We start from the raw sequence: 144,179 nt of genomic DNA on the forward strand, positions 1-144,179 counted from the left end.
GGAAATAAAGGCCTTTATTGGTTTAAACTTTGGATTTTCAAATAAATGTTAAATATTATAAAACATGTTTAAGGTGGTTTTATTTTGTTATTCAGTGAATACAAGCTATCGGTTACAATGACCGGCTTTGCCGCTTGTAGGTAGTTTCTGCTTCTAGTGTTAATATAACAGTTTTGCACACATACAGCTCTTAAACGAGTCCTCAGTTTTTATGTAGCCTGCTGATTTTTGTTCATGGTATTCAGCTGCAACTAAATGTTTTGTAAAATAAGACACAGAATAAATGTGTTTGATATCAAACGTTTGACTTCTTTTTTTTTTTTTACCACATTGAAACTGGGAATTGATAAGCCGAATCGGAATTGGAATCGATAAAATTCTAATGATACCCAACCCTAGTTACTATCTGGTCTGGGAAACTGAGGAGCCCACAAGAACAGTGATTGGCCACTTCGTCTTTCCTGCAGTGTGTTTCTGCTTCATTTCCGCCTAGAGTGAAACGCTGGGCTTGTTTAGAAAAACAACAATTAAAAAGTTTTCCAATTTTAGTATTGTGCTTCATAGTTTGCTGTATGACTGTACCCGAACCTTATTCTTAAAAAAGCTTGTTGTTTACCTTTGCCACGGCAACCACAGAAGGTACTGCAGCTGCGTCAATGCTTTGACAACACACACAGTGTCACTGACACAGAATCAATGCAATCAGTATGAATAGGGCAGTCCTACAGCCAAAGTATATCATATTGATAGCCTGTTGTTTATGATCCGAGTTTGATGCCCACATATTGAGTTGACAAAATAACTGCAAAATAACGTGGACATTTCTGGGGACGGCTCCAGCCGGGGACAGGCCACCAAAAACGGGGACTGTCCCTAGAAAAATGGGGACGTCTGGTCAACCTAGTGTAAACCGTAACACTTGCATCACAAAGTGTAACCAGGAATAGAATGGGGTCTGTTAAGCGACGCCAAGCAGTCCGCAGAAATCTTTAGATCAGGGGTGTGAAACTCCAGGCCTGCGGGCCAAATACGGACCCACAATGGTTTTAATCCGGCCCATGTAAAGCTGGTGTATCAGTAAATAATTAGGCCTGCGTGTGAAAACTACAATTCCCTTCAGCCATTGTGAATGTCATTGGCACGAGGTAGGTTTTTAACAGCCAATCAAAGGCTGAGTTACTTTCCACATTCCTGTTGTTGTTGTTGTTATTATTATTTTTATTTCTTGGCAGACGCCCTTATCCAGGGCGACTTACAACATAAGTGCAAAACAAAGTGCAAAAATACAGTTAAGTAAAAGGCATCAATCATTACAAATTCACTTTAACTAAAACAGCAATTCAAAATATAATACATTTTACAAATTACAAATTACAATTTACACAGGCAAGTACAGTAAGTGAGGTCCTACATCCTGGACGGTAAAAGCTAAGTGCTGTCAAGATGTAGGGTCATAGTCAAGGGCTACGGGAAAGGGAGCAAAGAGGAAAACAAATCGAAAACACAAGAAGCATAATAAAATTGTGAAGTGCTATCTAGCAGGGATAAAAGGACTAATATTACAAGTACTGTCGGAAAAGATGCGTCATGAGTAAGCGCTGGAATCAGGTCAAGGACTCTGCTGTTTTGACTTTGGTGGGCAGGTCGTTCCACCTTTTAGGGGCCAGGGATGAGAACGAGCAGGCTCTGGAGGAAGGAGAGTGGAGAGGAGGTAGAGTTAGTCTTCTGGCACTGGAGGAGTGCAGTGGTCTGGAGGGAATGTATGGAGAGACGAGTGTCTGAAGGTAACTTGGTGCAGTGTGGTCCAGACAGCGATAGGTGAGGGTCAATGTCTTGAACTGAATGCGTGCCAGTATCGGGAGCCAGTGGAGGGAGCGGAGCAGTGGAGTAGCGTGTGCGAATCGTGGCAGAGAGAATACCAAACGAGCCGCAGAGTTCTGGATGAGCTGGAGTGGGCCGGTAGTAGTTGCAGGCAAGCTGGCCAGGAGGGAGTTGCAGTAGTCCAGGTGGGAGAGGACCAGTGACTGGACAAGCAGCTGAGTCGAGTAGTCAGTGAGGAAGGGACGGATCCGGCGTATGTTGCTCAGGAAGAATCTACAGGTGCGTTTCAGTGTGGTGATGTGCTGGGTGTAGGAGAGCATCTCAGTGGAGTGAGCTGTGCGGAAGCCGGATTGCAGAGGATCAAGGAGTGAGTGTTGGGACAGAAAGTCAGAGAGCTGACGGTGGACCGCCCGCTCGAGAGTCTTTGAGAGGAAGGGGAGTAGGGAGACAGGGCGGTAGTTCTGAGGAGAGGTGGCGTCAAGGGTTGGTTTCTTGAGCAGTGGGATGACAGCAGCTTGTTCTTTCAGTAATAATGTGCAATAAATTCAACTCAAAATGTCCAAGAAAAGAAAATTCAACAAGGAAGGTAGAGTGTTTCAGGAAAGCTGGGAGTGGGAATATCTGTTTATGGAGCAGAGTTTAATAGCTGTATGCCTCGTTTGTAAGGAGAGTTTAGCCGTGATGAAAGAATTCAATATACAGCGGCACTACGAGACTAAACACAAAGTATGGGTGTTTGGAGAGAGAGCAGAGGCTGCACAAAGTGGCTGAATTTAAAAAGGTCTTCAACTACAGCAAACCATGTTCAAAAGGGCAAAAACAGAGAGTGATGCTGCCGTTAAAGCGAGTTACATTGTATCCCAAGAAATTGCCAAAATGTCAAGGTCTTTCTCTGAGGTGCTTTTTTAAAGAACTGTTTGCTTAAAGCCAGCGATGTAGTGTGTCCAGGCAAAAAGCATTTGTTTGTAAATGTCAGTCTCTCACGAAATACCGTTGCTGAGAGAGTAGATGATTTAGCTGCTAATCTCGAAGACCAGCTTGCCGAAAAAGCAAGTAATTTCATTGCATACTCGCCTGCTATTGAAGAGAGTATTGACATAATGGACACAGCCCAGGAATCTGTTTTTATCCAGGGGGTAAATTCAGATCTAAATGTTACTGAAGAGCTTTTGGATGTTGCAGCAATGCACAGCACCAGCACAGCAAATTACATATTTCAGCAAGTTGAGAGACGTGTGAACCAAATTAAGTTCCCATGGGAGAAATGAGTGGGTCTGAGCACAGAGGAGCGCCTGCGCTGTGTGCTGAAAAAACAGGTCTGCTTGGTAGGATGCAAAAGAAAACTACGGGAGGTTTAAAGGTTTAAATTGGTGCTGATTCCAGGAATTCCTTGAGGAGCTTAATGTTGAATGTGGCGATTTGCCTCGGGGCGTAGTACTCAAAATGTTTTTTGAGCTATAGGCAGAAATCTGACTTTTTCTGCAAAACAAAGGGAGACAAATATCAGAGCTCTTGGATGAAAGCTGGCTGTGCGATCTTGCATTTCTATGTGATGTTACTGAGCATCTTACCTTAACATGAAGCTACAGGGCAGTAAACAGGTCATAGCAGAGATGTATGACAGTGTGAAAGCATTCATCTTAAATTACATTCATGGGAGAAGCAAATGAAGTAAGGAAACCTTTTCCATTTCCCGACTTGCCAAGCCATCTCGAACTCTCTCACAAACGTCACTATTCCAAGCGCTGGATTCACTGCAAAACTGAACTTGTTGTGTAAAGAATTTGAGTGCCGCTTCTCAGATTTTAACAACCAACAATTCAGTTTCCAGCTTTTCTGCATCCCGTTTGGTGTTGATGTGAACACATCCAGATGGGATTGATCGAGTTGCAATGCAATGACACACAAAGTTCAGTTCCATTGGCGCTGCAGAGTTTTAGCCCTTATTACCAGTGCCGTTACCACAGACCTGCCTGCATGCTGCACAAGTCCTCTCAATGTTTGATAGCACATACCTGTGCAAACAGCTGTTTTCACTGATGAAGCTCAACAAATCCCCCCAGACTTCACGACTGAATGACAGGCATCTACACTCCATATTGAAGATCGCTTCAGCACAAGATATTACACTGGACATTGCCAAGCTAGTGTCACGAAAACGCTGTCAGGTCTCCTCAACAAATGAAACCCCCTCAGAGTAGTGATTAGGTCAGATATGTGTTTTGGATAATTGTAAATGCTAAAGATTAAGTATAATTCTAACTAACTAATTAATTTAAATATAGAGTGTTGTGAATTGTGTTGAAACGACAGTGAATTATAAATAGGGATGAGCAAATATTTATGCAGCCCTCGAATGAAACTTGAAACTTGGCCCGTGGTAAAATTGTGTTTGACACCCCTGCTTTAGCTCTCCCAGCTGAGCTATTTCGGCCAAGCTCCCCAAGCCTGGTTTCCCGCTTTTTTTTTTTTTCTTCATATGATCTCAGATCCTGCTGAACAACAGATCAGATTACCGTTCACTACCATAAATCAGCAAATCGTCATCATCGATCACAGGTAAAATTAAAACCCCCAAACCCAAATCAGTCAAAATATGGAAAAGTGACAGGCTGGGGGGCCCGTCACAAAAAGGGCTTGTTTGTAGGCAGGGTCTGGTCTAGAAACACACACTAGGGAGGCAGGCAGAGTGTACAAAAGAGCCTTGCTGTTGTTTATTGTTTCCCTCAATGGCAGGTGCAATGTGAAAACTTACAAAACAAAACTTAGCTCTGTCTGAGCACTAGCTAAATATAAACAGTCCCTAACTAACAAACAAAACACTAATAATAATAATAATAATAACAGTAAATGACTGAGTCGGCAGAGCCTCTACCTCCTACCCTCATTCCTACACCTCCAGAAGTCCACAAAGTTTTGCTGATCCAATCTCAGTGCCAGACCCCTTATCGAAGAATCAGACCTGAAACTCATGCCCTCTGCAAGGTCTGCAGCACTCAAAGCCACATTAAAATCACCCACCACTATCCCATTCACTGAATTAAAATCCCTGTAATCCCTTGAAAAAAACCTGTCTCAGTGTCTCATTGGGTGTATAAATATTCACCAATTCCACCGTCTCATTCAACAAGTGAATAGCAACTTTGAGGAAGCACCCAGTGTCACCATCTCTGTAAAAGCTGCCTTCACCAATATCGCCACCACCCCCCTCCTACAAGTCACAGAATTACTAAAGTAAACATCTCAATTCCATTTACGCTTCATCCTATCAACCAAATTATCATTCCAAAATGTTTCTTGAAGACAGATTATATCAGAATAAGCAACACTAATCAATAGCTTATCAAACTTGACCTCATCCCACAACCCACTTGAATTTAAGGAGGTTATCAAAACCATTACAATTATCAAGAAAAGCAGCATCCCAAATCCCACAAACATGAAACTTCTTCAGTGAGCATATGAAACCCCACTCACACACAGTGGAGACTTCGCCTTGCTCACAACTCTAGTGGAAATATGGCCGTTGCTGGGCAACACTTTTCATCTCATCCATTTGCCAAGTTTGCGTACTGCTGCTGGAATACATTCTCCCCCCACAAGCCCATCTGCTCCACCTTTAAAGCACACTGGTTGCCCCCACAAACTGCCTCCTCCATATCTTCCACCCGTCTCACTCTACTCACGTCTTCAGAGGTGACCGCAACCCCCTCAGCTTCCTCTCCCATATCCACAATGGGCACAGTGCTCAGAGCCTCTTCACCAGAGTCCACTGTCAGGTCCCCCTGCACCACATCCTGTAAAGGGAGCATAGCTGGACATGAACAGTTTCCTGCCCCTGCACTCCTTTCAGTTCATCCACTCCATCATGAGGAGTCGCAATCATCACTGAGGAAACATCCATCTCCCAGTGTCTCCGTCACAGCAGTTCTCACCTCCTCCACTGCCGAATCCAGGCAGGTGTAACTCATCAATGCATGGTTACAGTCCTCGCACCGCACAGCTATACAAATTCGAGCATAATGACCCTGTTCCTTACACTGAAAGCAAGTGAACTGAGGGCAAGTCTTCATTCCTTGGCCATCCAGCATGCACAAATTACAAACTTTAACTTGCTTGTTATGCACAACTCAAATACTTTGGTCCCTCCACAGTGTCAAACCTAGTACTGTGCAGCAAGGATTTTACAATGCTAGGGAGACGAACCCGAACAAACCTTGTCTCGTTTGCAACTGTCGTGTCATAATAAACATGACGCTTGATGGCTGAAACCACCCTCACTCCCCAAGTATCCAGTTTATTCTTGATGGTAAAAATTATTCTTGATGGCAGATGCAAAAAAGAGACCACAAGTTAATCGGTAAAAAGCCTGCAGCAACAAGGAATCCCCTTAACAGCTAAACCAGTCTGGAGGGTACACACTTGTTTAATTGTCTCCAAAGTCAATTCATACTCTTTATCCCCTCTCTGTCAGCATGCAAGGCAAGCACCATCTTCACAAGAATTATGAACTGCATCAATGATAGCCAAAGCAGTCACATTGGCCACACGGGAAACATCAATGATCACTGTGCATTCCTTGTTGCAAAATCTCTTACCAGAGACATTTTCTTTCACAGTTGAGATATCCAAATCCATGATGGAAGAAAAAAAAAACGGCTTCCTCTGCACAGCACAAAGCTGCCGGGAAGCCTTCACAGGAGTACAGGTACCCAAAAATGTCAAAAAACAAGACAAAAAGAAATCCACAAAGAGACACTCGTTTCTGAAAACACTCCCTCCTCTCACAATCAACCAAACAGGTTTGGTCAATCCCGCAGTCAACAACAAGGCGCATTGAGACCAGTGTGGCCGCAAGCCGAAAGGCCTGCCTGCATTGCGTCTCTTAAAGGCAACGTATGTATTGATGAAACATGCACTGAAAATGAAGAGGAGAACACACTCGTCAAGCCTTCAGTGCTCTTGGGCTCTCCATCAAAAAGCTTGCAGCACCTGGTATTTCCAGGAGGTCTCCCATCCAAGTACTGACCAGGCCCTACCCTGCTTAGCTTCCGAGATCTGACAAGATCAGGTGCGTTCAGGCTGGTGTGGATGCAAAGCGAGAGGCCTGCCTGCATCACGCCTCTTAAGGGCAAAGAACCTGTATTGGAAAGTAGAAGAAAGTGTTTTCTAGTAACTATATAATGTTTTATATTAGTACCAGCATTATAAATAATACCATGTGTAAGATATTATTTGTTAGAATGTATTTTTCTATGGGAAATTCTATGCTGTCTGGTTTGATACAGGTCTCCCTCTTTTTACCTAGTTCCTAAGATTCCGAGGGGCCCTGCTGGCAGTTAAACTAGAGTCCAGGATACCTGTCCTCTGATTGGCTCCTAGCCAAATACCCAAGAAGTTAGGTTTCTTATTGCCATATCGATATATTTGTATCATGCACCCAAACCATGGTGTGGTGTTGGCAAAATGTGATTGGTTAAAGAGAAGCCTTATAAAAGAAGCAATGGACAAAGAGAAAAAGGAGAAGAAGAAAGACAAGACGGAGACAAGAAGAAGAATAAGAGCAGGGGGAAGAGAGAGACACACCCACTGCCAGACTTTCCAGACTGACCTAAGCTGCCCTGTAAGGAAAATAGGAGAATAGGGATAATATCCTATCCTTTCTGTAATCCAGCAGAAGCTTAATATTACTTATGTTCAGTAATATAATTGAATGATATTAGTTTTCTATTTTTGTCAAAAATAAATGATTATTGCACATCTGTGATTTAAGAAACATAAAGAAGAAACATTAGAAAATGTACAAACGAGAGGAGGTCATTCAACCCACCGTGCTCATTTGGTGTCCATTAACACCGTGATCCCAGGATACTATCCTGTCTATTTTTAAATGTTCCCAAATTTTCAGCTGGGGAGTTTGTTCCAGATTGCGACAACTCTATGTGTGAAGAAGTGTCTCCTGTTTTCCATCTTGAATGCCTTTAAGCCCAATTTTCATTTGTGTCCCTGGGTCCGTGCATCCCTGCAGATCTGGAAAAGCTCCTCTGGTTTGATGTGGTCGATGCCTTTCATGATTTTGAAGACTTTAATCAAGTCCCCATGTAGTCTCCTCTGTTCCAGGGTGAAAAGCTTCAGTTCCCTTAGTCTCTCTGAGTAGGACATTCCCTTCAGACCTGGAATAAGTCTGGTTGATCTCCTCTGAACTGCCTCTAGAGCAGCGATATCTTCATAAATGCATGTCTTACGAGGCATTCTAAATTAAACTTTGTCTGAATCTCACTATCTTAGTTATATTGAGTGTTTTTTACACAAATATCCCACAATGCATCTGGTTACAGGTATGACCCGGCCACTCTCACAGTGCACTGGTTCAGTGAGTGGACCACTGATGACCAGGAGTATGTGTTCTTTATTTATAAATCCAATATGCTGGTGTGATCGTGGGCTAGTGTGTGAAAGGTGGAAACGATTCTCTGAGAGGTTATACCTCAAAGGTTATACCTCAAACCCTCTGCCAGTTCGGTGAAAGTTTTTAATACAATTTGATGCCCCAACGACGCACCGAAACGCAGCTCACATTACACGGGTTACTGAAGCCCCGCCCACCGCTGTGTGAGGCTGACTGACCAGAGGGGCGGGACTGTATTTGCATATTAGCTATATATTTATTTTGCAAATATTTATATTTATATTGAACATTTATATTTATATTTAACATTTAATTTCCTGTTAATTTCAATGTATTAGACTGTTTTGTTTAATTGATGTTCTTTTGGCAGTTTGCCATTTAACACATGCTTTAATGCATTTTGTTTTGAATTCAATCACTAAGATTTTAAGGTTTTAGAAATTATTTTAGAATTGATTTTTATCATAAGTATTACAATTTTGTATGCTTTTCATTTGTATTGTAAAATACTATCACAATAAAACAGTATTTATGTTTAAATTTTATATTTAACATTTATATTTAGACTAAATAATTATTTAAAAGTTATGTATTTATTTTGTGACTCAAATATTTAGGATTTAGTTAAATATTTAATCAAACGATAAATATTTATTTTTCAAAAACGGAGATTAAGCATTTATTTAAAAAACGAAATATTTATAAATGTAGAAAAAACGGCTTATGTATTTACATTATGTATTTGCTTAAGTTAATTTAAATGTCTGAAAAAAGTGTGCGCTGTTTTACATTTGGTGTTAATTTTAGTTAAGTATTAAAATGAGCCCTAAGGCAAGAAAGTTGCATTTTGTGTGCAAATGTCACATCCATACTGCTGGAATTGCCCTATAATAATATGTATGTATATGTAAGGCATTTGCACAAATACATGGTTATGCTGTATTGTTTCAGAAAATATATATTATAATTTTAAAAAGATAAAAGCATATGAGTATGTATGTAATGATGTTGAGTATTTATTTAATATTATTTAATAATTATGTTTGATATAATACCAAAGGTCGTATAGCATAATATGGTGTGTATGTATGTATGTGTACTTTGCTAGTTTTCTATAATAGAAAGTTCTCATTTTCTTTATGAGTTTTCAGTTTATTCAATTACTTTAAATAAACTTCCAAAAGTTCATGCATGCTCAGCAAGTGGGTTTGCCTTTGATGCTACTGACCTACATAGAGAAAAACTAGAAGTCTCCTTATATGGACATGTGGCTGGGATTTAGTTGAGGGTTGTGCTCTCCAGTTAACCCAAGTAGTCTGTGTTCTGCAGCTGTTGAAGTGATATTAATTGATTGTCCAGTAGAACTGCACTGTTTGAAGGAAATTAGGAAAGACAGCAGATGCTGGCAGCAATTGTAATACCTAGGATGGTGGAGAACTTGAATATTGTCTGTACTTTGGAAGTTATTGTAGCGCCGTCTCCCGGTGTGAATCTGCGCTGGATTATTTATTTTCATAATCCCGTTTTTTCTTCTTCTTAGTGAATACAAATTCCTTGTTTAACTTTACTGAAGAGTCCTCTTTATTTCACCTGTCTATTTCATGTGAATCCCAATTGAGATGGAGGAGACAAATGCATTAGTGATACTGAATCTATAATATGTAATTGTCATTTGTTTCAGAATTTCAGGAAACTCTTTCAAAGACATGCGTGTATATATACATCCATGCGCGTATCTGTATGTGGATATGGCTGTATGTTCGGGTAAAACTAGTATGGGTACATTTAGATTTGCATTTGAGGAAAGTTTTTTTTTTTTTAAATGCCTGTGTCAGTTTTAATGTCAAGTGATCCCAATAACAACATTGACAAGTAACATTTGTTGGCGCAATATCAAGTTATTTAGAAAAATATGGCTTCCGTGAGAGAGTAACTTGATCATTCTGAGGTACTTAGGACCAGTCCATCGCGGGAGAGGGAGACAGTAGGTGGGTGCACGGCAGATGGAAACAGCTGTATTGTCCCTTAAGAGAAAACAACGCTGACAAAGCAGCACTTCAGATGAGCAATCAATCTAAAGAGTTACAACATATGTATCCTTGCAGTTGAGAGAGGAAAAAACAAAAGGAGCGATTCATCGGTTAAAGACACGGTATGTTTTTGTTTGTGTGTGTGATTATATTATTATTATTATTATTATTATTATTATTATTATTATTATTAGTAGTAGTAGTAGTAGTAGTAGTAGTACTAGTAGTAGTAGTAGCGGCGTTTCTGATGCTGACAAATGGATCTCCGAATTTTCTTTTTTTTTAGTAATTAAAGTTAAAGAAATCATCTGATTTATCTAATAGACAATACAAAACAGTATGATCAATACGTATGCTTAGTTTGAATGCTATTGTATTAAAATGCGTCTGCCCTGTGTTTCCCCATGACTTGCAAACAATACAGTGCGATTTAAGTACGGTATGTAACGACCTTGAACTAAAATAAATGAAAAACAACATTAAATAAACCTTAGGCACGGTACTTATGTACTTATCAATTATCTTTCCAGAGTTTGTTGGACAACTATTTAGTTAAAATACCTTAATTCCAATTGAACTTCATTAGGCTATTTAAGAATATTTGGACTCTTTGCTCCTATTTATAAAACTAAATGAATCCCCGAATAACATTGTTTCAGAAAGGTTGTGAATACTTTAAACTTTACATGCGTGAAATATAATAGGAAAGTCGCTCATACTTTTATTTCGGGTTTATGGCAATATAAATCTTATAGTATTGCAATTACCAAACAGCCAAACATTTGCATTTGGCTTTCATTAAGGTCTTGTTTTTCTTTTTTGTTTTCCAACTGCATTTCTCGTTTGAATAGACGCCTGTAGTGCAGTTGCTTTAAAGATACAATATAAAACTAGGACCATTTAGTGTTGTTCTCTGGATTTTCATAACCATCTGTTTTGTATGTAGTTCCCTTTGAGGCATAAAGTAATCTACTTCAAGAGGTCAAGTATTTCGGAAAACTTAAGATGTCCCAAATAAAAACTAGCTTGTGGTTTCAAATGTACTTAAACAGTCAGTAATAATGTTGAGGCTTATATGGCTTATATTAATTAGGCATAAAACAAACAAATATCACCTTTAAAACGAATTAGAAAATGTGTATTAAGATCATTCTTCAGATGACTTACAATATTGATCACAAATATGCACATTATAAATTCAGTACATATAGTGCCTGTTTCTGCATCAGTGTGTTATCCCAAATAATTACATACACATGATAGAATAAGTGGTAAAAATAGGTAGGGGATGGTGTGACAAAAACTTTATAAATTAAATAGCTATCTACCTCTGTGCATCTTTTGTAATAATGTGTATCATTATTGAGTAAAACCAATTGAACTAGCCTGCATTTTATATTTTCCTTCTGCTGAGTTAAGAGAACACAAGTCTAAAATTGCATCAAACCACATTTTTCCATATAATGTAGTGAGGTCACTAAAATAAACTGCATTTACTCCTGAACTAGATAGATTTGTTTATTTGTTTCAACTCCTGAAAACACAATTGAATGCCAATTTTATGTGAAAGTCATTAAACCTACTTTAAATGTTTATTACTCTCATGCAAGTTAGATTAAGCAAATGGAAATGTGTGCTTGTCAGTATTTGAAGTACATGGAATGTCACAAGCTTAAAACTAAATCACTCCATATGGCCACATCTGGCTTTTTATGTACTTTATTTTCTTCATAGCTTTCATACTATTCATGCATGTTTCGAACTTATCATAATTCTGTTGTTGCTAGGAAAGTAATGTACTCAGGGGACACAAATACAAATTATTTCTTAATTCACTCAAGATGTTGCCCTGAAAACAGGCTTTGAAAAAAATATCTGAAATTATTTGCCATCAGCTGAAGTATGACAGACCCAAGTGACTGGGGAGCATTAAACATTCTCAACAAAGATCCTATAGGAATTTAAATAATATTGGGGTAAGGAACACATTTTCTGAACATTTGGTGAAAATGTGGTTTCTATGTAATTGAAAGGAGCCTTTTCATGCCTTTAGCCCAATTCTTCAAGCTTGTGGTATTTGTTATTGTTAGTGTTGAATGATAAGAATGGTTACAAACATGAGGAAGCCATTTGGCCCATCTAGCTAAGTTGCTTTTCTGGTAGCTAATCAATCACTCACGTCATCCAGCTGTTAGTTGATGAATCCCAGAGAAGTCAGTTTCAACTAGGCCTAAATATTTGGGCAGACTATTTTGGATACTCTTTGAATAAAAGGAGTGACATCCTTTAACTTTTGTGTGACATACCAGTCTGATTCAGGAATCAGTCCCTTATTCTATGTTGCAGAAATATTGTTTTTTAATGTGGTGACTAACATTTGACACAGTATTCTTAATTAGATCCTGCTATATGAAAATACAGAAAATGTTATAAACCTTACATTTAAAACAATGTTAAATACTTAATTATTATTCTTAATCAACTATTGTCATTCTAACAAGTACTAGTAAATAGATATCAGTGGTGTTACAGTGTTGGAACCCACTCGAAACTAAATTTGGGAAACTTAAATAGTTTCTGCTACTTGCTATATTACTAATAAGAAATAATTGTGAAATAAGAATATTATTTTAATTAAGTAAAGACTAAAGAAAACTTTACAACCCTAGTCACAGCATCATTCTTAGATGTGTGGCTCTAGATGTGGAATGTTGATAAGCAAGCTCAATTTGTACCATATGACCTTTTCCTGCAGATCACAAAATGTCCTCTATCTTGTAAAATGTATTAATACTGCCTGCTCTTTGACAGTACCAAACACATTGTTTGCACAGATCTACTGGCCTGCCAGTCTGCCTTGTGTTAGGCAGTCATGGTTATCAAGGCTGTGGATTGTGTTCATAGGCATTTGACCTTACATTAAAGTTCTACCCATGCTTCTTATTAGTGAGGCAATTAAGGTACAACAAACTGAAATATGTTAACAAATATATTATCAAATTAAATACATTTTAACATTCATTTTAATTAAGGGGTTTAATTTGATGTTTTAGTCATGGAAAACTAGAAAGTCTGTTTATCAAATACTTAAGTCTGAAAAAGGGATATCATACGAATTACTATTTGTCAATTTACTGTGCAAAGATTCACTGTTCCCTGATATCCTGCTCCTGGAGTATCTGAAAGATGAAGTGTGATGCTGTTGTTTGCTCCCTATATGTCAGGAAGGCAATGTAAAGACAAAGACACACTGATATGATCACTAGTACGAGACCTGGTCAGAAACAGAATTTTGGGAGTATTGTGATTTTTGTAGTGTGCTTATTAATATCAACAATTTTGGATGAAAACAACACACACACTGGTTTAAGTTAGTGGATACATCATACAGCAGATACATAAATACATTATTGCAGCCCAGTATATGAGGCCCTATATTTTGAACAAAGTCCACTTCTTTCATTCAGTTTGTAATTTAAATTACTTAAGATTTTATAAAATATGACTGTTGACTTGAATATGATCTATTTGATTTATTATGTCCAACGTACTAAATGACTTCTTCTGAGAAACTAGCAGTGGCGTATTTAGAGGGGAGGTGGGGACATGGTGCCATGCACGGGGCCATGGCAATTTTGAAAATAAGAAATGATTCTTGTGTAGGCAGTGCAGTCAGAGCTCCCTGCTTGGGAGTTCAAACCACGCACCTTCCCACGTTTAGTCAGTATTAATCTCCTGAAGTTGTAGGCTTAACATTGTACTGATTATTTCTGAGGGTCACTAACGGGATGTAACGTGCTCATATACCATACCAGTCACGACAGCAAAAGGGGAACGATCATTCAGTACAATAAAACTACTCAAAACATATTTGCTCTCCACTGTCAAAGAAGAACTATTTTATGTAGGAGATGTATTTGATTAATTGAGGTGTCACAACAGGAGACTTGCATTCACCTAGAAACTCCTACATCAGCTGCAGAAACAGCTGATTTGCAATGTAGACACATATTACTAGCAGGCTCACAAATTGAAAAATGTGTATCTTCACCCGTTTCAGTTACAGAGCTCCACTGAAACAGATCTCTTTGACCGACAAGCACTAGAAACAGCATCGTGTTTGCCTATATAATGTTGGTTGATGTGTGATTCTTGATATGTGTGTCCCATAGTGATGTTTGGTTGGGAAGCAAAGTTATGTTTGAGTCAATGTCTGCCCCACCCCCCATGAAATCCTCGTTACGACATTTTGTTTTTTCATCTCATCCAGACTGATTTGTTTACCCAAGTGGGGCTAGGCTATTGCTCAAAAAACATATTTCTGTTGATTACAAAATGACAATATGTTTACAAAGACACATGGAGAGGCTTAGCAAATGGCAGAAATCAGCTGGAAACCTGTTTTATGAGTGTTTCATGAAAAAGCACCGCCACTTCACTATAGCAGTGATGCAGTTTAACCTTCTTGTTGTATCTGGAGTGGTGCCACACCTAGCTTTCTTATAGTGTTGTTATATTGGCCCTAACAATTCTAAACCTAAGATATTTTGCTTTCTAAAATCTTTTTATTGTATTGTATTGGAAGGCTGACTTTTGAAACCTTACAGACAATCTTATTATGTGGTTACAAGCAGTTTTTATAACCCTTTGAAGGTGAGTAACACAGAGGGAGAGGGCAGTGTTCTTCCTCTCTATTAGTAGCCGCACCCTCGTATGTACAGTACTATGCAACAGTTTTAGGCAGGTATGAAAAAATGTTGTAAAGTAAGAATGCTTTCAAAAATAGACATGTTAATAGATTATATTTATCAATTTACAAAATGCAAAGTGAGTGAACAGAAAAAAAATCTACATCAAATCAGTATTTGATGTGACCACCCTTTGCCTTCAAAACAACATCAACTATTCTAGGTACACTTGCACACAGTTTTTGAAGGAACTTGGCAGGTAGGTTGGCCCAAACATCTTGGAGAACTAACCACAGTTCTGTGGATTTAGGCAGCCTCAGTTGCTTCTCTTCATGTCATCGCAGACTCGATGATGTTGAGATCAGGGCTCTGTGGGGGCCATATCATCACTTCCAGGACTCCTTGTTCTTCTTTATGCTGAAGATAGTTCTTAATGACTTTCACTGTATGTTTGGGGTCATTGTCATGCTGCAGAATAAATTTGGGGCCAATCAGATGCCTCCCTGATGGTATTGCATGATGGATAAGTATCTGCCTGAATGAGACCATTCATTCTGACCAAATCCCCAACTTCATTTGCAGAAATGCAGCCCCAAACTTGCAAGGAACCTCCACCATGCTTCACTGTTGCCTGCAAACACTCATTTGTGTACCGTTTTCCAGCACAACAAAATGCCTTCTGCTACAGCCAAATATTTCAAATTCTGACTCATCATTTGACAAATTTGCTAAATATCCCAGGTTTCAGATCATTAATATAGATTAGAAAAAGCACAGGCCCTAATACTGATCCTTGTGGAACTCCACTAACAACTTCACTCCAGTTAGAAGCAAATCCTCTAATCGACACCCTCTGTTTCCTATACAGCAACCAGTTCATAATCTATCTACTTACATTACCCTGAATGCCTACAGCTTCCAATTTGAGAATCAGTCTTTCATGCGGAACCTTATCCAAAGCTCTGAAAATCTAAGTGTATCATGTCATATGATATCACATTTTAATAACAGCAATCCTGGAATCACAGATGGAATATACATTCAAGTGTGGGCACTGGTGAACAAAGCCAGAGGAACAAGACAACAGTCGTAGTTTGGGTCACGGCCAGGAGGTCAATTGATGGGTCAAACAGACTAGAAAAGGCAGGTAACAAGAAGCAGGCTTGGGTCAAAACACACGGAGAGGCAGTGTACAAAGAACAGGCTTGGTAGTGCAGCAGTGTGGCAAAACAATACTTTGCAAGGAGGAAGTGGAACAAAGGGCTATAAATACTGTGGTGGATGAACAGAGTCAATCAGGAACAGATGGAGATCATGGTTCAATTAAACAAAAAGATTTAATGATGAGGAGCAGAGACCTGAGCACAGTTTCTGAAGAAAAGAGTGACAAGGGGGACATCAGGTGGCAGAACTAGGCATTGTTCATGCAGTGAATGTCACACAGCTGTATTTGCATGTTAAAAAACTAATAAATTAGTAAGACTTGTCTAAACCCATGTTGACTATCACCAAAAATATGGTTTTCATTAAGATGCCATTCTATTCCACGGTTTCAATTGCTACACATTTCAAGATTAGTTTGGCCAATATATGCTAGCCTGCAGGGACATTTAAGCATATAAATTACATGGGCCTAGTTGAAATTAATACAATTCTGAATGAAATATTGAATGAGTGTGGATGAGTAAAATATGTAGTAGTTCCTGTATATGTATTGGAACAATGGGTGCATCTGCCACAAGGATAGTTCCCTTTCAGTTAATCTTTTAACCAATTCCCACTCAGCATAGGTGGTCTGTACATCAAGGAGACAACTCTATCTTTAATATTACTTCCACGCTTCAAATAAAATCTGATAGTAGAAGTAGTAAAGGATTTTAGCTGAGGGTCACATTCTAGTATTTCCCAGGGTTTCAAAATTGTATTTTTATCTGTATTTGACAAATTATTATGTTTACTTACAAAGGTAATTCTTTGTTCCCTTAAAAATTTTTTAACGCTTCTAAGAGTGTTTCTCTTTTTCAAGGCTTTGCTCTATTAAAAGCTGTCACTTTTGTAATTGTAACCTGTTCTGTAGATCTTTAGCTTTAAGTTCATAATCCGTTTCATTGCTACATATTCTTTTGAGATGTATGAAGTTATGTTTTTGATCATATATTTTGGGTGATCACTTCCTGCATGTAAGATTGTATTTTGGTCAGTGGGTTTACGAAAGATTGACATATTATATGTACCTTCAGTGTTTATGGAGATTTTTCACATCTAGAAAATGTAACTGATTTGTATTAATTAATTTGCTTTCCAATGCCTTAAGAAGAATATCCCTTTCTGTTTTAGTTTTAATATAAGATTAGCTGTTAATAATTTATATAAATCTGTATTATTTTATTGTTGCATTATTTCACAAACATAATCCTCAGAATTCTGAATAATGATAGCTCCTCCTTTGTCTGCAGATTTAATTACTATTTTGTTATTTTCTTTCAAATCCTTAATAGCTTTTCTTTGGGTTTGATTAGCATTGTGATAACTAGGTGTTGGAAACAACATTTTAGCTATGTCACTTTCCACTAGTTTGCTAAATGTATTCAACATTGGGTTTTGTTTCCCTACTGGGAAGAAAATTGACCTTTTCTTAAATGTATCTAAAGGATTTGATTCAGTCACAATGTGTTTTTAGTTTCAAAGTAATGTCTAAAAAATGTATAACAATCAACTTTCAATTGAAATGCATTCAGGCCATTGGTAAAACATGTTCCCATTTCTCCATAAAGACTGGGTCACTGGCACCAAATGTAGGCCTATGGTTCATTCATAGTCCCCGTGTAATATGCTTTGCTCTCCAATATTGTGCAATTGCATGCCATTTCAGTCTCAGTTCCTTGTAGTTCTAGATTTCAAATCATCCGGTATTTAATCAATAATTGGCAGTGATATTCAAGTGACTTCACTCGTTTGCTGTGGTTAAACCCTCCCACCTGGTCAAAAAATCTGAAACAGACCGCCATTCCTATGAAATGTTTCTGGGGAATAGCCTGCGTTCTATAATTTTTTTCTATTTGTTGATTCATTGATAATTGTTTTGTCATTTAATAATGGCACCCTTACTACATGGCACCCTTTAATATTCACTCTACATTATTCATTTGGTTGTCTTACTGTTTTCATATTGACTCAATTTACAAATAAATGAGGGACAGGTTCTTGTTTAAATTTGATTTTGAGTGGTATGTTTTCAGGACAGCATTTGGCATGTTTGGTATCCTTGACAGATTTTTTTTTTTTTTTTTGCTAAAAAACTTCTGCAAGTTCAAACTCCTAATTGGGTAGGCTGGAAGAACTCATTAATGTGTAATGCCTTTTTGTGAAACAAACAACCTTGATAAAGCAATTACTGAATAATTAGTACTTTTCTTTGCACATGCATAGCTTGATTTATTTCAAAACGTACAACTTTTCAAAAGTTGTAAACTTTGAAATTACATCTGCACAGTGCATAATTGAGTTATTATTAGTATTATTATTATTTCTTAGCAGACACCCTTCTCCAGGGTCACCTGTATGAATGAGCCAAGATAAAGAGTGATCACAATTTTTTTTATTTTTTTTTCAGTAGCGGTTTTCATAGCAGAAACACTTGCTCCATTGATTTGCAATCCTGGGTCATCTGTGTGCTGTCTATAAGTAATCCCAAACAGGATTCGATGTGATGGATTTTCAGCAATGTCTTTTTTTGTGCCACTCTTCCATAAACAGCTTTGTGGAGCACCTGGGTAATAGTTGACATATGGACAATGTCAGCCATAGAACTCTGTAGCTCTTGGTGGCATCGCTGACCATTGACCTCCTTGACTGATCGCTCAATTTCGGTGGACAGCCTGCTTTAGGCAGAGTCATGGTTGTGCTGTATTCTTTCAATTTTTTTAATAATGAATTTAACTGTGCTCTGAGGGATGTTCAAAGTTTGGGACATTTTTTTATAGCCCAGCCCTGACTGGTGATTTTCCAGAACTTTCTCTTTGACTTATTTTGAAACCTCCTCATTGATAAAGTGCACAGTGAGACTGCTGGGGTCACACTACACGATTTCTACAATCTGACCCGATTTTGTGAACAGTGGGCAGCTCACACTTGACGACTATTTTGCACCGGATTTATGTCTTTTGCGTTGTGAAGGAGCGCACACTTAAGTACAGGGGAACACGCACTTCACGACTGATCTGAAACCCTTTGTATTGGTGATTTGCGTCACAGCCTCCAAACTCCCCACATCTCGCAGAAACACGCGTGAGCCACACAGCGAAAAGGACAACAAACACGGACGTTGACATTTACAGGTCACGTTCGTGAAGTGTAGATGTCCGCAGTTATTCAAAGATCTGCGCTGCTCCACCAATGGGATCAGTGGATTTCTGCAGATCTGTGCAAAACTGCGGAAATCGGCGCAACAAGAACACGACCACAAACTGCTGTTGCTGTCCGTGTTTGTGTGTCGGACAAACAAACAAAGTGCAGAGAAAAGAGGATGTGTGTGAAGACATGGCCTTGAGAGCTTTACTGTGAGAGCTGCAGCTGAGCAACAGTCACATGGCTCTATCCATCCCACAGTATGAGCATTGCATTTTAGGGGTCGATATTTAGCGCAGACCTGGGTCAATTACAGATACTAATTGGTATTTGAAAATATTATTTTCCCTGTATTAGAGTATTTTTAAATAACCTGCGCCGAAACAACCATTGGTATTTGAAGTATTTTAATAAATACGTATGAAAATGTTATTCTTCTGTCATGTTTATTCTTCTGTTTCTTTTCTCTTCTACAATTAGCTCAGCTCTCATTGGCTGCTAATCACGTCACTCTACACGAGTCGTAAATATTAAACATGTTTAATAAAATCGTAGCGGCTCCGACAAGCTTACAATTGGTCTTAAAATCGTGTAGTGTGACCCCAGCATTAGAAACGGTTCGGACGTCCTGCTTGACCACAAGTCTGTTGTTGTGGCGTAATATTCCACGTGTGTCAATTCCGTCTCAACTTTATTCCTACATTCAATGTACAGCTGTGGGATTGCAATTCGGCTAAAATATGTGCGAGAGGGAATTGTATATCTCCTGTCCAGCGTACGGATGAGGTTTTTAAACCCCTCTTTTTTCACTGCATTAAAAGGCACTATGTCTTTAGCGAGGTAGTGGGTTAATGCATTAGTTATGTCCTGGTGTCTTCGTGAGGTCTTTTCTATGGTGTAACAACCGCATACAACTCTGAAATTGTACTTTGTTGTTGCTTGCGATTGCGATTCGATTTCGATTAATCGTTCAGCCCTACTACAAATTGTCCAAAAGTCCCTGGGTCGGGGGATACTTATGCAATCCACTGTAGTAGTACTTTAATAGTACTATATTTTTCATTTCATTTTCATATTTATGTTGTAAGTCGCCCTGGATAAGGGCGTCTGCCAAGATATAAAATAATAATAATAATATTTGAAATTGCTTCATTTAAAATAATATCATAATTTGTTTTAGAGTATTTAAAGCTTTTTTTATGCTGCTGCCTTCCTGTTATGTAATGAGTCTGACGTGACCCAAACCATTCAGTAAACAAGTGAACCATTAAATACAAAACCTGTTTATCGACAATAAATGCAATCTGAAGAACAGGTATTATGTTAAAAACAATCAATTACATTTATTAATGATCAAATAATACAGATCACAGCATACAAGTACACCGGGTACTGCCAGGCAAAATTGATACCAAGACAATGACAGACAAGTCAGAACCCCTGTCCAACTCCACCTTCCAGAGTGACCACCCCACCCACCACAGTATCTGATGGCAGCTGCCTATTAGCATACAATGTGACAATGGAGCCCTCACCCTGATCCCCCACATTCCAGGGTATCGAGACTGATTCCCCTCACCCATACCTCTCTTAGAGGTGATTACCTCACCCCTCCCAACAGCATGCTAGACACATAGTCTACTTACTCGTCTGTATCAATAGCTTTTGATATGCTATAGATACAAGACTGGTAAGCAAACTGTCTTCTCGCCAACCTTTTATTATCCTATTGATGCCAGAGACCCCCCTCACTCAGCCATCTTTGTTCAACTAATGTGAATTAGGACAAAGACCTTAAATTGTGTATTATTACCAGGGTGGAATTTCCTCAGCTTCAGTTTTATTCCCTAAAGACCTAGGGTCGGATTAAATCAAAACTTTGACCCACCCACTAATAGAAAACTACAGAACTGTACTCAGTTGCAGCTTCATTTTTAGTAAGATGACACTTTCTTCTAATCATAAATGTAACCGCTATGATGTACAGGTTTGTAGTTTGCTATTTGTGGGTGGGTCAAAGTTTTGATTTAATCCAGGCCCTAGTCTAAATGCAAGCAATTTTTTGGCAACAGGTCTTTGTGAATGGAGCAGGTAAATGATTGTCAGTATATGATGCGTCACGTCCTTGTGTTGTCAATACTGACGTAACCAAGCATATTTTCGCATTTCGACCACAACACAACAAGGTTAAGCCACCTTTGACTAAGAACTTGTGACTGTAACGAAAAATGGACCGGGTCGTTAGAAATGGCGGAGGTTGAACATAATGTAGCCGCAGCAATTCTGAGTGTTATTGATGAACTAACAGTTTGGTGATGTATGTAATGTTAACTATTGTCATAAATATGTCAGAAATTATATATACCAATACATCATGAAAAACTTTACATTTCTGTACAGGCAAATGTGTTAGACTGCATTACGGTGTACACTGATGGTAGTTCGGTTCGAGTTATTTAATTAGATTTTAAGGAAAATTATTTTTGATGTCAAACAAAACAATGAAAAATAAAATAAGTTGTTTTGAGCAATCAATCAATAGCAGATCTGCCTACTCACACATTTAACTTTGCTGCAGTGTATGTCAAGACCCCACAAAATGCCTCTCCTTACGTGAGTGACACACAGCAAAAACACACAACCATACAGCCTGATACTGGTCATAGTATGAAAACGCACCTTAGATTGACGTATCGTTTGCTTTTCCCTCTTGACTATTTGTTCATGTGCTCATATGTGCACATATTCATGTGTTTATCCTGTGGTATTCATATATTAATTCATGAGGAATCACGGTATCTTATTGTAAATTGTGACCAGAATTCCTTTAAAATTACAAGGTTTTGATGCTCGATACAAATGAAGAGTTGCAGAGTTTTATTCTTCATTTTCAACATTCCTTTTTGGTCTAGCTTCGAAAAACAATATGCTATATACTTTGAAAGTGGTACAAGCAGTGTCAATAAGTGCAAAAGGTTCATGTGGACATACTGCAGTGTGCATGGCACATTTTAGGACACATACTTCAACATAGAACACATATCCTCGTAGAACAATAATGTTTTACTGGCATGGACACGCACATTAAACTGAGAGTTCACAAATTTAAACTTTTCATATGTGCAGACATATCCCAGTTAGCACTCTTAATTAGTTCCACGAATATAGAGCATTATGCGAAACAGCAATAATTGAAGCATATTTTACCATAAGAAATAATGCTAATTGCATTATAGCTGTGACGGGACGGCTGTAATATGCACTCCCTCACTACAGCGGTACTATATATAGAAATAAAGAGATGGACTTTTATCATATTTAAACATGTACAAAAACAAAAGTGTATAGTTTAATATAATGTGTATAAACACAGCCTATATTTTGTTTGTATAAATATGTATTTATTCACTGGTAACAATAGCGCTGAAATTTGATTTTGTTTTTAGAAACCAATATTAGTTATCTTACACAAATGTGAAAAGCATAAATTGCGTGCACACCTTCATACTACGAAGCACACATAAGTAATGACAAAATGTTATATGATAAAATACATTTGCAATGTATTACATTTAACAATGCTCCACATTTAATATATCACTTAATTAAAGCATGCAGGGTTTATGAATGTTATAACCTTTGTGTTTTGATGCTGCATTAAAAGGTCAAATGATTAGAATATGAGTAGAGAATGATTATGTGCTCATATATTCAGATTAGTATTGTTGACTGTTTTGATGTATTATTTTGAAACACTATACTCACATGTTATTTTTACTGGTGGTTTAGCTGGTAAGGTGTACTCGGCTATAAAAAGAGTCAGTGTTATAGCAGGGGAGGTGAAAGGTCTGTATTTTCTTAAGATCTGATTTGAGGTGAAGTCATGTACTATACGTTTTTTTGTTTGTTTCTTTCCTGTTACAGAGAATTTAAAACTTAAAGGGCTAGATATCCGTAGGGTTTGTTCCAAACTTCGCAATATTTGCCATATTCAAAACCCCGTTTTGCACAGTGCAATCCATTATGCACCACTCAGTCTTTAATTGTACGCAAGGCGCAAAATGGAGGGAGTTGCTGAAATCATGCGCTATTCCTATTATATTCGTAGGTGTGCGCTGCGCCAAAAACAGGTTTGTGATGTGTTGAAAAGGGTGGCATTAACTCCAGGCACAGCACTATTTCAGGGGACAGCAACTGGACAGTGACATTCCAGCGCACAGTCAACAATGGGAAGTGTGGGGTCTCTGTTTTTATATATGGTTGTATGTGTGCTGCACCATAACAAGTTCCTAACAGTCTTTTTTTTACTAGATGGCAATACATACATACATACATACATACATACATATATAGGACATTAAGTTAGTAGCATACAGCATGTCCATTGACATTTAGTAATGCTGCACTGTAAACCCAGCAAACAGCAACCCCAACATAGGTGAACATGTGCTGCTCACACAGATACAATTCGCCCCCCTCATACGTTCTCCACATGAGCATATATAACCATGAATGCATTCACTTATCATAGAGTCATAGAACGTACACATAGGAGTGTGTGTATATATAGACAGGTGACAAATTAAAGGAAAAACCTGAATAAATGAGTGGAGGAACATAACGAATGCAGATGCCTCCAAACAGGTGTACTGCATTATACAATTAAGCATTTAACATCCTATCATGCTCTGTGGCATGTATACAAATGCTGAGCAGGCCCAGCTGACCTCAATTTTGGATCAAGATGACAGTGCATAAACCCCTTATTACAAAGACAAATGCATATTTGAGAGTTCAGTGGTGCAAAAAACATAGGCACTGGTCTACAGAGATGTGGAAAAAAGTGATATAGTCAGATGAGTCATGTGTGGCATACACCAAGAGAACAGTACAGGCCTGACTGCTTGACCCCTACAGTGAGGGGGTCCGGAGGCTCTGTTATGCTGTGGGGGGCATTTTCTTGGCATGGTTTGGGTCCACTTGTCCCCTTAGAAGGAAGGGTCACTGCACATCATTACAAAGTTATTCTGAGTGATCACCTTTATCCTATGGTGAAACATTTCTATCCTGATGGGAGTGGTCTCTTCCACAGGGCATGAGGGCTCACTGAATGGGTTGATGAGTATGACAATTATGTGAATCATATGCTATGGCCTTCACAGTCACCAGATCTCAACCCAGTTGAACACCTATGGGAGATTTTGGATCGACATGTTAGAGCTCTCCACCACCATCATCAAAACACCAAATGAGAGAATATCTTTTGGAAGAATGGTGTTCCATCCCTCCAGAGACTCGTAGAGTCTATGCCAAGGCACATTGAAGCTGTTCTGGCGGCTCATGGTGGCCCAACACCTTACTGAGACACTTTATGTTGGTTTTTCCTTTAATTTGTCACCCATCTGTATATATTCCAGAAGTTAAATGAGAATTAACCATAAGGCTTTTACGAAGCTTCATTAAATTAGAATTGCGTTTCAATAACAGGGTTCAGGGAATGTTAACTCCTAGCAAATATAAGACAAGGGAAAATTAACTAATTGATATCCAGTTAGAGTGGATCATTAATCAAATTCATTCAAACTAAATGAAATAAATAAAAAACAATTATTTAATAATAATAATAGCACAACCAAATATGCACTGAATTTAATAACAATGCTTCAGTAAAATAAATAAACAAACCATCCAAGCTTACTTATGGAAATCAAGTATTCATTTGTCTGAATACTCCAGTTTTTGCATGATATTTGCGTGGCACATTCATCCAATAACTATGCAAAGCTGTGCTCAAATCGTGGGAATAACAGCACACTGTGGAGTCACATTTTTCTTGCACGGCACACATTTTGCATGGAAATTGTGCAAAGTTTGAATATCAGGCCCACAAACCTTACATTCAATTAGTATGAAAACACAACAGAGATTGGCTACTATAGATCAATTACAGCAGATTCTGGATCAAACTATTTTAATGTGTGATATATAATAGTTTTTTTTGTGTGCAGTTTGTGTCTCTCATGCAAACTGCACAAGATTACATATCAAATACAATAAGAGACACCCCTTCACATGACATATTAACATAACACAGTATATGATTTTGAATGAATTACATGAAATATGGTTGAATGCTTGGAGTTTATGTTTTAATTTGAGGGGTAAATTAATTGAAAAATATGGCAGAATGGAGTTTGTATGCTGCTCAGTGTGTATTTTGCAAAACCAGTCTGCTTAAGTGTTACCCCAGTGTCTGTTTTTAGTGAAGCATGTGAGCACCCTTAAAACACATGGGTATTAATTATTGAGGATCACTATAGTGTAACAGTGCAAATTAAAGCATTCTATAGTGGGGAATGTCTGTACAGCAGTTCTACAGTCATCTAATCCCCTGAGAATAGCTTTTAGTGCATAGTCCTATCCAATGGAAGCAGAAAACCACAACCTGTTTTATATATATATATATATATATATATATATATACACTCACCTAAAGGATTATTAGGAACACCTGTTCAATTTCTCATTAATGCAATTTTCTAATCAACCAATCACATGGCAGTTGCTTCAATGCATTTAGGGGTGTGGTCCTGTTCAAGACAATCTCCTGAACTCCAAACTGAATGTCTGAATGGGAAAGAAAGGTGATTTAAGCAATTTTGAGCGTGGCATGGTTGTTGGTGCCAGACGGGCCGGTCTGAGTATTTCACAATCTGCTCAGTTACTGGGATTTTCACGCACAACCATTTCTAGGGTTTACAAAGAATGGTGTGAAAAGGGAAAAACATCCAGTATGCGGCAGTCCTGTGTGCGAAAATGCCTTGTTGATGCTAGAGGTCAGAGGAGAATGGGCCGACTGATTCAAGCTGATAGAAGAGCAACTTTGACTGAAATAACCACTCGTTACAACCGAGGTATGCAGCAAAGCATTTGTGAAGCCACAACACGTACAACCTTGAGGCGGATGGGCTACAACAGCAGAAGACCCCACTGGGTACCACTCATCTCCACTACAAATAGGAAAAAGAGGCTACAATTTGCACAAGCTCACCAAAATTGGACAGTTGAAGACTGGAAAAATGTTGCCTGGTCTGATGAGTCTCGATTTCTGTTGAGACATTCAGATGGTAGAGTCAGAATTTGGCGTAAACAGAATGAAAACATGGATCCATCATGCCTTGTTACCACTGTGCAGGCTGGTGGTGGTGGTGTAATGGTGTGGGGGATGTTTTCTTGGCACACTTTAGGCCCCTTAGTGCCAATTGGGCATCCTTTAAATGCCACGGCCTACCTGAGCATTGTTTCTGACCATGTCCATCCCTTTATGACCACCATGTACCCATCCTCTGATGGCTACTTCCAGCAGGATAATGCACCATGTCACAAAGGTCGAATCATTTCAAATTGGTTTCTTGAACATGACAATGAGTTCACTGTACTAAACTGGCCCCCACAGTCACCAGATCTCAACCCAATAGAGCATCTTTGGGATGTGGTGGAACGGGAGCTTCGTGCCCTGGATGTGCATCCCACAAATCTCCATCAACTGCAAGATGCTATCCTATCAATATGGGCCAACATTTCTAAAGAATGCTTTCAGCACCTTGTTGAATCAATGCCACGTAGAATTAAGGCAGTTCTGAAGGCGAAAGGGGGTCAAACACAGTATTAGTATGGTGTTCCTAATAATCCTTTAGGTGAGTGTATATATATATATATATATATATATATATATATATATATATATATATATATATAAATAATAAATGTAAATAAACTACAAAAAAAAGTTTACTGGCAGAGGTGTCACTGAAGAGGTGCACTGAATTGTGCATGTGTTGTAGGTAGAATGTCATACCCTGCCCCCAAAAACAACACTCTCTCCCTCTTTCTATGTATAGTTTATAAATGTGTTATTGTGTGATCTACTTTTTTAATAAAATGAATTAATACTCTTTAAGATATTGTCAAGAATCTAAGGATCTTGCCACAATAATGTAATTAGTTCGTATTCTGTTTGTTCTGGTTTTGAGCAGCTAAGGGAATAAGAACCCCAGGAAGAGACAGCATTTGGTATTTATTTTTAGTTTCCTGTTTACAGCATGATGATTAAAGCATGTGGAACTCTTGCCAAGAGCTAGAAAGCCTCTTGGAAAGTTGTCAAAGTGCATTTTTTGTGAATCAAGGTCACATTGTACACATAATTAATTCTATGAAATTTCTCATAATCTTAATCTGACATATAGCCTCATTCTGCTGGTACATGTGCACCATACAAACGTACCCTTTCACTGTTTCTCTAAAAAGACTAGATGCAATTCTCTAGGTTGTTTCTCTGTAAATATCCAATTTGTCTTGTCAGTGATGCACATTTCTTGGGCATCTGATGTAAGACCACTGTAGCCATAAAAGCTATAAAACAGCACTGTAAATCTAAAAACATGAAGACTTGCTAATCTTCATCCCAACTGAATTTAAGTGTCAGGTATGTTTCAGTGTCTTGTATATTAATTTAAATGTTATGTTATAAAATAACATTTATTGAATAGTGATAACTGCAACTGTTGGAAATGTTTGCATTTTGAGAAAGAAATACTGAGATTTTTTTTAGCAAAGGATTGCAGAGCTTTGTAAGCGTTTTGCATTTTGTATGTTAACTAAATGTAGAGCATATTATTGAGCTATTTTGTGTTAAAGGTTTGGATAACTGCTGTAATAATATGGGATTTTCTGCCTCCTGGAACACAGGTTCCATTCTGAACTGTGTGGAGTTTGCATGCACAAGTTTCCTCCCAAAGACATGCTGGTTTGATTGGTTGGCAACTCTAAATTGTCCTGTAGTCAAGGGAGTGTGGTGTGTGTGTGTGTGTGCTGACCTAAGATGGACTGGTGTACTTTCCAGGGTGTACCCTGTGTACATCAGCTTGCACTTTGGCTCAGCACAACCCTGTACTGGATGAAGTGGTTATTGAAAGTGGATGGATGGATACAACATTTAATGTTATTCTATGTTTTACATTTCAAAGTTGCACACCAAAACCACATATAAATTACCAAAAACATACATAATTGTGAGCATGTACAGGGAATAGATCTTTATGTACTTGAAAAGTGAACTCAGTTACAAATTACAAACATAGTTCATGATAACAGGTTTTCATTGGGTAGAAGCAAGAAAAAGGGTTTGTAATTTGTAATGGGCAGGTGGGTGAAAGTTTGATATCATTCAGGCTTATTTCTTAGGGAGATGCATTAAACATAGATTGGAGTGGACTGGTTTGTATTGCCTTTTGGTAGTTCATTACATACTTCCTAGTTCATCTACAGACTGATTCACTGCTTCAAAAAACACAGGTTTTTGAAAGACCTGCTATTATAGGGATGTGATGGAGCTGACAAACCCACATCCGTCGAATGCGTATTTTAAAGCATGTGAATTTAAAGTGTGAATGCAGATGTAGTGTATTTAGTTGTAGGTTGAGGGGCATTTTGCATTTGCCAGTATTATTGTAAAATCAGTTTGCTACAGTTCTTATTAATAATATATTTTATAAGTTACTATTGAACATTGTTTCTTAAGTTCTTATTATTCATCTAATACCACTATTACTAGTATATCACTATTGCTCAGTATATATATTTTAGTAGTTGTACATTTAATTTAAAAAACACAAGCCGTTCTGCTTTGTAGACAGTAGCTGCTGCTGCTATGATCATCTTAGGGGGAGTTTACATGCAGTGGTTTTAACTCGTGAAGTGATGGTGCCTGTGCACATTTGGCTTCAGTTTTGCCGCCAAGAAAAACGGACACAGAAAAGGGCAGGGTCAATCCCAAATACTCTAGTAAATTACTTAAAAATGGAAAAGAATGCCCCTTCATAATGTAAACAGCATACTTTTTTCCCTCACTGTATATATGCTTAAATGACCACATGATAGAAGTGCAAGATTCCGAGGTAAAGTAAGTTTCTGATGGACGTTTCATGTTTAGCAACGGTGTTTTATGTTAATAGTAATGCGCAAAGCTGTTTTTTTTTCCTATTATCATTATGTACTCTATGTATAATGTTGTGCACCGTTAGGTACTTTACATTGTAATCCTACCTTTAAAACACTTATATTCAGACCTTGCGAGCTTCATCAGTGACGCTCGGGTAAGATCAGAAAACAAAGTATTAAAGCCGCAAGGCACAGCTGCACACTGTTTTATTTGAACAAGTTGTCACATGACAGCCATGGATACCATAATGGAAGTGTCTTGAGTGTTATTCTCGTGCATGTAAAAACAGCATGAGAGCTGTACTTAAAGCTAATTTACACAGCAAGGTTAAAACACACAAGTGAACTTCACCATAGATGCCACCAGCAACACTAAACATACATTCACTGTGTACACTGTACAGGGTTGTGCACAAACATACTGGTTTATTTTCTGCCACAACAACGGGCTTTCCGTTCGTGGATTTATAGTTTCACCAAAATTTGTAGTCCCCTCCAGTAGTGTACATAGTGGTAGAATAAAAAGGAGCGGGTGCTGCACGCACTGTTTATATGTGAATGATTATGTTAATAAGCGGTTATTCTCATCATATTATTTCAGTCAAATACATCAAGCAAGCAAATGTTTTAAATACATTAATGATTTTTAATATTTAGAATTGAGAAACATGGGATAGAAAGAGTGGCTCTCTGGTGCGCTCCAGCAACATTACACTCCATTACACCAAACAGAAGTATTTACAAGTTGCCACAGACAGACACAGGAGAGTACAGGTGAGAGGCAGCCATCTTGTTGTTTTCCTAGTTTCAGACCAGTCTTAGCTTTCCTCATTTTGTTTTAACTTTGCCTTAATTGAAGTTAGCATTGTCTGTAGTTTGCCTCAATTGAAGTCAATTCAGTTCAGCTGCTGAGTTGTTGAAAGTAAATAGGTTGTAGAAAAGTGATTTAGTCAAGGACTAGCAGGACTTCTGTTGCAGGTGAGGCCAGTTAGGTGTGAATTGGTGGCAGGTAGATAAAAACTACTTAAAGCAGCTTTGAGAAAGAGCTGTGCTGTTTCTCAGTGACAGATTATTTCATTTGTGAACGTTGTCAGCATGTTGTCAGTCCTAGAGATCAAGGTCTGTGATCTTGAGACCCAGCTTGTTGATCTGTAATAGTAATGTAGAATAATTAGTCAGTCAGCCCATTAGAGAGATGGTGTGCACGCCAAAACCTAGGATAGTTGAGACCTTGAGACAGGAAAGTGTAGAGAACTGCTGGGTTACAGTAGGTCGTAACCGCAGAAATGAGCATGCACAACCCTTAGAGACATCCCAAGAGCTAGAAATGCCCAACAGGTTCCAACTGCTGGAAACTGAGTTGGACAGTGATGGCTCCGAGGGTGAGAGGAGGGCAGTTGAGCACCAGAGCACCATGGTGCCCACTCCACCCCAGAACAGGGAGGTAGTTATAGTAGGAAACTCGATTCTTAGAGGCGTAGATCACACAGTGTGTTCTAGTGATAAGGAGAGCCACATGGTGTCTTGCCTGCCTGGTGCTCAGGTTGCAGATCTCCCTACACTAGTAGACGGGCTACTGGCCAAAGCCGGGGGGAATCCACTGATCATGGTCCACATTGGAACCAATGACATAGGAAAAGGCATTTAAAGAGTTAGGAACGAAACTATATCAAGTATATCAAGAGAAAGAAATTGTTGTATAGCGCATACAAAAGGGATAGAGATTAAACAAAATACAAAGAATATGTTGAACTGCAAAGAGATCTTAAGAAAGGGATCAGGAAAGCAAAGAGGGAAATGGAAAGAAACATAGCTCTTGGAGCTAAAACTAATGCAAAGAGCTTTTTTCAATACTACAACAGCAAGATGTCAATAAAGGAAGAAGTGAAACAGCTAAAGGGCAAAAATTGAAGTATCTTGGAAAACGAACAAGATACGGCAAATGTTCTAAATGAGTATTTCACAGAGGTTTTTACAGAAGAAAAAACAGATAACATGCCACAGGTTAACAATCTGTTAAACCCTCAGAGAGATCAGGATAAATGAGAAGGAGGTAATAAAGGGACTAGCAGAATTAAAAACAAACAAATCACCTGGGCCAGATGGGATAATTCCAACACTACTTAAAGAAATGAGGGAACATATTTTTAGGCCACTAACTCAAATATTCCAAAAGACACTTAGAACAGGGGATGTACCAACTGAATGGAAGACAGCAAATGTCATACCAATCCACAAGAAAGGGGACAAAACTGAGCCAGGAAATTATAGACCAATCAGTTTCACCTGCATCACTTGTAAAATGTTGGAAAGAATTATTAGACTTATTCTTGGTTTAGATGAGGCAAATGATGTCTTATTAATGAGTTTTGATCCTATAATTGGAGATAGTCAACATGGGTTTAGACGAGGCAGATCATGTCTTACTAATTTATTGGAGTTTTTTGAACATGTACTGCAGCTGTAGATCACGTGAAAGCATATGATATGATAAACTTAGATTTTCAAAACGTTTTTGATAAGGTTCCACACCAAAGACTGATCCTCAAATTGGAAGCTGTAGGCATTCAGGGTAATGTAAGTAGATGGATTATGAACTGGTTGATGTATAGGAAACAGAGGGTGTCAATTAGAGGAGTTGCTTCTAACTGGAGTGAGGTTGTTAGTGGAGTTCCACAGGGATCAGTACTAGGGCCTGTGCTTTTTCTAATCTATATTAATGATCTGGACTCTGGGATAGTTAGCAAACATGTCAAATTTGCAGATGATCCTGAATTTAGTGACTCAGCAGATACAATCTTGGCAGCAAAGGTTATTCAAAGGGACTTAGATAATACTCAATTGTGGGCCGACACCTGGCAGATGAAATTCAATGTGGACAAGTGCAAGGTATTACATGCAGGTAACAAAAATGTCCACTATAATTACACTATGGGAGGAATAGAACTAGATTAAATAATGCATGAGAAAGACCTAGGAGTCTACGTGGGCTCCTCACTTTCTCCATCCAAACAATGTGGGGAAGCAATAAAAAAGGCAAACAGAATGTTAGGGTATATTGTCAAAAATGTAGAATTTAGAACAAGGAAAGTAATGTTAAGACTGTACAATGTTAGACCTCATCTGGAATACTGTGTACAGTTCTGGGCTCCACACTTCAAGAAAGATATCGCTGCTCTAGAGGCAGTTCAGAGGAGAGCAACCAGACTTATTCCAGGTTTGAAGGGAATGTCCTACTCGGAGAGACTGAGGGAACTGAACTCTTCAAAATCATGAAAGGCATTGACCACATCAAACCAGTGGAGCTTTTCCAGATCAGCAGGGACACAAATGGAAATTGGGCTTCAAGGCATTCGAAAAGGAAAACAGAAGACACTTCTTCACACCGAGAGTCACAATCTGGAAAAACTCCCCAGTGTTGTGGTTGAAGCTGAAAATTTGGGAACATTTAAAAACAGACTGGATAGGATCCTTGGATCACTTAGTTAATTAATGGACACCAAACGAGCATGAAGGGTTGAATGGCCTCTCGTTTGAAAACTTTCTTATGTTGTTATGGTCACCTCTGTAACAATCACATAAAAATATATATAAAATCTATGACCCCGTTCACATATGAGTTAAGTGTGAACGGGGTCATAGATTTTATATATATTATAAAAGTCTAGGCTAACTAATGAGTTATAATGTAAACAGTTCAAACTACTCTATAGATTAAAATAAAAGTGTGTAGCTGATAAACTTGCTATTGTTTGTTCTTGTACTAAGTATGATTGAAGTCTGATTAACAGTATTCATTTTACACGTGGAAATTGCCTTGTGAAATTGTGAACGGGACCATAACTTTATTCATTATCCGAATTTTGCATTAAAACGATATAAATTTAACCAAAGCAATTTAATACGAGACCAGCTATTTACTATGCAATCAGAAATGTGATTATGTTGAGCTGAGCAGTACAATCACAGATGCCAGCGTTAGAGGTGACAACTGGGACGATGCAGAAATGAAAGCGCTGTTTACAATGTGGATGAAGATAAAGTTAAAGCAGAAACCGCAGGATGTGTCCAGCGCTGCTGTCTGTTATCACTATAGATGCATCACAGAGGCTGCTTTCGATGTAGACGACTGCATACTAATGCACATGATTTCTTGTGATTTAATGCTGATGTCCTAATAAAGGTGCTTCGCTTTCGGGTGAATTGTATTAACAGCACTTTTAGACTTGCAGAACCAAAGATAGACATTTGAAAAGGGAAATATATGACTTAGATTCCCCATTGAACCAGCACATTTTTAATAATTTTAGAAAGCTTCGGCTGCAAAGGGTTAAGATTACTTTCAAATAAAATATAGAACCGAACAATAGCCAATCGATGTTAATAAGTTGTGATTATAAATACAGCGCATACACCTGTAAGCAGACGTAATGTCCTGCGTCACTGCTTTGTTTGAGCAGATTTGTTTATTCCCGGCATGCATTTCATTTAGGCCGGCTTTTCGCCCGCATATGTGAACGCACTTAGGCCTCCTAAAACCGCAAGTGTGAAGTCTGAAAAAAGCCGGGCTAAATTTGAGGAAGCGAGGCAGCCCAGGGCCGGCCTAATAAGTGTGAACTGGGTCATAATCCCTTCTCTCTCTAAAATTAAATCTTTACACTTAAATTAATCAGTACTAGGGGTGGGCAATATAGCAAGTTCTTGCGATATAGTCGATATATTATTTTGTGCGAAATGCAAAATATTTGTATTGCGAGTATCAAGGTTTTGTTAATTGTATGCAAGTATGTATAGACTTGGAGACCATGGAATGTGGGAGGAGTAACTGATACAATCACTTTGCAGGAAATGCTTGTCAATATTTTTTTATGCAGCCAAGGTTGGAGAAGAAACAGAGAGGAGGGAGCAAATGTGTCTCGGTGGTATGTTACTATCGAAGAGTTGGCGAGTAGTTTTTAGGTCATTAATCAGGAGATACAACTGCATATATTTTTACAATCAGATGGGTTTTACAACTTGTATGGTATTCTTACAATCAGACAGGATTTTTTTTTCTTGTTTTAATATAATCTGTTAACCGGTTTAGCCATTGTGTGATGCTAAACATTTTGTGCTGGGTAATATGCATTCTGTGAATTCCTTTGTATTGTATCAGTTGTGTGAAGGTGTTATTACTCATTGTAAATATATTCTTGGAGATTTGTGTCCAGAAGCTGGTAGCATTGTGGATTGCTAAATCTTTTTCCCAGTCGCCAATTGGAAGGGATATTGATGAGTCATTTTTAGATAAGAGATTATATAATTTTGATAATGGTTTCTTGGAGAGGGTTCATTTGTCGATTGATTCCATAAAAGTGGGGATTGTTATTGATTATATAAATTTTTGATTTGATAGCATTTTTTAATTGGAGATATTGTTATTTACCGATACCAAATGTCTGTTCCAAATCATTGAATGCGAGGAGGTTATTATTTTCAAATATATGATGTAAATGTGTGATACCTTTCCTTTTCCAAATGCTGAAGACTATTGGCGTTTTATTAATCAGGAAGTCAGGATTAGACCATATTGGGGTGAATTGGCAGGGTGTCATGGTAGAATGAGTGATTTTGTTAATTTTCCACCAAGCTGTCAGGGTTGTGGAGATTACAGTGTTCTTAAAGCAGTTATGACGTTTAACAGTTGGGCTTATGAAAGGTAAGTTGTTAATTGAAATTTCTTTGCATACAAACTGTTCAATTTCTAGCCACGGATAGATCTGTTTATTCGAGCATAGCCATTTTGTAATATATTGTAGTTGGTTAGTCAGGTAGTAATTTGGTGCATCCAGGCCTCCTTATGTAGTGTGGTTGACTTAATCAGAGGTTTTTTATTCTTCCAGTAAAATGCAGTAATTATTGAATCAAAATTTTGTATCCAATTGGTTGTAGGTTGTGCTGGGACCATAGTGAAGAGAGAGTTAATTTTGGGTAGAATAGACATTTTAACTGTTGTAATTCTGCCAATAATAGCGGGTGGTATATTCATACATCGGTTCAGATCATCTTCTATGATTTTTGTGAAATTGAAATGGAATAAGTCTGACAAATTGTTGGAGATATTGATGCCAAGGTATTTGATATTGCCAGTGGTGAATGGAAGAGCAGGCGTTTGGGCTGCAGCATTCCAGGAATCTCCACATGAAGGAAGGATTGTAGATTTTGTTAAGTTTATAGAGTAGTCAGATACAGTAATGTGCAACAGTTTTAGGCAGGTGTGAAAAAATCTTGTGTAGTAAGACTGCATATATAGATTATATTTATCAATTAACAATGCAAAGTGAGTGAACAGAAGAAAAATCTAAATCAAATCCATATTTGGTGTGACCACCCTTTGCCTTCAAAACAGCATCAATTCTTCTAGGTACACTTGCACAAAGTCAGGGATTTGTAGGTGTATGATTAAACAATTATACCAAACAGGTGCTAATGATCATCAATTCAATATGTAGGCTGAAACACAATCATTAACTGAAACAGAAACAGCTGTGTAGGAGAAATAAAACTGGGTGAGGAACAGCCAAACTCAGTTAACAAGGTGAGGTTGCTGAAGACAGTTTACTGTCAAAAGTCATACACCATGGCAAGACTGAGCACAACAACAAGACACAAGATAGTTATACTGCATCAGCAAGGCAGACATTTCAAGGCAGACAGGGGTTTCCAGATGTGCTGTCCAAGCTCTTTTGAAGAAGCACAAAGAAACGGGCAACGTTGAGGTCCGTAGTCACAGTGGTTGGCCAAGGAAACTTACTGCAGCAGATGAAAGACACATCATGCTTACTTCCCTTCGCAATCGGAAGATGTCCAGCAGTGCCATCAGCTCAGAATTGGCAGAAAACAGTGGGACCCTGGTACACCCATCTTCTGTCCGAAGAAGTCTGGTCAGACGTGGCCTTCATGGAAGACTTGCGGCCAAAAAGCCATACCTCCAACGTGACAACAAGGCCAAGCAACTCAATTATGCCCGAAAACACAGGAACTGGGGTGCAGAAAAATGGCAGCAGCTGCTGTGGACTGATGAGTCAAAATTTGAAATATTTGGCTGTAGCAGAAGGCATTTTGTTTGCTGAAGGGCTGGAGAGCGGTACATGAATGAGTGTATGCAGGCAACAGTGAAGCATGGTGGAGGTTCCTTGCAAGTTTGGGGCTGCATTTCTGCAAATGGAGTTGAGAATTTGGTCAGAATGAATGGTCTCCTCAATGCTGAGAAGTACAGGCAGATACTTATCCATCATGCAATACCATCAGGGAGGCATCTGATTGGCCCCAAATTTATTCTGCAGCATGACAATGACCCCAAACATACAGTGAAAGTCATTAAGAACTATCTTCAGCGTAAAGAAGAACAAGGAGTCCTGGAAGTGATGGTATGGCCTTCACAGAGCCCTGATTCTCAATATCATTGAGTCTGTCTGGAATTACATGAAGACAGAGAAGCAATTGAGGCTGCCTAAATCCACAACAGAACTGTGGTTAGTTCTCCAAGATGTTTGGGCCAAACTACCTGCCAATTTCCTTGCAAAGGGTGGTCACACCTAATATATGGATTTGATGTAGATTTTTCTTCTGTTCACTCACTTTGCATTTAGTTAATTGATAAATATAATCTATTAACATGTCTATTTTTGAAGGCATTCTTAGTTTACAGAATTTTTTCACACCTTTTGCACAGTACTGTATGTCAGAGAATGTGTTTATGACTTTAATAACTTCTTGTATTGAATCTATAGGATTTGGAGGTACAATAACATATCATTTGCATAGACACTGATCTTGTGTTTTTACTGAGAGTTTGAATTCCAGAAATGTTGTCATTTTGTCTTATTGCAGCAGCTAGTGGTTCAAGAAATATAGCAAAGAGTGATGGAGAGAGTGGACATCTTTGTCTGGTTCCCCTATGCAGTGCGAAGCTTTGTGATCTTATTCCATTCATAATGACCAACGCCATTGGTGAGGTGTAAAGTGTATTTATCCAGTGAATGAAGGATTCTCCAAGCCCTAATATTTTCAGTGTTGACAATAGAAATGTCCAGTTCACTCTGTCAAAAGCTTTTTCTGCATCATACAATTATTGTTTTTAATTCATTTTGTTTTATTCATTAAATTGAATAGGCGATGCATGTTGTTTGAGGAATGTCTACCTTTGATGAAGCCAGTTTGGTCAGGGTGGATAAGCAGCGGAGTTACAGATTCTAATCGGGTGGCTAAAGCTTTACTAATAATCTTAAGCTCTGTATTTATTAAGGACAGGGGGGCGATAGCTAGAGCACAGTGTTGGGTCTTTGTCCGGTTTAAGTAGTACTAAGTTAAGGGCTGTGTTCATGTGTGGTGGAATCATTGAAGATTGTTTAATTTCGGATGCCATTTTGGTAAGTAATTGTGAGATTGTTTGCCAGAAATGTTTATAGAATTCTATAGGGTAGCCATTGCCCACTGCAGCCTTATTGTTTGGCATAGAATTGATTGTTTTTTCGAAATCGTTTGCTACAAGAGGTGTATCCAACGTATCTGCTTGTTCTATTTTGAGCTTTGGGAGTATTATGTTGTTTAAAAAGGAGTCGATAGCTGCTATGCTTGGTATTCTTAGGGATTGATATAAATTACTGTAGAATGTGCAGAATGTGTTATTGATGTCCTGTGGAGTTTGTATGATATTTCCCTCTGAGTCCTTGATAAATGGAATGGTTGATTTTTCTTGGTTTTGCTTGAGTTGGTTTGCCAAATATTTTCCAGATTTATCATTAAATTCAAAGTTGTTATGTCTCAGTCTTTGTATCAAGAACTGTGTTTTTTTATTTTTTATTTTATCGAGTTTGAATTTGGTTTCTCTTAATTCGTTTTGAACTATTTCTGTGGGATTGTTAGCATATGAGTCTTGTAGTAGTTTTTGTTCTAGATCATTTTCAAGTTTTTGTTCTTTTTTCTTATATGATGAGTATGATATGATTTTCCCTCTCTACAACTTTGGCTGTTTCCCATAGTAATGATGTTGATATTTCCGGAGAATCGTTCATGTCCATGAAGAATGTGTCAAATTCTTCATCTTTAAGCAGTGACGTATTGAGGTGCCATCTAGTGGGAGGTATTTGTAGCAATTTGAGTCAATTGTTTAAAGTTAATGTGACCGGTGCATGGTCAGATATTATAATGGGATGAATTGTAGTCTCTATTTTAACATTTAAAAAAAACAACTGAAGTTATCTGTAGACAATGCAAGCTTGATAGCACAAACAAACCGATGTAACATTTTGATAATAGTTGCCATTGGGAAGACAAATCTCCGCTATCCAGGATGTTATAACATGATACATAATGATAATAATATATTAATATATGAATAGTCGTCCTCAGGATTTTGTACGGAGGGTTTGATAGCCGAAGGCCGGAGACCGAGCACCAGAAGGCTTGAGGCTGGCTATCCGGAGACCTCTGGAAACACGATCTGGAGCCATTTCTGAATATATCTGATTAAGTTTCAGGACTACAATAGAAACAAGCATTTTTGAGTGAAAATGACAGGCACAAGATGAAATTCAAGTGGACAATCGAATCGTGCCAAGAAAGAAAACTGTACAGGAACTTTAAATGGTAATGGAATATGGAATTCATTATTTTACTCACTGGAAAAAAGCAGACATTTTTTGATGCTTAAGAGTAGGATCAGGATCCTTGTTTTTTCCCTTCTTTCTTTTGCCCATTATTGAATCCCCAACAATGACCATCACCCAGCACACGCCTGTGGGAACTGATCTCTAATTAATTCCATGCGTTAAGAGAAAATCCAGTGAGAGTGAATTAAATAATCCATCAGCATTAACACAGGCATATGTGTCAGTTTCTCTATTGCATGTGCGCCGCAAAAGATTCTTCCTTTGTAAATAAAGAACGCATTTCAGTCTTAGTTTTGTTCTAAAACTTAGAACAAAACCCACACATGTTGTATTTGGGGTAACTGCTGACTGCTGGGTGCATGAATTGGGGGACAGCAAAGAGGTTATGCGTAGATAAATCCAGTAATTTTACATATTCTATTATTATTTGTACATTTGTACAAACCTCCCCTGGGACGTGCCTGAATATGTTGAGTAGAAATTTACGTGTTTCAACAATCAACAAGATTATAATTCTTTCACATTTACTGATTTTATTACAAAGCCCAGATTGTCGGTTAGATTATATTCAATTTAGCCAGCCATATAAACTGCGGTTCCAGTGGTTGAAGCAGAAAATACAACATTGATTTTGACGAGTTTACAGCTGAAATGCGCATAGGTATTTAATTAAAATATTTAGTTTCATATAATGGATACACAGGATAAATGCACATCTGCAGAAATATTTCAAAATAAATTTGAATTGCAAAAGCCACTCAAAGCGGCTATGGCGGTGCTAGTGTTAACAGGCACTGTGCAACCTAGACACGTCACCAGCAACTCGGGGGCAATTCTGGCCCTGTCATTTAAAAGGAAATGCATAGAATAGGCTACTTCCTTAATCTTGTCAGTGCTTTTACAGAAGCTATAGGAAGGAAATCTAACAACACTATCTGAAATCCAATCACAAACATAAGTAGTAGTTGCCTGTGAATTTCTGAAGTTGAAATGGGTTCACTTCCACTGTGGGAATGATCAGAGTACAATCTTAAATAGTCTGGCCTGTGACTTTGTTAACATTATTTATTCTAAATAATTCTAAATTGCATATCAGACAACAATTCAAGTGAGTGAAATTACTTTTACTGCATTTAAAAGATTTTTGGGGGGTAAACCAGAATAAATAATCACAACTTCCAAACTTCAAAAGTGTGCAAGAAATATTTAATGTAATTTGTGTGTAGTACAACTCTCTTAAGTGCTGAAGATAAAGGAGTTTAAATTACTACAAGATCATTGAAATAAATACTGAAATGAGACTGAGGCTAATACCTCAAGTCAAAATAAGAGGCCCAGCAATCTTTCAACTTGTATTGTGAGTCACTTTAATTCGACATTCACAAGGCAAGTGCTGTATTACCTAGTATTACCTTAATTTCTTACTGCATTTGATGCACCTGGAATGATGCTTTAAACAACTGTTATTAGCAAATGCACACTGTTACTAGGGTTACTGCCTTTTTGGTTTTTGTAATATAGCCATAGTTAAGAGATTTTGTTAAGTCTTTTGGCAGACATTTATGCATGGTTTGATTGGACTTATATATTGCTGTTTTAATTATTACATTTCATTTCATTTTTATTGTATTAATAAATGATTCCCAACTGAAATGAAACGAGTGCTGATTACTTTGTCTAATATTTAATATTTCTTCCCTCTTTTCTCAGGTTAGCTTTGAATCGGGAAAGAAGACCAGTGGATAAAATACAAAGTCTAAATTATGTCTTCAAACAACATTACAATGTGCTTTTCCATAAACAGTCCACCCTTCAACTATAATCATACAATTGCCTCATCTTGGTTCTCTTCCACTTTCACTGGTCTTGGACTCAGCTCAAACCTGTTTGCCTTTGTGGTGCTGCTGAAAGCATACCATCGAACGCAGAGCCGCTCCCGATCCTCATTTCTCATCTTCCTCTGCAGCTTGGTGGTGACGGACTTTATGGGCCTCCTAGTGACAGGTTCCATTGTCATCTCCTTCCACATGACGCAATTCAACTGGAGAGACCTAGACCCGAACTGCCACTTCTGCAACTTCATGGGTTTATCTATGGTGTTTTATGGACTGTGTCCCTTGCTCTTAGGGGCTGCCATGGCCATTGAACGCTTCATGGGCATCAACCGCCCTTTCTCACGTTCCACTAACATGTCAAAGCATCGTGCCATGTCCTCTGTGCTTATGGTATGGGCATTTGCTGGCTTCATTGGTCTCTTGCCCATATTAGGCCTGGGAAGTTACCAACTACAGATCCCTGGGTCGTGGTGCTTCTTCAACATCACCTCCATGCCCATTGACATAACTTTCTGCCTTATATTCTCACTTGTGGGACTGCTGTCCTTGGTCGTGTCCTTTGTTCTGAACACAGTGAGTGTGGTAACACTCTTCAGGGTGTGCTGTGACCGTGATTCTGTGCAGCGGCGAAGAGACCATGAGGTGGAAATGATGGTCCAGCTGATAGGCATCATGATCATTGCTTCCATCTGTTGGTTTCCCTTGTTGGTGAGTGCTTTCCTTTTGCTATAAATCTGATGTTTACATTTTGATCATATCTTTGGTGATCATTCCCAAAGGCAGTATAACTCAAAACAAAAATACTGATTACAACTATAGATAATCCTAAAATACTATACTATTGTAGCTTTGTAAATTAAAGCCCATAGTTATACTAAATCTACAGTTCACAAATATGTTATTTAATTCTACTACTGTGTCTCATAAAATGTATTTTGTTTTTGTAAACATTCCAACGATAAAATAGTTCAAGCAAATACACCATTGTAAACTAATCAAGTTTTTTTGATAATGGGAAACAGGGGTGGGGCCTATGATGCTCAGGAACAGGCATAAACTGGCTTTCCAATCCTTAGCCCCCTTCACACTGAAATACCAAACGCCATTGATTGCTCAAAACAATTGATTTTCTTTTTCTTTTTTTATGTTGTGTGGTTGTGTGTTTTTGAGGTGTGGTCAGTGGACCCAGCAGTCACAGATCATTTGAATTATTGAACCATGTATTAGACTCAGTTCTCAGTCTTGACATCATGAATCAAGTAAAATAAATGAGAAAAAAATGCATGACATTAAATTGTGTGTATATCTATATCTACCACAAGTCTGGGTGTGCAGATTTGCAATTGATTGTTTGCTCAAAATACGAATGCCAAATGATTTTTATTTTTCATTTTTTAAAGTTGAACATTACTAACTTAAAATAAAATTAAATAACTTGAAACAAACTACCATTAGTGTACACTGTAATGCAGTCTAACATGTTTGCCTATTTATAGAGATATTATATTTTGCATGATTTATTGGTATATAACTTCTGACATACACTCACCTAAAGGATTATTAGGAACACCTGTTCAATTTCTCATTAATGCAATTATCTAATCAACCAATCACATGGCAGTTGCTTCAATGCATTTAGGGGTGTGGTCCTGGTCAAGACAATCTCCTGAACTCCAAACTGAATATCAGAATGGGAAAGAAAGGTGATTTAAGCAATTTTGAGCGTGGCATGGTTGTTGGTGCCAGACGGGCCGGTCTGAGTATTTCACAATCTGCTCAGTTACTGGGATTTTCACGCACAACCATTTCTAGGGTTTACAAAGAATGGTGTGAAAAGGGAAAAACATCCAGTATGCGGCAGTCCTGTGGGCGAAAATGCCTTGTTGATGCTAGAGGTCAGAGGAGAATGGGCCGACTGATTCAAGCTGATAGAAGAGCAACTTTGACTGAAATAACCACTCGTTACAACCGAGGTATGCAGCTAAGCATTTGTGAAGCCACAACACGTACAACCTTGAGGTGGATGGGCTACAACAGCAGAATACCCCACCGGGTACCACTCATCTCCACTACAAATAGGAAAAAGAGGCTACAATTTGCACAAGCTCACCAAAATTGGACAGTTGAAGACTGGAAAAATGTTGCCTGGTCTGATGAGTCTCGATTTCTGTTGAGACATTCAGATGGTAGAGTCAGAATTTGGCGTAAACAGAATGAGAACATGGATCCATCATGCCTTGTTACCACTGTGCAGGCTGCTGGTGGTGGTGTAATGGTGTGGGGGATGTTTTCTTGGCACACTTTAGGCCCCTTAGTGCCAATTGGGCATCATTTAAATGCCACGGCCTACCTGAGCATTGTTTCTGACCATGTCCATCCCTTTATGACCACCATGTACCCAATCTCTGATGGCTACTTCCAGCAGGATAATGCACCATGTCACAAAGGTCGAATCATTTCAAATTGGTTTCTTGAACATGACAATGAGTTCACTGTACTAAACTGGCCCCCACAGTCACCAGATCTCAACCCAATAGAGCATCTTTGGGATGTGGTGGAACGGGAGCTTCGTGCATCCCACAAATCTCCATCAACTGCAAGATGCTATCCTATCAATATGGGCCAACATTTCTAAAGAATGCTTTCAGCACCTTGTTGAATCAATGCCACGTAGAATTAAGGCAGTTCTGAAGGCGAAAGGGGGTCCAACACAGTATTAGTATGGTGTTCCTAATAATCCTTTAGGTGAGTGTATGTGTGACAATAGTAGTATATACATCACCAAACTGTTAGCTCATTAATAACACTCAGAATTGCTGCAACTACATTATTATACAACCTCCGCCATTTCTAACGACCTGGTCCGTGTTTTGTTACAGTCACAAGTTCTTGGTCAAAGGTGGTTGTGTTATGTTTCCAAACCCCAAAACACGCCTCTAGTCTGATTAGTTACGCCAGTTAGGTAACGTACTGCGTTGAAAACGCAATCACGTGACGCGTCATATTCCTGGCATTTTGCTGGCATTTAGAATAGGGGCAGGATTAAATACAAAATATTGTTCTGAAAACGTATGTATTGAAAATGGTTTCCTTCTTAACAGATCTTTCGTGGTAGTGCCTACTATAGAGTAAACATTAAACCTCACTCACTACATCATGATGTATATTCAGCCTATATCAAAAGGGAGATGTTTCCATGCATGATACATTTGGCATTCGTTTACAAAACAATTTTTTTTAAATGAGAAAATACACTCACCAGTGAGGAAACCGCTTATTCCAGATGGGGTATATCCAACAGAAGTGCAAATGTAATACGGTCGGTATCTGTTTATATAGGTTAGCAAACATTTTCTTGTTAAAATATATCAGCATAACAGCAGTTTTCTAAGTTGAGCATTCACTGCTGTCACATCCAGATACCCTAGAAATCCATGTAAGTATACTTACTTACAGTGTAGCTGTACCATAGAAACACGTGCAGTAACGCACTCACCGCAGATTGAATGTGTACCGATTTCGGACAATTCAGTAGGTTTTCAATAATTCATGCATCGCTCTCTAATATGGGATTGAAGGCGACTTTTAAGAGACGAACACTGCATCGAAAGACACTGCTGTCAAAGCGGCTATAGCGTAAACATACAGATAATTGCTATTATGAATATTTACACTAATAGGTAAAGCATATGGAGACATCTGGATGATATTTATGGAATATTGTTACAGGCATATGCTTGCCTAACTTCCAAGCCAACACATCCAGTGTATGACACTGCACAATAGGTGGATAAAATAAATAATAATTAAAAAAATGTGGCCAAAAAAGGGAAACTTGCACAATATAGCGGATACATTTAGGATTGGAAAAAACCACTATGATATACAGTTTTGTAACCGTTGCGTCACAGTTTGTATTTAAAATGCACTGCTACACATAAGTGGACGCTGAATAAAATATTTACATTGATCTGTTATTAACATATGAGTGAACACTTCAGCATTGATCGACCTGCTAACAGATAATTCCTGGATAAGGGTATCTGTCAAGAAATAAATAATGACAACAACAACAAAATTTATATTATTACTTAGCTGTCATCATTGGTGGTTTCGGTTTTTATTTTATATTTTTTCTTCTACTCATATTTGTAACCACTACGAAGTACAGGCTTGTAGTTTGTATCAGTGGGGAGATTAATGCTTTCAATTTACAGCATGGAGTGCCAGGTTTCTGTGTTTATATCCCTTCGTGCGCCCTCGCTGCCTCTCACAGGACCATCCTGCTCTTCCATTTCAAAAGCTGTGATTGGCTCTCGGTGCCTCTCGCACTGCTTGCCATCTTGTAAGCCATGCCAGCAAAACATGTCTCCTCCCCGTTCGCAGGTCCTCATATTTTAGATTCAATTCAGCCCTTCGTCCTTGTTTATTGATAGTATGCCTCAAAGTTTATGATCGCAGTTTGCCATTGGTTCTCTAATTGCTCATCTGACTATCTTGGTCATTCGAAAATATCAAATCAATGCATTCGCTTTCTCTGGTTGATTCCCTGACAAATTGAGTTAGAAAACAGTTGTTTGTCATCTCAACCATTTCTATTTCTGCTTCTGTAGTCCCAGCTGGGCTTTCTCAGTTTATGTTGAAATTGAAATCCCCCATTATGACAACCACATCCTTGCTACATACAGTCCTGCATTTATATTTATATTTACATGTATCTCTCAGGGCTCTATGCTTACTTTTTTCCTTAAGAGCACTGTGCCCCTAAATTGAAAAATCTAGGGGCACAATCCAAAATTAGGGGCAAACGGGGGGGTTGGAGTGCCGGCGAAGTCGGGTTTCAATGAGGAAGGGGTGTAGTCGGGGCATATAGGGCACTTCAGTGAAAAAAGGGCAGGAAAAGAAAAGGGGCAGTGGCAGTTTTTTAGTAGCTGCGCCCCAGGTAGATGCAACTAATCAAGGATGAATTACATTTTAAGATTTTAGTAGATTTTAATAATCAATTACTTGTTGCAGCCCCGCTGTCGCTGAGTACTACTGACAGTAGTAATGTATCTGTAAGTTTGTTTTAATGATGAGACAGCTATCTCTAGGTAGTAGGTGACTGGATATCTTGCCAAATTAACCACTGCAACACTGGGTCATAAACGTAATTCATGGGACTTTTCATTGCCTTCTCGGTTAATTAGGACAATCCACAATTGAACTACATTTCCCACATTTGCTACCGTAATAATGATTTGTATAAAATATAGTTATCATAATTTCAATATAGTATTTCCTTATAGAGTTCAAAAATTGTATTCGCACTGTGCGCCCAAATTATATTTCACGTTCACACAACATTATTTTTACTCAATGCTCACACTGTAGAGCCCTGTCTCTTTAACATTTTCATGTGAAATGTGGTTTTTCATGCTAAAAAAAATAATTGTGGATTTCCTGATTTTCATAATTCTCACAATTCTATGATATTTTGTTTTGGCCAAAAACTAAATTTTATATACCTCTCATGTGATATGCCTAAACATGAGTGCAGATTGCAGATTATCCTGTACATTGCCCTGCATGGAGACTTGCTGATTGCAGCTCTGAAACTTTATGTATTGAATCATTTGCATTGCAGTTAAGCTGACATAGGGTGGTGTGCTAAATAATGGCCTAACCTCAATTAAATTGGGATTTTTACAGCCATGTAGTTCTCTACGGCTACTGTCCAGGCATCATCTCCTAATTACGCAAAGTCCATTAAGCACAAAAACCCGCCAAAAATGGAGCCATGAGCTTTTTCTAACATCGTTATGGATACACTTGCTTTAGTTGGTTCATGTCATTCTGGCCTGTGGTGAAAAATAAGTGCGGACCCCTGCCATACAATTATGAAATAGGTTCACTGTGTCTGCCAGAGATTACAAACAATACATGATCTTTGGAAAATTAAGAACATTAATCTCTGAAAAACAAAGCATGGTTTTGAAATTGATTCATTATTTTACCTTATAGTCTTCAATATTGCATGAAAACAATCAAAATCATAAGCACAAGAAAATCTAATTAGAAGTTTCCACTTCTTTTATGTAACCTAATGGAAAATGCTAGTAATTTGCCACTTAGAAGTTTGTTTTCATAAATGTTCTGGAACACTTTGCTGTTAAAATGTCCTTCCTGAATTGTTGGGATGATTCTGTGTAATGTTCTCACTCCCCACCTTCAATTAAGTCTTTAATAGAAATCTCACTATTTGCAGCTTTCTGATAACTCTGTGGTTGAATTTATCTCCTCCTGGCAGAAAAGAACAGGAAATCCTTAATTTGCATTGCACCTTCTCCCATGCAGAACTATTTCCTACAGCATGAGATGGCAGTTACCTCATACAGTTTGTCCTCAAGGCATGTTCATGGCAATGGTACTTAATTTACAATATTATGCTAAATGTAGAATGTCAGCAGATCTATATGTTTTTTGAGCAGATTGGAAGCATGTATTATTTTTTCAGCATCGATGCAAAAAATTATTGTATGATCTGATCATATTATTATTATTATTATTAGTAGTAGTAGTAATAGTAGTTTCTCGTAGCAGAATTGGCAATGGTTAGATTAGTGCTGCCTACAGGCATATTTCCCATAGTAGAGATTCAAAATCAAAGAATCAAATAATTTTAAAGTACAAGAGGTACAGATCAAATTATAAGCGATAGTAGGAGTATTAAGGTGGGAAGTAAATAAGTGCAAATTAGAAAGTGCGTACATTTGTAGTGCCATATTGTCTAGATGGAGAGAGTTGACAAGTCTGCTGTTATGCCATTTCCGTACGTTTTCTAATAATGTATTTTTACTTAGATTTTTATTTAACAAAGATGTTGTGTTAGATAAGTATTCATCAATTACAACGTATTAATTTGTGTTGAAATGATTTGCAATAGAGACATGCATGTTTTGCTGCGTAGCGGGGATTCTGCTGGAGTGAAACGTGCAGTTTGTTTGCATTGTGTCTTTGCTGGCATGCTTAGTACTGAGCAATGGAAAGGACGTTACTGTCTGTCATCATTCCTAGAGATTATATAGACCGATTATATAGACCGTAACTCTATGAATATCTAGCCAATCCAATGAAATAATTTTAATGACGTGCAGAAACCCACAGAAGGGAGTAGCACTGAAGAGGAAGAGGAGTATGAAAAGCAATAATGTGTCACACCCCTTCTCATGTGTTTTATTATTATTATTATTATTATTATTATTATTATTATTATTATTATTATCATTTTTATTTATTGGCAGACGCCCTTATCCAGGGCGACTTACAACATAAGTGCAATACAAAGTGCAAGAATACAGTTAAGTACAAGGCATCAATCATTACAAATTCAATTTAACTAAAACATAGCAATTCAAAATACATTTTACAAATTACAATTTACAATTTACACAAGTACAGTAAGTGAGGTCCTACATCCTGGACGGTGAAAGCTAAGTGCTGTCAAGATGTAGGGTCACAGTCAAGGGCTACAGGAAAGGGAGCAAGATGGGAAAAACAGTCAATGGAAGGTAAGAGGGTGAGGGCAGTGGAGGCAAGGGTGGAGGGGGAGACAGAGCGGAGATTACGCGGAAGGTGACAGAGGGAGTGGGTGGAGTGGGGAGGGAGGGGAGAGAAAGGGAGAAGGAGATGAAGTGGTGGTCTGAGATGTCCATGGGTGTCACAGATAGTGTTGAAGGGGAGCAGCCTCTAGAGAAGATGAGGTCTAGCTGGCGGCCAGCCCTGTGAGTGGGGGGAGACGGGGAGAGAGAGAAGTTAAAGGAGTGAAGGAGAGGAAGAAATCCAGCACAGTGGGAAGGATTGGAGAGGTGTTAGTTTAGTGTGTTTATACAGATCCCCATTAGCTGCCATGTTATTGCATATGTGATTGATTAATTTGAAAATGATGCTCCCGCCTCTACTAGTAAGTGTTATTCAATAGAATGCAATGTTTTGGTCAAAGACCTTATAACACTTGCAAGCAGAAACTATGTGGGAGCATGTTTTTCCTATCCAGCTCCTTTTCCCTCATACACACCTGTCTAGTCTATACTATACAATATGGTGATTGATTAATTACCTGAATAAATGCCACGTTTTAACATGTTCACCACACATTTATGCACCCTCAGTCAATTATAGGCCTAATATAGGATACTCAAGAAGGGGGGCTCAATGGCCAAATACAAATATTTTTATTTTATTAATTTATTACTAAGCCATTAAACCATACTAAGTTATATTGTGCTTTGTTGGTATAATGTCTGCTGGAATGTTAGAACAATGTTCAGTGTTAAATATTTTTAAATTGTAGTTTTTTAATTGATTTTGTCTTAATAGTAAAAAGCACATTTAGACTATTTAATTTATGCAATGGTTAAAAAATTGGCAAAATAAATGAAAAAAAAATTCAAGAAACCATATTCGGTATTCGGTATTCGGCCTTCGGCCAAGTGTTTCATTATATTTGGTTTAGGCTTCGGTGCATCCCTAATAATAATAATAATAATAATAATAATAATAATAATAATAATAATAATAATGCATCTGACACCAGAAAGGTGCTCACCCGGCTAACCAAATAACGTTGTAACAACCTTATAATAATGTGGACACAAAAAATATAATATTGTAGCACACATTTTAAATATTTATATTGTAGTGATCTGGGACTGTTAGGTGGAGGGACTACAGTATGTTGTGTCTGTCTGTCAGTTGCTGTTGTGGGGTGGAGTAGATCATTTGGGTATCTAATTATTAACCCTTTGGAGTGTGATTTCTAAATGCTGCCCCATGTCAGTGAGTGAGGTTTTTTTAAGGCGCTTAAATGTAGTAGTGTACAAGCATATACTTTTAGAATATATTAATAACTGTGCTTATATGTATTTAAATGATCACTATAATTGAAATACAGACAAAATAAACATAATTTGATTACAATAACATTTCTAGAAAGATAGATTGATAGAATACAATTTTCTAGACTTGCACAGCAATAAACAGGTAGAACAACCGCAACCAAGAGCAAAAGATGCACCAATTCCTTTGCAGGGGTGGAGTGTAAGTCAGCATTTGCACAAAGCACAAAACAAAACTGAGCTTCTGAAACAAGGTATTCGTTTAACCCCAGCAAAACAATATAAACTAACTAATTGAGACAACCAGGGATGTGCGGGGGAGTGTCAGGGTGGCACGAGCCACTGCCCCTTTTCATTCCCCTGTGCTTTTTTTGTTGAAGTGCCCCACTTGTCCCGATCGTCCCTACCATGATCCATGCTGCGATCTGCAACTGGGAACATTGGACCTCACTTCGCCAGCACCCCTCCTGTGCACATTACTGGAGACAACCTAATCTAATTTAAGACATACCGCTACATCAGTGTCCCAATTCCCATCGGAGAGAAGAAGTTTAGAGAGAGGCCAAGTTCAGTTCTGCTCCTTAAAAAGCTGTATTGAAAGAAACCTGTCGCAGGAACCCAGACTCTTATTATTTGTTGTTTTTGTCAGTGGTGAATCCAAGAATGAGAAGCCTGAAGCTCTATATTGGTGTCAGATAGGTGGACAGAATTCATGCTGCTGTGCTACAATACAAAAAAAAAGGTGGATTCACTGAACAAGAAGAGGGGTGGGTGCCATCTCATGGAGGTCCCCTGAAAATGAAGACCAAAAGTCTGGGCAGACCGATTCATGTTTTTTATGGGAGCTCTAGGAAGCAGTTTCTGAGTAGCGAACATACACTACGAATCGTCCGCTGACAGTCTGAGCAGGGTGCCAGTGACGCACCCCTGCCAGTAGCAGATACCGAACTGGTGAGTGAGCCCCAGCAGCTGCGGGATGATGGAAAGAGAAATGGAGAGCAACAGCGATTCAGAGCAGAAGCATGACAACAGTGAGGAGGCCCAGCAAGAGGAAGGCTACATGGAGCCAGTGTGTGTGGTCCAGTGACAGCTCCTGGCTGACAAGAGAGATTCAGAAGGAGAACAGAGGTGCCCACAATGAGCTGGCAACAACAGCGAGGCTCTGCCGGAAGAGGCCTGCACTGTGCTGACAGGGCAGGAGGAAGAAGAGAGTGACAGTGACTCACAGCAGAAGCATGACAGCAGTGAAGAGGCCCAGCTAGAGGGAGGCTACATAGTGCCAGTGTACATGGCCCAGCTACAGCTCCGGGCTGACGAGAAGCACATTCAGGCAGAGAAGTGCAAGGGGCACCTGCAACAAGCAGGACACAATAGTGAAGCTCCACCTCAAAAGGCCTACACTGTACTTAAGTGGCAGGTTAAAGAACGGGGCAACAACGGCCTGGAGCAGCAAAGAGAAGGGGATGCAGAATTGAGTGAGTACCAGGAACAGCTGGTCCAGTCACAGCTTCTGCTCAAGGAGGCCAGAATTCGGACCGTTGTCTTTGAAACATTGTACATGTTTTATCTATTTGATTCATTTTTGTGTGTATTTCTTAATATTACTTTTATTTTGTATTTGTATAGCTCTACAGTTTGACAGAATTGGACAGTGAATCTCGCTGGTATATATGTGTTTATGTAAAAATATACAAAAATAATAAAAACATCCCTCCCTCACTCACTCATTTAATAATTTACCCACAGATATTCGCTCCCACTCCAGTTATAATTGCATTGTTACCATGTATTATCATTGTAAATGTATCGAATTATATTTATTAAAATAAATTAACAGTTTTGTCTTTTGTAAGAACGATAGACGTTTATCAGCAACTATTTCATAAACAGAAGAATTACAAGACAAAGGATGATAGATAAACTAAACGCAACATCTTTGCACTGGAGAGAGTCACTTCTAGACACCCGAGGAGGAAAAGCACTTTAGATGTGCTACTTTGCTTGTTACTCAAAAGCAAGTTTAGTTGCGGCTATAAAACTTGTATTATTTTGTATAACCGAGAATTCGCCAAAATTTGGTTGAGTGAAATAAAAGACTGGTCAACTGGTGATTTCACTATCCATTTTTTACCAAATATATTTTTTCCCCAAGACCTTCCCACGACCCTCAGGAACAACCACACAACCTTCTTGTGGTCATGACCCCAGGTTTGTGAACCACTGCTTTCAGACTTGCTATACTTTCATGGAGCTGAATAAGCAGCAAAACTCCCTGACTTTAGGTTATGTTCATGTAGCACAGATTTCCACAGTTTTGTGTAAGATTAGTGTTGTAGAGTCTAGAAGGGCTTTGAATTCGGATGCATTTCTGAATATTTTTGCTGGATAGCATAACAATCACAAGATACAGCTGTTGTAAAATGTTTGTTTTGTGTTCTCTGCCTACCAACAGAGGCATGAAACAGTGTGTTGTGATGTGTGATCTACCTGCTGCAATGATTGTGCTCAAGAGTAGCCAAATGGCTCCCAATTGAGGGATTTATTAGTTGTGTTAGGTGGTATCTATACATTTACAGAGATAAGAAGCAAGTACATATGTTTGAGTTTGTACACAAGAAACATAAGAAAGTTTACAAACGAGAGGAGGCCATTTGTCCCATCATGCTCGTTTGGTGTCCATTAATAATTTAGTAATCCAAGGATCCTATCCAGTCTATTTTGTAATGTTCCCAAATTTGCCGGCTTCAACCACATCACTGGGGAATTTGTTCCCGATTGTGACGCCTCTCTGTGAAGAAGTGTCTCCAGTTTTCTGTCTTGAATGCCTCAAAGCCCAATTTCCATTTGTGTCCCCGGGTCCGTGTGTCCTTACTTTTTCTAATTCTATTTCTCCCATAGTGTAATTATAGTGAACATTTTTGTTACCTGCATGTAATACCTTGCACTTGTCCACATTGCATTTCATCTGCCATGTGTCGGCCCACACCTGAATATGATCTAATTCCCTTTGAATAGCCTGTGCTGCCGACATTGTATCTGCAGATCCACCTATTTTAGTATCATCTGCAAATTGTACAAGTTTGCTAAGTATCCCAGAGTCCAGATCATTAATATAGATTAGAAAAAGCACAGGCCCTAGTACTGATCCCTGTGGCACTCCAATAACAACCTCACTCCAGTTAGAAGCAACTTCTCTAATCGACACCCTCTGTTTCCTATACATCAACCAGTTCATAATCCATCTACTTATATTACCTTGAATACCTATGGCTTCCAATTTTAGGATCAAAACTCATTAATAAGACACCATCTGCCTTATCTAAACCAAGAATATGGTTTTCATGAAGATGCTCTAATCTTTTTTTCCAACATTTTACAAGTAATGCAGGTAAGACTGATTGGTCTGTAATTTCCTGGCTCAGTTTCTTGTGGATTGGTATGACATTTGCCATCTTCCAGTCAGTTGGCACATCCCCCAGGTGTCATTTGGAATATTTTAGTTAGCGGCCTATATGTTTTTTGAAAGAATGCCTCGAAGCTAACCATATTGTGATCACAATGTATGCTCTCTCTCTGGTTGATTCCCTGAAAAATTTAGTTAGAAAGCAGTCATTTACCATCTCAACCATTTCTATTTCTGCTTCTTTAGTCCCAACTGGGCTTTCCCAGTCCATGTTTGGGAAATTGAAATCCCCCATGATAACAGTCACATCCTTGCTACATGCAGTCCTGATTACATTTTACAATGCAACATCTTTCTGAATATCTGAGTTGTGTGGTCTGTACCTCACTCCTACCACTAATCCTCCAGATCTTTTATTCAAAAGTTTAACCAAAAAGATTCTGTTTCAATAGCAGCATCTAATTTGAGTTCTTCTGCCTCAATGTCATTTCTAATATATAATGCTACCCCAGCACCTCTTCGATTATGCCCGTCTCTCCTAAACTGTGTGTATCCTTTCAGCTTGTATTCATCCCCATTATTGTTTGTAAGTCTGTAAGCCATGTTTCTGTCACTCCTACAACATCATAGTCACACGCCAGCACTGTGGCTTCTAGGTCTAACATCTTGTTCCTTATACTCCTGGCATTGAGATACAAACATTTCAGGACTTTCCTACTAGCAGTTTCCCTTGGTTTTCTTTCCCGTGTAGAACATCTCCCATTGTCAGAGCTCCCTGCCCCCCTGGTCCCTAAAGATCCTCAATTCCTCTGCACATACGCTCTCCCATGTGTTAGGCCCCCTCTGCTTAGAAGAAAGACTGAACACCATGTCTCTCATCGCTAATACAGCACTGATCAGCAAGCCGACAACGTTCACAGATGAAATCTTCCTAGATGAGTTCATCCAGAAAGGCAATCATTCTGCAAACCTGACACTGTAGTGGCCACATTCTTCTAAATTTTGAACGTTTTTGTGGTATCTTGGTTTCTGTCCACTAGTCAGCTGCTTGAATTTTTGTTATCGAGAAAAGCACAGGCAGAATTCCTGCTATTCCTTGTCTAAAACACCTTTCCTTCAACCTATTTACTTTAACCAACTCAGCAACTGTACTGAATTGGTTTAAATCAAGGCAAACCACTGACAAGATTACCTTCAATTAAGGCAAATTAAAAACAAAGGCTGGGATTAAATCAAAACTTTGACCCACCCGATTGGCCAAAATCAGGAATGAAAGAGTGTCTGAACTAGGAACAAAACAAGATGGCTGCCTCTCACCTGTTCTGTGTCTGTTTTGGCATATTGTAAATACTTCTGTTTTATAAATGGCTGAAACATTCACAATTCTAATTCAATTAGAAATATCTGCATTGCAATTAATGAATTTGAATGACAAGAATCATGAATAATTCAAATTGGAATTAATTTAAAAAAAAACTATTTAGCCCATGGATTTCAATTTAAATTGTATTGACCCCAAGCCTGCTATCTGTTAGATATTAGATATCACAACATTTCAGTCCAAAGTTTATTATATTTTAATGTTTAAGGTATGAATAGTTTTTCTAGAATGCTTAGTGTCCCAGAATTAATTTTGATCTTTCGTGTCTCAAATTAACTTCCTGTGTCAGCTTTATTTAGTAGTGATGAGGGAAACAAAGCTTTCCGAAATATTGAACCATTTGAAGCTATTGTACCTAAAAAAATGATCACTGTGCTCGATACATGCTCTCCATAGTGACATCTGCTGGTAAATATTGGGTATTGCAACTGTATCGAGTGATTCGAAAGGCAACAGTCCTCGAGACATCAGCGAGGCAATATACAAATTAACCCATTATCATCTTTGATCTTTAGTTCAATAAAGGTTATGTAAAATAATGTGTCAATGTGTACATATGCGGTCATAAAGCTTGCTTTGTCACCAAGGAATAAGTAACATAATAGTTTAGCCATTTGATCAAAATAGAGAATCAAACCTGGATGTTGAATTTAAAAAATGCAATCATTTTTACGTGATTACATGAGCGAAGTCAATTAAATGCAATTAACTTTAAGTGTGTCTACATTTTATTTAGCCTAGATATAGTCAACATTTATATGTATTTCCTATTATATATCTAGGGATGTGGTTGTGTAATGATCCAAGTATAGCCTACATTTGTTTATCACAGACAGATATGTTTGTGCAACTGGGAAAGTGATGGAGTATAACCATGAGTGCAAAAGAAAACTATATTTTGGGAATATGTATGTATGTGTTTGTATAAACAAGAATTGTGATTGTGTTCAATCTATTTCTCTCTCTCACTCTCTCAACCTCTATAGCTATATATCTCTGACTCTACCACTATAAATATCTATCGTTATCTGTCTATATATCTAACTTACTATCTTCTATCTCTACGTCTATCTAAGAATCTATCTCTAGCTATCTCTGGCTCTCTCTCAATAAATGTATTCTGTACCATCTGCAAATCTGTCTCCTATATATGACCCTCAAATTTTAAGTGGTTCAGATCTGTTTTAAGCATTATGGGAGTTTAGAAAACTGACACGTATTCAAAACCAATTAGACACTGTCAGATGGCGGTGTGACGTAACAACATTTGCAGTGATCACGTAGTTTCTGGTAAGGCGTCACCAGACTTTGATACATTGTATCGATACATTTTGCTTCGGATGAGTTGGTACAGCATTGTGAAGCCTGTTTCAAGCGTAACATCACTAGTGTTTAGGTGTACGGGTATGGCATGGACATGCTGAGGTGCATAGGTGCTCCAAAACAAAAGACATTCAGAAAACCATAAACAAATCACTAGCTCCTCTTTGAGCCTAACTAAACGTATATAACAATTACCTCTCTACACACATAACTAATAATAAACTTGATACTCACACAGAACAAACAGCAGCAAAGTCCAATCCCCAATCCAATTTCATAGTTCTAATCCAAGTTCGGAATTATCATCAGGCGTATGCAGTTCCTCCTTCCACTCAAGCCCGGAAGAGCCCTGCTATAATTTTCCACCCCTGGGGTTTGGGCAGGGGGCTGGGGGCAGTGCTGCACCATGTTGCTTAGCATGGCGTCACAGTATTTTTCATTAGTCTTTCTTCCAGTGTAAATACTTCAAGAATTACTGTGAAGAGTTTTGGATTTCAATTGTGGATGTGGCAATATATACAGACTGGTGACAAATAAATTAGTGCAGGAACATAACGAATGCAGCTGCCTCCAAACAATTGTACAGCATGATCTATCATGCTCTATGGCATGTATACAAATGCTGAGCAGGCCCAGTTGACCTCGATTTTGGATCAAGATGGCAAGAGGAAAGGATCTAAGTGACTTTGAAAGAGGGGTCATTATTGGGGTACAAATGGCAGGAGCTTCTGTCACAAAGATGCTCAACTCACTAGTTTGTGAAGTCCGACTAATGGCTTGTGATTAGTGACAATTGCAAATGGAGTAGTGTCATAGGTTGACCACTTCTTTTCAGCAGACATCAGGACATGGCTAGTGAAGGCAATATCTCGCTCTTTGCTATTCTGAATCTGAGATAAAACTACACCTACTGCTACATTAGAAGCATCTGTGTACAGTATAAATGGCTGGTTAAAATTTGGAAATGCCATCACTGGGGGCTCAGTATACAATTTTTTAATGACTGAAAGGCTTCAGAGCAGTCAGCAGTCCATTTAAACTGGATGTCTTTTTGTGACCTTTGACCTTGTGTGCAAAGTTCTGTACAAATCATCTATAATAAGAGACATGCTTCACGTGCAGAAACATAGCTCTTGGGGTTAAACTAATGCAAAGAGTTTATTTTAATACTATAACAGCAGGAGGTCAATAGAGGAAGTGAAACAGGCTTAAAATGTAAGCATCTTTGAAAACAAAATGTGGCAAATGTTCTAAATTAGGTTTTTACAAAAGAAAAAACGGATAACATGACACAGAATTAAAAACAAACTAATCACCTGGGCCAGATGGTATATTTCCAACAGTACCAGAAATGAGGGACATTATTTATAGACCACTAACTAAAATATTCCAATTGACACTGAGAACTGGATGTGCCAACTGATTGGAAAACTGCAAATGCCATACGAATCCACAATAAAGGGGACAAAACTGAGCCAGGAGATTATAGATCAATCAGTCTCACCTGCATTACTTGTAAAATTTTGGAAAAAAATATTAGAAAGTAGAGGAGAATCTTAATGAAAACCATATTCTTGGAGATAGTCAATATGGGTTTAGACGAGGCAGTTTTTTGAACGTGCAACTACAGCTGTAGATCATGTGAAAGCATATGATACGATATACTTAGATTTTCAGAAAGCTTTTGACAAGGTTCCACACCAAAGCTGTAGGTATTCAGGGTAATGTAAGTAGATGGATTATGAACTGGTTCATGTATAGGAAACAGAGGGTGTCGATTAGAGGAGTTGCTTCTAACTGGAGTGAGGTTCTTAGTGGAGTTCCGCAGGGGTCAGTATTAGGGCTTTTGCTTTTTTTTAATCTATATTAATGATCTGCACTCTGGGATAGTGAAATTCAGTTTGGACAAGTGTAAGGTATTACATGCAGGTAACAAAAATGTCCACTATAATTACACTATGGGAGGAACAGAACTAGAAGAAGTAAAGTACAATCAACAAACTCACCAGCGATGTGGTTGAAGCTGAAAATTTGGGAACATTTAAAAATAGACTGGATAGTATCCTTGGATCATTTAGTTATTAATGGACACCAAACGAGCACGATGGGTCGAATGGCCTCCTTCTCGTTTGTAAACTTTCTTATGTTCCTAAAGCATGAGAAAAACCTAGGAGTTTATGTAGACTCATCACTTTCCCCATCCAAACAATGTGGGGAAGCAATACAAAAGGCAAACAAAATGCTAGGATATATTGTCAAAAGTGTAGAATTTAAAACAAGGGAAGTCATGTTGAGACTACAATGCACTAGTTAGAGCTCATCTGGAATACTGTGTACAGTTCTGGGCTCCACACTTCAAGAAAGATATCGCTGCTCTAGAGGCAGTTCAGAGGTGAGCAGCCAGACTTATTCCAGGTCTGAAAGGAATGTCCTACTGAGAGACTGAGGGAACTGAACCTTTTCACCCTGGAACGGAGGAAACTATGTGGGGACTGAATTCAAATCTTCAGAATCATGAAAGGCATCAACCACATCAAACCAGAGGAGCTATTCCAGATCAGCAGGGACACATGCACCCGGGGACACAAATGGAAATTGGGCTTCAAGGCATTCAAGACAAAACAGGAGACACTTCTTCACACAGAGAGTTGTCACAATTTGAAACTCCCCAGTGATGCTGTTGAAGGCGACAATTTGGAACAATGAAAAATAGACTGGATAGGATCCTTGGATCACTTACTTATTAATGTACACCAAAAGTTCTTATGTTCTTCTTATGAATATTTTCTGGATCTCAAGAAAATCCCTATATATATACACTCACCTAAAGGATTATTAGGAACACCTGTTCAATTTCTCATTAATGCAATTAACTAATCAACCAATCACATGGCAGTTGCTTCAATGCATTTAGGGGTGTGGTCCTGGTCAAGACAATCTCCTGAACTCCAAACTGAATGTCTGAATGGGAAAGAAAGGTGATTTAAGAAATGTTGAGCGTGGCATGGTTGTTGGTGCCAGACGGGCCGGTCTGAGTATTTCATAATCTGCTCAGTTACTGGGATTTTCACGCACAACCATTTCTAGGGTTTACAAAGAATGGTGTGAAATGGGAAAAACATCAAGTATGCGGCAGTCCTGTGGGCGAAAATGCCTTGATGCTAGAGGTCAGAGGAGAATGGGCCGACTGATTCAAGCTGATAGAAGAGCAACTTTGACTGAAATAACCACTCGTTACAACCGAGGTATGCAGCAAAGCATTTGTGAAGCCACAACACGTACAACCTTGAGGTGGATGGGCTACAACAGCAGAAGACCCCACCGGGTACCACTCATCTCCACTACAAATAGGAAAAAGAGGCTACAATTTGCACAAGCTCACCAAAATTGGACAGTTGAAGACTGGAAAAATGTTGCCTGGTCTGATGAGTCTCGATTTCTGTTGAGACATTCAGATGGTAGAGTCAGAATTTGGCGTAAACAGAATGAGAACATGGATCCATCATGCCTTGTTACCACTGTGCAGGCTGGTGGTGGTGGTGTAATGGTGTGGGGGATGTTTTCTTGGCACACTTTAGGCCCCTTAGTGCCAATTGGGCATCGTTTAAATGCCACGGCCTACCTGAGCATTGTTTCTGACCATGTCCATCCCTTTATGACCACCATGTACCCATCCTCTGATGGCTACTTCCAGCAGGATAATGCACCATGTCACAAAGGTCGAATCATTTCAAATTGGTTTCTTGAACATGACAATGAGTTCACTGTACTAAACTGGCCCCCACAGTCACCAGATCTCAACCCAATAGAGCATCTTTGGGATGTGGTGGAACGGGAGCTTCGTGCCCTGGATGTGCATCCCACAAATCTCCATCAACTGCAAGATGCTATCCTATCAATATGGGCCAACATTTCTAAAGAATGCTTTCAGCACCTTGTTGAATCAATGCCACGTAGAATTAAGGCAGTTCTGAAGGCGAAAGGGGGTCCAACACAGTATTAGTATGGTGTTCCTAATAATCCTTTAGGTGAGTGTATATATATATATATATATATATATATAATGTTGTATGTTAATGTTTGTTTATCCATATGAACTACCTTGGATTAAGGTGCTAAAAATGTGTAAATTTAAACTTTTTGCTTTAAACTCAAACTAATTTTATTATTTTAATTTCTACACTCATAAGGTATATCTTTGTCTGTCTAACTTATCTAAGGTCAAAAAGATAATAATCATATGTTGAATGTATTATTGTATTTATGTATATGTACATGTCCCATAGCTCTTAACGATTACTTCACATCTTGCCTGCACTAATTAGCTTTTACGATCTAGGAAGTTGGACTTATATTGTGTACTGTATATTTCCTATACATTTCTTTAAATTGGAATTTGTAAATTGCATTATGCTTGGAACTGTACTATATTATTACACTTTGTACTACTCTTATACCAAGTCACCCTGGATAAGGGCGTCTGCTAATAAATACATAAATAAATAAATACAAAATATTAATAATAATGTCTTTTTAACAAGTCTTGAGTCAATGACGAAATAAAAGTCTGATGTATTTTTCAAATACTCTCACACTAACCTTCTTTAACCATCTTCTCTCCATAGGTTTTTATTGCACAGACGGTGCTGTCATACACAAAGCTGAACATCAGATATCTGCTTCTCTGGATCCGCTTCGCAACTTGGAACCAGATACTTGACCCCTGGGTCTATATCCTCTTCCGGAGGGCCATTTTAAGGAGAGTGTACCCCAAACTGGACAGGTCCCGGGGCTCTATCATGACTCTGTATCCCACCTTTGCCACTTCACTAAGAAAGTTGACTCGGTCCTCCATGGAAAATGGTTCTGAACTCTGAATGAAAAGATGCTTTACAGTTTCAATTTAGAACACACTGTAGACAAAGTCCATTTATCTTTTTAGACTCCCTGTTGTACACCACCATGTTGCCTTTTAGTTTTGTTAATAAATATCAGTAGAAACTAAAACAAATACAAATCTTAATGTATACTGTGAAGATTAAATAATTTGTGCCAGGAACATTGACTTTTTGAAGCTTCTGAAATTGGTTTGTTGTACCTCTGACAATAATTGTATTAATTTCTGTTCATTAGTCTTTTGAATTGTGATTTTACTTTATGTCCAACAGACACATTAGACTGGCATTTGAGTTCCACGCAGCATTGTGTGAAGCTGCTGCCAATTCTTGTTTTTCTTGTAATTGCTGTCTTATTGACACCCTGTTTCCTATACATTAACCAGTTCATAATCCATCTACTTACATTACCCTGAATACCTACAACTTCCAATTGTATGATTAGTCTGAGGTGTGGAACCTTATCAAAAACTTTCTGAAAATCTAAGTATATCATATCATATGCTATAATAGGGGTTCATAATCAGGGGTGCCAGGGTACACGTTATCTCTCTGGCAGACTGTAAAAATATCACTTAATTCCATTCAGATGGAAAGTCTAGCCTTTTTTCTAGTTTTCAGAAATGATCAAAAAGAGATGTGGTTGCCAGCTGTTTGATCACGTAAAACTTTCTTTTGAGAAGATGACCTTTCAACAACTGCAAGTATTATAACTACCACTTCAGTATATAATTGATGTTTAGGTGGTAGTACCTATGCCCTCCTTTTTAGCACTTTAATCTTTTTTTTTCTTTAAGAAAATTAAATGGCTGTATTATGACTTTCACATGACCAGTTCAATACTATATTGCAAAAGCTGCCAAACTTCCACCAAACCATTATCAGTCAACAATTCATGAAAGTTGTATAAAAATGACTACTCTGAGATTAATTGAAAAGCATGATATTCTGAATTTTAGTGTTTTTTTAATGCAAGAGCCCACAGTATTACATTTATTAAATTGATGTTTACAATAAGCAACAATAATTGTTAGTATTGTTTTAAAATGTTCATGGGATTTACTTTATCTCAAAGCAATCCAGCCTAATACTGTTATTAAGAACAGTAGGTTCTTAAAATGTACATTCAATGTATAGTACAATATAGTGCGACATTTTAATAGATAGTTAAATTAAAGAGTACATAAAACTACATCAAAACCAATTATAACTTTCTACTTTGCTGCTCTAATTGTATTTAATCATTACATAATAATACTATGCTTTAATATGCTGTCTCCTAAGAGTCATGGAGCTGGTCTTACAAAAACTGAAGTAATGCACTGACATAGCATACGAACTGTCACTGATACAACCTGAAGGCAGTTTCATGTACCAACTATATTGTCCATGTGGAAATATATTTATTGTGGGTTAAGGAAATACAAAAGGTGGGTTACTGTGCAAAGCATTTGAGCAGCTGTGCTCAAAACAAAAAGATATACAGAAAATTTAAACAAAACACTAGCTCCTCTCGAGCCTAAACTAAACACACAAAAACAAGTCCCTGATCCCTGAAGCATGATAAAATGCTATGAAGTGCTATCTAATGGGGATTAAAAGGACTAATATCACAAGTACTGTCTGAAAAGATGTGTTTTGAGTAAGCTCCGGAAGGAGGTCAAAGACTCTGCTGTTTTGACTTCGGTGGTTGTTCCACCATTTAGGGGCCAGGAATGAGAAGGAGCGGCTCTGGAGGAGGGGGAGTGGAGAGGAAGCAGAATTAGTCTTCTGGCACCGGAAGAGTGCAGTGGTCTTCAGGGGATGTATGGAGAGACGAGGGACTGAAGGTAGCTTGGTGCAGTGTGGTCGAGACAGCAGTAGGTGAGGGTCAATGTCTAGAACTGAATGCATGCCGGTATCAGGAGCCGGTGGAGGGAGCAGAGCAGTGGAGTAGCGTGTGCGAAATGGGGCAGAGAGAATACCAGATGAGCCGTAGAGTTCTGGATGAGCTAGAGTGGGCGGGTAGTAGTTGCAGGCAGGTAGGCCAGGAGGGAGTTGCAGTAGTCCAGGCGGGAGAGGACCAGTGACTGGACAAGCAGCTGAGTCGAGTAGTCGCTGAGGAAGGGACGGATTCGGTATATGTTGCTCAGGAAGAATCTACAGTTGCGTGTCAGGGTGTAGGAGAGCGCAGGATTGAGGATGACTCCTAGATTTTTAGCAGAGAAGAAGGAGAGAGGATGGATTCCAAGGAGAATGAGATGGAGAGATCAGCAGAAGGTGAGGAAGAGTGGGGGAAATACAGGAGATCCGATTTGGAGAGGTTGAGCTTGAGGTGGTGCGAGTGCATCCAGGCGGTAATGAGAGAGTCAGAAGAGGGAAAAGACAGGAAGATCTGGGCATCATCAGCATAAAAGTGGTAGGAGAAACCATGAGATGCGATGAGGGGGCCAAGGATGGAGCCTTGGGGTACGCCTGGAGGAGAGGCTGGGGGGTGGATGAGGAACCTCGCCATGTCACTTAGTAGGTCCGGTCGCTGAGGTAGGAGGAGAACAAGGTGAGAGCAGTCCCAGAGATTCTAAGGTCAGCGAGGCAGGAGGGGAGGATGGAGTGATCGACAGTGTCAAATGCTGCGGAGAGGTCAAGGAGGATGAGGACTGAGGAGAGGGAGACCGCCCTAGCACAGCTGAGGGAGTCAGCGACTGCCAGGAGAGCAGTCTCAGTGGAGTGAGCTTTGTGGAAGCCGGATTGCAGAGGATCAAGGAGTGAGTGTTGGGACAGAAAGTCAGAGAGCTGACGGTGGACTGCCCGCTCGAGAGTGTTTGAGAGGAAGGGAAGTAGGGAGACAGGGTGGTAGTTCTGAGGAGAGGTGGCGTCAAGGGTTGGTTTGTTGAGGAGTGGGATGACAGCAGCTTGTTTCAATGCAGAGGGGAAACAGCCAGTGAGGAGTGAGGAGTTGAGGAGGGAGGAGATGAAGGGGAGGAGATGAAGGGGAGTAGATCAGGAGTGGTCGCTTGGAGGAGGCGAGAAGGGAGAGGGTCCAGGGCACACGTTGTAGGTTTTAAATGGATGTTTACAATAATGTAGGAGGAGAGCGGAAACGTCAGAGTCCGAGAGAGGTGAGAATGAAGAAAAGGAAGCTTGGTCGGTGGGAGGTTTGGGTGTGATGTGAGAAGAGGGGGGACTGTTGAAGAGCTTGCGGATGTCTACAATCTTGGAGGAGAAGAAGGGGCGAAATCATCAGCAGTGAGAGTCATTATCTTGCAAGTCAAAGTCAAGTCTCGAGTCTTAGCCTTCAAAGTCTCGAGTCAAGTCTCAAGTAACGATGGAAAAGACTTGACTCAAGTCCCAAGGTACAGGCATTACATCAAGTCTTCAGGTCTTACTAATAAAGTATAAATATATAATTTTAATGTATTTCATTTTTATACGTTTATTGCCTCAAGTTTAACAGAATTATTTATTAACTCTTTGGAATGTATGGACGAATTGTTTTTTTTGGGGGGGTTGGGTGTTGGTACATTGAATTCTCCCTTGGTCCAAATGTGTATTGATGTATTAGTATGTTGTGAACTTTGAACTAGAATTAGAAAGCCTTTACAGTTCCCAGAGAAGTTATATATAATTACCATTGGACTCTAAACACTTTGCATTACTATATTGGCTGCCGTCTGTTTTTGTTTTTGTTTTCTTTACATAAGTACATAGTAATCATTGCAAAACACCCCCTATATAGCCATATACCAATGAAAGAGAATGAGGAAAGGAAAGGAAATTGAGGTAAATGAGCATTTTGATCTGTATAATTTTGATTTGTGCTTTCTTTTTAGGCATTGCTTTTGATGTGCTTTGTGAATTACACTCTGTGCAAAGGTATCGGTGTATCTCTCGCGTATTAGCTCCTGTAATAAGGTGCTTGTTGAACCCCAACAAAACAAAATAAATTGAGTTTCTCTATTCTCTTCTCTAAATAAACATTTGTTGATTACAATTACATTACTATAACGATAGATCGATAAAATACATTTAGATTTTTTGTTTTTTGCCATGTGTTAATTCATGTATCTAAATGGCGTTTAGAGCAAATATACAATATGTTCATTGAGCACATCATGAAAACTGAGAAGCTCCATTTTATTTTTGTTTTGTTGGTGTTCGACAAGTATCTTATCACAGGAGCTCAGTTATTTTATTTTGCTTTTGTCTTGTGTTGAATTGCTTGCTTGCTTCTCTCTGTGAGATTTTAAATGATGAATGGAGTTTGAAGATGTCTGTGATTTGTTTGTTCCACATGTTTTGCAGACAGCAACTCTGTTTTTTGATGTTCCAATCAAATCTAAAAAAAAATAAGGCAAATTTTGTAACTGGTCCAAACATGATTAACTTGCTAGTTGTGATGTTGCTTGTAGCTAACTTAGTACATAGTAGATGGCACATGAGTTGTTTTCAATCACAGAGTTGTGTGATTTATTTTTTTCACACGTCTGATGCTTGCCCAACAAATTGCTGCACATTGCTGGCAGAATCACAGTCTTTGAAGGAATTAACTTATCAGCTCAAGTCACAAGTAATTGCGATAAAGTCAAGTTTCAAGTATTCCAATTTGGCAAGTCTCAATATTCTTGAGTGGACTCTCGAGTCCAAGTCACAAGTCTCAAATCAGATTAAGCTAAAATGTTGATTACAATGTGAATTCCCCACAAAATCTTCGGGTTGAAATCTTCTAGTCCTACAGGTATTCAGTATTTTTTCCCTTTGAGAACCTCAAAATATAAATTTGTAGACTTGTACTTTGCTATGTGTTCAATTGGCTACCATAATAACTGCATGGGAAATAGCCAGTTTGTACATTGAATAGACACGAATGGCATTGTATCAAATTGTATGGCATCAAATTGAATCAAAGCTGAATCGAATCATATTGAATTGTACATTTTTCTAAATGTATCCTTCCTGTATTGTATTGGTGAGTGTATCTAGATGCATATCGAATTGTTAGAGATGAAAAGATGCACACCCCTAATATATATACATATATATACACACCATATTCGTCCTAATAGACGTGCATTCGCTAATAGATGCGCAACCCTCTAATTTTACATATTTTTCCTGCCGGAAATCTGTGGATCTGCGGAAAACTTTTATCCCTGTTATTATTATTATTATTATTATTATTATTATTATTATTATTATTATTATTATTATTTCCCTCTCCTCCCCGTCTCTCTCTCTCATGACTAATTCATAATAATAATAATAATAATAATAATAATAATAATAATAATAATATTTATTTATTATCTTATTTAACTAAGAAGTTAAAATAAATGCAACACATACAACAAAAAATGTACACAATGTCCTTAAGGACACTAAGGAATATTCTATCTAAATCAAAAGAGATTCAGTTTGTAACTGAATATGCAAGTTGTTGATGAACTGACGCTGGTGAGGAAATGAACCTGGTGATGAAAAGTGTGTGATGAAAAGTCATAGACCCAAAAAAAAATCCAAATTGAGAGCGCAAACGAAAAAGATAGTCAACATAAAAGTCTCGAAAAAAGGCTCATTGTATGATCCAAGAAAAAAAGGTAAGGTAAAGTCAAGGTCAGGGCTGTCTTCGAAGGTTTGAATATTCAAAGGTTTGTTTGGTCTCCTGAAGGTTCATCGGGTGACAATCACATTGATTTTTTTCTCTTGTTTGAACTGCAAGCCACCTGGGACCACCAGGCTCGCTGGCCTGCCCCCCAGTGGCAAGGCACGTGGGAGTGAGGGACCTGTTGCAGTGTGCGGGGCTTTGCATTGAAATCAACGCTGTCTTGAAGAACCGAGCGATCCACAAGGTACCTTCTCTGGGGCAGCACGAGGGATTCTATTCCCCATACTTCCTAGTCCCATTTTGCATCTGAGACGCCTGAATCACCACCTCAAGGTGTTGCACTTCAAGATGCTCAAACTGCGCACCTTGTCCAAGCCCGGAAACTGATTCACCATGGTGGATCTCAAAGACACTTTCACATCCCCATTATGCCTTCGAAGGCCGAGTGTACAAGTTTGCTGCTCTCCTTTGGCCTTTGGCCTGTCGCCATCCCCCCCCCACCGCACTTTCTCCAAGTGCATGGACGTCGTGATAGCCCCCTTTGTGTTTTCAGGGGGTTTGCGTCCTCAACTAACTAGAAGACTAGGTGGTCTGTACAGAATCACACAAACATGATTCTCAGCCATCTCCCCGGGCCTTCGGGTTAATTGAGAGAAGAGCCGCCTGTTGCCAATTTAGCAGGTGCATTACCTAGGAATGTGCCTCAATTCCATTGCCAAGCTGGCCATGCTGGATCCAGAGAGAATTGCCTCCATACACGTGTGTCTCTCCCTCTTCTAGTTGAGAGCCCACATGTGTATATAGATAGTTTGTTACAAAACGGTAGAGCTACAATTGCCCTGCGTTAGCTTTGCTAATTAACAGATGACAACTGCTCCTGTGATGTGCAAGAGGTGCATGAGCTGTGTATATAGTTAGTTTGTTATGACATGGTAGAACTTGGTGTTGCCTCGCTCCTAGCTGTGCTAGTAGAGCAACCATGAATTTTCTCCTGCTGCCCGCGTTATATATACTGTTGTGTTCAGCTGTGGCTACTCCAGTGTTCTGGCTAGCCCACTGTGTATATATCCAAGGGTTGCAAGGTTGTGCAGGAGTTTAAGCTCCTGGCAAAAGAGGTTCCCGTGTGCACATTTATACAAGCAGGAAGTAGGAAGGGACCTGTTTGAGTAAATGAGTAAATTTCGATCGGGTTCCAACGGAAGTGCACAGAAACCCCGCCCTCTTGAGCAGTGCTTCCTTTTTCGGATATCTGGGGTTGCATTTGCAACCTATCGTTTTAATGTCCTGTTGATTTTCTCTGTAAGGTTGGTTTGAAGATGGTAATTAGTAGTCATCTTACTCACAACTCCCCATATTTTACACGCGTTTCTGAAGTTGGCTAGTAAACTGACTGACACAATGCTGCAAGGAGTTTCCCACTGGGCAAAGATATCAAGGAATATACAACAGTTAGTTCCGTTCCTCGAACCTGATTGGACGAGAGATGTTCCATGAGCACTGATGGTCTGACACCATCAGCACTCAGACGCTTCACTGTGTGTATCACTCCGCCATGTCATTTATATTAGTTTCTTTCTTTATTGAATTGCATATGAGTCACGGCACACACTGGTAACCACACATGCTCTCGCTTTCTTCTCTCTCTCTCTCTCTCTCTCTCTCTCTATCTCACTCACACATGACGTTATCGATTGCCGGAGGTAAGCGCATTGTTTGAACTGCAACAGCACATCCTGCTCTGTGGCGTAAGAAAGTAGTTCCATACACAAGTGCATTTTTTGATGACAATCCTAAGTTTTTTTCTCTCTTTTTTTTCTCTCTACGGCACGAGGCCGTAGGCCGAATCACAGCAGTGCTGATGTAGGGCCATATCGTACTCTTGCTCGTGTGATATTGCTTAATTAGGATGTTAACCATATGAATGGTCTTACCATCATGCAAAGGGAACAACTCCGCCCATTTGCTATAGTAATCCACCACCACCATCAGCATTGTATTTCAGCTTTTACTAAATGGAAACGGTTCTGAGTCCTGAGTGGATTGTAGCATACCAGCTGGCTTGGTGTTAGACGCTTTGTATTTCTGACAAACAGAACACTCTTTGATATAAGACCAGGTTTGTTTCCTGATCTTGGGTCACCAAACAACTTCTAGCATTCTGATAAGTGTTTTCAGGCATCCCAAATGCCCACCAAGAGGATTGTCATGATAATAGTGGAGAAAAGACTTAAGTTGGAATTTATGACCATTATTTGATATAGGTACTCTGCGATATAAAATGCCCTGCTTCTGTATAAAGGTAAGATCTAACAGAATCAGCTGAGGACTGGTTAACAAGGAGATATGTACAAGGACATCTGGAGATTCTGTCTTATCTCTCTACAAGATACAGTCTTATCTCTCTACTGGGCAGCTGCAATCTCATCAAGGGATACTGGGAGATCAGAACTAATTGCTTTAACAGTGCAGATATATACATGCTATGGGAGAAGATGATGACATCATGTGCATTCTTGACAATGCATCGGGAACTGCGTTTAAGCTTCCTTTCCTATAAAGAACAGTGAAGTCAAACTTCTGGAGTCTTAAAGTCCACCTAGTCAGCCATGAAGTCACTTTGGGGGCATTGAAAGCCCAGGCCAGATCGGCATGGTCATTCACCACCTCAAATGGCACTCCTTCTAGAAAGTGATGCCACTTCTCTACTGCCAAAACAACTGCCAAACACTCTTTCTCCAATACTGTGTAATTCATTTCTGCACCAGTGAGGATCCGAGAGGCAAAAGCAATCACTTGCCCTATACCTTCAGGACTCTGTGCCGATACAGCGGCCAGCCCCACCTCACTGGCATCAGTATAGACACAGACACATGACTAGAGAGATTGGGATGCAGAGCTTCTTTGAGTGCTGTCCAACTCTGCTGACATGCAGGAGTCCAATTCCAGGACACATTTTTCTTATTTAAGTTGTTCAAAGGGGCCGCAATGTCAGAGAAGCCTAGTATAAATTTGTGATACCAGCCCGCTAAGCCAAGGAAGTGTTTATTTCTTTCAAATTAGTTGGAACTGGATATTCAATTTAACCAGATCAGCAGCTATTCCTTATTTTGACACTTCTTGAGTTTTTTTAACACAACATCAAGATCCTTCAAGTGTTTTGCTCCTCAGTCCTGGAATACACTATGATATCATCGATATACACAGACCATTGCCCTCTTAGTTCTTCTAGCACATTCTCCATTAGTCTTTGAAAGGTAGCTGAGGTGTTTTTCAAACCAAAAGGCATAACATTTAACTGAAACAGCCCAAAAGGAGTGTTGAAAGCGGTTCTCTCTTTATTAGCAGTAACCATAGCCACCTGCCAATAACCTGATTTTAGGTCAAAGGAAATGAAAATACTTGCCCCTTTAAAAGACTCAAGGATTTTGTGTATTAGAGGCATGGGATATACATCAAAATGTGTTTTATGATTCAGCCACTGGTTAGTCACATAGAAACGCCAAGTTGCATCTGGTTTTGGTACCAGAACAACAGGTGCAGCCAAGGACGACTTTGATGGCTCTATTATGACACCTTTTTGCATCTGCTGCAAATGTTCCTGTATAATGGCCTTCTTCTTGGGACTTACTTGATAAGTTTCACATTGCACAGGCATTTAATCTGTTGTATTGCATGTTTGATGATGGATGTTGTTCCAAGTGTTGAACACACCTTAGGCCACTGCCTAATCACTCCAATCAAATCAGGTCTCAAACCAGAACACAAGTCTGAAACTTGTTCCTGAACTGGATCGGAAACCAAGCTTTTATGCTCTATGATATTTTTGCAGGTTTTCACTCTGGGAGGGCATAATACACATGAACCCCAGGCCACCAAGTATGTCCCCAGTCTGCCTGATCTAAGAATGGCAAAAATGCGTACTGATGAATGACTGGAAATGCTAAGTCTGCATCAAATAAAACAAATATAGGTATTGACCAGTAGTTACCATGCAGGTCCACTGTAAGCTGTGCTTTTCCTTGTGCTTTGAAAGTCATTGGAAAGAGAATATGTTTGCCCTTCACATGGCACAAACATTATTCCCTGCCATTTCACCTTATGCCTTAACTGCCTCTGCATCAAAATAAAAACTGCTCCCTATGTAAAGTAAAGCAAGGCCCTGGACTCCCCTCAGCTGGATATTCACAACCAATAGAGAGAGATTCCTGGTTCTGTTTTTTCATGGTTTTACTCTCTATTGATTGTACTAAACTCAATTCAGACATCTTTTTTGGTTAGCTTTTGTTCTGGAGGATTTCTGTTATTTACCAATCATTGTTCCCACCTTCAGCAGTTCTGCCACAGTTCAAATTGCACCACACATACTACTGGCAAGTTCTATCTCTGTCTGGAAATTAGAGGACAGGAAAGCTTTCAAAAAGGCAAATTTAAAATAAGCCCATGAATCAATATTATGCCTTTTCGCAGTGGCCATTATTTGAAGTTCAGACAAGGGCCTAATCTCTAAGAAATCCTTACTTAATAATAATAATTACTTAACTCAATAAACCCCATGGGATCTCCAACAGCTCCAAATCCAACAGCTTTATCCTTAGCTCCAAACTCAGGGAAATTAATTTGAATTGACAATGCTGAAGATCTTTTTTCACCAGTGGCGAACTGTCAGGGCCTTCAAGGTATTCAGAGAAGGCCCTGGAATCCTCAGATGAAAAAAAAAAAACGTATGTGAAGAATTCTATAAATAAAATAAAATAAAATTCCGCAGACTTGTTTCTTTTGTTTTCTGTCCATGCACTGTGCATTTGAATGGTTTTGTGTTGGGAAAAAATGCAACCAATCAGATATTTTTCTACGGAGTCTCTGGGGAGAATATATTCCATCCAGGGTATTCTATTTCCTCGATAGAATGCCCTGACCATTAAACGGAATGAGAGCGTATGTTTGTTTTGACAACTGGATCAACCAATCATATTTGGATTTGTAGCCAATGGGCATATTGTTTCAGATTTCCCGTGGCTCCAGGGTATTCTAGAAGACCTGCTTACGTCACGAGACCTAGCTTAGTGTTGCTAACTAGCGATTGATAGCCGACGTTGAAAATGGCAACATGTGGAGATGATATTGATGCAGTAGGGGGATATGATATTGTCACAGATTTATTATGAAAATATGGACATTGTTAAAAAAGGCCGCCCCACGCCCGAACATCTCCAGCTCAATCAACCGGCAAAAGCCACTAGCAACTGGGAATGATACACTTGGCTTACAGGCTCAGTTCGACACAAGAGGCTCTACTGCTGGGGGTGCTTGTTTTGGGACCGACAAGGGTGCATGGAATTGGAAAGGCTACAATAATCTTAGCTGTTTAAGGCTGCACAAAAACACCAAAACACAGCAGGGTGGATTTCGTCTTCAAGTGTACGTCATTGGTGAGTGAAACCAATGAGTGATTTTTTATTGCTGGTTCTGTTACAATGTTACATCTCGTTGAACTGATTGCATTTTGTTTTGATTTTGATTGTTGTTCATAAAGTGACTGCCTCCGTGACGTCCGATAGTGTGTGTGTGTGTGTGTGTGTGCGCGCGTGCGCGCGTAACTAGAACAACGCGATTTTCGAAGATGGAGCAGTAAAATTTATATTTTGCCTAAAGCGTAAAAATGGCCAGGGATGCCCCTTATTTTTTGTTAGTGATTTTTTTTTTTTTGAGGGGGGTGGGGGTATAGAAGGCCCAGTCCTGAAAGGCATGGTTCACCACTGATATAGAAGGCCCAGTCCTGAAAGGCACGGTTCGCCACTGTTTTTCACCTATTGTCATTGCCGACACTTCTTCAAAGGGGAATTTTACAGTATGTTTCTCAATACGACTCAAAGAAGGTGTTGCAGAAAAATGTATTTAGTGCTTATTTTCCCCATTCCTTTATTACATTTTGCCTCCCATAATTTATCCCTTTTACACAAACAACAGATTATAGCTTGTTCTAGTTTTGACAAGATTATGCAAACTCCTCAGTTTCATCAAACCTTTTCTGCAATTGATCCCTCAATATTTAATCTTGATTTACCATACTAGTGTTTGTCAAACGCAATTCTTAATCTAACTGTAACAATTTCCTGGAAACACATTGGTTAATACTAGACCATGTATGTTAAAGGGTATGATTAATAAATGCTGTTAGACTATAATGATCAGAAGCCAAGGGTAGAGGACCCAGGCGTGGAGCAGAAATGTAAACTAGGGACAGGCGGAGGTCAAGAGCCGGCAAACAGGGGAAACATAGGCAATCCAAGAGTCAAGATCAATAGACAAGCTAAAGGTCGAAGATCGGGCTAACAGGAAACAAGGGACAAACCAAAGAACGTGGTCAAAAGGCAAACAGCTAAGGTCAGATATACGAAGGGCAAAACACTGGGAAACACTAGTATTTGGCAAGACTTCTCGTTGAATGCGAGCCGGAGAGGTGTTTAAATAAGGGGGCTGAAGAGTGTGGAGTGGAAATTGGGTGAGACTAATTACTCTAACAGATTGAAATGATTATACAATAATCAGGATAGCAGAAGAAAGGAGAGGAATACTGTTTTATTGTTTAAAGTATTTTACATTACAATAAAAACATTCATTCAATTTTTAATACTTGTGATTAAAATTTTTTAAAATCAATTCTTAAAATCACTTAAAAATTTTAAATCTTTGTGATTTAACAAAACAAAATACTAAACTTCAAATAAACAAGTGCACAAAATGACAAAACAAACGTGATTAAAGCAAACTGCTAACCAACATAAAAGTCAAATACATTGAAAATAACTGAAAATGCACTGGACAAAATAAAGAAACAATTAAAAAGGAAAAAAATAAAAAACAAACCAAAACGGTCCAATGCATTTAAAATTAAATCCAAAACGGTCAATGTATTTGACAAATAAATAGAACAAAACTAAAACAAAAACAAAAACCCAAACAACTAGTGTTTTAAAAACAACTAAATCTTTAAAAACAATTAAAATTCTTTTTTAAAAATCTTTTTAAAAGATATTCATTCATAAAATAGTTAAAGGATCTTGGACTCGGGCTCCAGCAGGGGGAGATGACCGTCCCCGGAGGTGGGTCCCATCATGGGATCCTGAGCTCCCCCAGATCTTGTATATGCCAGTTCTTATAGGCTTCCTCCTTGCCCCTCTGATGGACCTCCAGATTGACATACTCACGAATGAGTACCATGCCCCTCCACGCGGTGACAATCGGGTCCAGCTCCTGCTTATTAAAAAGGCAGATGTTCCGTCCCTCCCACAGGGCCTGCTTCACTGCGCAGACGACACGCCACCAGCACCTCAGGAGGGAGATGTTATTCCCTTGGCAGGGCCATAAAGGATCCGCTGGGTGGTCGTCCGCACAGGAACGGCAAACCTGCGGAGGAACGGGAAAAACAGGAGCCAGACCCTGCAGGCGGAGGGGCAATCCCTAAAGATATGAGCCTCCGTCTCCTTCCCCAGGCAACCCTTATAGGGGCAGGTGTCATAAGGAGCTATGCCCCTTCTGTGCATGAACACTCGGGTGGGGAGACACCGACTCACAGCCATCCAGGAGACATCTTTCTGCATATTCGTGAGGCAAACATGCATAGCGTTAGCCCAGATAAACCGGCAGGTTTCGGGAGGGAAATCTTCTATCCGGCTGGTCTCCTGGGTAGATCTCATCTGGCTACAGATGGTCTTATAATCCCAGGAGGCCAGCACGACTTTATGGAGGCCTACTTCGAGCGCAAAGGCTCGGAGTGCCCTGTAGAATGGCGGGGGATCCCACGAGTGCGGCCTGGTGTTATCCATGGCGCAGAGGCCGAATGGTCTCAGGCTGCTGGCAAAATAAAAGCGGTTCATAAAACTCACTTTCTTGCCAGCAGCCTGGATGTTCTTGACCACATAGGCCAGCCCCTGCGCCTTTATCAGCCGCACAACGTCCGGGACCCCCCTGCCTCCATCCAGGGCACCCTTCACCATCTGCACTCTTTTCAGCCTCTCCATTTTGCTCCCCCAGACAAACCGAAATATAATTCGGGTCACTAGTTTTGCGATGACCTTGTCTGGGGGGAAGATCATTCCTACGTAGAGGAGTATCGGGAAGAGGATGGCCTTTACGACCAGCACCTTACCAGCCATCGTCAAGGTCCTTGTGCTCCAGCCGTGGATCTTCTTTTGGACCTTCGATATGGCCTCCTCCCAGCTCCGGGTGCCCGTGTTGGTCCCGTCGATCGTGATCCCCAGAACCTTGATAAACGGCTTCACAGGGAACACGGTCGGCGGGCCCCGGCCGACAGGCCATGCCCTGGAGAGGTAGACCTCGCTCTTGGCCTTGTTGACAGCGCCCCCCCCCGTGCAAACCATGGCCATGTCGTCCATGTAGGCCAGGGCCTTCAGTTGCTCTCCGCCGGAACCCGGGAGATGGAAACCTGTCACCCGGACGTCCCGGCGGATCGCCTGCATGAACGGCTCCAGACAGAGGACGTACAGCAGGGCCGACAGGGGACAACCCTGCCGGACCCCCGACCTGACCGGAAATGGTTCGGTCAGGTGGCGGTTCACAAGGACCCTGCTGCTTAGACCGCTGTAAATGATCTTAACCCATTTCCTCAGGCCAAGAGAGAGACCCATCCTCTCCATGACGAGCTGCAGGTATTCGTGGCCCACTCTGTCGAAGGCTTTCTCCTGGTCCAAGCTGATTAGGACCAGGGGAAGCCCTCTCTCGTTCGAGTAGGCCACGACATCCCTGAGCAGCATGGCGTTGTCGGCCGCCGATCTCCCCCGGGCACCACAGACCTGGTCAGGACCCACGACTTGAGGGAGTGGCCGCTGCAGCCGGAGCGTCAGTGCTTTGGCCAGTATCTTGTAGTCGGTGCACAGGAGGCTGACCGGCCACCAGTTCCTCAGATCTTTTTGGTCTCCCTTCTTGTGAAGAAGGGAGAGGATACTCTTCTTCATAGAAAGGGCCAATCTGCCCTCTCTGTACATCGACCCCAAGACCTGGGCCAGATCTTCTTTAAGCACCTCCCAAAATATCTTATAGAACTCAGCAGGGATCCCGTCGGGACCCGGTGTCCTTCCAGAGTTAAGACTCTTTATCACCTGGGAGAGTTCAGTGGTGGTGATCTCTGGATCCTCCTCCTCCTCCTCGTCCCCCTCATTGCGGGACTCCAACAGGGACAGAAAGTGATGGATCAGATTTTGATCCACCACCTTCTGATCATACAACTCCCTGTAGAAATCCCGCACCACTGTCTCAACAGCCTCTCTGCCCTCCACCTCTTGCCCCGAGGAGTCGATCATGGAGGACATTGCAGACCGCCTCTCCTTCGTTTTCTTGAAGAAGAAGCGGCTGCATTTCTCATCGTCCTCCATGATGCGGACCCTGGAAAGGACCTTGATCTTCTCTTGCTCCTCCCGATAGAGGGCGGAGAGACTCAGTTTGACCCGAGCCACCTCCTCAGCTAGGTCGAAGCCTCTGAGCTGTAAAAGACTCAGGCGCTGGAGGTGGGCGTTTAGATGGGAATATCTCGCCCGCCTCTCACGAGCTTTCCGTTTCCCCAGCTGAATGAAGTAGCCCTTGCTATTTGCTCCTAATACCACGGTGCTCGGCAGATGGCGTACTCCGCCGATGGCGGCCACTTCCACCTGCAGGCGCACCTGCCACCGCCGAGCACCGGTCCAGACCCCGTCCTCATCATTAACTCTCCTGCTTTCAGACAGGATCTCGCAGTGTCTCCTCAGCCATACCTCTACATCATACTCTGCCACTGCTTCATTATAGAACTGGATAGTTACTATTTTAATCTCTCTATCAGTCAGGGCATCGACCACAATGTCACTCAGGGGCATACTATCTTTTTTTCTCTATATAGATTCCAAAAACTCTCCAGCACTTGAGGGTTCTTAAAACTCACCTCAAACACGTCCCTAGGTCCAGGCAGTTTAACCACGCAGTTCAGCTCAGAAGGGGCAAAGCCCAGGCCCCTCTGCAGCACGGACCTGCTGAACTCCAGCCGGGTGAGGGCCGCGGTCTCGGCTCCAGCCTCACGGCTGAAGCGCACCGCATTATGGCGCCTCACACCGGCGGTTCGCTGGGCCATGCTGCGCTTTCCTACCTGGGAGAAGGGTCCAGAGGCTCTCAATCCGGAGGTCGGGGCAAGTCCACCTGGCTGGGGAGCAGCTTCCACCTCCAGGGCTCTTGCAGGGAGCGGGCCTTGCGGGGAGAAGTCCGGGCCCTGGCTGCAGGAGGCCTCCCTCAGGGACGTTGCCGATCGGCCTGGTCGGTCCCTGGGATCCGAGGCCTCTCCTGGATCCTGGCTGGTGACGTCAGCAGGGAGCAGTCCTGGTCAGGCCGGGCTCCGGGTAGATGGTCGGCCGGGCTTCTGGATGGGACCCACTCCGTGAGGAGTCCGCCGACTCCTCTGGCTAGGTCCCCTGTCGCTCCCGGTCCGTCCCAATCTCCACTCGCCTCGGCCTCCGGACCGCTCCAAGGACCCAGGACTCTGCAGCTCTGTCAACCGGCACCTCCCCGTCTCGTCTGGTCTGGCCTGATGGATCAGTTCCCTGCAAGGAAAAGAAAGAGACTGTCAAATACAGTTCGATGCCCCCTGCTGGACAAAGGTTTCTCTCACTATTGGAGGGAAACCCGAGTCCAAGAAAGGAGAGGAATGTGGCAGAAATTAGGCAATGGGGACATCCCCATCCCCCTCCCCACGACCGTGATCAGTGATGAGGGACGGGTCAAGTATTGCAGAGGCAGGCTCCCAGGATTGCTCCTCCAGACCATATCCCTCCCAATCAACCAGGTACTGAAGGCGGCCCTGGCGGCGACGGGAGCAGCATCAGTACTGTCGTAGCCGGTAAGATACAGGATTGACTTGGCAGACGATCTTGAAAGGTCCAATGACATGGGGACTGAGTTTCTTGGATGGGAGCCGAAGACGGATGTTCCAGATAGATAGCCAAACTTCTTGACCGGGTTGATATTGGGATGCAGGCTGCCGATTGCGGTCAGCCTGCAACTTCTGGCATCGAACAGCCTTTTGGAGTCGCACATCAGCTGCTTGCCAAACCTTGATGCTGCGATGGAACCAATCATCGACTGCTGGGACATTAGATAACTCTCTGGACCACAGAAATAGGGAGGTTGAAAGTCGAGGAGACATTGAAAGGGAGTGAGACCAGTAGATGAGCTGATGAACGAGTTTTGTGCATACTCGGCCCAGGGCAGGAACTGGCTCTAGTCCTGCTGTGATTGGTTACAGTAGGAGCACAGAAACCGTCCAATTTCTTGGTTTAAACGCTCTGTCTGGCTGTTTGACTGAGGATGGTAGCAAGAGGTGAGACTAACCAAAACATTGAGGGATTGAAAAAATGCGGACCAGATGCAGGAGGTGAACTGAGGTCCTCTGTCAGAGACTATGTCCTCAGGAATCCCATATATCCGAAAGACATGGGTGAAGAGAGCTTCTGCAGTCTCCACGGCAGTAGGAAGGTGCTTTAATGGAATGAGCCGACAGGCTTTGGAAAACTGATAAACTGCGACCAGGATGGTGGTATATCCCTGGGAGTTGGGGAGGTCCGTAATTAAGTCTACGGCAATGTGAGACCAGGGTCACTGTGGTATCGGGAGCAGCTCTAGGAGATCAGCAGGGAGCTGTCGTGTGGACTTGGACAGGGCACAGATAGGGCATGTAATGACAAAGTGCTTGACATCTTATTCCTAATGAGTGACAGAGTGCGCTGGACTCCTGGAAGCTGGGGATGAATGAAACCATTGTAGGATCCGAGGGCGCACAGAGGTCGGAACGTATAAGAGAGATGCAGGGCAATTAGGTGGTGTGGGGTCTGTGGTGAGAGTCTGCTGAATTTGTTCCATAATGTCCCATTTGATGGGAGTGGGAGGCAAAATAGGTTCTGTTGGGAGCTGAGTTGTGTGGATATTGAACTGACGGCCTTGGTGTTTTTTGATCCTGGGTGATATGAGAGTGTAAAGCATGTAAAGAATAAAGCCCAACATGCCTGTCATGGATTGAGACATTTGGCTGACCTAATATATTCCAAATTTCTATAGTCTGTGAGAACCAAGATGATGAGCCCCCTCTAACCAATGTTGCCATTCTTCAAAGGCCAGTTTAATGGCTAGGAGTTCTCGGTTTGCCAATGTCATAGTTTCACTAGGCCGCTGATAGTTTCTTAGAAAAGAAGGCACATGGATAGTTTTGCAGACTGGCTGTGTTGTTGGGAAAGCATGGTTCCTACTCCTGACTCAGAGGCATCAACTTCGACCACGAAGGGGAGTGAAGGATCGGAGCCGTGGTAAACAGTGTATTGAGCTGGCGGAAGGAATGAGAGGCCTGCTCATTCCAGGCTAGTTTTTTCCAGGAAGTGGCTTTCAAGAGAGAGGTGAGGGAAGTGGCCACGGAGCTGAAACCTCTAATAAAGTGGCAATAGAAATTTGAGAAGCCAAGAAATCTTTGTAGCTCCTTGATGGTTTGTGGTTGTGGCCACTCTGTGACTGCCCTCACCTTTTTCTGATCCATCTGCTTTCCTTGTGCATTGATGTTGTATCCCAGGAAGTGCACCTGCTCTTGATAGAATTCACACTTCTCTGCTTTGATGAACAAATGATTCCACAGCAGACATTGGAGGACTTGACGAATATGGAGAACGTTTTCTGAGAAGGTGGGGAAATATATATGGATGTCATCGATATATACAATCACACAGCGGTTGAGAAAGGCTCTTAGGACCTTGTTAACAAATGCTTGGAAAACAGCTGGGGCGTTGGCTAAACAAAAGGGCATCACTAAATATTCATAATGGCCACTATTAGTTATGAAGGTTGTTTTCCATTCATCCCCCTCACGGATACGGATTAAATTGTAGGCGCTGTGTTGATCAAGTTTTGTGAAAAAGCGAGCCCCCCTCACTTGCTCCAGGGCTGCTGGCACCAGTGGCAGAGGGTACCTATATTTTACTGTGATATCATTTAGACCCCTGAAATCAATACAAAGCCTCAGACCCCCATCCTTTTTCTCAACAAAGAAAAAACTGGCAGCAGCAGGTGAACTCAAAGGACGTATAAGTTCCAAGGCTTCCTTCACATAATCCTCCATAGCTTGTGAGAGAGAGAGAGGATATATGCATCCTCTGGGGGTGTGGTTCCCGGTAAGATGTCGATTGCGCAATCCCACGGACGATGTGGAGGCAGGAGTGTGGCTTGGGACTTGCTGAAGACGGCAGCTATATCTTTATACTGGGACGGTATCTTAGGGGACTCAAAAAGTGTAGGACTTTCTACATGAGTGGCACGACAGTGAAGGGGAAGACAACAGGTGAAACACTGATCCCCCCCCATGAAAGCAGTTCACTGGTTCTTCACGAGATGACCAGGTTGTGATAAGAGAGCCATGGAAACCCGAGAATAACTCCGGTATCAGGGGAATCAATGAGCATAAACGATAGCTGCTCAGTGTGGAGCAAACCAAGTTGGAGGACAAGAGGAACAGTCCACTGGGTGAAGCGACCAGTGCCAATGGGCTGATTATTGATCACCTATACACGAAGTGGGGGAGTACAGGTCAGTAGGGGAATACCCAGTTGTTTTGAAATTGATTAAATTTCCTGTTGACCTCGAGGCAATCGGCGCAGAAACAGTGATGTTTTAGTGCCCCACTTTAGAATCACCTGGATTTGACACTGGGAAGTAGACAGAGCTGGGCACCGGTCAGATCCTACATCATCATCACGGTAAGTGAAGGGAACTTCGGGATGCACTGGGCAAAAAACGCAGAAGTGACCCGGCTGGCCGCAGTAAAGACAAAGCTGAAGTCTTCTCTGACACTCCTCTGCTGACAAGCATGTCCAAGCTGCATTGAATTTGTTTTGCTAAGGTGACTGGGTGTGGCAAGCTGGCGAGGTAATTCGGGAGTCGGATGCCTATTCCTTGCTTTCAGCAGATTATCCAGCTGGACAGTCATTTGGATCAGCACTTCTAAACGGAGTGTTTCGTCTCTACAGGCGAGCACTGACTGTAGATCTGGATGCAGTCCTTGACGAAAGATGGTTATGAGAGCGCGCTCATTCCATCCACTCTTAGCAGCCAGGGTTCAGAACTGAAGGGCATAATCTGCGGCTGACTGATCGCCCTGGCAGAGTGTAAGAAGCTGCTCTCCCGCATCCTTTCCTTCGGCAGGATGATTAAACACCTCCCTGAAGTGGGTGAGTAAAGATGTCAGGGAACGAGTGATATCTCCCTGTTGAGACCACACTGCCAATGCCCACTGTAACGTTTTTCTGGTAAGGAGGGTGATTACAAACGCAATCTTAGCGGCGTCGTCAGGGAAGAAAGCAGGCAGATGGGCAATATAAAGAGAACATTGTAGAAGAAAACCTTCACAGTGATCTGGGGAGCCATCGTACTTGTCCAGGTTGGCAAGCTGGACTGGTTTGATATCTGAGGCATGTGGAGTGGCTATAGCAGCAGCTGCCACTGGATGAGTGACTGGTGGCGATCTGGGCTGGAGCTCCAGCATGAAATGATCCAGGGTGTCCGTGATCTGCTTCAGACACTTTCAAAGGCAATTCCAAAGTAGATATATTAGCGATATGGCGACTAAGAGTTTAGTGCTTCCAAAACAACACCCGGCCATCCTGAACACCTGTGAACAGGAAGTAAAAGTAGCCAAAGGCAAGGGCATGTGCCACCTCACCCAGTGACAACGTCCCTTTAATGCAGCAAGCGGAAGCTTGTGTCATAGAAAGGAAAGATAAAACAACTATAGGCAAATTGTATGAATGAGCTCCTGGCCTGGCAGCTCCTGTAAGTCTGCAGATGGGGAATTTAAGTCCCCACTTTATGTGGTGTAGTCACATAGTCCATCTGGATGCATGGTCATTTAGTCGTCTTGGTGGCCAGTCTCAGTCCACCTTTATGTATTCTAGTGTTACACTGTTGATAGAACAAAAACCAAAGACAGCATTGTGACTGAAAGGGAAAGATTGATATAAGTAGCAGTAAGCCAGAGTTCCTAATTTTCTCTTCAGAAACATGAATTGCGAGGTATACTGGATCAGTATCGTGATGTTTGTACACCAGTAGAAGGTAGAACCTCTATTATGAAATATCATATTGAGACTGGAAATTCACTACCAATTAAGCAAAAACCTTATAAGTTACATTAAAAAAGCAACAGGTGGATAAGGATTTAATTCAAGAAATGCTTGTAGACAGAGTTATTTCACCTTCTCTGTCACCTTGGTGTTCCCCTGTGGTTTTGATTTGAAGAAATATGGTGCATTTAAGTTCTGTATAAATTATTGAAAAATTTATGCACAGACTATGAATGATTAATATCCATTGCTTACAGTGTCTACAAATTTGGAGTTGTCTGGATCCACTTTTTTTACTACTCTGGATCTAAGAAGTGGATATTGGCAAGTGGAGATGACAGAATCTAGTCGTGAAAATAATGCAGTTAACTTTACAAGAAGTGCGAATAAAAAACTTATATATGATATAGGACCCGATATTCAAACCATACAATTACAGCGCAAAATGTGTACCATGTAAGAAAAATGTATATATATATCTATAACTAATATTACTAACAAATATCAAATTCACTTGCATTATGCACATGTTTAATGACCTCTAAAGAATACATTTGCATATTATGTTTCCAATTAGAGAGTCATTACCATATGCTAAATGAGTCACTGCCATTTGTCTGCAATTGTGACATTTTAAACATTCTATTATTTGTACATTCATATACAGGCCCGTAGCCAGCCTAAGAAGGGGGGGTTCTTTTTTCAAAAAGTGGATCTTTTTGCAGTTTTTCCCCTCATTTTGTATTTAATCATGAGATTCAAATACTTCATTTTGGTGACTTTTTATGCACTAATTTGTGCTGGATTAGCTTGTCTGCTGGTATCTTAACGAGCACGCTTTTTGATGCACCTAAAAATATTTACTACAATGTTGTCGAATTGCTTTCCAAGACAATGTTCCACCTTTTTCAGTCCAAACACACACACACACACACACACACACACACATGAATGGAGAGCCGACACAGAGGAACACACATCACACTTATTCAGGGTAAAAACCTTCCTTAATCGGTCACTGTAGCTAGCTAGTTCCACTGGATGGATAATGGTTAGAATTTACTGTGTTCTTCCTTGACCCATGCTACACCCCTCCACTGAGTTTTGTGAAAATCGGTCTTGTAGTTTTTGCGTAATCCTGACAGACACAGACACACAAGAGTAAAAAAATTAGCTGCCTTCTACTCCTGTGGGGTTGACGACAGTTAGTTAGCGTTAGCTATCTCAACTGTTAGGTTAGGTTGTAAATATAACAACCTTACCCTGTTTGGCAGTCTTTTTGAACATATGTTCAATATTCTGCGACAATTCTGCTGCCTGCTTTCTCTTCCGTCTCTCCTGCTCTTTTCGCCCCATACTCACTATCCAGCTGGATGTCATTGGCCTCACAGATTTTGCTATGAGTGCATAACGTCAGTTGCTGCGCACAGGGCCGGCCCTGACCAATTTGGTGCCCTAGGCAAGATTTTAACTGGTGCCTCCTGCATTGCAGTCAGTTCCACCACAGATCATTGTGTTCATACACTCACACAGACTGCATTGCTTTATGTCTTTGATTTTCTTTATTTTAGAAACAAAAACCCCACACAAACAGTATAAAAACAGTATTAAAGAATCAAATGAAAATCAGAAGATTTTGACAGCTGGAGACCTGAAATGTAATTCTGAATCAAAAAACAGCTCAAAATCTCCATGAAATCAGGCAGATTTGGACTCAAACATATCTTTGCTTCACAACCACATATCACCAGTGAAAAATCCCATATCAAGCAACATTATATATGCAAACTAGACGCGGTTCCTGGTGCTGGTCAGTCACAGATCTGTGTCGGTGGGTCTGTAATTGAAACGGGTGAGGAGCACAGCTCTCGATGTGTCGCTGCTGAAACACCCGTCTGCATTGAAAATCAGCTGTTTCCGTCGCTGACGTAGGAGTTTCTAGGTGAACACAAGCTATGGCACCGTGACCCCCGGTCGTGTGTGCACTTTTATATTTTAGAGGCGAGGTTGGCATCTGTCCACACGACAAACGATGCACGTTTTAGCTGCTTATGTATAGAAATCAGGAAAACCGAATAGCTGTGTTTGTGTTGTGTTTTTGACAGTACACAGTGCCGCTCTTGCCCAGTGCAGAGTGTATGCAGAGACGCCGGACAGGGAATCTGCGAGCAATCAACTCACTGACTATAAACACCAGCTCTATACAGGACATCTATATTAATACATCACATCCTATTGGCTAATAACCAGGAATTGCTGTGACTTGATTCCACACAATAACAAGCACTGAGTGCAACAAACCTCCGTAACATTACATTAAAAAAAAATCTTCTCTCATTCGGGCGCCCCTAGCATTTGCCTATTCCGCCTATAGGGCCGGTGTTCAGTCGAAACATCCTACCCGTCGTTTTCCTACTTAATGCTAATGCGCATGCGTACATGGTATTTGCGTCATTTTTGTTAAGATTTTGGAGAACGCCCATAAATCCGTGCTACCTGGACTGCATTGGTTAACTGCATTTGTTTTTGTTAAACGGTTAATATATTTAAACTTATTTTTTAAAGCATATATTTATAATTGCAAAAGCATGATATTTAATATGTCATTGTTATTTAGTTGTTTGGGTTCGGGTTGTCCAAGTAGCCAAACTTTGGTCATACCAGTACACGTTTAGTACTTAGTTATACCGTTATTGCTAGGCGCTAGCGATAGGTCTGTATATCTACTGATAACTTGCTGCAGTAATGTCTATAATTTCATTGATTCGTCCTAATTTTTGACATTGTTAAACGAGGCAAACAAAGTAAATCACTTGTGTAACAAAGTTCGAACACTATCTAATTGGAAACAAGACCATCGGAAAAGGCTAAATATTATTTTAAGATTGTTTATTACATTAAAAAATATGCTAAATAATAAATTTCAAAGCTTGCATGGACTATGGTTGGTCTGCTAATCAAATTGTGCTACCCAATACTATACTGCAGGTAGGATGTTTTGACAAGGTTTAATTTAACCATAAAATTATAATACAATACGTTATTATACCATTAACTGCCACTAAATTACACCATAATGACTACTGATTTCTCTCAATAAAAAACGGCAAAGGCTCCGTGCGGTAGTATTTTTCGACAAGGTAGCACAGATCGATAGAGAGAACTGTCGGTTTACGCTACGGTAGTATAATCTGAGGAAGTAGGACAGCTCGACAGAACACCGGCCCTGGCTGCGCATGTAATACTCATGTAAAGCATGATATTAATGAATACAAAAAAACGGACTTACATTCTGGACCTTTGGCAGTGAGGGGGGGCGGTCGTTCGAACTACCCGAACCCCACTTGGCTACGGGCATGATTTTATATATATATGAGAGACCGGCTTTAGCAATTACATCACTTACTATCATACACACACACAAATCAGGACACCGGCCCGTGGCTTAGGCGGAATAGGCAAATGCGAATGAATTAAGATGTTTTTTTTTGTTTTGTTTGTTTTTTACTTTTACTATTTTTTACTAATACTGTTTTAATTCTATTAATTCTAAATATTACCAAAAAGCGAAAGCCCCCACAACAACATAACTACATAGCTTATTAGGCCATATTTTCTGTGATGCCAGCAGCCCGGCCTGGCGCATCAATTCCCCGCCCCCGCTCTCATAGTTAGACTGACCTGATTGTGGGGTGGGGGCGAGTTCAGGTATCTTAAGTAGTGAGTGACACTGAACACGAAACATGATCAGTTAGCATCAGTAGCCACTTCAAACCATGTCAAAAAGACCAAAGCCCTCTGGTGCCCAGGGAAGAGAAAGAAGAAGAGAAGAGGAGGACAAACAGGATAAGGACAGAGGTAATGTAATTTAATGTGATGTGATGAATTAATAGTTAATCTAATTGCATAGTTACCGTTGGAGCATTGTTACTACTAGCCAGCTTACTTTGGATGATACTAGTAACGTTCGCTAATTTAAATAGCTAGCTAGAGTTAATGTCAGTCTCTTTTACCTTTTTAGGGCATGTTGGAAAGACTATTCAGGTGTTTGGGGAATAACCTAACCTATAATGTTTTGAAGAGCAGTGGAAATTGCTTTTGTAGTGACTCGCTTAACTTTACGTTTTTATACGTTTTTGCTCCATTGCCCGGCCCTTAACAGTTAGCTAATTGGAGTGCCAAACTGCCACGACTGGAGATAATACACTTCCTGAGTTTTGAAAATAAGTTTACCCTGGCGTTTTATGTGTAGCTTGGTGCTGGAAAAGTTATAGTTTAGGTCTACAAAACAGAGTAATTGTTTATTATTTATATGATTGTCTGTGTGCAGCAAAATGTAAGTAGACATGTTTGTTTATGTTTGGTATAAATTATGGCTGCTACATATTGAGTATAGCGATGCTAATCAGTTAGCCAGCTGAGTAATTATCTACTGCGTCACCATGCGGTCGTAATGCAAACTGCGTTGATTTGTCATATATTATTTATTACCGTTATCTATTGTTTACATGTTTATTGAATTGAAGACAGTGTATTATCGATATGTATAACGGTTATTAGTTTATAAGATTTAACCTTTGTTAAGGTAATTTCTCAGCATCTAGCTGTAGTAAGATACACATTATATTACAGTTATACGTTTTTAAATTATTGGAACTGTATTTGTTATTTGTGATGTATTAATAGCCCTATTTCTTTAATGTAATTTGGTGGTGACCAATGTGATGCTGTTCAAGTTTATAACAAACGGAGGCAGCATCACATTGACAAAACATATCGGCTAATAATCAAAATCAAGGCAAGCCAATCCGAATAGTGAAACCAATCAAGTTTCATGACTGTACAGTACTGCCCTTACATACATATTTTGATCAAAATGTCAATTAAGTGTACATTTGTACATATACACTATGTTAATGTTATTTTTTGTTTTTAAATTATATTAACTATATCACCCAGCAGTGGATCATCTAAAGATGTTTTCACTTGTAACATCTTTGGGTGATCCACTGCTAGGTGATATAGTTAATATAATATAGATAACTCTATACACAGCTATAGTCTAGATTGAAGTAACTATAGTGGCTATAGCTGTGTATAGAGTACATATACATATAGGTGTGCTATATAAATATGTACACACATTTTGTTGCCTTTTTCTGAATTAATACATTAATTGGAGATTCCAATAATTCAATCATATCCAACTAATCAGGACACCCGTCTGCGGCGGCTGTAGGCTCTTAAATCCAGTGTCAGATGAGCCCTCATGTTTGTGCGCGGTGGTGAACAGCGCTGTGAGCTCAGTGTTGCGGGTCTGGTCCATTTATTGTTATTTCTTCGTAGAACCACACATACATATTCATCAAACGTAATATTACAATTACTGAAGACACCGTTTTGGATGCAGTGGTAGTGATGCAATAAAGGGACACTGTTTGGAATTGATTTTTACCGATGCCCCACAACGATCACACCTTTTGAACAATCAGCAATTTAACTCTTTCATCAACCTCCATTACCAATAACATAATTTTGAGAAATACACTTTTTCTTTAAAGTGTGCTGCGCGAACCAACCACTTATTTATAATTCATTTTATGTCACTTGTTTGCTGCAAGAAAGGCAAGGCAAGTAAGGCTATAGAACAATGCTACATTATGCATATATGCACTAAGGTGTCTGTAATATAGTTTTTTCGTGCAATACTCTTATTTATATTGTATTTATAATTTGTTTTATGTCACTACTGTTTACTGTTTTTATATTGTGTTTTTGTTTTTGTTTCTAAAATAAAGAAAATCTCAAAGACATAAAGCTATGCAGTTTCTATGTGAGTGTATGAACACAATGATCGGTGCTGGAATTGGCTGCGATGCAGGGGCACCAGCAAAAAATCTTGCCTAGGGCACCAAATTGGTCAGGGCTGGCCCTAACACAAATGTATATATGGGGGGGCTCACGATGCATACATCTGGTATCAGTCAAGACTTTGAGTGGTGATATTTAGATAATTCCATGATAATCCACTGAGTGGTCATTTGGGTCATTATAAAATCCTCAAATGAATCAAATGAATCACGCTTAACATCTGGATTGATGTAAATCAGTATGTATGCCATTGCCAAACTTGTCAGGCTGTCAAACCTGAAAATTGTAGGTCTGCAGGAAAACTTCAAAAGATTAAAGCCACTTCTCCTTGGGAGATGATTGGTGTTGATTTAATTGGTCCTTTGCCTCAGAGCTTGTCAGGGTCTCTCAGGGGAGGCCCGCAGGGTAAGGGAGTTAGGACCCAGGTGCAGTTTATGTAGAGTTGGTAGACAAGACAAAGGGGCTAGGCAAAGACGTGGTCGAGGAAACAAGCAATGGTCGTGGGATCGGGCAGACAGACTAGCAAAGGCAAGACGGAATTGAAAACAGAAAGATGATAATACAAGGAGCGAGCAGAGGGCTTGGAATTATTGCAAATGCTGACGAGACTTCGCCCCCAGTGAGGGGTTTAAGACAGGGGGCAGGAACTGGGAAGAAAGGTGCCGAGCCAATGGAAACAGAGGAAGAGTGAACAAGTGCACATGGGAGACCGGATTGTTAATAGGCGATTGACAGGTGAGAAAAGAACAATGAGGTGAAAGGAAAGACAGGGAGAGAGAGGGTGTGTACTGGGGAACCGTGACAGAGCTCAATAAATAATTCCCAATTGTTAGTGATAGTTGATTACTATACTAAATGGGTAGAGCTCTTTTCTACTCAGTTCACTGATGCCAAAACCATTTTTAAAGTGCAAATTAAATATTTTTTTACTATATAGAGTACTCTGTGATTTTTGGTCCTCTAATCGAGGACTGCAGTTTGTGTCTCATATCTTGAAGCAGATTTTTGAGTGATGGAAAGTGGTACAGAAATTTACTTCTGCCTATCATCTGCACAGTTTAGCCCATGATCGCTTCTTATGTCGAACATCAACATAACATTAATAAACATGGACCAAAGGAGGGTTTGACATTTGTTATTTTCTTGCATGCGCTTGGTATGCTTATCAATGAGTTTCGTTTTGCAGTCAATACTAGTAAGCAGGAATCAACTGGTTACACTCCAACAGAATTTAACTTAGGCAGACAAATTAAAGGGCCATTGGGATTGGTGTTAAATGGATGTTCTGTGAACCCCGGGGACACTGCCTATCCTACCATACACAGACTTTCCCAAGTGAAAGGGCAGGTGCAGGAAAATCTAAGAAGGGTAAGGCCCGACAACAACACAATTGTGATTTCAAGTTTGCTTTACAGAGTCGACTAGGTGTGCAGTCATCCTCTTTCTAGAGCTTCTTGTGATTTTTCAGCCAAGTAGTACCTCGCTGGAAAGGGCCATATCATGTTGCAAGACAGGTTGGTCCTGTTACGAACAAGATGTGGTAAATGTTCTAAATGAATATTTCACAGAGGTTTTTACAAAAGAAAAAACATTACATGTGTAGCGTAAGGTACACTTATAAATTTCAATTAAATAAGTGAATTTATAGTATCACCTTATCACGAATCCTGGAATCTTGTAGAACTCAATTTCTGTAATAATTGGACGCAGATACCAATTCCAAAGATATAAATTGTCAAATTTATTCAAAACAAAGACTAAATGTAGCACTACACTAATTATACAAAAGGGAAAAACTAATTAAAATTCAACTCTAGATCAACAAATCAAAGACAAATCACTTCCGTGACCAAATCAAAGACCATGGGATCGCATATGATAACACAAATCGTTAAACAAAAAAGGTTATAAACACATTGACTACAATACCGGTTAGTAAGACGAAGGTGAGTCTCTCGTTAGTATTATTAGCCAGACATTAAATAACTACGCAGGTTAGTATTTATGTCAGGTAACTTCTCGTTATATATCAGTCTCATTTACGTTTAGGTGCCGAGAAAGATCCTATCATTACTTGTTACCACAATTTCCCTTAACTGATTATTATTCAATGATTAAGGATAGGCAGGGCCACCAATAATCTAATGTCTATTAACTTGTGTCAATTTCAGACTAAACAGTTAAACAGGAATGAGAAGATATTTCTCGGCGTTGACAGATTTTATTTCTAAAATTATCAACAAAACAGTTTAATGCAACACACATTTATATTTAAGAAAACTAAATGATATTACACATTCTAGAGTTATGAATCACAGATTAACATTTCTAATTGATTTCTCAAATGTCATGAATCATGAACTCCAAACTGTTAAACTTATCTGAACTTCGTCGCAGAGAGGCCTCTCTGGCTTTGGGCTCAGATAACAGCACACGGCACGAGGTCCGTGTGGTTTGGAACAAAGGCAGTCCGGTTCGGCTTTGTCCAAGAACTTCCACTCAGTCGATGCACCTGGAAGTTAGGGTTTCGCGAAAGTAGAGTCGTTTCCAAACAGATTTTCCACTGGTTTGAAGGCTCCAAGGTTGTGCACAAAATCTTCTTGGCAAGCAGGGTCTCTCACCGTACTTATTTGAAGACAAAGTCTTTGAGGAAAGCAGGGCCCTGTTTGTTCCAAGGGTCAAGTTTCTTAAGACTCAAATAGCTATTTAAATGACTGACACTTTCGTATACAGTCGACTTAGTCAATTGTCCAGCTGTAAAACTCCACTGATCAGGTGGGCACAGGCGGGCATGCGCAGTCTGTAAAGTTCTTTATTTAATAAAGTCCTTTAAAATAATTCTTCGTACGGCTCAATCTCCTTCTCCCAGTTTAACTCTTCTGTTGCCGGCAAAGACTTGGTTGGTTTCTGGTTCCGGTTCTGGCAACAGAGCTACAGGTTGAGCTGTGGCAGCGAGTTTCTGGTTCAGGTGAGAGAGAGAGAGAGAAAGACCGTCCGCTGTTCCTTATAGTCTGTCAGATCAATAGGTGATTGGTTCCTGAGTTCTTGAGATTGGATTTCGGTTTCAGCCCCCAGTGTCCTATTCGGCCTGGGTTCGTAGCTCTATGTCGGGATTTCGGCTCTCGTCCACTTCAAAGAGTTTTTATCACCTACAGGCCCCTTTCTCCAGACATCTCATAGCAGAATTCCAATCTATTTGGCCTCTTCTCGGTGCCATCCTCCCCAAAACTGTCACTTTGATGCAAACCAGTTCCAAGCTGATGAGCTAAGGAAATCTGATAACTTTGGGGGGGAGAGGTCTTCTTTAGATCAGTGCTTCAGCTCAGAGCCCAACATGCTCTTCTCAAAATACTCCCAACATAACGCTACACATGGCACAGGTTAACAATCAGTCTAGTCAAACCTTAAGAGAGATCAGGATAAATGAGGAGGAGGTACTAAAGGGACTAGCAGAATTAAAAATTAACAAATCACCTGGGACAGATAGTATATTTCCAACAGTAAAAAGAAATTGGGGAATTATTTACAAGCCGCTAACTCAAATATTCCAAATGGCACTTAGAACAGGGGATGTGCCAGCTGACTGGAAGACGGCAAATGTCATACCAATCCACAAGAAAGGGGACAAAACTGAGTCAGGAAATTACAGACCAATCAATCTCACCTGCATCACTTGTAAAATATTGGACAAAATGATTAGACAGAAAATAGAGGAGCATCTCAATGAAAACCATATTCTTGGAGATAGTCAACATGGGTTTAGACAAGGCAGATCATGTCTTACTAATTTATTAGAATTTTTTGAACATGCAACTGCAGCTATAGATCATGTGAAAGCATATGATAAGATTTTCAAAAAGCTTTAGATAAGGTTCCACACCAAAGACTGACCCTCAAATTGGAAGCTGTAGGCATTCAGGGTAATGTAAGCAGATGGATTATGAACTGGTTGATGTATAGGAAACCGAGGGTGTCGATTAGAGGAGTTGCTTCTAACTGGAGTGAGGTTGTTAGTGGAGTGCCACAGGGATCAGTACTAGGGCCTTTGCTTTTTCTAATCTATATTAATGATCTGGACTCTGGGATAGTTAGCAAACTTGTCAAATTTGCAGATGATACTAAAATAGGTGGCTCGGCATATACAATCTCGGCAGCACAGGCTATTCAAAGGGACTTCGATAATATTCAGTTGTGGGCTGACACCTGGCAGATTAAATTCAATGTGGACAAGTGCAAGGTAATACATGCAGGTAACAAAAATGTCCACTATAATTACACTATTGGAGGAATAGAACTAGATGAAGAAAGGCATGAGAAAGACCTAGGAGTCTATGTGGACTCCTCACTTTCTCCATTCAAACAATGTGGGGAAGCAATAAAAAAGGCAAACAGAATGTTAGGGTATATTGTCAAAAGTATAAAATTTAGAACAAGGGAAGTAATGTTAAGACTGTACAATGCACTAGTTAGACCTAATCTGGAATACTGTGTACAGTTCTGGGCTCCACACTTCAAGAAAGATATCGCTGCAATAGAGGCAGTTCAGAGGAGAGCAACCAAACTCATTCCAGGTTTGAAGGGAATGTCCTACTTGGAGAGACTGAAGGAACTGAACCTTTTCACCCTGGAACAGAGGAGACTATGTGGGGACTTGATTCAAGTCTTCAAATTCATGAAAAGCATTGACCACATCAAACCAGAGGAGCTTTTCCAGATCAGCAGGGACACAACGGATATATATATATATATATATATATATATATATATATAATATTTAATATATTTAATAGGGCATCAGTGGTCGAATTTGGATGGAAAACAGGGACGTGCGCAGAGGAGGGAGGAGGGAGGGGCAAGCGGATTCAATCACCGCTGATTTGTTCACCCCCCTCCCCCTGCACTATAGTCTGCATCCTGCCCCCCCACCCCCCAATAATAATAATAATAAGTGTAATACAGAGTAATAAAATATAGATAGATTTAATGATGTTGGACCAGGTAATTCTTTATTAAATAAACAACACATGGATAACATACCACAGCACAACATATACCACAACTCATGGAAATCATTTTAAAATCAGATGTATAAATTTTACAAGGCTAAGAAGTCCAAGTATCATGACAGAACTGTATTGGAATGTTAATTTAATCCATACTTAATTTTGAAACAAACAAAAAATGGTGACATAAAAATATAACGTCTATCTCCTGGCACCTCAACACTTAATCAATTATGTCAGATTTTCTTTTTCAATTATGTTTGGTTGCAAATGCAAACCTGGTTATCTGAGAGAGGATACTACCCAAATGGGGAGGGGCCCATGTTGTTACCATATGACCTTGGTGAACATTTTTGTATAACAAAGCTGCCTATTAGCCACAGTATGCTATCACTCAAGCAACCCTCCCTTGTATTAAGTCCATGACACACTTTAGAACAGCCTCTTTTTTCCAGAAGCCAAGAGACTCCCATGCAACTTTGCAGCTTGTGGGTTGTATCCTCTTTATCAGATAACCAATGTTATCTTTCAAGTCGAGGATATTACCCAAAGGGGGAGAGGTAACCATGTAACAAAGCTGTCTCAAGGGAGTCCAACTATTTAGGAAGCCTACCCTGAGGCAGTAAAAGGGGCACCATGAAAAAGGGCCCAAAACAAAGCCACCAAGTGCTCAGCCACTGGGATGTCAACAGACTCATAGGCCATGGCAATAGTGTCAACAATCCAATGACACAGGCTCTGTTGGGATGGCCAAAGCAAAGTCATCACCTGCAAAGTGGCATACTAAGGGTGCATGAAGCTTACTCACATTATTGTGGCCACCAAAAACACAGTCTTTAAAGAAACCAGCTTCAACTCAGCTGAAGAAGCTCAGCTTCAAGTCTTGCTGTGTAAGAGAGCAGGTGAAAATTCTCACTCCTAGTACCGTAGGAAGAGGCAGATCTAGCCGCAGCTGCTAGAGAAGTCTCTGTAGGCGTAGGGATCTGGGTGGTCGACCGGGATTCCAGTCGTGCCTAGCACATTTAGTGTCATTGCTCTCTAAATATAAAGCAAGGTGTGAAAGGAAACCCTAAAATTAAACAATCACACAATGGTGTATAGCTTTGGTTTTGCATTAATTCGATACTACATTATCATTATTATTTACACCGATCAGCCATAACATTATGACCACTGACAGGTGAAGTGAATAACACTGATAATCTCATTATCTTGGCACCTGCCAGTGAGTGGGATATATTAGGCAGCAAGTGAACATTTTGTCCTCAAAGTTGATGTAGAAAAATGGGCAAGCGTAAGGATCTGAGCAACTTTGACAAGGGCCAAAAAGTGATGGTTAGATGACTGGGTCAGAGCATCTCCAAAATTGCAGCTCTTGTGGGGTGTTCCTGGTCTGCAGTGGTCAGTACCTATCAAAAATGGTCCAAGGAAGGAAAAGTGGTGAACCGGCGACAGGGTCTTGGATGGCCAAGGCTCATTGATGCATGTGGGGAGCAAAGGCTGGCCCGTGTGGTCCGATCCAACAGACGAGCTACTGTAGCTCAAATTGCTGAAAAAGTTAATGCTGGTTCTGATAGAAAGGTGTCAGAACACACAGTGCATCGCAGTTTGTTGTGTATGGGGTTGCGTAGCCACAGACCAGTCAGGGTGTCCATGCTGACCCCTGTCCACTGCCGAAAGCACCTACAATGGGCACGTGAGCATCAGAACTGGACCACGGAGCAATGGAAGAAGGTGGCCTGGTCTGATGAATCACGAGTTCAAGGTGTTGATTTGGCCTCCAAATTCCCCAGATCTCAATCCAATCGAGCATCTGTGGGATGTGCTGGACGATCCATGGAGGCCCCACCTCGCAACTTACAGGACATAAAGGATCTGCTGCTAACGTCTTGGTGCCAGATACCACAGCACACCTTCAGAGGTCTAGTGGAGTCCATGCCACGACGGGTCAGGACTGTTTTGGTAGCAAAAGGGGGACCTACACAATATTAGGCAGGTGGTCATAATGTTATGGCTGATCGGTGTATTTCATGGTATAGATATGTAGTGGCTACACGGGACAGATTTCAACCCAGGCGCACTGTATTTAATAATGCAGTTCATTTTCCCACAGATAAATAATAAGGGAGAATATCTAGAATACTTAAATTTAGCTATATTGTCAATGTTAATCAGATCATGATACAGGGAGAAGTAACACGGTTGTTTACGATGCGCTGGTAAACAATATAAACTAGATGAAATTTTAAGTGATGTCGTTTGTTTTACATATTGTTAGTAACTCTTTTGTTTCAATGTGTCCCGGTTTGTACTTTTGAATATCTGGTATAACTTATATTATAAGACTGTGTTAGATATCGTAAAAACATTTCAGCCCAAAGTTTATTGCACTTTAATGTTAGAGGTATTTCAGCCTCCAGTTTAAAACACTAAATCTCAGTCCCAGGATGCGTTTTGATCTTTCATGTCTCACAGTCACTTCCTAGGGCAGCTGTACCTCATGACAATGAATGGAAACGCTGCCGGGCATAGTTTAGGAGTACAGTTACAGCCCGGCCACGCTGAGGTGCACCTGAATGTGACTAGTGGAAACAGGGTAAGTGACTTTGAAAGAGGGGTCAGTATTGGGGCACCATAGGCACTGGTCTACAGAGATGTGGAAAAAAGTTATATGGTCAAATTAGTCATCCTTCACCATATTCTCGACAAGTGGGCAAGTGCATGGTACAGGCCTGACTGCTTGATCCCTACAGTGAGGGGGTCCGGAGGCTCTGTTATGCAGTGGGGGGCATTTTCCTGGCATGGCTTGGGTCCACTTGTCCCCTTTGAGGGAAGGGTCACTGCAAATCATTAAAGAGTTATTCTGAGTGATTACCTTTATCCTATGTTGAAACATTTCTATCCTGATGGGAGTGGTCTCTTCCAGGATGACAATGCCCCCATCCACAGGGCACGAGGGGTCACTGAATGGTTTGATGAGTATGACAATTATGTGAATTATTATTATTTCTTGGCAGACACCCTTATCCAGGGTGACTTACAACACTTAGGAAAGTGATTACATCATTGCCTGGTAAATGCTACTTTGGTTAATTGGTGCTTCATCAATGGGTAAATTATATATACAGGTGATCAGATTGCTTGTGCTGCAATTGATGGTTTTACAGACTATGCAGGATTCAGTTGCTCAATTTAGTTGCAAGTGTTTTCTTGTGATCATCACTCTGCATCCTGAAGGTTGTTGTATGTTGTTCTGGCACATTGTTGTTGCTGTGGTTGTTTAGTGCTAATGTAGCCTACAGTGCTGTTACCTTTCCATTGGCTGCTGTAGCCTACCAAGCAATCATCTGAATTTAGCAGATAATTTATTTTAGAATAATGTGTAGCAGCAATGCGTTTTGTAAGTACAGTGCATCCGGAAAGTATTCATAGCGCTTCACTTTTTCCACATTTTGTTATGTTACAGCCTTATTCCAAAATTGATTAAATTAATTATTTTCCTCAAAATTCTACAAACAATACCCCATAATGACAACGTGAAAGAAGTTTGTTTGAAATCTTTGCCAATTTAATTAAAAAAAATTATTAAAAAGCACATGTACATAAGTATTCACAGCCTATGCCATGACACTCAAAATTGAGCTCAGGCGCATCCTGTTTCCACTGATCATCCTTGAGATGTTTCTACAACTTGATTGGAGTCCACCTGTGGTAAAATCAGTTGATTGGACAGGCACACACCTGTCTATACAGTGAAGGAAAAAAGTATTTGATCCCCTGCTGATTTTGTACGTTTGCCCACTGACAAAGAAATGAGCAGTCTATAATTTTAATGGTAGGTGTATTTTAACAGTGAGAGACAGAATAACAACAAAAAAATCCAGAAAAAGGCATTTCAAAAAAGTTATAAATTGATTTGCATGTAAATGAGGGAAGTAAGTATTTACCCCTTTGACTTAGTACTTGGTGGCAAAACCCTTGTTGGCAATCACAGAGGTCAGACGTTTCTTGTAGTTGGCCAACAGGTTTGCACACATCTCAGGAGGGATTTTGTCCCACTCCTCTTTGCAGATCCTCTCCCAAGTCATTAAGGTTTCGAGGCTGACGTTTGGCAACTCGAACCTTCAGCTCCCTCCACAGACTTTCTATGGGATTAAGGTCTGGAGACTGGCTAGGCCACTCCAGGACCTTAATGTGCTTCTTCTTGAGCCACTCCTTTGTTGCCTTGGCTGTGTATTTTTGGGTCATTGTCATGCTGGGATACCCATCCATGACCCATTTTCAATGCCCTGGCTGAGGGAAGGAGGTTCTCACCCAAGATTTGACGGTACATGGCCCCGTCCATCGTCCCTTTGATGTGGTGCAGTTGTCCTGTCCCCTTACCAGAAAAACACCCCCAAAGCATAATGTTTCCACCTCCATGTTTGACGGTGGGGATGGTGTTCTTGGGGTCAAAGGCAGCATTCCTCCTCCTCCGAACACGGCGAGTTGAGTTGATGCCAAAGTGCTCGATTCTGGTCTCATCTGACCACAACACTTTCACCCTCTGAATCATTCAGATGTTCATTGGCAAACTTCAGACGGGCCTGTACATGTGCTTTCTTGAGCAGGGGGACCTTGCTGGCACTGCAGGATTTCAGTCCTTCACGGCGTAGTGTGTTACGAATTGTTTTCTTGGTGACTATGGTCCCAGCTGCCTTGAGATCATTAACAAGATCCTCCCGTGTAGTTCTGGGCTGATTCCTCACCGTTCTCATGATCATTGAAACTCCACGAGGTGAGATCTTGCATGGAGCCCCAGACCGAGGGAGACTGACAGTTATTTTGCGTTTCTTCCATTTGCGAATAATCGCACCAACTGTTGTCACCTTCTCACAAAGCTGCTTGGCGATGGTCTTGTAGCCCATTCCAGCCTTGTGTAGGTCTACAGTCTTTGCCCTGACATCCTTGGACAGCTCTTTGGTCTTGGCCATGGTGGAGAGTTTGGAATCTGATTGATTGATTGCTTCTGTGGACAGGTATCTTTTATACAGGTAAAGAGCTGAGATTTGGAACCACCAGGACTCTTCCTAGAGCTGGCCACCCGGCAAAACTGAGCGATTGGGGGAGAAGGGCCTTAGTCAGGGAGGTGACCAAGAACCCGATGGTCACTGTGACAGAGCTCCAGCGTGTCTCTGTGGAGAGAGGAGAACCTTCCAGAAGAACAACCATCTCTGCAGCATTCCACCAATCAGGCCTGTATGGTAGAGTGGCCAGACGGAAGCCACTCCTCAGTAAAAGGCACATGACAGCCCGCCTGGAGTTGCCAAAAGGCACCTGAAGGACTCTCAGACCATGAGAAACAAAATTCTCTGGTCTGATGAAACAAAGATTGAACTCATGTCTGGAGGAAACCAGGCACTGCTCATCACCTGGCCAATACCATCCCTACAGTGAAGCATGGTGGTGGCAGCATCATGCTGTGGGGATGTTTTTCAGCGGCAGGAGCTGGGAGACTAGTCAGGATCAAGGGAAAGATGAATGCAGCAATGTACAGAGACATCCTTGATGAATACCTGCTCCAGAGCACTCTGGACCTCAGACTGGGGCGAAGGTTCATCTTCCAACAGGACAACGACCCTAAGCACACAGCCAAGATAACAAAGGAGGGGCTATAGGACAACTCTGTGAATGTCCTTGAGTGGCCCAGCAAGAGCCCAGACTTGAACCCGATTGAACATCTCTGGAGAGATCTGAAAATGGCTGTGCACCATTGCTCCCCATCCAACCTGATGGAGCTTGAGAGGTCCTGCAAAGAAGAATGGGAGAAACTGCCCAAAAATAGGTATGCCAAGCTTGTAGTATCATACTCAAAAAGACTTGAGGCTGTAATTGGTGCCAAAGGTGCTTCAACAAAGTATTGAGCATGTACTTATGTACATGTGCTTTTTTTGTTTTTTATTTTTAATAATTTTGCAAAGATTTCAAACAAACTTCTTTCACATTGTCATTATGGGGTATTGTTTGTAGAATTGTGAGGAAAATAATGAATTTAATCCATTTTGGAATGAGGCTGTAATATAACAAAATGTGGAAAAAGTGAAACGCTGTGAATACTTTCCGGATGCACTGTATATGCTCCATACATTTAATTTGGTTGTATATTTTATGTAAAGGGGAAGGGGTAGTTTCTGTTTAATTTATAAGCCTTGTGGTTGTAGAGGGGAGAGCCAAAATAATGAAGTAGTGGAAAGCTGGACTGTAGCAAGAGACGGAGATTGTATACAAATACCCTGTTCCAGTTTAAGTAAAACCTTGCTAAACTGAGTTATATTGATTCAGAGTTCTTTATTCATTACCTACGCTTAAACATTGTTTCCTGTTTGACAATTACTAATTGACTGTATTTGAAAATACTTTTTTGGTCACTTTCAATGACTCCTCCCCCCCCCCTCCCCATCTCTTATGTATTAGCCAATGAGGGAGAATTGATGAGGAAAATCGACTGGTTTTTCAAAGTAGAGCTAATGCATGTACTGCAGGGAAAATATCTACCTTGCATACATAACACATATAGTCACTACTAATCATAAAACTGTTAAAAGTTTAACTACAACACAAGACTTCTGCAACTCAACTTTTACTTTCAGATGTAGTCTTGAGGGGTTGGTAATGTTGTACTATATCTGTTGTTGTGCTGAGTATGTTGTGATGTACAAATGATGTACACAACTCATATACAGCAGAGGTGGAGTTGGGAGGAGGGGGGCCCACAAGGCATCTGTGCCCAGGGGCCCAGAATTTGTTAATCTAACCCTGGTGACTTCAGCACTGTGGCTAATAGGTAGCTTTGTTATACAGAACTGTTCCTCTCTCATATATGAGGTGTAATAGAAAATAAACAGACATTGCAACATGTTTCTCGTTTAGGCCATGCTCCCATCACAAAAAAGGTTTGCTACAAATAAAAGGTTTTTTTAGGTTAGTATTTGGTATTATATAAAATATATACTCATGTTTTCCCCTTACTTTAAGAATTAGCCTATGTTCTGAGAAATAATAATTCAATATTTGAATGGGTAGAATGCAAACATCCTTCTTCCAAGGCAGCCTTAGAAGCAAAGTTGTTTTCTGTAACTGTAAAAGAAACAAACACTATTTGTTGGGGTAGAATATATAATTGTTACAGTGCATTCATTCTTAACACTTATGTTAAGTGACTTGACTTGACAGTAAGAACATAATTTATAAAATAAAAGTTGTCCAAATTTCATACTCTCAATATTTGTTTTAATACTTTGTCTACTCACACATTGCATACTTTGATCGGCTAATCATTATTTTAAACTCTAGCAAATTAGTTAAAATCACTTTCAAATACTTAATATAACTTGCACATTTTCATATTTGCTCCACTTTCAACAATACACATTTTCATGTTTCCATAATCAAGTTGGAATTATACATACTGTTTTCAATCCTATTCCAGACTGAGAATGATATGGTGTTTCAAAATGAAGCTAGTGCTACCAAACACATGTAAGAAATCTTGATGATACGATGCTAAGATATTCTGCATCATTCTCATTCTTTTCTACTGGTAATATGTGGTATTACAATATTTGTCTATTTTCTTCAGATTTGTAGACTTTAAACTCCAGATCAGTCTCAGGCTGCAGCCAAGATGACAAATTCCAACTGAAATAATGTTATAACAGTGCATAACTGTGGTGGAGATTTTCAATTGTGGATTTCAGCATGAATGAGGGACCCTTTTTCAATGTTAACAGGAACCCAAATCTCTACACTCTGCCATTTTTCACATCTCCTATTGCCCCCCAGACATCAAAAAGGAACACATCCGGAAAAGCAAAGTCACCCAGCACTGAATCTAGAGCCTCAGCAAAATCATCTGGGTTCTTCTTGTCTTTCCCTGCTTCCACTATGGTAGCAGCTGAAAGAAAAAATGGTAAAACTATTTTACTGTGGTATGTAAAGCTTTAAGAACTTTACAAAGGTTTTAAATATATCATTACATTATATTATTTGTCATTTAGCAGACACTCTTATCCAGGGCAACTTACATTTGTACCCATTTATACAGCTGGGTATTTTACTGGAGCAATCTAAGTGAAGTACCTTCCCCAAGGGTACAACAGAACTGCCCCACCTGGGATTTGAACCCACAACCTACCAGTCCAGAGCCCTAACCACTACTCCACAGTGCTGCCTGGCATTACACATATAAAGTACTATAGATCCCTTAGTAAAATGCATTAACAACATTACTTACATGTTTTGTAAGCTGCCCTGGATAAGGGCATCTGCTAATAAATAAATCATTAATAATAATATAATAATACTAAGCATCAAAAATGTGCTTGCCCGTATTTGTCTAAAAAACATTACTCACACAAAACAAAAATAAAACCATAATACATTACTTCATTCCATCAAATAAAAATATATTGTTTACTCTCTTACATCAAACTGTTCACTGAAGCAAGAATGTATTCTTTAAAAAAATAGAGCTGCAGACAAATCTAAAAGATTATGATCCTTAGTCCTTTTGACCAACAAATCTACTCTAAAACTACGAAAACAGAAGTGTTTGCTATCTTGCTTTGGTTGCACGTTTCCTTATATGGACTTGTTATTCACCACAGTTGTGTATAAATTATTGTAAACTGATTGTGTAAAATCAATTAGGGAACCATATTAAAGGACTGCCCTTAAGTGTGCCCTGACTCTCTAAAGCCTTTCATAATAAACAATTTGTTGAGGTAATCTGAAGAAAGTTCATCCCATGCTTCCTGAAGCACCTCCCACAAATTGGATTGGCTTGATGGGCACTTCTTACATACCATACGGTCAAGCTGCTCCCACAACAGCTCAATAGGGTTTAGATCCGATTACTGTGCTGGCCACTCCATTATAGACAGAATATCAACAGACTGCTTCTTCCCTAAATAGTTCTTGCATAGTTTGGAGCTGTGTTTTGGGTCTTTGAATTAATTTATATGTGATTAATATACTGGAGGTATTGCTATGTTTTAAAACAAAAAGTGTTTTGTTTTTTATAGCAGTCATGTTAAAGTATTTCGGTATCATTGAGTATCTACTACAACTACTACAAGCAAGCCCCAGTTGCTTTGTTTAGTTTAATCATTGTCCTGTTGTAGGAGGAAACTGGCTCCAATCAAGCACCATCCACAGGGTATGGCATGGCGTTGCAAAATGCAATCCTTCTTCAAGATCCCTTTTACTATTTACAAATCTCCCACTTTACCACCACCAAAGCATCCCCAGACCATCACATTGCCTCCACCATGCTTGACAGATGGCGTCAAGCACTCCTCCAGTATCTTTTTATTTGGTCTGTGTCTCATGAATGTTCTTCTTTATGATCTGAACACCTCAAACACTCAAACACTTTTTTTCCAATCTTCCTCTGTCCAGTGTCTGTGTTCTTATGCCCATCTTAATCTTTTCTTTTTATTGGCCAGTCTGAGATATGGAATTTTCTTTGCAACTCTGCCTAGAAGGCCAGCATCCCGGAGTCGCCTCTTCACTGTTGACATTGAGACTGGTGTTTTGCGGGTACTATTTAATGAAGCTGCCAGTTCAAGACCTGTGAGGCGTCTGTTCTCAAACTAGACACTCTCATGTATTTTTCCTCTTGCTCAGTTGTGCACCGGTGCCTCCCACTCCTCTTTCTATTCTGGTTAGAGCCAGTTTGCGCTGTTCTGTGAAGGGAGTAGTACACAGCGTTGTATGAGATCTTCAGTTTCTTGGCAATTTATCACATGGAATAGCCTTCATTTCTCAGAACAAGAATAGACTGACGAGTTTCAGAAGAAAGCTCTTTGTTTCTGGCCATTTTGAGCCTGTAATCGAACCCACCATTGCTGATGCTCCAGATACTCAACGAGTATAAAGGCCAGTTTTATTGCTGTTTTAATCAGAACAACAGTTTTCAGCTGTGCTAACATAATTGCACAAGGGTTTTCTAATTATCAATTAGCCTTTTAAAATGATAAACTTGGATTAGCAAACACAACATGCCATTGGAACACAGGACTGATGGTTGCTGATAACAGGCCTCTGTAGTTTTCTCACAGTGACTATTAATTTGCCTGCATTCTTTTCACATGAATTATGAGAACCTGTTCTCTTTTCACTTCTCATTTACTCCCTTTTAGTTTATCCCTTATTACATTTTCTACTTGTTTCTTATTAGAGTTTAATTGTTTAAAACCTATCTTTGTTATCGGCAAATGACCTTCTAGATGTAGCTGGCAATTCAGAGGATAATAATTATTATTTATGAGTAATAATTGTAATAATATTGATGAGATGGGTAGGCTTATTTTAGAATGCCAATTAAATTACTATCATAGTTATTTAGATGACCAATCAGACACTGCTTGTAAAATGTCAAACCCCTTGAAGGTATGTCCCAAAATGGGAATAAAATCTTTGTAGTTCCTTGAACTCTTTGGAAAAACAGCATTATACTTGTTGAATACTTTCTGTTGCTGTGTTCTGCTGTTTTTCCCCGTGCACATAATAAAATCTGATTAGAACTTCCGACTCCAGATCTTATTTCCAGAACACTACTGACATAATTTCTCCCAAATTCCAAATAAAAATATTGTCATTTAGAGCATTTATTGCAGAAAATGACAACTGGTCAAAATTACAAAAAATATGCAGTGTTGTCAGACCTCGCATAATGCAAAGAAAATAAGTTAATATTCAGTTTTAAACAACACAATACTAATAATAACTTAGGAAGAGTTCAGAAATCAATATTTGGTGGAATTACAATGATTTTCAATCACAGCTTTCATGTGTCTTGGCATGCTCTCCACCAGTCTTCCACATTGATGTTGGGTGACTTTTTGCCACTTGTGGTGGAACAATTCAAGCAGCTCAGCTTTGTTTGATGGTTTGTGACCATCCATCTTCCTCTTGATCACATTCCAGAGGTTTTCAATGGGGTTCAGGTCTGGAGATTGGGATGGCCATGACAGGGTCTTGATCTGCTGGTCCTCCATCCACACCTTGATTGACCTGGCTGTGTGGCATGGAGCATTGTCCTGCTGGAAAAAACAATCCTCAGACTTGGGGAACATTGTCAGAGCAGAAGGAAACAAGTTTTCTTCCAGGAAAACCTTGTACATGGCTTGATTCATGCGTCCTTCACAAAGACAAATCTGCCCGATTCCAGCCTTGCTGAAGCCCCCCCAGATCATCACTGATCCTCCACCAAATTTCACAGTTTGTGTGAGACACTGTGGCTTGTAGGCCTCTCCAGGTGTCCATCTAACCATTAGACGACCAGGTGTTGGGCAAAGCTGAAAATTGGACTCATCAGAGAAGATGACCCTACGCCAGTCCTCTATGGTCCAATCCTTATGGTCTTTTGCAAACCTCAGCCTGGATCTTCTTTGCTTCTCATTGATGAAGGGCTTTTTTCTAGCTTTGCACGATTTCAGCCCTGCCCCTAGGAGCCTGTTTCGAACTGTCCTCGCCGTGCACTTCTCCCCAGCTGCTGTTTGCCATTCTTTTTGTAGGTCACTTGATTTCATCCCACAGTTGTCGAGTGACATTCGAATGAGTTGTTGTTTTCACCCTCTGCTGGTCTGTAGCTTTGTTGTCCCCAATGTCTGCTGCTTGACCTTGTTCTTATGAACCGCCATCTTTGAAATTTGAAGGATGGAAACAACCCGACGCTCACTGTATCCCTCTGCCAGTAAAGCCAGAATTGAACCCTTCTTTTCCTCACTCAAAACTTTTGGCATGTTCAATAGTTATTTGTTGATTCCAATTATTTTTGAGGTACTACTAGCACTGTTTTTGCCATCCAGTTGGTCCTATTGCACGAGAATAGTGATGACCACAGCAGTGGTTATTATACTTTACCTCGTTAAATAAGATTTGGTTCAGGTGATCACCTAATCAGTAGCTCATTCAGTAGAATGAGGTCTGCCTGTGTTGGAATTCAACAGACACTGGAATGGAATGGCTGCCATACATGTAGAGATGCTGATTTAAGAAAAAATTGCAGTGGTCTCTTAATTTTTTCCAGAGCTATATATATATATATATATATATATAGAGAGAGAGAGAAAGATGCATGATTTATTGAAAACCTGTACTGATTATATCCGAACTTCGATTGCAAAATGCATACATTAGAATACACATTAAATCCTAAATAAAAAAGTATACATAGATGGATTTCTAGGCGATATCTGGATGTGACAACAGTGAATGCTCAACTTGAGAACTGCAGTTATGCGGATATATTTTAACAACAATATGTATGCTAACCTAATATATAGTACAGTGAGGGAAAAAAGTATTTGATCCCCTGCTGATTTTGTACGTTTGCCCACTGACAAAGAAATTATCAGTCTATAATTTTAATGGTAGGTGTATTTTAACAGTGAGGAGACAGAATAACCCCTCTTAAAGGGAGTGCTCCTAATCTCAGCTCGTTACCTGTATAAAAGACACCTGTCCACAGAAGCAATCAATCAATCAGATTCCAAACTCTCCACCATGGCCAAGACCAAAGAGCTGTCCAAGGATGTCAGGGACAAGATTGTAGACCTACACAAGGCTGGAATGGGCTACAAGACCATCGCCAAGCAGCTTTGTGAGAAGGTGACAACAGTTGGTGCGATTCTTCGCAGATGGAAGAAACACAAAATAACTGTCAGTCTCCCTCGGTCTGGGGCTCCATGCAAGATCTCACCTCGTGGAGTTTCAATGATCATGAGAACGGTAAGGAATCAGCCCAGAACTACACGGGAGGATCTTGTTAATGATCTCAAGGCAGCTGGGACCATAGACACCAAGAAAACAATTGGTAACATTACATTACATTACATGTCATTTAGCAGATGCTCTTATCCAGGGCGACTTACATTTGTACCCATTTATACACCTTCTGGTTATGAGTCCAGAGCCCTAACCACTACTACAGTGCTGCCTACGCCGTCCTACAGTGCCCACAAGGTCCCCCTGCTCAAGAAAGCACATGTACAGGCCCACTGAAGTTTGCCAATGAACATCTGAATGATTCAGAGGAGAACTGGGTGAAAGTGTTGTGGTCAGATGAGACCAAAATCAAGCTCTTTGGCATCAACTCAACTCGCCGTGTTTGGAGGAGGAGGAATGCTGCCTATGACCCCAAGAACACCATCCCCACCGTCAAACATGGAGGTGGAAACATTATGCTTTGGGTGTGTTTTTCTGCTAAGGGGACAGGATAACTGCACCGCATCAAAGGGACGATGGACAGGGCCATGTACCGTCAAATCTTGGGTGAGAACCTCCTTCCCTCAGCCAGGGCATTGAAAATGGGTTGTGGATGGGTATTCCAGCATGACAATGACCCAAAAATACACAGCCAAGGCAACAAAGGAGTGGCTCAAGAAGAAGCACATTAAGGTCCTGGAGTGGCCTAGCCAGTCTCCAGACCTTAATCCCATAGAACATCTGTGGAGGGAGCTGAAGGTTCGAGTTGCCAAACGTCAGCCTCGAAACCTTAATGACTTGGGGAGGATCTGCAAAGAGGAGTGGGACAAAATCCCTCCTGAGATGTGTGCAAACCTGGTGGCCAACTACAAGAAACGTCTGACCTCTGTGATTGCCAACAAGGGTTTTGCCACCAAGTACTAAGTCGAAGGGGTCAAATACTTATTTCACTCATTAACATGCAAATCAATTTATAACTTTTTTGAAATGCGTTTTTTTTATTGTATTGTTGTTATTCTGTCTCTCACTGTTAAAATACACCTACCATTAAAATTATAGACTGATCATTTGTTTGTCAGTGGGAAAACGTACAAAATCAGCAGGGGATCAAATACTTTTTTCCCTCACTGTATATGGATACAAGCCGCCATTGCATTTACCCTTCTGTTCAATATATATACCCCGTCTGGAATAAGCGGTTTTCTCACTGTTGAGTGCATTTTCTCCTGTTAAAATTGAAAGGGACATACCCCACCATTTCTGTTTCATGTAAAACTTTAAACTAATATCAAATGTATCATGCATGGAAACATCCCCCTTATATAGGATATAGGCTGAATATGTGATTTCTATGCTTTAATACTATCCAAGCATATGTATTTAAATGATACACAGAGAGCTACCGATTTAACACAATGTTTATTTAACCAAGCACATGTGTAGAGCCCACCAAACTCCATTTCCTGTGTCCCAAAGCATATACATATCACGTGACATCTGTAAACCACAGGTCTTGGGTAAACTACCTTTGAACCCATTTGGGATGAACAGGGGTTTATTCTGCCCTATAGGTTTCAATCCCAAATCTATAAATCGAGGCGAAAAGTAGGCTTTACAACATGGCCATATCTTGTACTCACAGGTTCATTATCAACAGTCCCTTTCTCTGCACTGGGGTCGCCCTGAAGTGGGCAAGGTGGTGATTCTCCTTGGGCAACACACTGCTTAACTGGAGTATTAGAGTGTTCATCCGGAGCAGCTGGGTGTTCCTTGTTCACCAGCTGGATGTGTCTACAGTTGTGTCCCCATGCTCTGCCCTGACAATGAATGAGCGCAGAGCAGTCTCCTGGTGTTGTACAACAGTTGTCGTCGTCCAGGCCTTTTGCTCATCGAGCTTGACCTTGTCTCCTGAGGCAAGGGGTGGGAGAGACATGGTGGAGCGTCTCCAGTTGTAGAACTTCTCATAGGTTTGCTTTGCTTTCGCATCACTGTCTTTGACCTTGTTAAGGTCTGGCCAGGCAGGTTTAAGGTTCTCCGTGAGGTTGTCAGGGTTGTTCAAATGTTTCGGCCCATAATAAGTTTTGCCAGACTTTCGTGTGACCAATAACTTAGGAGAGCGAGGTGAGGGTTGACTTGAGAAATGGACTTAGCAATCTTTATTATTATTATTATTATTTTTATTTCTTGGCAGGCTTTCCAGGGCGACTTACAACATAAGTGCAATACAAAGTGCAAGAATACAGTTAAGTACAAGGCATCAAACATTACAAATTCAATTTACATTATGCAAAGCAATTCAAAGTATAATACATTTTACAACTTCCAGTTTACACAGGTAAGTACAGTAAGTGAGGTCATACATTCTGGAAAGTAAAAGCTAAGTGCTATCAAGATGGTAGGTCACAGTCAAGGGCTACGGGAAAGAGAGCAAGGGGGGAATCAATTATACAAGTATTAGTAATGCAAGAAGCAAGGTAAAATGTTGTGAAGTGCTATCTTACAGGAGAATAAAAGGACTAATATTACAAGTACTGTCTGAAAAGATGTGTCTTGAGTAAGCACCGGAAGGAGGTTTAAGGACTCTGCTGTTTTGACTTCCGTGGGAAGGTCATTCCACCATTTAGGGGCCAGGGATGAGAAGGAGCGGGCTCTCGAGGAAGGGGAGTGGAGTGGAGGCAGAGTTAGGCTTCTGGCACCGGAAGACCGCAGTGGTCTGGAGGGGATGTATGGGGAGACGAGGGACTGAAGGTAGCTTGGTGCAGTGTGGTCAAGACAGCGTTAGGTGAAGGTCAATGTCTTGAACTGAATGCATGCCGGTATCGGGAGCCAGTGGAGGGAGTGGAGCAGTGGAGTAGCGTGTGCAAATCGGGGCAGAGAGAATACCAGACGAGCCACAGAGTTCTGCATGAGCTGGAGAAGGCGGGTAGTAGTTGCAGGCAGGCCGGCCAGGAGGGAGTTGCAGTAGTCCAGGAAGGAGAGGACCAGTGTCTGGATGAGCAGCCCGCTCGTCCATGCCATTGGAGTGGGGGTAATGAGGACTTGAAGTGACATGACACTCTCCGTGACACCCATGGACATCTCAGACCACCACTTCCCCTCCTTCTCCTTTTCCCTCCTCTCGCTCCCCACTCCACCCACTCCCTCTGTCACCTTCTGCTGTAGTCTCCCCCTTCACCCTTGCTTCCACTGCCCTAACCCTCTTACCTTCCATTGACTGTTTTTCACATCTATCTGTCAACAGTGCTACCTCCTCTTTGTTCTCCTCCCTCACCTCCTCCCTTGACTCTCTCTGTCCTCTCACGTCTCATCCTGCCTGTCCCTCCCCTCCTCAGCCATGGCTCTCTGCTGTTCTCCATTCAACACGAACTAGTCTGCGTGCCGCTGAACAGAAGTGGAAAAGGACCAAACTCCCAGCTGCCCTCGAACTCTACCACTCTCTACTGTCTACATTCTCCTCCTCACTCACCTCAGCCAAGAAATCTTACTTCCAATCACTCTTTGAATCCACTGTCAACAACCCCTGCAAACTCTACTCCACCTTCTTCTCCCTCTTTGCCCCCCTTCCCCCTCCTCCTCCCTCATCTCTCACTGCTGATGATTTTGCCTCCTTCTTCTCCTCCAAGATCGCAGACATCCGCAAGCTCTTCAACAATCCCCCCTCCTCTCCCATCACACCCAAACCTCCCACCGACCAAGCTTCCATTTCTTCATTCTCACCTCTCTCGGTCTCTGACATTTCCGCTCTCCTCCTACGTCATAAACCTACAACGTGTGCCCTGGACCCTCTCCCTTCTCACCTCCTCCAAGCGACCGCTCCTGATCTACTCCCCTTCATCTCCTCCCTCCTCTCTGGCTGTTTCCCCTCTGCATTTAAACAAGCTGCTGTCATCCCACTCCTCAAGAAACCAACCCTTTGACGCCACCTCTGCTCAGAACTACCGCCCTGTCTCCCTACTCCCCTTCCTCTTCATCCTCCACTCCTGCCTCGCTGACCTTGGAATCTCTGGGACTGCTCTCACCTGGTTCTCCTCCTACCTCAGCAACCGGACTTACCAAGTGACATGGCGAGGTTCCTCATCCACCCCCCAGCCACTCCTCACAGGCGTACCCCAAGGCTCCGTCCTGGGCCCCCTCCTGTTCTCTCTCTACACTCGATCCCAGGGCCCCCTCATCACATCCCAATGTTTCTCCTACCACTTCTACGCTGATGATGCCCAGATCTTCTTGTCTTTTCCCTCTTCTGACCGTCTCATCCCCTCTCGCATCACTTCCTGTTTGTCTCCACCTGGATGCACTCGCACCACCTCAAGCTCAACCTCTCCAAATCAGATATCCTGTTTTTCCCCCACTCTTCCTCACCTTCTGCTGATCTATCCATCTCAATCCCCTTGGAATCCACCACAGTCTCTCCTTCTTCTTCCACTAAAAATGTAGGAGTCACCCTCGATCCTGCGCTCTCCTACACCCAGCACATCACCACGCTGACACGCACCTTAGATTACTTACTTAATGCCCAGCTGTATAAATGGGTACAAATGTAAGTCGCCCTGGATAAGATCATCTGCTAAATGACAAATAATGTAATGTAATGTAACTACTCAACTCAGCTGCTCATCTAGTCACTGGTCCTCTCCCGCCTGGACTACTGCAACTCCCTCCTGGCCGGCCTGCCTGCAACTACTACCCACCCGCTCCAGCTCATCAACTCTGCGGCTTGTCTGGTATTCTACTCCACTGATCAGCTCCCTCCACTGGCTCCCGATACCAGCACACATTCCGTTCAAAACATTGACCCTCACCTACCGCTGTCTCGACCGCACTGCACCAAAGTACCTTCAGTCCCTCGTCTCTCCATACATCCACTCCAGAACACTGCGCTCTTCTGGTGCCAGAAGACTAACCTGCCTCCTCTCCAGAGCCCGCTCCTTCTTGCATGCTTCTTGCATTATTGGATGATTTTCCTCCTTGCTTCCTTTCCCGTAGCCCTTGACTGTGACCCTACATCTTGACGGCACTTAGCTTTACTTTCCATGATGTATGTTGGAAGTTGGAATTGGAAGTTGTATTATTATTAATAATAATAATAATAATAATAATAATAATAATAATTCATATTCTGTGGCAAAGGACTGAGAGAGACATGCAGAAAATTGCAGTCCGTAGTCCGTTAGGACTGTCTCTGGTATGCCGAACCGAATGAAAACACCATTCAGTTTAGTTATGACAGTCTCTGAGTCTGTCCTGGGTAGATGGAGTATTTCAAGCCATCTTGAATAATAATCGACAACGATAAGATAGCTCTTCCCCTTGTACTCACATAGGTCAGCTGCAACTTTTTGCCAAGGTAGCTCAGGGAAAGGGGTTGTTATCAAGGGCTCTCTACTCTGAGTATGTCTGTGCGTGTTGCAATGCTGGCACGACTGTATGAGCTCCCTGATGTCATTTGCAATGCCTGGCCACCACACAGAGTTCTTGTAGCATTCTCTGCGCTTGGTGAGACCCTGATGTCCCTGGTGGATCTTGCCTTTCATGTCAGCTCTCATGCTGGCTGGGACAATAAATTGGTTGCCCGTCTAAACAGTCCATTAAGTTCACCAAGTAGTCCTCGCTCTGGAAAAGAAAGGCTTTACAGTAGCAGTCACACTTTTGATGTATTCTGGCCAACCATTTTTTACGTAGCTCAGCACTCGCTGCAACTGATCATCCTTGGCTGTCTCATCTTTGATCTGTTCCAGTATGGTTTTCCTCACCATCTCATTTTCGACTACAGCATCCACATATGCTTGTACCTCTGTTGCTAGGTCGCCTGGCTGCAAGTCCTTGCTTGGGTGCCTTGACAGCGCGTCTGCAGTTATTAGGTCTTTTCCTGGGACATACACTGCCATAGGATTAAACTGAAATGAGGAGTCTTTGGCAGCGAATGGGTGCTTTGTCTAAATCTTTCACATTTATAAGTGTCACCAAGGGCTTGTGATCTGTGATGAGGTTATAGGATTCCACACAGATAATGATAGAAATGCTCAGATGCCCACACACAAGCTAGGAATTCCTTTTCTATCTGAGCATACCGCTTTTCTGCATCGTTCAGTGTCCTCGAACAGAAGGCCACAGGCTTTAGTAATCCATTGTGATCTTGCAGAAGTATGCCTCCAAGTCCATAGCTGCTAGCATCTGCACTAATGGTTGCCCTTTTTGGATCATAGTACTCCAGCACTGGGGCTGAATAAATCAGAATCTTCACTTCTGTGAAGGCTTTGTCCTGCTATGGACCCCAGACCCACTCTCGATCAAACTTAAGTAGCTCATTCAGTGGCTGTAAAACATTAGAGAGGTTGGGCAGGTAGCGGCCAATGTAGTTGATCATTCCCAGCTGCCGTTTCTGGTCTCATGCGGGGGCTCAACATTGGAAATAGCTTTGACTCTCTCTGGGCTTGGGGTGATTCCATTCTTGCTAATCACATGCCCCAGGAAGTCCAGCTTTGGCTGACACAGCTTGCATTTTTCCTTGTTAAGCCTCAAACCAGATGCTCTAATTGTCTCTATGACTTCCTTCAGCCTAAAGGTGTGTTCTTCCATAGATCTTCCAAAGACCAGGAAGTCATCCATATAGACAACAGTTCCTTCAAGAGGAACAAAAGCTCAAACATCTTTCTTTGGAAGATTTCTGGTGACAAAGTTATGCCGAAAGGAAGCCTCTTGAAGCAGTATCTGGCTAGTGGCGTGATAAAGGTGGTCAGGCGTGCACTCTCCTCATCTAATGGGATTTGCCAAAATCCACTCGCTGCATCTAAGCTTGAAAACACATTGGTGCCGGCTAGCTTCGGAAGCAGGTAATCTAATGTTGGTAGGATGATTTTCTCTCTTTTTACACTTTCATTCAGTTTTTTAAATCGACACATATTCTGATTTTCCCATTTCTTTTTACAACTGGAACCATAGGCGCACACCACTCACATACTCACATTTTTCTATAACGCCCATTGACTACATTCTTTTAAGCTCCTGCTCCACCTTAGGAAGTAGGGGAACAGGGATGCATTGTGGTGTGGTTACACTGTAGGGTTGTGCATCATTCTTTAGCACTATTTTCACTGGATCACCTCTTAGTGTGTCCACATCTCCAAACACACTGACTTCCTCAATTTGTTTAATCAGGCCTAAATTCACTGCTACTGCACGGCTAAGTATATTTTGTCCATTGGATTTGACTACTACTACTCTAAAATGACAGTCTTGCCATTTGTTCCCAATCTGGGCATGTTTTAGCAAAAACTGCCCACTTGTGGTCACCTGGACTTTGCAGAGTATTTCTGACTGGTCTGAGCTGGGGTTTCTTTATTAAGCTATCATAGGTAGCTTCTCACATCACTGATGTATCTGCTCATGAGTCCATTTTAAATAATACAGGGGTATCTTGGATATTACTACTATAGTGCACCATGGTGGTTCATCATCATTGATTACTGCGTCAATAGATGTGTCTTCTGTAAGTGAGCCCAAAAACAATGAGTCTTCCTCTTCTTCTTTCTGGACCATTTCCTGCACTAACTTAAAGTGACAAACAGCGGCAAAGTGGCCTAACTTTTTACATTTTAAGCATCTCTTGCCTCTGGCTGGACATTGGTCAGTTTTCACATGATCACGTCCACATCTTTTGCATTTGTCCTTCCCCCTTTGCTCGCAGTGCTGATTCATGGTATTGTGGCTATTTTTAGCTTTTCTTATCTGCTTAAAAGATTGAAGCTCTTCTACGTGCTCTGTAGCCACAGCCCCCTCTGCATTTTGTGTTTTTACCAACTCTGAATGCCTAGCTATATCAATTAGCAGTTCACAGGGTATGATCGCTCTGCATTTGCAACTTTTGTGACACCTGTTTGTCTTCAATGCCTATTACCAGTCTGTCATAGATTTGTTCCTCCTTCTGAGCCCCTGGAATCACAGTTTTCACCCAGCTCATATAACTGTCTGATAAAGGCTTCAAATTATTCTACCTCATTTTGAATTCTGGAGGGAAACTTAGCTCGCTCAAATATCACGTTACATTTGGGAATTCAATGTTAATCAAATTTCTTTAGAACAACATCGTAGCTATCCCCATTTTCATTTCCTCCCACGTAAACAAATGATTTGTAGACATGTTCGGCTTTGCCTCCAATTGGGCCAGTCTGATGGCCTTGCAAAATTGAGAGGGTTATCAGGTGAAAACTTTGCCATGTTGTCCTCAGATCATTTAATATTCCTCGCAACTGATGTTAAATCCACTTTCTTCTGACACCATGTGATGTATATGCTTTGATACACAGAGAGCTACTGATTAACACAATGTTTATTTAACCATGCACATGTGCAGAGCCCACCAAACTCCACTTCCCGTGTTCCAAAGCACATACATAGCATGTGACTACCAGTCAAAAGTTTTAGAACACCCCCATTTTTCTAGTTTTTATTTAACTTTAAGCAATTCAAGTCCTGTGAATAACCTGAAATGGTACAAAGGTAAGCGGTAAACTGTCAGAGGTTAATAAACAAAGCTAAGGTTACCAAAAACTGAAAAATAATGTACATTTCAAAGTTCTATACTGTGTTACTACATCCTCTTTAGCATTATTTGGCAGTGTTATGCGCAGCTCCTATGCATAGGAGTTACACTGTATTCTTAGAATACACACATCATTTGAAAGCTTATGCTCTTGGCTACCAGCACGTTTCATCCTCAGACACATCCAATTTACAGTTTCTGTGTTGCCCGCCATCATTAAGAGCCCTGGGATTAAACGCGCAGTCTGCTCCGAGGGAGGTGACTCATTCAGACACAGATTACTCTGTTTCAATCAGATTTCTTTGCAAATAGGCTTGTTTTGTTCAGAACAACCTAATGATTAACCCAGTATATATTATTATCAAGCACAGAGAAGTTCAGATCCAATTATGTAAAATAGTTGTGTATTACCAAACTGTAAACAGAGTTTTCCATCTTGACATTTTAAGCTCTCTACGTGTGTGTTGCTTCTACCAAAGCGTGGATAGTCTTGTTTTGATCAATTGTCAATATTTTCTGAGATTCTGTATTTCTACTCAGACCAAGTATCCCCCCACCCCCACGGAGTGGATTTGGATCCATGGATTTGGTACCAGATTGGGTACCAGAGGGATTTGTCAGCACATTTTGTTAAACAAAAACGATTCCATGATTTATTTTTTATCTCCAATTGTTTATTTGTTTCAAGCTTTAATTTCAGAATACATTGAGACATTAAACAGTGTACATTTCTATTAAAACTGGAAAAATGTAGGTATTCTAAAACTTTTGACCGGTAGTGTAACTATTACTGGTGAGTGTGAAATTAAATAGGGGATATTTTGTGAGTAAGACAGTCACCCCTAGCTATTTAAAAATAAAAACTAAGATTATTAACATGTTTACCCATGTATTTATGTACAGTTAATACATTTGACTTACATTGAATATAGTGTAAACAAAGTTATATACCATGTGTTTTTTAATACTGGTGTGTGTGTGTGTATACACTGGATTGCATAAGTATTCACCCCCAAAATACTTTTTAGCATTTTGTTGTGTTACAATCTTTGGGTTAAGTCTCTACCAGCTTTGCATATCTGATTCATGTAATGTTTGCCCATTCTTCTTGGCCAAATTCTCTCTCAAATTGGATGGGCAGTGTTGGTTAACAGATTGCCACAGATTATAAAATGGATTGACTAGGACACTCAGCTTCCTTTTTTTAATCAATTCCAGTGTTGCCTCGGCTATGTGTTTAGGATCATTGTCTTGCTGAAAGGCAAACCTCCACCCCAGTCTGAGGTCTCTTACAAACTGAAGGAGGTTTTCCTCCAGGAGTTTCCTATATTTGGAAACATCTTGTGCTCAATACTGACAAGTTTTACAGTCTCTGCTGATGAACAACATCCCATAACATGATGCTGCCACCACCATGCTTTACTGTGGGGATGGTGTTGGCTTTGCGCCACACAGAGTTTGTATTTAGGCCAAAAAGTTCAATTTTGATCTCATCCGACCAGAGAAGCTTTTGCCACCTCTTTGCTCTGATGGCAAAATCAAAATGGGATATGATATGACAGATATTCAGCAATGGATTTCTCCACGCTGTCAGTTCCTATAAACTAATTTGTGATCCATCAGAAACTTTGTAACTCCAGTTCTGTTTTGATCCAAGTTATTATTTTTATATCTACACTGCTCTACACACTTCTAATATTGGCTGTACAGATAGCAATGTGAATTTCTTTGTGTTTAACAAAGATCAAGAATGATTCCAATATCTCTTATACAGACCACGGTTCATTAAAGTGTAAAAGCTGGGAATGCGAGTGGAGGTTTCTGATAGAAAACAGATTTGATTATGAAGTGATGTGATGCATTTTACTGCAGATTCTACATCAATCTGCAGTTTATTCCCTTTACTTACAACACTAAAGTTCCACACCTTTCACTGCAAAAAGTACACAACATAGTTACTGTTTCCCTTTCCCTTTTGTTACCCCTTTAAACGATGGCTTGTGCTTCTCTCCATTGAGAGAACATCTGTTTAGCTTTCAAAATATTCCTTTTGTCTCTGGAGAGAGGATTTTTAAATTCAAGAATAAAAGGGAGATTACTTGTCTGACAAATACTTCTTTCTTATTATCCAACCTTTTAAATGAGGTACCCTTTATTAAGAGCTTTAAGCTGTGTCAAGGACTGCAAGATTTGCCAACCAGTGGCATACAGCATATCTTAATGACACAGAAATGTACCTATTAAACCCTTCTTTTTACTTAAAGTAATGAACAAATGTTTCATAGCTTGATACATAGTAAATTCACAGAATGTGTAAAAGATATGTTTAACTGTACTGTCATAGGAATACACATCATTGGTGTTATCAGGGCATTCAACACCTTCTTTTTAAATATGTATGTATATGAGCAGTATGGAAAGAAACATACATGTCAGGTAGGGTGCCCAAACCTTATTTTATTTTGATTTCCTTAGATGTTTGCACTGCACTTTAATGGTTCTTTATCTTTTATTTCTCTTTATTACTTGGTTTGTTAATATTTTTAATTTATTTGATTAAATGCACCAGTTTTATGTTTGTGTTTTAGTGCAACAAGAGACACACCTGTGCTAATCAGGCAACACCCTACTCCCTGCCAGCAGCACTATACAACTCCCCCTGTTGATATGACCCTGTGTATAAGAGCAGGGCCAGAGTGCAGGAAAGGAGTTCTGAGAGAGACACAGCACCTGATAGAGAGACAGAGAAGTGAGATGTCGAGGATGAGTACGGGGGTGGCATGCTCGTGGTGAGTGTAAGACCGGGCAGTGCACTGGGAAGAGGGCAAGAGGAAGATGGCCGTTGAAGTGAAGATGGGCAATGAGACCCAGTTCTAGACCCGGGGTCAGGAGGGTGGAAGATTACACAGGAACGGGTGGGGTAGAGCCGGGCACCCTAAGCCACCACAAGATCCTGTCTCTGCTGTCTAAATGTTCCCCTCCTCCAATGTGCCACCCCTGGCTAGGCTCTAAGGACATGTAAAGAGAACATGAAACAGAAAGAAATCTGCTTGTGAGTGGGAAGCACTGCAGGATGGAATATTCCTGGCAGGGCTTGGGGGACATATTCTTTTGCATATTTAAAGACATTGAACTCAAGGTTTCCTGTGGTCTGTGACTGTGAGAGTGTGTGACTGACAGTTGGAGGAGACAGAACGAGACCAGGAACAATGAGAAGGAAAGGGCGCATCCAAAGATGCAGTGTTTAAAAGCTAAGTATAGATTGTGATTTATTAAAACGGTCAAGAGAAAGACTGCTTGAACTGTAAGAAGAGTTTAGCTGTATCTTTACTCCCAGGGTCCTCCCTTACTGAATAGCAGTTGTCGTGGTCTTCTGCAGACCTAGAGGAAAAAAAATTGAATATTAAAGATAGTTAGCTCAGTGAATACAGTTTAGGTTAATGAATACACTTACTTACTGATGTGGGACAGTGTCCTGTCTGAATGCCAAATATATTATATTCTCACCATTGTTGCAGCAAGATTGTGTAACCCATGTATGAATTTAAGCTTTGTGTATTGCTCCAGAGAGGACAGGTGCTGTAGTTCTGTGTAGCTGATTTTTAGGAGGAGATGTGTGTGATCAAGTTGGGGGAACCTCATTGATGTAATCTAGTTGCCCAGCAACCTAAGGGAGAAATCTTGCATATGATGGCATGTTCTTTAGAAAAACTTTTCAATGTGTCTTGCCGATTGACCATCTCCGGAGCGCTTCGTTGTAGCTGAATAAACTATTTTGGTATTATTTCAGTTAAATTGGGTCCTAAGTATTCCTTGTCTGCCTGTTTATTGAGGGAGTAAAATTTCTCCCTATCACTTACTTACTTCTGGTTTCTGTGTTGAAGCGGCCTATGGATGATGATGGGCTGGTCTCAGCCAGCTGGACATGCAGTGATTCCTGCACAGGGAAAAAGAGACGTAGTTAATGGGATTTCTATATGAGAAGCAAGAGCTATTGTGAACCTGTTTGAAAGGTACTTATCTTCACAGAGTCTTCTGAGAAGATGGAGAGAGATCCTGAAGACAGCCATTGCAAAGATGCTTCAGACTTGCTTTCCTGTTCTTTCTTTTCTTTCTTGATTGTGAACTATTAGGATAACTTATTAGGGAAGGCATTAGTTTTAGGATTAGTTTTTAGATAGGATATTAGGTAGTTTTAATCGCACCTAGCAATAAAAACATTTTAGTAATGCTCCTAATTATACCTTTACAGCACGCAGAGATTAATAAAAGATTACATATGTCCTGGAATCTGGTCCAAACCTGTATGGGGAGCCGTAATGGTGGTTGCTAGATTCCCCTCCTCACATAAAATAAACGGGGTGGCCCTTAACATACACCAGGGGTTTTCAAACCGGACCTGGAGTACCCCCTGCCCTGCTGGTTTTTGTTCCAACTGAGGTCTTAATTAAATCCTTAATTGACCTAACAAAGCAATATACCATTCAATTAAGTAATTAAGACCTAGGTTGGAACAAAAACCAGCAGGGCAGGGGGTACTCCAGGACCGGTTTGAAAACCCCTGACATACATTATACACTGTCCTTTGACCTACTTTTATTTGTTTTAATATCCCACATAATAAACATTTTGCTGGATGCAAATGAACCCACTCACTCATGATCTTGAATATGAAGCAGCCACAAAGAAAAAAAAAATCTTCAACGGGGTTCTCTTATTGGACGTAACTTTCACTCAACATTAAAAAAAAAGAAACATTTACTTGGTATTATTATACTTATACAAATGTAATTACAAATGAATTATGGTGCACAATAGTTTCACAATGGATATTTGATTTATCCTACTAGCAATGTCTACCAAAATATTTGAAGGGAATATGCCAAGTTTTGTTTTAAATATCGTTTTATTTTGTTTTATTTGTTGCCCAAACAATCACTACTAACATATTATTTTTCACCCATTTTGGCTTTTTGTTTCTGATTCTTCTGGATGACACAGGGTTCTGCACAAATTTCTACCATTTTACAACAGATGACTATTTGTAGAAACCAGTAGAAATCCCCTTGAAAAATATTAATGTATTGGGCAGCTCCTTCTTAGACCAACATTTATTCAGGAGCCAAAATAATAATACAATAAAACATTATGACAGAAATGATTTATTGTGTATAGTAAAAGTATAGTAAAAGTGTCCAAAATGGCAGGGGGAACTTCTAAGAGATTTTGCCCATAGCCACTGATGGCTGACACAAGTGGTTTGCATCCCCCTGCCCTTTACCCATGCTTTGGATATAACAGTTTTGATGGTACACGCATATGTTCTGCTACATTTTCAGACAACTGCTCAGACTCTATACATTTATTATATTTTGTCCGTCACCAAGACATTTTGTTCATAATCAACTGTCCAGAATAACTGAGAAACCTATGTATAGTTTATTCTAGATACATTCTTGATAATGAAATAGAAAGAGATGTGCAGAATATTGAATTGATCACTAAATGTAAAATGCATGTTAAGCTCCCTACAGGATACAGAATAATGTTACACAACAATTATTATTATAATTTGTATTAAATAATAATAATATATGATCACCTCCAGTAGTTACCTCAATCATCCTGGCAGGATGGGTCTGCAGTTCTCTGCTAGTTAGAAAGCTTTTATTTTTTCTTGGTCTAACTTCTGTAGTGGTTAAAAGCAGGAATGTTCACAACTTATAACCAACTGGGGACCCTTCATTTACAATATTTTAACTCTTAAGAACACAGTGTAAAGTTGAACAGACTTGACAAAAATATATACTCCCAGTTACCAGGTCTCTACATGTCACAATGTCATAATGTTCCCATGAGTTATTATTAATCCTTCAGGATATGAGGAAGTCAGATGGTTATGTTGCAATGCAGCAAACAGGAAACATTCAAATAATGAAAGGAAGTCTGCAGATATTTGTATACAGGGGAATTCGATTAATAATATGTCTCTGTCATTTTACATACAAAACCCAACAGGGGTACTCACCCAGCTCAAGGTCCCGTATTCCCATATAACTTTCCAGGAGGTCATCCACTTTTTTTGTTGCTATCTCTTCAAACTCATTTGGCTGAGAAAATGAAAAGGCAATGCTTATTTTAATTACAATTGATACATTCTAAAGACCTTGGCATTACACTGGAAACAAATGTAATCAACCAGAATTGTAAATCCTTGGTTTTCATGTTTTTTCAATGGATTTTGAGTAACTATTGACTGCCTGAAGATTATGTCAATCATTGAGCAGTTGGTTATTGTAATGTGGTGGAATAGCTTACATTCAGATGAATAATGTAGCATGTCTAAGTTGTTTCACTTTAATGTATTTATTTACACAGTGTTACTCTTTTTAGTTCAAGTTTTCCTGTTCTCCTGACAGTTTTAGTCACTACATTCCTGCAGAGGGGTTTGCAAACTTGGAAGAAAAGCATTGGGTGAAAGATCCTTTTGCTATTGAAAATCCTGACTTAATAACAGAGCTAAACTTGATGCAAGAAAATGAGTTGGTGCAACTCTGGATCAGTATTTTCAAAGAATATCCACTACTAAGTAAGATTAGTGTTCGGTTCTTGCTGCCATTCACAACAAGCTATGTGTGAACTGGGATTTTCGACTGTGACAAGGTTAAAAAACAAAAGAAAGAAACCAACTCAACAATGCACCTGACATGTGAGTAGCGCTTTCATCCTGTCACTTTCATTGGAGAGAGATCATGAACAACAGGCAGGCACACTCGTCACAATAAGTGAAACTTACTTGATGGTCTTTTTTGTATTCTTCTTCTTATTATTATTATTATAGTTTATTTTAAATGGTTTTACAAGTAATGTCACAGTATAATTTTAATTATTACTTAAAGGCAAGCAGTTAAAGCTATTATGTATATATTGCCCAGACTTTATTGTGATGTTATGAAAAGTCTGTTTAGAGGAATGATTGTTTTAGGTTGTGGGGATTCCTTCACTGGATCACGTGCAAAAAAGTTTGAAAACTACTGATGTAGGGTGAACGTGTGGGGATAGTTGAGCTGCTGGCAGGGGCTTGGACCGGCATGGCAGTCACACATAGTTGGGGGGTACATATTGCAGGGTTTTGGCATGGTTTGCCAGAGATGAGCTGCACCCCCATAGTGTATGATTAATGATCCCAAAGCATGTTTTCTCAAATAAACCCTTTTGAAGTAAGATAACGAGTGGAGACAGCCCCTGTCATCCTCTTTAATATATATACAGTACTGTGCAAAAGTTTTAGGCAGGTTTGAAAAAATGCTGTAAAGTAAGAATGCTTTCAATGTTAATAGAATGCATTTATCAATTAACTAAATGCAAAGTGAGTGAACAGAAGAAAAATCGAAATCAAATCCATATTTGGTGTGACCACCCTTTGTCTTCAATACAGCATCAATTCTTCTTGTACAAAGTCAGGGATTTGTAGGTGTATGATTAAACAATTATACGAAACAGGTGCTAATGATCATCAATTCAATATTTAGGTTGAAACACAATCATTAACTGAAACAGAATCAGCTGTGTAGGAGGAATAAAACTGGGTGAGGAACAGACAAACTCAGCTAACAAGGTGAGGTTGCTGAAGACTGTCAAACAGTCAGTTTACTGTCAAAAGAAATACACCATGGCAAGACTGAGCACAGCAACAAGACAAAAGGTAGTTATACTGCATCAGCAAGGTCTCTCCCAAGCAGAAATTTCAAGGCAGACAGGGGTTTCCAGATGTGCTCTCCAAGCTTTTTTGAAGAAGCACAATGAAACAAGCAATGTTGAGGACTGTAGACGCAGTGGTTGGCCAAGGACACTTACTGCAGCAGATGAAAGATACATCATGCTTACTTCCCTGTACAATCAGAAAATATCCAGCAGTGCCATCAGCTCAGAATTTGCAGAAAACAGGGGGACCCTGGTACACCTATCTTCTGCCCGGAGAAGTCTGGTCAGAAGTGGCCTTCATGGAAGACTTGTGGCCAAAAACCATACCTCCGACGTGGCAACAAGGCCAAGCAACTCGAAAACACAGGAACTGGGGTGCAGAACTGGGGTTCAGAAAAATGGCAGCAGGTGCTGTGGACTGATGTGTCAAAAGTTGAAATATTTGGCTGTAGCAGAAGGCAATTTGTTTGTCGAAGGGCTGGAGAGCAGTAAACGAATTAATGTCTGTAGGCAACAGTGAAGCATGGTGGAGGTTCTTTGCAAGTTTGGGGCTGCATTGCTGCAAATGTTGTCGGGGATTTGGTCTGAATTAATGGTCTCCTCAATGCTGAGAAGTACAGACAGATACTTATCCATCATGCAATACCATCCATCTGATTGGCCCCAAATATATTCTGCAGCGTGACCACGACCCCACACATACAGCAAAAGTCATTAAGAACTATCTTCAGCGTAAAGAAGAACAAGGAGTCCTGGAAGTGATGGTATGGCCAGAGGCGATTCTAAGCAACATGGTGGCCCCAGGCAAAACAATTCCTGAAGGTGCCGTGAGAGCGGGGTGGGCGGACGGAGTTTTCTCCCGTGAGAGCTTGGGGGGGGGGGGCGGTTGTGCAGCGGAGTTTTTACCATTTGGGAGCCCCCCGCCATCCCCTGGGTATGGCCCACACAGAGCCCTGATCTCAACATCATCGAGTCTGTCTGGGATGAAGAGAGAGAAGCAATTGAGGCTGCCTAAATCCACAGAAGAACTGTGGTTATTCCTCCAAGATGCTTGGGCCAACCTACCTGCCGAGTTCCTTCAAAAACTGTGCAAGTATACCTAGAAGAATTGATGCTGTTTTGAAGGCAAAGGGTGGTCACACCAAATATTGATTTGATGTAGATTTTTCTTCTGTTCATTCACTTTGCATTTACTTAATTGATAAATATAATCTATTAACATGTGTATTTTTGAAAGCATTCTTACTTTACAGAATTTTTTCACACCTGCCTAAAACTTTTGCTCAGTACTGTATATATGTATATGTTCTATAGCTCTACAATAAGTGAATGCACTCATAGTTAAAATTGTTCATGTGGAGAATATAGGATGGGGACCAATTGTCATGGGGCGAATTGACAGGCACCAATTTTCTTGGACCCAACAGACTTTGCCATGCTTCATTACACATCCTTTTAGGCTCTCTCCCAGCTGTCTGTTGATCTTTAGGAAATACAATTGCACAGGGGGGCGCTGTTTTTCACTTTTTACTGTTGCATTATCATTTGAATAAAGTCCACCATGATGCAGGGGAAGTCTTTGAAAATGCAATTGCAATTGGATTTTGCATTAACACTTTAATGTTGTCAGCAGTTGTGTACTAGTATATAAAAATTAAAATGCAAATTAAATATTGCATTTGTATTTTGACACAGATAATGTGTGGATAAATGGAAAATGATTATGCAATTGCATTTTCATTTTCAATTTGCATTACCATTTGTATAAAGTCCACTATATGCTTCCATAGTACTCTGTCTACTGTAGTTGTGGAGATATTTACATTTATATTTAGCTTTACTTAAGTTTTTTCAGTACATGTTTATGATTTATTATTATGTATTTGTAGTGGGCAACATTTTTTATAGGTTTTGTACTATGGTACATTAAAGTATTTTTGCAGAAAATAATTGTTTTAAATATATTTTAAAACTAACAGAACTAACTGGAATGGTATGCACCCAAATTCTCCAACTTATTATAATTTAAATAATTTAAATAATCAAGTAAAGCAAATTATTAGTTCAATTTAGATTTCAATTCATTTAGAGTGCAGTTGGAATAAAACATTTCTGGACATTGGATCCTCAGGGCCAGGATTGAGAAACACTGCTTTAGGGGAACAGTCACTGACAGTAGCCAGAATAAGCATACATTGCTAACTAAGCATGAAGTAAAAAGTGCTGTAGTCATATAGGTTTATATGGTTTTAAACATCAATTGATAAATGTGGTAGAGAGGTTGAGATCATCTATTAAAGTTAAATGCAGTTAGATATCTACATATTCTGTATTCTGATTCAGTATACATTAATATACAGTGTAAGTTAAGAAAGGTACATACATTAGAAAATATTTAATTTAGGAAATGACCAATTATGATGGACAAACACACTGAATACCCAGCTATCTTTCCTATTTAATTAAGACGTAACAATATAAAATAACATTAGAATCAGACAATCATACTCTCACCTGAAAGCTGATTCACTAATTATCATTTCACACATGCCTATTATTTACCAAGTTGTACTTACTGCCTCCTGCACAGTGGCAGATCCCTTCGATCTCAAACGTAGGGTTTCTCTGCCGCTACCCATCTTCCCTTCACCACTTGACTTTCCTGATTTTGTTCTCTGTGCAATCATATCTGTAATAATAAAAATGTACAATAATTAATTTAAACATGCAATAATTATTCTAGTTTAATAGGATAGGTTTCTAAAATGATAAAAATTACTGCACTCTTTTATTAACTAATTTTAAAACAAAGCTAGTAACAGCAATCATTTATACAATTATTCAAATTGTATAAATTACAAACCCACACATTTGTCTGTAAAAATGTACATTCCCCAATTAAAATATATCCAGATTAACATTGACAATAAAGTATCCTAGATATTTTCCATTATTATTTCTCTCTGGGAGAATTAAACTGCATTCCAGTATTAAAAGTGTAAATTTATGTTGCTTAACTCTATCCAGTGTTTTAGTGGTATACAGTGGTAGCCTAACAGATTGTTACAACTAATATATTTATATAATATTATGAATACATCTACATAAGAACATAAGAAAGTTTACAAACGAGACGAGGCCATTCGACCCATCGTGATCGTTTGGTGTTCATTAATATCTAAGTGAACCAAGGATCCTATCCAGTCTATTTTTAAATGTTCCCAAATGTTCAGCTTCAACCACATCGCTGGGGAGTTTGTTCCAGATTGTAACAACTCTCGGTGTGAAAAAGTGTCTCCTGTTTTCCGTCTTGAATGCCTTGAAGCCCAATTTCCATTTGTGTCCCCAGGTCCGTGTGTCCCTGCTGATCTGGAAAAGCTCCTCTGGTTTGATGTGGTCGATGCCTTTCATGATTTTGAAGACTTGAATCAAGTCCCCACGTAGTCTCCTCTGTTCCATGGTGAAAAGGTTCAGTTCCCTCAGTCTCTCAGTAGGACATTCCTTTCAGACCTTTAATAAGTCTGGTTGCTCTCCTCTGAACTGCCTCTAGAGCAGCAATATCCTTCTTCAAGTGTGGAGCCCAGAACTGTACACAGTATTCCAGATGAGCTCTAACTAGTGCATTGTACAGTCTGAACATTACTTCCCTTGTTTTAAATTCTACACTTTTGACAATATACCCTAACATTCTGTTTGCCTTTTTTATTGCTTCCCCACATTGTTTGTATGGAGAAAGTGAGGAGTCCACGTAGACTCCTAGGTCTTTCTCATGCATTACATCATCTAGTTCTCCTCCCATAGCGTAATCATAGTGGACATTCTTGTTACCTGCATGTAATACCTTGCACTTGTCCACATTGAATTTCATCTGCCAGGTGTCGGCCTACAACTGAATATTATCTAAGTCCCTTTGAATAGTCTGTGCTGCCGAGATTGTATCTGCTGAGCCACCTATTTAGTATCATCTGCAAATTTGACAAGTTTGCTAACTATCCCAGAGTCATCTGGGATCCATAACTTACTCAAACTGTTTATCGCAAATTATTTTTTTCCTGGATAACATCCACATAAGCTTAATCAATTTGTGTGTGCTAAATAAATTAATCACACATTCATACATTGTGTGCGGCATTCATTTTTAAATTGTAAAATAATAATTGAATACATTATTTACATAATTCTATACTTAACTTACAACCCCTACTATTTAAAATAATGAAAAGACTCTGATTTAGGACATTATTAATTAAATTAAGGGTTCAATTACATAATTGAGAGCTTGGTTGGAACAGAAACAAAGTAGAGGGTCCTCCAGAACTAGGGTTGAAACCCACTGTGCTAGGAGAACACATGGTACACATCATTACATTACATTATTTGTCATTTAGCAGACGCTCTTATCCAGAGTGACTTACATTTGTATCCATTTATACAGCTGGGCATTTTACTGGAGCAATCTAAGTGATGTACCTTGCTCTGCACAGCACTGCCCCACCTCACAGCACTGCCCCACCTGGGATTTGAACACACAACCTTCCAGTTATGAGTCCAGAGCCCTAACCACTACTTAACTATTTTTAGTTAAGTTCATTAACATGTTTATTTGCTAAATAATATTAATTATAATATAGCCTAAAAATAAATTATATAGAAAAATATTCACCACCAGAGGTCATCATCCCCTGAATACTAACCCTGAATTAACATTCCTACCTTCCATGTGCACTTGTCCTACTAACCCTCTTCACTCATTGGTTCTTCATCTCTTCACCAGCTCCACTGACTGCACTCTGCCCTGCACTTAAACCCCTGTTTGCCCTTCACTCTCTGCTAAGTCTTGTCTCATTCATTGTTGCATTTCTAAGCATTTCCTCTGGCTTTTGTCTTTCCTGTAATTACATTATTGATACTAGTATTTATTATGTAACTATCAGAGTTAGGGAGTAACACGCTACTGTAATATTACATATTAATGAAGAGTTAATTTAATGCATTAGAGTTTTAATTTGAGTAATAATATTAGTTACTTTCCATAAAAAATAAATGAGTGTTTTCATGCTACATGTTCTTCTTCGAAATGATGTGGTGTTGAGTTATTATGTAACTTGCTCCTTCTCCCGGCAAGCTACGCCCACACAGAATTCAAAGTGCTGTCATTGATCATTGTAGTAACTGTCAATCATTGTTTGCAGCCAGTTACTTTTCAGGAAATGCTTGTCCATCTTTTTTTTTTTTTTTCAACCCATCTCCTGCAGTTTCCATGTGGCCAATCAGCTTAATTCAATAAGTAATGCAGGATTAAAAGACTTCATAATGTTACAGTTTATTAGAAAGGGCTTTCACCTCGAGCCATGCTTTTTCCCTCCTCATTAGAAAATCTGCACTATGAATCCACATCACTCATCAGAAATCCGTCAGGCTATAAAATCATACATGCAGGCTATATTCGAAACTGCATACTACCCATACTATACTATCTGTAATGTTGAAATGTTGGCATGTAGTATGAGTACTATGCGGTTTTGAATACAGCTGCAGTCTTTACTATTTGGGGGGTTGAGGTGGGCTTGACATTATATTGGGGGGGGCTGTTCTTTACACCTTGTTGGCACACATTTATTTAAGAATAAGCACTAACATACGTGTTTATCTGTGTTAACCTCAAAAGGAGAATGAAAACATACAGAAAGATTATGGTTTTATACTTTATTGATTGCAAATCATTGATGCAACACAACAACTAAATTAATAATATTAATACAAAAAAGGTTAACTTATTACTTTGTCAGATAATGTATTGTATTTTTTTTGCACACGCAAAGAAACTAAACAACACACACTAAAGCCAAATAAACATCACTCTAAAACTACATTTTATTTGCTCTAGCCAATTGAGCTCGTATATCAATTTTAGTACAATTAAACCTCATCAAAATACATATACTTTTTTTTTTACTGATTGGCAATAAATAAATAAATAAATAAATAAATAAATAAATAGGAAACATGGTTAGTAGCATGTAGCGTGTCTGTTGACATTTGGACAGTAATGCTGCACAGTACACCCGGCAACAGCAACCTCCAAATTGGCAATGATATGCTGAAGGATGCTCAATCCTCAAACATAAAATAATTAATCCATATGACAATTCACCCCATTTATACGTTCTACACATAAGCATATGTAACCACAAGTGCATTAATTTATTGTAGAGCCAAAGAACATATACAGCTCTGGAAAAATTAAGAGACCACTTAACATTGATATTTGAACTTGGAGTGGTCTAAATTTTTTCCAGAGCTTTATATATACAAATAGAGAACCATTTAATCTCGTTGCTGATGTAACAACTATACTGCCTGGAGGGCCTAGGCCTTAAGCTGTTGACCCCCAGAGATACATTTTTTCCTACATGCCATCCATAGGACTTTTTTTTTTCTCTCCTCTGTGCCCAATGGTTTATATTTAATGTTGGTTTTGAACGGAATTGTTTTAATATTGGGCCCTGAGTATTTGGATGATACATATTTGGAAGGAATTACTATTTTACCTGAAGAAAAGCAGCAGCAGATAAAGATTAAGGTCTTGCATTTACTGTATATACAAGCAGAAATAGGGAGAAAATATTTTTGAATACGTTCAAGAGGATGAATTGTATAGTCAACTGGATCCAGCAACTAATTACACTCAATAACACTGGCCCTAAATATTTGCCATTGCCTTGGGATTTCAAATCACACAGTTGTACTTACCAAATGCTTTTTTGGGCTCCACTAATCTCAGTGTGAAAGGTGTTCCTCTGGGGAGGTCCTTCAGCATCTTAGCCACTTCGTAATGCCGGCAGCCCACTATACTCTGGTCATTGATGGCTTCAATGTGATCCCCAACACACACTGTCTTGAGACGGTCAATTATGCTACCTTCCTTTATCCTCTAAAGGTGTGGATTGGGGTTGAGATGGGAGGGATAGAGACAGAACTGTAATCTAGATATAATGCAGTAAGTAACCTTCGTTACTTTCGGGCTTTTCTGAACTTCCAGGTACCTTTTTGTAGTTTGACAAAGCAAACAATTTAGACCCTCGTTACTTTTTCCATTCACGGTCTAAAATAAATAAATCTATATAATATTGCATCATTGCGAATATCCTCACAACTATGCTCCGTTTTATCATTTCACTAACTTCTCTTGTGCCTATCCCACCTCTTAGCACATACCTGGGACTTAACTGTATTATGTCTGCACTTGTTAGCTCATTTATACTAGGATGTATGCTTTTTGTATTTTGCACTTTGTAATGCTTTGACAATATTTGTTATAAAAACTGTAAGTCACCCTGGATAAATAACTACTAACCAGTATTTTCATATCTAGTGCAATGAAAACCCTTTGACAAATGTACTGTTCATTGTGGGCCACAATATCTATATCTCACCATCCAGGTGATTAATGTGTGAATGGATTAATTGTCAGTTATTTCATTATGTAATTTATGACTGAGGTAATTTGCGATATGCTTGTACAAAGTCCTCTGAAAGGACAAGTTCAGAGATAAAAGAACTGCTCAGATAATGTTTGCAGTTAGAGGACTTGGTTGGTTTTTGGTTGAAATATGTTGCCCATTTGGTTACCTAATCTAGAAATCTATGTTGGTGATGTTCAAGAATGACCAAAATTTGGATCAGTGTTTTTCACCAATCATATAGTTACTGAGCAGTATGATGCTGGTTGGTGGTTATAATTTGTATCTTTATAGTTGCATGCTAATGTATCAGCTTTGTTTATCTAATGGATGTGGAAATGGACATACCTTGATGAAAGCATATCCTGTGCCATTGTCAGTAATGGTCAATCCAAGAGCATCCTCTGTTTTTGTCACCTCCACCTCTTTGGTCTCTCCCCTGACATGAGCAAAGATGAAGTCCTCGAGTCCAATTTGCCCACCCAGGAGCTTCTGCATGTCCACTTTGTGTGAATTCAGAGTGCAGAAGAGAATCTGAAGAAAGAGAAACACCACATTCTTCATGTTAGCTTAAAGCCTAGAAGACATTTGTTGGTAATGTTTCCACATCTTTCCATTTCAGATTTGGAAATAACCAGTTTCAGTTTTCAATTCTTCCATACATCTACAATCAAGATAAACAATCAGAGGAGAACAACCATTTCATATTTATTCATCAGAACATGATGAATTCGCAAAAAAGACAATTACAATAGTATTATCACGTCTAGCCAGATTCTGGGAATGTTTAATATTTATGTTTAAGACATGGCAATAGATGGCTGGGAGAAAGCTTGAGGGAGCTGAGGGTGAATACCCTACGCAGGAAGATTTATACTGTTGAATTTGTAAATGGTTTGCTCTATTTTTAATTTAATTGAGTGTTAACCTTATATATGAGTTAGTTTCGTGCAGTGGGCCCCATCTGTCGATTGTGATTTACCGGTCAATCTTGCAGCCTCACATTTTTCTGTGGAGTTAATATAATGGAAAGATCTTTGAAGAAGTGTGCAGATATGTGCAGGACTGCAGAATTGTCCGCTACAATAAGACTATTGGAGATCAGTGAAAACAGTCATCCGTTAAGGCAGTGGTTCTCAACCCTGGTCCTGTTACTTAATTGAACCCCTATTTAACTATTAATGTCCTAAATCAGAGCCTTAAATTATATTAAACATTAGTACTTATTTCAGCATATTTATCGCACATGATGTTAAAAGCTCAGTTTCAGTGAATTGCTTTTTGCAAGCCATCATGCAACACAAAGGGAGTTTTCCTGGGTGGTTTTATGGATCGCAAGGACACAGTTGTGGCATAAAGAAATTAAAGCTGCCATGTTTTGTTTCAAAATGTCGATGAATAATTGAAGTTTTGCTGACTGCTAATGTTAGTGTGCACAACACGCACATTGGTTTTGCATTATTATTTCCGAGCACAACAAAGCAAAAATTCTGTTCACTCTGAATTCAAGAGTCTATTTTCACTGTCTACTTTGCACTTTTTAGATGTATAACATCTCCAAAATACTAACTGACGCAACCAATCAGAATAGGGGCGCACGTCATGGGATAAGCCAACTTTGAACAAGAAGTTGTGACCATAATGATAAACCACCGGGTTGTGAAAAATTGGCGGAGGTTGAAAATAATATAGTCGCCATTTAGTTTGACTACTTCTGATACAACCAAATACATGGGTGCATTCACGTTGTGCAGAATGTGCGCAGATCTGACCAGCAAAGCAATTCATTTTCATAATCATATGACAACAGTCTGAATAGTGACTGCATCCAACTGTCTATTTAAACACTGTATGCAGTTATTGAACACAACAATAGGCTACTATATTTGTGAATATTATAATCAGCGTTGCCCTGCCGAATGGTGATTATTTTGTCAATTTTGAGTGTCATGGCAAAGGCTGTGAATACTTATGTACATTTGCTTTTAATTTTTAATAAATATGCAAAGATTTCAAACAAACTTCTTTCACGTTGTCATTATGGGGTATTGTTTGTAGAATTTTTAGGAAAATAATGAATTTAAATCAATTTTGGAATAAAGCTGTAACATAACAAAATGTGGAAAAAGTGAAGCGCTGTGAATACTTTCCGGATGCACTGTAAATGGGTAAAAGTAATGTGATATAATGTAACAATTGTAACTCACCCTGGATAAGGGTGTCTACTAAGAAACTGAATAATAACTGGAGTGAGGTTGTTAGTGGAGTGCCACAGGGATCAGCACTAGGGCCTTTGCTTTTTCTAATCTATATTAATGATCTGGACTCTGGCATAGTTAGCAAACTTGTCAAATTTGCAGATGATACTAAAACAGGTGACTCAGCAGATACAATCTCGGCAGCAGAGGTTATTCAAAGGGACTTGGATAATATTCAGTTGTGGGCTGACACCTGGCAGATGAAATTCAATGTAGACAATTGCAAGGTATTACATGCAGGTAACAAAAATGTCCAGTATTATTACACTATGGGAGGAATAGAACTAGATGAAGTAATGCATGAGAAAGACCTAGGAGTCTACGTGTACTCCTCACTTTCTCCATCCAAACGATGTGGGGAAGCAATAAAATAGGCACGCAATGTTAGGGTATATTGTCAAAAGTGTAGAATTTAGAACAAGGGAAATAATGTTAAGACAGTACAATGCACTAGTTAGACCTCATTTGGAATACTGTGTACAGTTCTGGGCACCACAATTCAAGAAAGATATTGCTGCTGTAGAGGCAGTTCAGAAGAGAGCAACCAGACTTATTCCAGGTTTGAAGGGAATGTCCTACTCGGAGAGACTGAGGGAACTGAACCTTTTCACCCTGGAACAGAGGAGACTACGTGGGGACTTGATTCAAATCTTCAGAATCATGAAACATTCAAAAATAGACTGGATAGGATCCTTGGATCACTAAGTTATTAATGGACATCAAACAAGCACGATGGGTTGAATGGCCTCCTCTCGTTTGTAAACTTTGTTCTTCATAATTGCCTGGAGGTACAGAGTATTTTTCTGATGATGCCCAGATCTTCCTGTCTTTTCCCTCTTCTGACCCTCTCATCCCCTCTTGCATCTCTTCCTGCTTGTCTGCTATCTCCGCCTGGATGCACTCACACCACCTCAAGCTCAACCTCTGCAAATCGGATCTCCTGTTTTTTCCCCACTCTTCCTCACCTTCTGCTGACCTCCCCATCTCGATCCCCTTGGAATCCACCACACACTCTCCTTCTTCTTCCGCTAAAAATCTAGGAGTCACCCTCGATCCTGCGTTCTCCTACACCCAGCACATCACCACGCTGACACGCACCTGCAGATTCTTCCTGAGCAACATACACCGAATCCGTCCCTTCCTCACCGACTACTCGACTCAGCTGCTCGTCCAGTCACTGGTCCTCTCCCACCTGGACTACTGCAACTCCCTCCTGGCCGGCCTGCCTGCAACTACTACCCGCCCGCTCCAGCTCATCCAGAACTCTGCGGCTCGTCTGGTATTCTCTCTGCCCCGATTAACACACGCTACTCCACTGCTCCGCTCCCTCCACTGGCTCCCAATACCGGCACGCATCCAGTTCAAGACATTGACCCTCACCTACCGCTGTCTCAACCACACTGCACCAAGCTACCTTCAGACACTCATCTCTCCATACATTCCCTCCAGACCACTGCGGTCTTCCAGTGCCAGAAGACTAGCTCTACCTCCTCTCCACTCTCTTTCCTCCAGAGCCTGCTCCTTCTCATCCCTGGCCCCCAAATGGTGGAACGACCTTCCCACCAAAGTCAAAATAGCAGAGTCTTTGACCTCATTCCGGCGCTTACTCAAGACACATCTTTTCAGACAGTACTTATAATATCTCCCATCAGATAGCACTTCACAGATTTTTATTATGCTTCTTGCGTTTTTAATTTGTTTCCTCCTTGCTCCCTTTCCCGTAGCCTCTGACTGTGATCTTGACAGCACTTATCTTTTACCGTCCAGGATGTAGGACCTCACTTACTGTACTTGCCTGTGTAAATACAGTGGGGGAAAAAAGTATTTGATCCCCTGCTGATTTTGTATGTTTGCCCACTGACAAAGAAATGATCCGTCTATAATTTTAATGGTAGGTGTATTTTAACAGTGAGAGACAAAATAACAGCAAAAAAATCCAGAAAAACGCATTTCAAAAAAGTTATACATTGATTTGCATGTTAATGAGGGAAATAAGTATTTGATCCCCTATCAATCAGCAAGACTTCTGGCTCCCAGGTGTCTTTTATACAGGTAACGAGCTGAGATTAGGAGCACTCTCTTAAAGGGAGTGCTCCTAATCTCAGCTCGTTACCTGTATAAAAGACACCTGTCCACAGAAGCAATCAAACAATCAGATTCCAAACTCTCCACCATGGCCAAGACCAAAGAGCTGTCAAAGGTTGTCAGGGACAAGATTGTAGACCTACACAAGGCTGGAATGGGCTACAAGACCATCGCCAAGCAGCTTGGTGAGAAGGTGACAACAGTTGGTGCGATTATTCGCAAATGGAAGAAACACAAAATAACTGTCAGTCTCCCTCGGTCTGGGGCTCCATGCAAGATCTCACCTTGTGGAGTTTCAATGATCATGAGAATGGTGAGGAATCAGCCCAGAACTACACGGGAGGATCTTGTTAATGATCTCAAGGCAGCTGGGACCATAGTCACTAAGAAAACAATTGGTAACACACTATGCCGTGAAGGACTGAAATCCTGCAGCGCCCACAAGGCCCCCCTGTTCAAGAAAGCACATGTACAAGCCCGTCTGAAGTTTGCCAAAATCTGAATGATTCAGAGGAGAACTAGGTGAAAGTGTTGTGGTCAGATGAGACCAAAATCGAGCTCTTTGGCATCAACTCAACTCGCCGTGTTTGGAGGAGGAGGAATGACCCCAAGAACACCATCCCCACCGTCCAACATGGAGGTGGAAACATTATGCTTTGGGGGTGTTTTTCTGCTAAGGGGACAGGACAACTGCACCGCATCAAAGGGACGATGGACGGGGCCATGTACCGTCAAATCTTGGGTGAGAACCTCCTTCCCTCAGCCAGGGCATTGAAAATGGGTCGTGGATGGTATTCCAGCATGACAATGACCCAAAACACACAGCCAAGGCAACAAAGGAGTGGCTCAAGAAGAAGCACATTAAGGTCCTGGATTGGCCTAGCCAGTCTCCAGACCTTAATCCCATAGAAAATCTGTGGAGGGAGCTGAAGGTTCGAGTTGCCAAACGTTGGCCTCGAAACCTTAATGACTTGGAGAGGATCTGCAAAGAGGAGTGGGACAAAATCCCTCCTGAGATGTGTGCAAACCTGGTGGCCAACTACAAGAAACGTCTGACCTCTGTGATTGCCAACAAGGGTTTTGCCACCAAGTACTAAGTCGAAGGGGTCAAATACTTATTTCCCTCATTAACATGCAAATCAATGTATAACTTTTTTGAAATGCGTTTTTCTGGATTTTTTTGCTGTTATTTTGTCTCTCACTGTTAAAATACACCTACCATTAAAATTATAGACTGATCATTTCTTTGTCAGTGGGCAAACATACAAAAGCAGCAGGGGATCAAATACTTTTTTCCCTCACTGTAGTAAATTAGAAGTTGTAAAATGTATTATATTTTGAATTGCTGTTTTATACACATTGAATTTGTAGTCATTGATGCCTTTATTGAATTGTATTTTTGCACTTTGTTTTGCACTTATGTTGTAAGTCGCCCTGGCGTCTGCCAAGAAAAAAAAAAAAAATAATAATAATTCCATCTCTGTACTCAGAGTAAGACAGTGGTTTGTTTGTGTCTTTGTTCTATCTGTTAATAAAAAAATTAAAATAATGAGGGTTTCCTTAATGGTGATCTGTAGGACCACCGGGAGAAGGGGGAACAGCTGGAACACATAGAGGAGATAGCATGGCCACATGTGAGCTAGTGCGTCGCTCCCCAGGGTTCCTGAGTGGTCTTGGATGGAGAACCATAATGGGCAGTTGGTGGACTCTGCTAAGGCTGAGATATCCACTTCTGCTGTGCCATATCAGCTCCACAGTTGTTGTATCACAGGTGGGCATTCCTAAACCTGGGGGCCTCCCTGAGAGAGGATATCCACTGCCGTGTTGGATAGGCCAGGGAGGTGACCTGCTCTGATGGAGTGGAGCCGGAGATAGGTCAGTCTCAATTGACCCAAAGGCCAAATTCGGAGAGACAGCCAAGAATCGGGTTCTTTTGGTTCTGAACCTGCTGAGTGAGAACAGACCAGCCAGTCATCTAGATAATTGAGGATGCAGCCCCCCTGTCCATACACTTGGAAAAAGAGCTAGCGACAGGCCGAAGGGGACAACAGCCAGGTCGCGAGGTTCCACGAACAGCGGAGGTTGGGAGACCACCGATGGTGGAGTTCACCAGTGGGAAGTCCACCAGGCCCGCTTCAGCCGCACCCTAGGTTCTGGCATAGGTCTCTCCCGCCTGAGGCAGGGTGGGGACTGTTGATCTTGGCTCTTCATGGAGGTCCAGAAGCAGCTGGAGGGCTCCTGTGGGACGCTGCAAACAGTGTCCTTTCTCTGACCTGGAATGGTGGGATCGGAGGGCCAGGTGAGCTCCAGGCATTCCACAGCCCTCTGGATCACAGCCCAGAACTCCTGGTCCTGTCCCGTAGGAGAAGGCAGAGTGTCATCACTCAAAGGAGGGGAGGGGTGGCCAAGACCAGCTGCTCCTCCTCCATGAGATCCGCCACAAGCTCTGAGCCCTCGTGTGGTTACGGTGGCATCCTGCATTGGACTGGGCCTCTGGTCAAGTTGTACCCGCTGTCAGTGCCCAGACAGACTGGACAGAGGACCTCCCCACTCCAGGCGGGCAAGGTGCAGTGGCCACAAGCAGCACAGCAGCGGGGGCGAGAGGAGTCGACTAGCTAGAGCATAGCGGAACTGGCTCCCATACGTGTGTCTCCACCCGGCACACTAGTGGGACACGGGGGCACTGCAACATCAAACCATATGCAACCTTGCTGCTGCCAGACAGAACACTGTGTATCCAGACATTGGAGTGTCAAGATACAAGTGCCGCTTAGGTCCATAGGCTTAACCTCACCATGTGTGCAGGGGTTTCCGGGGACACCGAATGACGCGGGTCCAGGGGCCGAGGGTAGTAGGCCACCAGCCAAAGCGGGGCCTAAAACAGAGGCTGCACAAGCGGACAATGGAGCATAGCAGAGCTCGATCGCAACAAGCTGAGAGAGCGAGACCTCCTACAGCCACAGGTTCGGGCTGTAGTGTGAGCGCAACATCTCCTCACACAGACAAAGTCTCTTATGACAGACTGAGACTTAGGATGACTGGCCAGCCCACGGATTTTACTGCCACTGCAAACTCTCCCACTGTGAAGGAAAAAAGGTCCTCTGGACAAAAAAACAACACAGCAAGTAGTCGGATAATATAAGTGTAATGGAGAGGCTACCGTAGGTAGGGGAGGGGAATCTGAGGACAGATCAGAGGTCAATGGCCGGTAAACAACCATGTCATAGGGAAATCTGAGAGCCTTTGTCAAAGAGGCAGGCGAGAGGTCTGGGATCAGGCAAAGAGTGCAGAGAAGGTAATCCAGAAATCAGGAGTCATTAAGGAGTAGCAAAGGTCGGTAATATAAAGGCAATAAAGAGACAAAAGGCTTGGAAATGATACGGGAGCGTAAACAATACGTCATGAGAAAGGGAGGACGTGAAGGGATTATATAGAGATGATGTAAGGCAGGGAAACAAGGGTCAGGTGTGGTGATTAGTGTAGGTGGGGAGAAGCAATGATTCGATAAGTGACAGGCAATACTGGGGAAAAAGAGCAAGTGGTGACAGAGGGAAGTGTAAGTGAATCTCAAACGGGACGTGACAATAAGACACTATATTAACATTATTTATTTTTAAAAGACTTTACTAAGGACCTCCGGTGTGCGAATGGAACTGAAATTGGATTAGCTATCAATATCAATTAATACACACAGAAGACTGAGACGGGATGTAGTGAAACGGTGGTGAACAACACTATAACTGAAGCCACCCAACTGGTTTGTGATACCAATTGCACACAAGACACACAATTCTCAGCTGAGAGCCAATTGTCCAATTTACTTTTGAGCCCCTAAAATTGGATTGACCACATATAAAAATGTTCACTCACTTTGGATGTATCTACCCTCAAATTAAAGATGAAAGTCTACACTTAAAGCACATCTTGATTGTTTCCTTTCAAATCCATTGTGGTGGTGTGCAGAAAATTATGGCAATTGTGTCATTGTCCAAATATTTATGGATCTAACTGTATGTACTTGCATATGTGTATGTTCTATGGCTCTATGATAAGTGAATACACTCATGGTTACATATGCTCTTGTGGAGAACATATGAGGGGGACGAAATGTCACCTGTGTGAGACCAGTACACCCTGCAGTATATCTTCGCCTATGTCAGGGTTGCTGTTGCAAGGTGTACAGTGCAACATTCCTGTCCAAATGGCCACGGACATGCTGCATGCTCTAACTACGTTTCCTATGTATGTATTTCCATTCAGTCAAAAAAATAATGTTAGGAACTTTTTCTGGTGCAGCACACAAACTTTTTCTGGTTAATGTTAATATGTTAATATGGCCTCTTATGATTTGAATGTTGTCAAAATGTGTTGCCCATATGTAACTGTCATATAGGCCTTTCTGTGTATGTATGTATTTCTGAAAATAAAATTATACTTTTGTTTATACCAAGTATTTAGTATTTAAATTGGCGAATTTCTGACTTTATGTGAACAAAAAGACACATTCGCCTGTTTTCTCATTAGGTGAATTTCAAAATATCATTGTCCTGGTCACAAAAGCAAAGTTTGTGGGGAATAATACCCACTTTCTATACTTTTGAGACATAAGCAATTATGAAATAACACTTACTGCCCGGGAACAAAAATTGTGTTACATAGTGATATTATTTGAGAGGAAGGGGAGAAGGAAGAGCTCTGGTAGTTCTGGAGGGAGGTGGTATTGAGGGTGTTATTTTTTTTTTTCTTCAGAATGTAGATGTTGAATCTATTCTTATTTTGATTTATTATAGTTGTATTTATACATGTATTAGCGGTGTATTATCTCGGGAAAACATTTTGTATCTGATCCTTAGTTATGCAGAACCTTCTATGCATGGTACTTCACAATAAATTTAAAGAAACTTTTCAGCAGCTATGTACTTGATAATAGTGGTTTTGCAACTTACGACAAAAAAACACACAGGACATGAAATAATGAAGACAGAGAAGATATGAACTACTCCCATTCATACTCCCATACTGATTTACCAATACAATTGGAAAACATGTTTACTCACTATTCACTATTTCATGAAATACATGCATTACAAAAAGGAAGTCAAATGTATTCACACCCATCATTTTTAAAAATGGTTTTGTGTGTGTCTTTGTGTTGCAATTAGTGTAGATGTAAAATGTAACACTTTAAAATGTAAAACTCATAATGGCATGTGTACTATTTCAGTCTTTCAGGATGTGTGGTGTTGTGTTTTTCTTGCATCCTTTCCAAAAACAGACAATGAATGTGTAGTGAAGATTTTTTGTGCAAGTAAACAATCTGACATTTAAAAAGAGGGAACAAGCTGCAATCTGCAATCTGCAATCTGCATCAAAAACATTTGCATCATTTGAACTGTCTCACTGTATGGTAGGTATGTGAAGAACTAAATTTCATATTTCTGTTACTCTTTGGACCTGGCAAGGGCTGGCACAGCCATCTCAACACTATAGATTATTTCTATCATTTCAAATATAGTTATCTCTGCATTCTGTTGTCCTGCATCTTGTTTAACAAAACTTGCTGTGTTAGCATCCTTGACCAAGAGGTTATTAATTCATAAGAACATAAGAGAGCATTAGAAAGTTTACAAACGAGGCCATTCAACCCATCGTGCTCGTTTGGTGTCCATTAATAACTTAGTGATCCAAGGATCATATGCAGTCTGACTTTAAATGTTCCCAAATTTTCCGCTGGAGAGTTTCTTCCAGATTGTGACTACTGTCTGTGTAAAGAAGTGTCTCCTGTTTTCCATTTTGAATGCCCTGAAGCCCAATTTCCATTTGTGTCCCCGGGTGCATGTGTCCCTACTGATCTGGAAAAGCTCTGGTTTGATATGGTCGATGCCTTTAATGATTTTGATGACTTAGATAAAGTCCCCACGTAGTCTCCTCTGTTCCAGGGTGAAAAGGTTCAGTTCCCTCAGTCTCTCCGTGTAGGACATTTATTCTAGGTCTGAAGGGAGTCTGGTTGCTCTCCTTTGAACTGCCTCTAGAGCAGCAATATCCTTCTTGAAGTGTGGAGCCCAGAACTGTACACAGTATTCCAGATGAGGTCTAACTAGTGCATTGTACAGTCTTAACATTACTTCCCTTGTTCTAAATTCTGCACTTTTTACAATATACCCTAGCATTTTGTTTGCCTTTTAAATTGCTTCCCCACATTGTTTGGATGCGGAAAGTGAGGAGTCCACATAGACTCCTAGGTCTTTCTCATGCGTTACTTCTTCCAGTTCTATTCCTCCCATAATGTAATTATAGTGGACATTCTTGTTATCTGCATGTAATACCTTGCACTTGTCCACCATTGAATTTCATCTGCCAGGTGTCAGCCCACAACTGAATATTATCCAAGTCCCTTTGAATAACCTCTGCTGCCGAGATTGTATCTGCTGAGTCACCTGTTTTAGTATCATCTGCAAATTTGACAAGTTTGCTAACTATGCCAGAGTCCAGATCATTAATATAGATTAGAAAAAGCAAAGGCCCTAGTACTGATCCCTGTGGCAGTCCACTAATAACCTCACTCCAGTTAGAAGCAAATACTCTAATCGACACCCTCTGTTTTCTATATATCAACCAGTTCATAATCCATCTACTTACATTACCCTGAATTACAGCTTCCAATTTGAGGATTAGTCTTTGGTGTGGAATCTTATCAAAAGTTTTTTGAAAATCTAAGTATATCATATCATATGCTTTCAAATGATCTACAGCTGCAGTTGCATGTTTGAGAAATTCCAATAAATTAGTAAGACATGATCTGCCTCGTCTAAACCCATGTTGACTATCTCCAAGAATATGGTTTTCATTAATATGCTCCTCTATTTTCTGTCTAATCATTTTCTCCAACATTTTACAAGTGATGCAGGTGAGACTGATTGGTCTGTAATTTCCTGGCTCAGTTTTGTCCCCTTTCTTGTGGATTGGTATGACATTTGCTGTCTTCCAGTCAGTTGGCACATCCCCTGTTGGGTCTTTTGGAATATTTTAGTTAGCGGCCTATACATTTTCTTAATTTCTTTAAGTACTGTTGGAAATATACCATCTGGCCCAGGTGATTTGTTTGCTTTTAATTCTGCTAATCCCTTTAGTACCTCCTCCTCATTTATCCTGATCTCTCTTAGGGTTTGATTGGACTGTTTGTCCAATCAATGTGGCATGTTGTTCTCAGTTTTTCTTTTGTAAAAAGCTCTGTGAAATACTCATTTAGTACATTTGCCATATTTTGTTCATTTTCCAAGATACTTTTTTTCCCTTTATCTGTTTCACTTCCTCCTTTTATTGACCTCTTGCTGTAGTATATTCTTAAAATATAACCATCCATTTTCAACTGAATCTGTATCCAGTGTGCTCCGGTCTACCTCTTCCAAGTGCCGCCTCATACCTTCAAGGTTTGCTTTTCTAAAATTGTAGACCATTGTTTTAGACTTGGTCCTTGTTTTTTGAAAGAATGCTTCAAAGCTAACCATATTGTGATCAGTTTGCCATTGGATCTCTAACTAGTGTCCCTCTTGGTCATTTGAAAATATCAAGTCAATGCATGCACTCTCCCTGGTTGGTTCCCTGGCAAATTGAGTTAGAAAGCAGTCATGTACCATCTCCACCATTTCTATTTCTGCTTCTGGGCTTTGCCAGTCTGTTTGGGAAATTGAAATCACCATTATAACAGCCACATCCTTGCTACATGTCCTGATTACATTGTACAATGCAACATCTTTCTGAATATCCAAGCTGGGTGTTCTGTAACACACTCCAACCACTAATCCTCCGGATCTCTTGTTCAAAAGTTTGACCCACAAAGATTGTGTTCCATTACTGGGATCTAATTTGAGTTCTTCTGCCTCAATGTCATTTTTCACACATACTACCCCACCCCCTCTTTGATTTTGCCTGTATCTCCTAAATTGTGTGTATCCTTTCAACTTGTATTTATGCCCATCATTTTCTGTAAGCCATGTTTCCGTCACTCCTACAACATCATAGTCACATGCCAGCACTGTGGCTTCTAGGTCTAACATCTTGTTCCTTATACTCCTGGCATTGAGGTAGAAACATTTCAGGACTTTCCTACTAGCAGTTTCCCCTGGTTTTCTTTCCTTAGTGGAACATCTCCAATTATCATAGCTCCCTGCCCCCTTGGTCCCTAGTTTAAAAGATTCTCAATCACTCTGCACATACGCTTTCCCAATGCATTAGCCCCCCTTCTGTTTAGATGTAGACTGTCTGGTCTGTACAGGTCCCATCTATCCCACAAGAAATACCAATGCTCCATAAACCTAAAACCCTCTTCCCTACAGCAATATTTCACCACGTGTTAAACTTTCTAATCTCAGCCTGTCTCCCTGGCCATGCATGTGGTACTGGAAGTATTTCAGAGAAAACTACCCTGGAGGTTCTGCTCTTTGGTTTTGTTCCTAACTCTTTAAATTTGTCTTGCAGAACCTCTACCCTACCTTTTCCAATGTGGATGGATTCCCCCCGGCTTTTGCCAGGAGCCTGTTGTGGTAGGGAGGGGGTTAATTGTACCTGCCTGCCTGCTCATAGACTGCAGGTGGTTGGGGTGATCGATCGAATTAAGGTCAATCAACAACAGCCACCTGCCATAAAAGGAGGCCTCTGCTGCTCATTAGGAAGTGGGGTGTGGGTGTGGGTGTGGGTGTGAGTAATGAGTAATGAGTAATGAGTAATGAGTAATGAGTAATGAGTTTTGGGCTTGCTGTTTTGTTTGTGTTAGTCTTGTTCATACACAGTGAAGTCTACTGTCCAGCCTGTGTCTTTTGTTTTGTTTATTTGTTATTGTTTATTTATCTTTTGGTTGGCCCTTGTGACTCTTTCCTTTGTTTTATTAATAAAAATCTTGTTTTTGTACCTGCAGTCTGTCTCTGAGCATCCATTCCTGGCCACCCCACAACACCCGTCTACTAGTTTAGGGAGATCTGCAACCTCAGCACCAGGCAGGCACGGTACCATGCGGGTCTCCTTATCACTAAAACTAGTGATCTACGTGTGATCTACGCCTCTAAGAACTGAGTCGTCTACTATAACTACCTCCCTCTTCTTGGGGGGAGTGGACCTTTTTGCAGTTTTTCCCCTCATTTTGTATGTAATTATGAGATTCAAATACTTAATTTTGGTGACTTTTTATGCACTAATTTGTGCTGGAGTAGCTTGTCTGCTGGTATCTTAACGAGCACGCTTTTTGATGCACCTAAAAATATTTACTACAATGTTGTCAAATTGCTTTCCAAGATAATGTTCCACCTTTTTCAGTCCAAACATACACACACACACACACGTGAATGGAGAGTCGACACAGAGGAACACACATCACACTTATTCAGGGTAAAAACCTTCGGAATCGGTCACTGTAGCTAGCTAGTTCCACTGGATGGATAATGGTCAGAATTTACTGTGTTCTTCCTTTACCCATGCTACACCCCTCCATTGAGTTTTGTGAAAATCGGTCTTGTAGTTTTTGCGTAATCCTGACAGACACAGACACACACGAGTAAAAACATTAGCTACCTTCTGCTCCTGTGGGGTGGACGACTGTTAGGTAGCACGTAGTTAGCGTTAGCTATCTCAAGGGTTAGGTTAGGTAGTAAATATAACAACCTTACCCTGTTTGGCAGTCTTTTTGAACATATGTTCAATATTCTGCGACAATGACGCTGCTGCCTGCTTTCTCTTCCATCTCTCCTGCTCTTTTTGCCCCATACTCACTATCCAGCTGGATGTCGTTGGCCTCACAGATTTTGCTATGAGTGCATAACGTCAGTTGCTGCGCACAGGTTGCACAGGTCAGTTGCTGCCCTGACCAATTTGGTGCCCTAGGCAAGATTTTAACTGGTCGCAGTCAGTTCCACCACAGATCATTGTGTTCATACACTCACACAGACTGCATAGCTTTATGTCTTTTCTTTATTTTAGAAACAAAAACTCCACACAAACAGTATAAAAACAGTATTAAAGAAACAAGTGACATAAAATGAATTATAAATACAGTATAAAAAAAGTATTGCATGAAAAAACGATATTACAGATATTATGCAATATGCATAATGTAGCAATGTTCTACAACAGGGGTAGTCAATTATTTTGTGTCAGGGTCCAAATTTCTTAGTCAAGGTATAGTCAAGGTCCAGACATGGACTAAATCTGTGAATTAGTAATATACCCCGTGCTTATATGTAGTACATTAATTTCACAAAGTACAAAAATAAAATGGTTAAATAAATGTACATATTTGTATTAAAATGGTTTTAAACCACTTACATTTTAATTTGTTAAAGATTATTGTAGTCATATAGATAAACATAATAGAAACTTTCAAGCATTTTGTGTCTTATTAGATTAAAGTCTGTACCATTTCCCTTTGTCCCATTGTGCACTGCACAAAATTAGTGTTGAAAAATGAGGGCGAAGACGATTGAGTCATTCAGGGCGGGGGGTCTGGGGGTCCCCCAGAAGATTTTGACAGCTGGAGACCTGAAATGCACGATTCTGAGTCATTTCGAAGTCAAAAAACAGCTCAAAATCTCCATGAAATCAGGCAGATTTGGACTCAAACATATCTTTGCTTCACAACCACATATCACCAGTGAAAAATCTAGGTTCTAGGTGAACACAAGCTATGGCACCATGACACCCCGGTCGTGTGTGCGAGGTTGACATCTGTCCACACGACAAACGATGCACGTTTTAGTTGCTTATGTATAGAAATCAGGAAAACCGAATAGCTGTGTTTGTGTTTTTGACAGTACACAGTGCCGCTCTTGCCCAGTGCAGAGTGCGTGCAGAGGTCATAGGTCATCTGGAAAGATGGTAGCCATCTTGGATGGCAGCCATTTGTAAGGTCATAGGTCATCTGGTAAGATGGTAGCCATCTTGGATGGCAGCCATTTGTAAGGTCATAGGTCATCTGCTAAGATGGTAGCCATCTTGGATGGCAGCCATTTGTAAGGTCATAGGTCATCTGGTAAGATGGTAGCCATTTTGCTAGGGTGACATCCATCATGGTGAGGGTCCGAGGGTACCTCACCCTGCTGGTGTGAAGGTGTAATGTTTAATAGCATAAACTGTGTTTTTAAGG

At 40.3% G+C, this 144,179-nt stretch overlaps 2 protein-coding genes and 1 pseudogene across 2 annotated transcripts in view; 1 reads left to right on the forward strand and 2 right to left on the reverse strand.

Annotated features, from left to right (window-relative positions):
- Positions 1–6,801: 6,801 nt before the first annotated feature.
- LOC136718621 (uncharacterized) lies at positions 6,802–6,920 on the reverse strand (annotated as a pseudogene).
- Positions 6,921–10,055: 3,135 nt separating this feature from the next.
- On the forward strand, positions 10,056–61,486 carry tbxa2r (thromboxane A2 receptor). Its single transcript, XM_066695552.1, has 3 exons — positions 10,056–10,382; positions 40,658–41,490; positions 60,391–61,486. Exons 2-3 carry the CDS (start codon positions 40,711–40,713, stop codon positions 60,640–60,642), a joined length of 1,032 nt encoding a protein of 343 aa, XP_066551649.1. The 5' UTR covers positions 10,056–10,382; positions 40,658–40,710; the 3' UTR covers positions 60,643–61,486.
- Positions 61,487–100,030: 38,544 nt separating this feature from the next.
- Positions 100,031–144,179, reverse strand: part of gipc3 (GIPC PDZ domain containing family, member 3) — a 63,186-nt gene continuing 19,037 nt past the window's right edge. The window contains exons 2-6 of the mRNA XM_066696331.1: positions 129,054–129,239; positions 127,996–128,176; positions 123,819–123,931; positions 119,567–119,648; positions 100,031–100,182 (exon numbers count right to left, since the gene is read on the reverse strand). Coding sequence (XP_066552428.1) covers positions 100,031–100,182; positions 119,567–119,648; positions 123,819–123,931; positions 127,996–128,176; positions 129,054–129,239 — 714 coding nt within the window. The remainder of the gene's footprint in view (positions 100,183–119,566; positions 119,649–123,818; positions 123,932–127,995; positions 128,177–129,053; positions 129,240–144,179) is intronic.

Source organism: Amia ocellicauda, chromosome 22 (assembly GCF_036373705.1).
Source record: "Amia ocellicauda isolate fAmiCal2 chromosome 22, fAmiCal2.hap1, whole genome shotgun sequence".
NCBI classification, from domain to species: Eukaryota; Metazoa; Chordata; class Actinopteri; order Amiiformes; family Amiidae; genus Amia; species Amia ocellicauda.

Bases quoted from the DNA above. Each gene is read 5' to 3' on its own strand.
- tbxa2r (XM_066695552.1), top strand. From the start codon at position 40,711: ATGTCTTCAAACAACATTACAATGTGCTTTTCCATAAACAGTCCACCC. The intron at 41,491-60,390 runs GTGAGTGCTTTC...TTCTCTCCATAG, and splicing joins TCTGTTGGTTTCCCTTGTTG to GTTTTTATTGCACAGACGGT.